The sequence below is a fragment of the Eptesicus fuscus genome, chromosome 14 (genome assembly GCF_027574615.1).
Source record: "Eptesicus fuscus isolate TK198812 chromosome 14, DD_ASM_mEF_20220401, whole genome shotgun sequence".
In the NCBI taxonomy this organism is placed as follows: domain Eukaryota; kingdom Metazoa; phylum Chordata; class Mammalia; order Chiroptera; family Vespertilionidae; genus Eptesicus; species Eptesicus fuscus.
Genome location: NC_072486.1, coordinates 19,741,116 through 19,885,294, shown reverse-complemented (window position 1 = coordinate 19,885,294; position 144,179 = coordinate 19,741,116). Strand labels below are relative to the sequence as shown.

At 37.7% G+C, this 144,179-nt stretch overlaps 1 protein-coding gene across 1 annotated transcript; it reads right to left on the bottom strand.

The window, feature by feature from the left end:
* Positions 1–59,420: 59,420 nt before the first annotated feature.
* ETV1 (ETS variant transcription factor 1) lies at positions 59,421–143,926 on the bottom strand. Its single transcript, XM_054726139.1, has 12 exons — positions 143,693–143,926; positions 142,796–142,883; positions 141,354–141,401; positions 132,085–132,138; positions 100,313–100,442; positions 97,530–97,718; positions 92,653–92,900; positions 76,461–76,527; positions 74,809–74,879; positions 71,629–71,798; positions 65,868–65,969; positions 59,421–59,669 (listed from the first exon to the last, which is right to left on the bottom strand). Exons 1-12 carry the CDS (start codon positions 143,735–143,737, stop codon positions 59,448–59,450), a joined length of 1,434 nt encoding a protein of 477 aa, XP_054582114.1. The 5' UTR covers positions 143,738–143,926; the 3' UTR covers positions 59,421–59,447.
* Between the last annotated feature and the right edge of the window lie 253 nt (positions 143,927–144,179).

Genomic DNA, 144,179 nt, shown 5'->3' with positions numbered 1-144,179 from the left:
TCACCCGCTTAAGGCAACAAAGTTTCAATTATAACCCCAACACAAATGGCTGCCGGCCTCGGAGGGAGCCCCAGGCTTGGCTTGGCTCTGCTCTAGGCTACAAAATTTCAATTGTAGAAGGAAAATAAATTCCAGATACCAGGACCTCCGCTTGGGTTACCAGGGGGCATGGCCGGCCTGTAAACCACCACAGGCCCCTCGCTCAGGCCGCCCCACACCCCAAGGGAAACCCCACCTGATCCGGGACACCCTTCAGGGCAAATCAGCTGGCCCCCACCCCTGTACCAGGCCTCTAGCCTATCTAATAAAAGAGTAATATGCAGATTGATCATCACTGCAACACACAATATAGCTGCCCCCATGTGGTCAAAGATCCTGCCCCCATGTGGACACAAGATGGCCACCACAGATGGCCAGCAGGAGAGGGCAGTTGGGAGGCACCCAGCCTGCAAGGGAGGGCAGTTGAGAGGGACCAGGCCTGCAAGGGAGGGCAGTTGGAGGTGATCAACCCTGCAGGAGAGGGCAGTTAGGAGTGACCAGGCCAGCAGAGGAGGGAAGTTGGGGGCAAACAGGCTGGCAGTGGAGTGGTTAGGGGGTGATCAGGCTGGCAGGCAGAAGTGGTTAGGGGCAATCAGGAAGGCAGGCAGGCAAGCAGTTGGGAGCCAGCAGTCCTGGATTGTGAGAGGGATGTCCGACTGCCCGTTTAGGCCTGATCCCACTGGCCTAAATGGGCAGTCGGTCATCCCTCGAGGGGTCCCAGATTGGAGAGGGTACAGGCTGGGCTGAGGGACAACCCCCCTCTGTGCACGAATTTCATGCACCGGGCCTCTAGTTTTAAATAAAAAGCAATAGACCATTATTTACCCAATACATTTGAAAGTATCACAGTAAAATGGATTATTATATATTTAAATCATATTTTCTGCCCCAGAGGTATTAGTTCAAACTGTCTAAAATTCAAGTGTTCCAAGAAGGCTCTTCCTATATATTTGAAGACATCTAACAACTAGCCATTGTATTTCAATTGTAATAAATAATACACGATGGGGAAAGCAGGAATTCAAGAAATGCCATGGAAGAAAGAAAACAAGGGAAATTTTCCATTAAGAGACTCTATGCTAAATGTTTCTTATATTTTAGATATTCCCAGGAGTACTAGAGGGAGGAATTAGCCATCAGCAATGTTCCATGAACGTGATGACCTGGGACATTCATATCAGCGCATATTGACATGAATGTTATATAACAGTTCTGAAAAATTTTCCAGATGGATTTATGTATTTGAGAACAGATGTTTCTTCTTATTAATTTTTTTCTTGTCAGCATTGAAAAACTGACTTTGAAATTTTAGATCAATTTATAGATTTCCCATAATGTTGATTCACTTTCTATAATGTTCTATTTGAAGTAAAAATAATCTTTATTTTTATGACAATGGAAAAAAATCATTTTGGAATATAAAATGGGATAGTCAGTATAATAAGGAAGATAGTTAAGCATTACATTTTTCTTAGGGACAATCTGTTTTGTTAGATTTCTTAGAGAAAAAGGAAAAGAGTCAATTAGTAAAAATTAAACTGTAAAACCAGTGCTAATTTAAAACTCTTTTCGATTGCAAAAGAACTGAAAAATTTAAATAAATATATAAAAGTAATTATTCCTTTTTTTTTTCCCAAAAAAAATTGTTTTTGGCTCTAGCCAGGGTGCTCAGTTGGTTGGACCATTGTCCCGTGCACCAAAAGGTTATAAGCTTGATTCTCAGGGAACACACCTAGGTTGTGGATTTGATCCCTATTGCAGAGCATAAGGAAAACATAACCAACCAATGTTTCTCTCTCCCCTGCTCTCTCTCTAAAATCAATTTTTAAAAAGTAATATAAGCCATAGGTGAGAGTAAAAAAATTGTTTATTTTTTCATCAAGTTTCTAGAACTCTTCTAATTTAGCTATGCTTAAATTATTTTTATTTATTTATTTTTTAAAAAATATATATTTTTATTGATTTTTTACAGAGAGGAAGGGAAAGGGATAGAGAGCTAGAAACATCGATGAGAGAGAAACATCAACCAGCTGCCTCCTGCACGCCCCGTACCGGGGATGTGCCCGCAACCAATGTACATGCCCTCGACCGGAATCGAACCTGGGACCTTCCAGTCCGCAGACCGACGCTCTATCCACTGAGCCAAACCGGTTTCGGCTATGCTTAAATTATTTTTAGAATCATGTTTCATGACCGTGCCTCTAAACTTAGGTTTAATGGTTCAAATATGGTGATTATTACAACTAATAATTTTTTAATAAATAAAATACTTTAAAACAAAATCTAGTGCAAAAGAAAAAAAGGAAATGATGTAGAAAATCAATGCAAATGAAATTGTACCACAAAGTACAAAACATGGATAGACAAGTCCATAGTTTTACTGGTTCTAAGAGTATATATATTAGAGGCCCAATGCATGAAATTCGTGCAAGAGTAGGCCTTCCTTCCTAACTGGTTTGGCTCAGTGGATAGAATGTCGTCCTGTGGACTAAAAGGTCTTAGGTTTGATTCCGGTCAAGGGCACATCCCCAGTAGAAGGTGTGCAGGAAGCAGCTGATTGATGTTTCTCTCACATCAATGTTTCTAACTGTCTATTCCTCTCTCTTCCTCTCTGTAAAAAGTCAATAAAAAATATTTTTTTTTAAAAAAAGAGTAGGCCTTCCTTCTCCTGGCTGCCAGCACCGGCTTCCCTGGGACCCAGGAACCAGGCTTCCCTTGCAGCCCCAGCTTCCTTTGGAAGGTCGTCTGGAAGGACATTTGGTCTAATTAGCATATTATGCTTTATATATATATATATATATATACCAACACAAGTGAGTATTTTACTTAAGTAAGGGTTTTCCTCATAAAGTAATAGATGTAACAACACAAATAGCTCAACCTGTAGTAAATAAGTTTTGTTCCTTTTCTACAATAGACCTTCTCCTTCTTTACTTAGTATCCTGTTAATTAAAACTTAGGTTTGACACTTTCTGTGGCTTATCTTTAAATATAAAATTCTATGACTACATTCACTGTTTTACTCCCAAAAGGAGAAATCAATTTTGTTGATTATTCCTCATTTTACATAAGACAAATACCCATTATAACCATCAATCACTTATTGCTTATATATTTTTAAAAATATACATTTTTTTTATTTTAGAGAGGGAGAGAGAAGGAGAGAGAGATAGAAACATTAATGATGAGAAAGAATCATTGACTGGCTGCCTCTGGCATGCCCCACCCCGTGGATTGGGGATCTAGCCCACAACCCCGGCATGTGCTCTGATTGGGAATCAAATCGTGACCTCCTGGTTCATAGGTCGATGCTCAAACACTGAGCCATGCCAGTGGGGAAAGGATATTTTTAAGATTTTCATTCATTTAATGATCACTCAAATCACATTTTAGTTAAGAATTGTTAAAAGTTAAAGATAAATCAATTATAGCTTTTAGAATTTTTATAATAAATATCATTAATTTTCCTTAATACTTCTATTTTTCTATTTATATTTTTTTTCTTTTAGCAATATATATTTAATTATGCAAAAGTAGTTCCAAATGATACCAGGAAGGTGGAAATCTATGCCAGTTCTAACCACCATTTAATATTTAAAATCCAGGAATTCATGAGACTATTTTTTTCCTGACTAAACAGCTTCCACGTTTGGCTGCTGATTGATCGCAATGTAAGCGAGAGCAGAGAGTAAAGATCAATTATCACACTGTGGTACCCATAACATAAGGATAACTGCAATTAGGAGCCTTAAAACCCAGATTCAGTCATCGTATGTTTTCTTTCTCTTCAATGACTAAGGACAAAATCTTTCTACTCAAACCATGTTTAATTAGCCTAAAAAAGTGACTTACATGAGGCGAGGCATATAGGCTTTATAATCTAAAACTTACTTAATTTTATTGCTAAGTTCCTTGATCCTTTAGAAATGTTAGTTCTCTTTTCAATGGCATAATCAAACCCATAACCAACCTTGGAGATATATTAGAGAGAAGTTATTTCTCAAATAAATTGTTCTTACTATGTACTAGATTGTGATCTCTGATAACTATTCCCTCAATCAAAGACCAGTAATTCAACCTAGTGAGTAATTATACTATTAAAATAAACTTTACCAGGGGAACCCTAAAGGGTGGCACAGGAACTCTAATTTACCGAAAAGAAAAAATATACAGTAGGTCCTCGGGTTAAGTCGGAGATCATTCCTACGGCAACGTAACAGGTTTTCGCCATAAGTCAGAACCCACCTACAGAAGCAACTACGTCACTCACATGGAGCACATACACAGCAGTAATGAAGTGAAACAGTAAAAAAAATTAAAAGAAATATAGCAATTCCTGACCTTTACTTGTGGTAAATAAATAATAAAGAACATAAAGCACATATGTACATACGTCAAAATGACGGAACTTTTTTTTTTTATAAATAAATGGGAGATGGCGACATAACCAGGAAACGACTTACATGAAGTCTGATGTAACCCAAGGACTGCCTGTATAATGTTCCTGTCACAGCTCTTTATTTATTACTTTAGAAAATATCCTTACTGAAATGTATTTCTTTATATTAAGACTAGAGGCCCAGTGTATGAAATTCGTGCAAGGGCCTTGGCCCCGGCCTCCACCACGGCTATCGGGCCTCTGCCACTTCTGCCTTGGGCCCCACCCACTGCTGTTTTGTTCAGAAGGAAGGACGTCTGGAAGGATGCCCGGTCTAATTAGCATATTACCCTTTTATTATTATAGAAAGGTCTAACTCAAATTCTCACCTTTACGTATAGAGAAACACAGAGAACATTACAATTTAATTATATCCAAAGTTTGTGTCAACTCTAAGAATTTATAATCAGCACTACAGTACTTTATGAAAAGTTTAATAGAAATAGATGCTTACATGCATTTTCTTAATTTAAAAAAGTAAGCATTAAAAGAAATGTTTTAAATGGGAAAAATGTAAAAGTTGGCCCTGGCCAGGTGCTCAGTTGATTAAAGTGTCATTCTGATATGCCATGCTTGAGGGTTCCATCCATGATCAAGGCACATACAAAAATCAATCAATCTATATTATAAAGAGGTAATATGCAAATTAGGCTGGGACTCCATAACAGGTCACGACCAGACAGGAGGAGTGTGCGTGCACGTGAGGCCCGGAGCAGAGACGGAGACAAAGGCAGGGAGGCCTGCCCGAGCCTGCGCGGTGGCTCAGGTGGACCCAGAGCAGACACAGGCAGGGGGGCCAGGGGACGCTGCAAGTCAGGCTTTGGTCCCAGTCGCCCACGGCGCCGTCCGGCCTGACTCTCATGGCAGCTGGCGCTGTGCGAGTCAGGCATGGGTCCCGCCCCCCCGTGGGGTGCCTCCTCGCACTGCGGGAGGCGGGGTGCCTCCTCGCACAATTTTAATAGCGCGCTGGGCCTCTAGTGAATGTATAAATAAGTAGAACAATAAATAGATGTTTCTCTCTCTCCCTTTCTCTCTCTCTCTCTAAAATATATATATTTTTTTAATTTTAAAGAAAACAGAAATGACCTAGACAAGATGAACTTTTCATAGAAATAAACATGTTTCTGGTGGCCTATTACTTCCATTTTCCAAATTGTAGAAATATAAAACATTACATGCACTTCCATGTCTGCAGACCAAGCTTAGGTTATGGATTGAAAAGGAGAAAGGGCAAATGTCTTGAGTTTAGCCAAAGCAGAGGCATTGGTCATATGTAATGATACAGGAAGGAAAGGAGTAGTCAAAATAGGGGGAAAATGTATTATTCAGTATGTCCATGCAGGTGGACAGGGTACAGCGTCAAAAGATCAGAGTGAACATCTGACATCTGATTCTATTTCCTTCTTGGAGTGGGCATTCCTATGCCTAAAAGTATTCCACATGGATGACAATGGTCAGAAATCTTCAGTTCAACCTTGCCCCTTTCTGAGGCAGGGTAATGATAAATAGATTCATTTAGCATTCATTAAACAATTACTTAATGAACATTCATTGCCTATGTGCCTGGTACTCTGTGGGGTACTATGTATACAATGGAGGGCGAAGCACTTTGATTCCTGCCTTCAAGAGTATAATGATCTATAGCAGTCTGCTATCTGTATTATTTTCTTTAGCTGTGCTGCACTACCTAGGTACAGTACTAACTGTACTACTGGTACAGATAGAAGGTCAATTAATCTTAACCCAAGTTAATGATTTGGCTGGATGCAATGAATAGCCAAAGGTGCAAGAGAGTTAGGTCACTGGTGACAGAGTTATTGAAATAGAATAGAATGCAAATTGGACCAAGAGGTAATAAAGAAAGGATGGGGTTACAAGTATGGACAGAGTGAGGCATCAATAGACTTGAGCTACTGACTGGGAAGCATAGAGATTTTTCCTACCTGCTGTGTAGAGTTAGTCCAGTTGTTCTAATTGTGAAATTATTCAAATTAAATAAATCAAATTTAACAGCAATAAGTCCCTGGAAGAATACATAAAGGACATTAAAGATACTTTTACACAGGAGGAAAAGTCTGGTTATCCACTACCAATGTCGACTTGGTTCAACAATGTAATTCAATAGTACTCAAAGCAAATTCGTCCTGAGAAGGTAGACCGAAAAGCACTGTGTGCTAACTAGGTATGAGTTAGCCAATGTGCTCATCATTAGCACTGTGCAGTACATTCCTCATTGCAACACTAAAACAGATTTTAAAGAATTTGGAAAACCACTAGAGACATACCAAAAAACAGTCAAAGTTAATCTTGAGCTGTGCCAGGGGATGGACTGTGAGGTCAGGGTGATCTCACTGTTTGATCTGCATGGATAAGTGCTTCAGTTCTTCATTTCTGAGTGTATATACACACAGACTTTTGGGTCTTGTGTACGTTTTGAAGTCCCTGAATTCCACTACTCTCAAGTAAATGGAAACAGGAGTGCAATCAGAAGGAGAAATCGGCAGTGCGTTCCCTGGAATCGACGGGAATAGCCTGACAGGCTGCCCCAATTGGCGATGTGGATGTTGGAGTAAGGAAAACGGCAGCTGTGTAGACCAGAGTACAGATCAAAGGTTAGAATGCCTATTTTTATTTTAATGTTGTGAAAAATTCCCTGGTCCAAGAACCACAGAGATGTTTAACATAAAGGCTCCATAGAGAGAAGTCAAAGGCCTTCAGTTCAGAAGTCCCTTGGAAGGATCACATAGTAGTGAATGGGTGGAAATGAAAGGGCTCAGATTTTTCTTTTAAATCATGTAAAATTGCAACATGAATTTTGGAAGTCTAAAAATACCCTCAATGCAAGCAGAACAGATTTTAAAAGTTTCCATACTAAACTTTTACCTCTGAAAATAAACAACATGCTGTGTGTAGCAACAGTGAGTTGTTGTTCTGTGTTTCTCAGAAGTGATTATTATAAATGTTCGAGATTACATTTAGGGTTCTAGAAGCAGAACTGATCTCATCATATATATATAGATTGCTGGGTTTATACTGCCTCTACATTAATTAATTCTAGTTATGAAGAAATAAGGTAGAAAAAACATGGTAAGGTTGTGATCTGTGCTACTAAAAAAAAATCTTGCTTTACAAAAGGGAACAGAGCTGCACTAACCACTTCATGTCCCTTTTCTCTAATATGACAGCACATCTTCTCTTCCCACTGCCTTTTGCCTCAAAATATACTGTCAATGGGGAAGAAAGGCGGCATAATACTTTCAACAATAAGCATTTCAATATATAATCTTCTTAAAGCCAAAAAATGCTGTAACATTATTTCTGATGACCAGACACCTAATTATTTATATCCACCCTATGATAACCTCTTGCAATTGTATAAGCCTCCATAGTCCAATACCCTTTTCCAGCTGTTGAGTTTGTATTGAATTATATTACCAGATAGGCTGGGGTCACCACTGACAGGAAGAACCTCCAGCAACTAAACACAATAGAACTTTCCAGAGCTTTTGAGGGGGGTGGCCAAATGTTGAGAGAGTTCACCTGAGTAGCTTCTTTCCATCTCATTTATTTTTATAGGTTCCTCACTTTTAGCAGAATTTGGCAGGGGAAGGGGGAGGGGTGATTTAGATTCCAAGTGAGAGTCAGTTCTCAAAAATATCTGTTAAAATGTACAACAGTGTAGGAAGGGCAGTGAATTCTTTTAAGTAGTTTCTGAAAATGTCCTTTATGTTTTTCTATAATCTATGTGTTATTTAGGGAAGCCATCATAACATTTTGAGGCTATCCAAATACTAATGGGGGGGAACCTTTCATGTATTAGAGTCATATGTCTTAGCAACTTGAGTATATACTACTATGCCTTTAAACTGACATGTGTATTATAAAAGCAATTTGCTTTTAATTTGAATGCATTACTACCAAAGCAATGTATAGTTAAGAGTTGTATCTATAGTTAATTATTTAGCTCAGGGCTTAAAGCTGTGTGGTAAATGGGTTTCTCATTTTCTTAACAGAAGGTTGGTTCAGGCTTTTAAAAGCTATCACAAGTTGGCAGCCAGGAGACCTCTAGTTGCCTCCATTCTCTCAATTTGTTCTCTGCTACCTGCTATCAGCGTCAATATCCAGGTTTGCCAGCTGCTCTCAAGTATTCTGAGTAGCATCATGCAACGCAGCTATTATCTACAATTACACAACCATTCCCAACCACTTAAATCTCACATTACCCCTGAACAACAAAGGCAAACCCACCCTACCCTGTGAGCGTACCAACGTGTCAAATGATTTTAATAAAGGTTCATGTCAAATTGATTAGGTAATTGTGAGAAAGATAAAATGTGTCCCTGTCTAACATCAGAATGTCTCTCTCTCTCACTGTGTGAATTTGAATATTCTACTGAAAACGAGGGTAGTTGTTGCTCTCTGTTACTCCTGTTTCCCAGGCCTGGAACAGATGGTGCACCACCTGACTCAGAACAGTCTAATGTAAGATTCATTGTGCTTCACAGGAAATCAAAGATCAAGCAACGTTACAGAAGGTGACGCAGCACCTCAGCAACCAATAGCCCAGTATGATACAGTCAAGTGGAGAAGGGCGGGGAGGAGGGCAAGAAATTAAAAGGAAAAAGACAAAGAGAGAGAGAGAGAGAGTGCAAGCAGTATATCTACTTGGAAAATAAAACCTCGGCCCTTGAAGGCGAATATTTGAAAATACTATCAACCTCTATCTTCAACCTTTAGCCTAAGACAATAATAGCTTTCTCGCCAAAGGATTTTAGTTATCTGGTTGTTGTCAACACTAAAAGATTGTTCTGAGGTCCTTTAAGAAATGTCTTAAATTCAAATCACCTTTGAGGAATAATAGTGGAGGATGATAGTGAAATGCGCATTAAATTTGTGACTTTATCAAAGCTATGGGACCGAATAATTTGAATTACATGGGCTAAGGACTCCTTGCTGCTTCTTTGTTTTTGTTGTTGTTGTTTTGTTTTGTTAATCTTTATCCTAGGATATTTTTCCATTAATTTTTAGGGAGATTGGAAGAGAGAGGGAAAGACAGAGAAAAACATCGATGTGCGAGAAACACAGATTGGTTGTCTCCTGCAGGAGCCGTTACCAGGGAGGAGCCTGCAACCAATGTACATGCCCTGGTCTGGAATCAAACCTGGGACCCTTTGGTCTGCAGGCCAATGCTCTATCCACTGAACCAAACCAGCTAGGGCCTCACTGCTTTTTAAAAAAGATAATAAGCACAGTAGTGCAAGCATCTGCAAAGCCCTCGTCCACTTAACATAGAAATGGGGATGGCAAACTACAACCTGTGCACCAAATTTGGCCCACTACCTGTTTTCTCTAAATAAATTTTTACTGGAACATAGCAATTCTCATTTATCTGTTCTTGTCCATAATATTGCACATTAGCAGAGATAAGTAGTTACGACAGAAAACTTACAGTCCACAAAGCCTGCATTATCTACCCTCTGACTCTGTACAGAGGTTTGCTGAGCCCTGACCGGGAACATCTTTCCTTCTCAGAATGTCCACGTGAACAAAGATTGTCACCAAAGCCAAGCAGCCCATGAAAACTCCTACAACAAGAGTATCCTATATACTCGACTCACTTTCTTTATCTTTTAGAAAGAAAGTAGTTCCCATGAGAATAAATCCTTTGTCACTTGGCAGTGATATTGTTTCTCAGGCTTTTCCACCCACCCCCACCAGGCGTTCAAGTCCACATTAGCGGAAAGGTTGTAAAGGTGGATTCTTCATGCCTCAATGTCAGCTTCTGACTTTCTCATTTAAATATGTGTGTGTGTGTGTGTGTGTGTGTGTGTGAAAGAGAGAGAGAGAGAGAGAGAGAGAGAGAGATGATGCTTTATGGCAACTATATGCTAATTTGTAGCCTCCCTACCCTTATGCTGCTAAAGCTTGTTGAATAATTTTTCCTGTGAAGCTGTCACAACAACAAAAAAGTTTCAGGTTTTAGACAAATACCACTGAGCATGTATTCCTAACCTTGTTATCTCTGTAACTGGTTGTCACACAGACTCACCCCCAGAGACAGAGTGGCATTAAAGTGCAGTCAAGACATTTACAAATAAATTACAGCCTGAAAAAATCATAATAAGTGAAACAGCATTTCATCCACAAAGAGCACACTTGAAAATTTGTTTTCAAAGTCAATTTGCTATTTCCACCCTACATTAGCCTAATACAATGCGCACAAGGCACGGTCGGTGGTGTTCCAGCACAGGCTCTCCAAAAGAGAAGCCTTAAAAGATTTCCAAATATCTGAGAAACTGCATTACTGGTCAAGATAATGGCATTCTTACAACAAATGAAACATAGCAGCTGAAATGCACAAGGGCATGAGATTGGGCATGAACATTCTGGTTCCAATACAATCCCATCATCTGCCACTCCATGCATCATTCAACGCTTTACCTATTTTATGTTTTAAATCAGTATTAGCTAGAAGGATGACCATGAGACACAGGGATACCTTTTTTTTTTTTTTTAACCATCCTTCTCCCATATTGCATTGATAATGAGAATATCACTTTCTGGGCTGACAACCATTCTTCCCCCCAAACCCCAGTCATTTTCTCCTAGAAGAGTAAGATAGTGATGAACAGGTAGGTGACTAGTTGTAGTTACTGAGGATAATTTTGTCTTACAGAAAACCTAATGCACATGAGGGGAAAAAGTTTTAAAAATAATTAATTGAATCACCTGTAGTACATGTATTTCCCTCTGCCAGTTCAGCATTTACTCATATTAGGTAGTAAGAACATCAAACAGCATCGCAGAATTGGGGAACCTCCCTATTTCTCTCTTTGAGCCTTTTCAGCAGGTCCAATAAAATCTAAATGGCTCACTGTACTGTCTCTGTGAAATGAAGACGGGTACTAATGGAGTTTTCTTGCCAATGAGGATCACCCTGTCATGGATGATCGCTTTAATAATATGCTCCATAACATAAATACACACATTACATGCATTCTTTTGTGTATCAAATATTTCATAACAAAATAGAAAAAAAGGTAAAATTTTAACAGTTTTTAAAAAGCAATGATTTGACTCCTTTAACTCACTGACCTAATTACAATGGCAGAAACAAATGTGAGAGAATTTCTTCAGCATCACTATCCTTGCTGAAATGGGCACAGAATCTAGAAAGATGTTTGCTTTTCTTCTTAAAAGAATCATAATCTATACATTTTTCATTCCATAAGACCCAAGACCTTTAAGGGTATAATCCAAAGAGCAAACTTTTTAACAAGTTAAGTCAGAACCCAAATGCCCCATCAATATTGTCCTCTGTAGTAAGAAGATAAACTGCTGAACCTGTCAATGTAATTAGGGATGAATGAAAAGTCATCGGTGTCTCCCTGACTGTATAGACAACCTCAATGATGCATTCATAGCTTCATTTCAAGATTAAGCCTACTAAACTGCTCTTACTTTTCCCAGAAAAACTAAGGAACAAACTATTTAGATTACAGCTTTTAGCAACAAATTAATCTTTGATTCCTTAAATTTAAACAAATGCATATATTTAATCTGTATCTTTTGTAATTTTATACAAATATTTTCTGTTTATTCAAACAATAGCACAGAAAGCTAACTTATGATGCTATAAAGAGAAGTAATTATCAAAGGTTGGGAAAAAATTATTTCAAGAAGAGAAAAGAGTTCAGTCTCTCTTTCAAAGCCCCACATGAAATAAATCAATGCAGGAATACTAATGTCACATTGACCTGAAAAATATTAGTATTAGTAGTTCTAATATTATGTTGGTATGTTTTCAGATTGTCTATGACTTAGATCAACAAAATGAAGGGGAGTAATTCATTCAACAAATATTTACTGAATGCTTGCTCTGTCCTGTGGGGAACAGGAGATAGTTTGCAATAAAAAGCTCCTGGAATAAAGGGGCACCTAAGTGAGAACTCAGAATTAGCAAGGTCAAGGGTAGAAAAGAAGGGGGTCTTCTCAATAGTAAGAGCAAAGGCACAGAGCAGAGGAACTAAATAGTGTCTGACAAAAATGCAAGCAGTTTGGCTTTGCTAAATAAAAAAGGGCAAAACAGTGGGTAGCTAGAGGTGTGACTGGAGGTATAGGCAAGGACTAAATGAGAGAGCTGTTGTCCTCAATTAAGAAGCTTAGGATGTAGCTCCTAAATTATAAGAAGAAATTGAAAGTCTTTAAGCGGAGAGTATTATATTTTAAATCTGCATTTCTGAAGGATCATCTAGTAGCCGGGATGAAGATGGATTTGGTTGGTATAAGAGTGGTGATATGAGACCAATTAAGAATCTAATAAAAAGAAAGCAGCCAGATTAAAGATAATGAGGGTGTGAACCAAGGGGATGGCAATAGGAATGGATTAGAGAGGACAGATAAAGATTTTAAAAATCAGCAGTGTTCTATAATTAATTATATATAAACTAGAGGCTCAATGCATGAAAATTCATGCAATGGAGGGGGGGTCCCTCAGCCATGCCTGCCCCCTCTCACAGTCCAGGAGCCCTCAGGGGCGGAAGGTGACCCAGCAATCAGGGGAAGGTGATGCCCCCATCACACCTCTGCTGCCGCCATTGCCAGCAGCGCAAGCCTCAGCCAGCCCTGGTTACCTGAGCCTCAGGTAGCCCAGGGTGGCTGGGAAGGCGCCATCTGAGGCTTGCCTGTGCCTCGGGCCGGCCCTGGGCAGCTGGGGGGCTGAAGGGACTAGGGGACTCCGGAGGCAGGCGCGTGGAGCGTCAGGCCCACCTAGGGGCGGGCCTGGTCGTGCTACATGTCTGCCGTCTCAGCAGGGCTGAGAGGACTGGGCGCCGCCATCTTGTGGCTGTGGGCACCGCCATCTTTGAGGGCATGGCAGTCAATTAGCATATCCCCTCCTTATTGGCTGTGGGTGCCGCCATCTTTGTGAGGGTGTGATGGTCAATTAGCATATTCCCTCTTTATTAGATAGGACAGTGGGTAAAGGGAAGCAGTAAGTTACAAATTTCTATCCAAGTTACCTGATGGATCTAGAAAGTATTGGATGAGGAAAGAAATTTGGTAGAGGGAGGCAAATTTACTTTTTGACATATTACAGGTCAGTTTTCTATGGGGCAATCACGTAGTGGTGCCCAGTAGGCTATGGGATATGTAAGTCTAGGGAGAGGTTTGAACTTCAATTTGGGTGATGAAACTATGTGAGTAGATGAGATACTCCTACAAGCATGAGAAACTGAGGTGAAAGAGGAAATGAATAAGAAGACAAGGAAGCAGCAGTTAGAAAGACAGAGAAGCCCCAGGAAAATGCCAAATCACAAAAGCCAGACAAATAGGCAATAGAAGGATCATAATGGCAAAATTAACAGGTAGGATCAAAACATAAACAGTAGGAAAGTCTTCAGTTAATAAGTAGGAATAATTAGAAGTCATATCATAGTGGGTCAATGATTAAACAGGATGTGGACATGGAGCACTATTATGGTTGGGCAAATTCTCAAATATCAGTAAAAAGAAAATAACCCCAACATCATTTTTAGTTATTTTTGTCAGAGACCCTGGTCTGTGTTATACCTCTGCTCACAGGTACTATGTTGTACTTTTCCCAAACCTCTGACTCTATGCTTAATGCATCGTTGGGTACAAGAAAAGGAATTTTGAATGACAGAGAGATAACCACATTAGGAGGGAGATCATCTTGCTACTTAGAAGAAATGGCATCTAAGACCATGGGAGTAAAAAGGAAAACTAAGCAAGGTAGATCAGAGCTTGGAGGGTGGCTAATGTCCACATTATTATTCTTGAGTCCTTTGGAAACACTCCTCCATGAGGACATTCTCACAAGGGCCAGTTTCTGTTCACCCTTCACATTAGCAGGAAGTGCTTGCTTCTATACTAGGTCAAGGCCAGCACACTGCACGCCTGCCGCCTCAGCAGGGCTGAGAGGACTGGGCACCACCATCTTGTGGCTGTGGGCATCGCCATCTTTGAGGGCATGGCAATCAATTAGCATATTCCCTTCTTATTGGCTGTGGGGACATGTGGCATTCTGAATGAAAAGGGCAACAGTTATCAAACCACATCATATTCTAAACAAAAATGTCCTCTAAAATGTGACCATAAATTATGAGTCACCATAGATTCTCCCATTTCTATTTTTTATCAAAGAATGATAGAAGACAATAATAGTTTCAAATCTAATTCATAGGCAAAAATGGCTTCCTTCTGAAAGAACCAGTTTCACAAAGCCACTGATGAAGTTCAGATGATTCAATCACCAACTCAACTCTTACGTGAAACTCATACTTTTCCCCTCACTTTGCCCAGAATAGATTACTACTGCAAAGCAATTTGCACTTTGCAATTTTAAAGTGAGCCGAAAGGACTAGACTTGCCAGAAGGCACTTGGGCAATTGTCACAGGCAAATTGCTTATTCTACCTAGAAGTTTATTATTATTTTCATAGAATTCTGCAAAGATCAAGCGAAAGTGCTAACAGACTCTGGTGGGTTTTTTAAAAGGTGGCATTTAAAGTATTAGAAAGCAATAAACCATCAAGTTGCTTGGCAGATTATACACATAGATAGTTCATATATCAGCAGGAAATACACTTAGTTGTCATTCATTCCAGAACCCTGCGGCCCAGCCCACAGAACAATCTGCAGGGATTTTCTTAAACTTTTCCCCAGATTCTTGGGAGAGCTGTGCGAGTGATTCAGTGCTGGACTGTGGTAAACCAATAACATCTGAAACAGGAATCAATATTGACACCAGAAATCATGATTCTGTCCCTTTTTCAGCTTCAAACAAATTGGTAAGGATAGGAAAAGTTCACTAATGAAAACACAGTGTCAGAACTCAAGGAAGAAAAGAAACGACAGGAGCTTCTTTCTTCATGACCCATAAGGGGACAAAATCAAGTTCATGATTCTTCCTACGAAATAAAATTGCTCCAACTAGGAACCTGAGAAGCATCTATATTCGTTTCCTGTGGCTGCTGTAACAAAGTACCACAAACTGGCTTGTGTAAGCCACCCAGAAATTTATTCTGTCACAGCTCTGGAGCTAGAAATCGAAAATCAAAGTGTTAGAAGGGCTGGCTCCTATTGAAGGCAGTGTGGAAAAATCTATCCCAGGCCTCCCTGCCAGCTTCAGGTGGTTTGTTGCCAGTCTTTGGTTGTCCCTTGGCTTGTAGACAAATCACCTTGCTCTCTGCCTTCATGTTCACGTGGTGTTCTCCCTGTGTGCATGTGTCCCAATGTGTCCTTTTCATAAGGACGCCAATCACATTGGATTAGATGTCCACCCTACTCCAGGCTGACCTCATTTCAACTATTTCCAAAGAAGAGCACATTGTTAGGTTACTGCAGGTTAGGATTTCAACAAGTTAATTTGGGAGGGGTACAATTCAACTCATAACAACATCCTAGATGTCTTTATCCTTCCACCTATTATTGTCTCAATGTACAGTTCACCCACCTTCAATCTTCCACAGAGAAGATTAACTCCTTTTTCTCCAGCTCTGCTCTTGCCCTTGTCGTATTGTATTTCATCCTCATTGAACTGTGATTCCATTAAGGCAGGGCCTCTGACCACGTTTTTTCCTCCATTGATGCACAGTGACTATTGTGCGCTGGCTTGCTCTTAAAATAATACATTTAATGAGTTTCAAGTGAAAGACTCCTCATTGATTTTTTAAAATTTATTTCTCATTAGATTTCCTGTTTTTCAAACTTACTCTCCACTTCAACCCATTTCCTTCACTGCTAAAAGAAACATCTTTGAAATCTTTTTGCCATGCTCCAAAATTTTCAATGGCTTCTTATGATTTACAAGATAATAATCAAAACTCCTTAGTGGCACACAAGGAATTTAATCCTTGCTTCAGTTTACCCCTTCAGTCTTATTTCCTCAAATTCCTCTTCTACCCCTTCTCCAATAAAAGCAACAATTGTAGCTCTTTGAAAACCTTATACTCTCTTATGCCTCCAAGGAGAAAATTTGTAAAACATCTTTGCCTAGAACATGTTCCTGATCCTATCGGCTCAAGCACAACCTTCTGTGTGAATTCTTCATCAAACCCTCTAGTATACCTATATATACATCTGTTAGAATTATGTCTATATTGTCCACTTAAATACTTTAGTGTCTTACTTTCCATAACACTCTGAATTCCCTTTGCTCTTGAGGACCAGATATAAGGCATTTTTTCATCATTGTATTCTTAACATATAGCTTAGGGCAGTGGTCGGCAAACCGCGGCTCGTGAGCCACATGCGGCTGGCGAGCCGCGGTTTGCCGTTCTGTTGACTAATGAGTTTGCCGACCACTGGACTAGACTAAATGTTACCGCATAGTTGGAAGCTGTGAGGATTAGGCAATTGTGGCATATTGTGTGCAAAGAGGTAAAGGGTAGTATATGACAGTGGTTGGCAAACTCATTAGTCAACAGAGCGGCAAACCGCGGCTCGCCAGCCGCATGTGGCTCGCGAGCCGCGGTTTGCCGACCACTGGCATAGGGTAAAGGCAGTCACTGAATAAACATTTGCAGAAAAAATAAACACAAATGCATGGCAGAAAAACTCTATGTGTCCAGTGTTCATTTGTAGAGCTTATGTGGGACCCTTTTGTCGGAAGTAGGATATGAAAGTGATTGTAGCTCTTCCAAATCAGGAGCCAGAGTCAATAGAACACATGCGGCACCAATGACCTCAATGTTAGCATTCTACCTGTCATATCCAGCCAGGCAAGCCAGCAAAGAAGAGCAGCTTAGAAGTCCCCTTTGTTCCTAATACTTTGCAAATGTTTCCTGAGACTGAGGCAGGAAAGAGAGCTCAATATTCTTTGGCTTATAATCTAGGACTGTCTAATAGAGACCATGACTCTAACAAATAATATGGAGACATGGGCAATATTTGCTTTTTCTTTCTTAAACCAGATTAATTAAGTTGGAAGTTACTGACTCTTGACTCAGATAATAAAACCAAATCAAAACTACTAAAGTTAGCAATAGAGGGGAAAGTTTTCAGTGTGTGTGTGTGAAGAAGTAGTCTGATCATGGGCCATAGAAGTTTTTCTGTTTAGTACCAATCTTCAGATGTAGAGGTTTGAGTTTACTAAGGAATACAGTGGACTTCCTTCATGTAAAGGAAGCAATGACATTAGCAAAACATTTCAAGGAGGAGGAGAATCTGAAGATGTGTAGCTATGAAGCACAGGAAATTGCTACCATGGACATTTAACCTTCTATTTCTAGCTTTTGTCATTCAGGCATCATTTAATTATGGGAACTGGTGGATTAATTTTTCATATTTTTCTCTGTGGTATATACAAGATGATATTGTAGCCATTGCAAATGAAAAGATGGCTTCCCTCCTCAAGATCACAACCTATTGAGGAAGGCGTATCTTCAAATAAATAATTATGACCAAACGTGAAAAAAGTTTTGCAGAAAGTATATTGTAATCTCAGAACAAGAAGTGATGTTATCTCTACTGCACATAAAAAAGTCAGAATTCCATGAACATTCCTTATTTCTGCACTGTATCACGGGCAACCTTCCACAATGTGGGAGAGAAGGGACTGACTGGGCAGGGTAACCAGGTGCTGCTTCTGTCTGATATTGGTCCAGCTGATTGATCAGTGAATAGTGGACAGTGGGAGACTGGAGAGCAGAAGGAAGACAAAAGCCCAGTTATCTCTGTCCTTCTCTCACTGACTTGAATGAGTTCCTCAGTAGTGACGATGTCTTCCCCGTAAGTCCACACAGGCCATGCCGTCCTGCCATGTTTTCTAAATGCCACATCCCCTGGTCCTCCCGCTGGTGCAATTCTCTGGGTAAGGAAAATAGTTGGCTTCTTAGCTCGTCCATCAGCTATGTAAACTACTCTGTCTATTTAATTTTCTTTTTAAAAAATACTTTGTGATTTCTACTTGTTTCTGTACTCATATCGATGTTTCTCGCTCCCTCCCCTTCCTCTCTCTCTCTCAACAACAAAAAAAAATCAATAAAATGCTTTGTGATTTCTACTTTTCTGTTGGATTTTGGTTGATATACATAATACAAAACAAACCAAAATCAGAACGGAAAATGTGTACTTCTTTCTCCAAGTCTGGGATCTTCTATGTACAAAGAATTGAATAGTCAAAAAGGTTACTAATAATGATCTTATTTCACACTCATATACTTTAGGATCAGCTTTTGAGACCAAATTACTAATATGTTTTGTGAAAAATCAATGCCAGAAATTTTGAGATATTTAAAAAATATGGAATGGCACAAATCAGTAAAAAAAAAAAAAAAATGGGACTCACAGGCTATGTGCAAAACCTAGCACAATATCACTACAGAAATAAACAACAGTCTGGGATTCATTAATAAAAAAGGCTAAAAATTTACCTTCAAATTTTGCATTAACTTTGATATTAATAATAATCACCAAATTACCCTAAGAAGAGGTACTGAATTATCTTCATTATCCTAATTTAATAACAATAGAAATAATATGCAACAAAAATATAATACTAAGATCAATAATAATAAATAATGATTAAAACCCACTTATGTCATTAACAATAACAATACAAAACAAATATTTATGAGTTACTTTTTATGCTAAACATTTACCTTTAAACAGTCGGCAAAGGCATCACTCTTTGTGCCTCAGTTTTCTCATGGGGAAACTGAAGAATTTGGATGAGAATAGTTTGGCTCAACCATTGATTGGTTCACAGGTCTAACAGGTTGCTATAATTAAATATGATATTGATCTCTATTGCAATTCCTATTACTTTAATAAAAAATACAATACTTATTTGAGAAGTGTTTTCTTTAAAAAGAAGTAGTTTAAGACCCTCCATGTGTCCTCAAGTGAGCATATTTGGTGCTCAGTGGAGGTCAGATGAGCTGGCTCATGAGTCAGTCACTTAATTTCTTACTCAGTTGGTAATCCTAGCAAGTACATTGGTTTTAAACAGCACATTGCTTTTTAAAACTCTCAAATATTGTTTAATTTATATCCATGATTGACTATTTGTTAAAGGTAGGAAGCACAAGGAACACTGATGTAGAAATTCAATAGGAAACTAGGAGCATAATGATATAATTCTGCAAATTTGGTTCAATTTTTTCTTCATCAGATCAAAATTTGTGTGCATGTTTGGTACTTCAAAAATCAATTGTAAAAGCATAAACGAATCTAACAATATTAAAATATGGCTTATAATTATGGGAAATAAAAGATTACACTGCATACAACAGGTTATTTAGACCTTTCAAAGAATAGCTTGAACCTCCTCTCTTATAATCCAGGTAGAAACAAAAAGTAAAAGGTATTTTAAAGTTCAATTATTTTTTAAAGTAAAGAGTTCTACATATCTGATCACAACTACACTTTTTCATATTATAACATGCATTTTAAATACATTTTTATATTTATTCACAAAACCAAATGTGATACATTATTAAATTGTTTAATTTATTTTTCAACAAATGATGATGTTTAAAATGAAATTTAAATTTAAAACATTTACTTTTACTAAAAAGATTAAAATTTATTTTTTAAATATTATTTCTCCTCTTAAGATTATATTAAAGTATTTTATGTTGTGCGGTAATGTATGAATCCAAAGGGGTGTGTGTGTGTGTGTGGTGTGTGTGTGTGTGTGTGTAAACAGAAAAAATTAAGAACCTTAGGCTTTCATTCATATGTGGTATATAAAACTGAAGGCAGCAAATGAACAAACAAGAAAAACAAACAAACAAAAACCTCATAGACACAGACAACACTATGGTGGTTACAGAGGGAAGCGGGTAGGAGGGTAGTAAATGGTGACAGATGATTTGACTTTGGGTGGTGGGCACACAATGCAATATACAGATCATGTATCATAGAGATGTACAATTGAAACCTATATAATCTTATTAACAAATGTCACCCCAATAGATTTAATAAAAAGAACATATATTTTTCAAAATTAAAAAAATGAAAGAAAATAATTCATTTGTAAAGGAACAAACCATTGAAAAATCTCTGTCTTCCACTTGCTTCTCCTTTTTTCCTCTCACCGTGCCATCTTTCTGGGCTGTGTGATCAAGTTTTATACTGCCTGACACAGTCTTATGAAAACATTCATGTCATCCAATCTTTTTTTACAGAAACTTACTTTTTTCACATCCAGAGGATAAGAGGGATTTTTGTTTGAGATATTTGAGAACCTGGTACCTGTTATTTACGATGGCCATTTTCTCTTTTTCACTTTCATTTCTAACTGTGCAAAATGCAGAGACCAAAAGAAACTGAGTCCCAATCCTTAGTCACATGGGACTGAACTAGAGGATGGCCTATTCAGAGAGGTAGGTGTTCAATGCTCTTGACTTGAATGTTTATATGGAATTCATTTACATGGAAAAAAGGAGATATTAGTAATTCTCACAAGCAGCATGCTCATTCTTTGGATTTCAATCATTGTGTGTTAATTAGAGAAAAAAATACCAATGAACATATAATTGAAATTTTTTCTGCTTGCTAATATCATTCATCTATTCATCCTGAAAAATATTAAAATGAAATTTTCTAATATTGTGTTTCCAGTGCTGATGACCCTTGTACCTTGAGATCACAGTTTAAATCATGACTCTAAATATGAAATTGTCACTTTTAGAGTTGAGTGGAGATTTGCTCTGTCACCTTCTTGGAGAATGACAAAGGAAAGCAGCTGTGTACCAGAAATATTGCCCATGTAGTTGAGACAGTAGTTTGGTTTCACATTTTTGCATTTAACATGTTTTACATGTAATAATTATTACAGCATCTAATCTGCAGCCTTTATTTTTTAGTAAATTGAAATTAGGGTGATAGTATGCTTCAAGAGATGGCCGAGATGTTTGTGTTATCCCAAAATTATGTATTGAAATCTAATCCCCAGGGTGATGGTAGTTGGAGGGGGGCACTAGGAAGTAATTAGGTTTTGACGAGGTCGTAAGGGTGGAACCCTTATGATGGAATCAGTGGCTTTCTGAGAAGATGATGAAACCAGAACTCTCTCTCAGCCATGTGAGAACACAACCAGAAGGTATCCAACAGAATCCAGGACCAGGGTTCTTCCCATAACCTGACAATCTGACTTCTCAGCCTCCAAAACTATGAAAAAATATATATGTCGGTTATGCCATACAATCTATGGTATTTTGTTATAGTAGCCCAAACTAAGACAGGCAACATAGAGATGAATTATTCTTTGAGAATGGGTCTCTGCTCAAAACATATTAAGATTCTTCTGATGAATCTTAGTGAGATTTCAAAATGTATAAAAATACTGACACTGTACCAGTATAAGGGTATAGGACCTTATTGTTATGCAAATACCAAGAAGAGAGAGAGCATCCATTCCACTAATGAGGAAGTGACATCAACGTATCTGGGAGAAATAAAATGCATTTAATGCTGATGCTTATGTTGAACAGCTTCTAAAACTTGCAGGTCCCAGAGTCATCATGAGCATATATAGTACCATTCTACTGATTTACAGAATTTATTGTATTTGTTATATCCTATATTTGTCATGAAGAGGATCTTTTGTAGTAATTATTTAATTAGTTCAATACTAAGTAATCCACATATAGCTATACTTGGAAATAATAGATCAGGCAAATACTGTAATATAGGCAATATTTTTGTAGAGATGTAATTCTTTGGATATTTGAAATCTTTACATTCCTTCCATCTGTATACTTTAGCTTTACCTAACATTTAATGTATAACTATTTATTCTCAAATAGACAAAGCCATGAATTGATGTGTATGTAAACATCATTTCATTTATTCTTCATAGTACTCATAGAGCAGGAACCATAACATCTTTTTTTTTTTTTCAGAAAGCTTAATATTTAGGAGGAAAGTGATAAAAGTTTCCTAAAGTTCTAGCCTTATGTTGTTCTTACTGCTGGCAATTTTATAGAAATGAGTGTATTTTCCCAAGTGTCCCCTCTGATTTTTCAGCTATAACTCGAATCACTTTGTTTGAGTATTCATATCCATTCGTGACCCATTTGCTGTTGGAGGATGAGACACTCTTCCCTGGAGGAGCCTAGGTCTTTTACTCCTGCTTAGAACTGGAGCGAGGGTTGGGGGAGTCTACATAAACTCCATGGACTAGGAAGAGGAAAGGGGTTTCCCCACAGAGATTCTGGGCAGCAGACCAAAATAAAAATATGTCTTCATTATGTTCTGCTCCTTGATTGTCAGCATCTATGCATGTTACTATCCTAAAATAAACACTCAAAGTTATCTGGCCCTCACTGATACAATTACTCCATACATGACCAAGAGAACCTCACTCTATCCCACCAGAAGAAAAGTCAAAATTGTCCAGCTATTACATCCTGATATCTCATGAACAAACCATGAAAATTATTAATTTAAACACCCTCAACATAATCAATATACCATGGTAGAAGGTAAATAGGGTATCTTTGTTAACAACCATCTTGGAAGGGGACATGAGGAAACCATAATTACAAGTCCAAAGTGTAGGCTATAATCGGGGCATGGGAGAGCAATGATTCTCTGTCCTGACAATGAATAAGTTGCTCAGTTAACTGGGTTTCTCAAAATTCTGTTCCCTGGTAAAATTTCCCCTGACCTTGGTTTTTCTAGACCAAATATAAGCTGTTTATTGGAGAAAGATTTTCTTTCTGGAGGTTGGACCTCTTCAGCAACCCACATCCTATTGAGCTTTGTTTAAAAGCAGAGCAACAACAAGGTTCCTAAAAGATGGCATTCCTCATCAAAACTAACTTCTAGAATGAGCCTGTTGAAAACAATAGTGAGAAAAAAAACAAAAATGTCTAAGAACAAGCATTCATCTACTGGGAATAGCTTTTTTAAAATAAGAATGAAAAGCTGGAAAGACCAGCTGGTGTGGCTCAATGGTTGAGCATCGTGGGCCCATGAACCAAGAGGTCACTGGTTGTATTCCTGGTCAGGGCACATACCTGGGTTGAGGGCTTAATCCTCAGCATGGGGCATGCATGAGGCAGCTGATCTGATTTTCTCTCTCATCAGTGTTTCTATCTATCTATTCCTCTCCTTTCCCCTCTCTCTAATATCAATAAAAACACATTTTAAAAAAGAAAAGCTTTTAAAAGTCTAATATGTCAAGAAGTTTACCCCTTAGAAGGATAATGTAAACATCTTTTCTATTTAAAAGTAGGCCATATTCATGAAGTGATTAACTTGAACTTCTAAAACCTATTATGACTTCCCCGGGCCTTGGTTTTTCTTTATTGTCTCAGTGTTCACCCTGGACTTGTAAACATTCTACGATGAGCTTTAAAACTTCATTTTTGGCATCAAAGCACAGTGCTCTCTTCTATACCTGGAACTGTTGTCATTGTGAGAAGGTGCGGAGAGAGCTCAGTCCAGAAAAAGACTGAACAACCTCCAGCGGGCCAGAGACCCTGGCTCCCACAGAGCCACTACGGTGTACAGTCAGACAGGAGACTCTACTGTGGTTTCCCAATGGCAGGATGTTATTTACAATGTTTTCAACGTAATCTGTTTATCGCATATATGATTTTTCACATATTAGTCAATGAAACATCAGCTGTATGATCGTATTGCCTCCTTTAAGCTCCCACTCCACTCTACTTGCTCTGGCTTTTCTCACTGAAATTCCCTGTTTACAGGGGGCACAAAGAGCTGTTTTAAAAAGGAAGCCAACATTCGGGTGCCAGACAGCATGCTGGTGCCACATAGCACGCATTCCGTAGTGAAACTGCAAACCAAGACCTTTCTGTGCTAAATGGCACCGAATCTCCCATCCTACTCCATTAGAGTAGATTTCCTCCACGGTGCCAGCTGCTTTTCTGGCACCAGACAAGAAGGCTCGGGCTAAACGATCCCACTCAAACTACTGCCGGCGTCCTTGTGCCAGACGCGCTTTCACCAGACTAAGTTGGGAGGCACATCTCCTCCAGGCCCGTCTTAGATTTTTTTCTAGTTTTCCCTGGATTTTGTACTTTTGCATCATTTTTGTGGGCGCCGGGTTAGATAAACGTGTTGATTGCCATTTTGATTGCTGTTACTCACCAAAGCATTTCACAGCTCTTCATGCAGAGACTTGCTGCCTTTACTTCCTGACTTTCCCCCATAATGAGAATGCTATTGTTCAAAGAAGCACAGAGAAATAGGGAATTCATCGTTTCCATTCAAGGTGAGATAAAAGTCATTGTGTTGTAGGGAATCTAGCTCTTTGCAAAAGCTAGCCCTAGGAATGATTTTGAACCAGTCTTCAGTGTAAATTACTGGTATACTGAACTGTTTTGAGAGTATTGTATAACCCATTTCCCACGAGTGGAAGTATTTCATCATGTTCACTTTTTTAAATTGCAGCTTTATTGATGTGTAATTGACAACTAATAGTAATGTTTACTTATTTACCCAACTTACAGATGTAATCCCTTCACTGTTCCACAATGGTCAGATAATGGCAAAGAGTAAGATGACCATCCATCACCAAAGTTGGGCACAGAAAAGAGTACAGGCTCAATGACAGCAAAAGAGGGAGAAAGGACCACACTACGTCTAAAAACCAGTCCTCACTTAAAAACTCTATATTTTAAGAGATAGAAAGTCTAAATTAAACTGACTTAAGCAAAAAAAGAACCCACTGATTTATATATGTGGAAGAGGCCGAGGTAGTGGACAAAGCTCAAGGCGATCCTTAAGACACTTCCTTTTCCCTATTGCTGCCCCAACTTCCTTAGTGTCCTTTTTCAAAGACCATCTAAATCACTGCCACAGTTCCCAGATCCATAGCCACATATCATACCATCCAGAAAGACAAAGAGGTAGCTGCAGCCAATCCCATCCTCAGTCACTAATCAACACCCATCATGTCTTGTTGGCCCAGATCACCCATTCCTAACCCAGTTTCATTGACACAGGAATATCTCTGGAAACTAAACTAAAAACAGAGTTCTCTGAAACCATCAGCGTGGCAGGAGGGAGGACATTTTCATGATGGGATCAATAAGGGCACAGGTATAGGTAGGATGCAAAAGGGGCCTCCACTCCACTCCAATTCTTTGCTCCTCTACAATGGAGAATTATGGGGGAGGAACATGAGACAATCACAAGCTTAGTACTTCTAGCAACTACTAACAGCACATCTTCTCCAGAATCCCTTTCCGGGGCTGCTTTGTGGGAATGTGCTTGATCTAAAGACTATGCAAATCCTACTTCTATTAGTGAGCTCTCTCAGAACTGAGGAAACTAAGCTTCTGCTCCATACTCAGGGCATTTTTTAAATGGAATCACAAATTATCTTTAAATATTTTGTTACCTTTAATGTACATAAGATCTCCTAAGCAAGCTGACAAGCACAAAAGTCCCTATTTGAGGAACTATCTTGAGCCAAGGAATATATAAAAAGAAATATATCTACATATATATACACACATATATGCACTCACACATACGTATATACTCATACCCACATATATGCATGTATAAATACATAAATGCAGATATGAGTATATATGTGAAAATGCATATGTAAATGCACATATGTGTGTATATAGATATATACATGCATACATATACACTTTAATCATTAGCTACATTTGTCTTCATTTATAAAGAAACAAGAAATACATCTTAAAAGTCTCCTTTAACTATTGTGACTCTCAATAAATTATTGTTTCAGTGCAAGTATCCATCAGAGATTATAAACTGAATGTAGCCCACAGAAATGGCCCCTTTGATGCCTATCTAGGCAAGCCAGCCTTTCTCTTCTTGGACCAAAGGCCACAACTCCCTGCATTACACCTGGCCCAATTCACAATTTACTGTTAAGCCAGCTGCTACAGATGTTAGCCTTTATCCATTAGAGTTGAGATCAAGATGTGGTCACAGCTTGTCTTAACATGGGTATCAAAGTTAGATTAATAATCAGGCAACTCCTTGGTAAGCAAGAAAAAAGAAATAGGATGGAGTGTTCAGTCCAAAATGAGGAAATTCAAAACTACCAGATATTTTTGCTGTCATTCAACTTTTTTAAGTGCTCTTAAAATGACAGACTTTTTTTATTTTTAACAAATAGGGTCAAATAAAATTGAGTATGTGATAGCTTTAGCAATGCTATGGTGGTCACCCAATGACCCGAGTCATGGAAATTTGTTGTTAGGTGTTTCTTGACTCTGGTCACGGATTATTACTTTAAATCAGTTATTTCTATAGCTGACTGATCTCAGTTGTTTCATGATTATTGTGTCTAATTTCATTCTCAGAGGGAAACTTTAATTCCAAGAGTCCAGGTTACCTAGCTGTTACCTTCAAGGTACTCACTACAATTTTCACTATGGGTGTTAAAGTCAAGATCTAAAATATTGGTTCAGTATCACAACATGATATTGATACTGAATTCTTTTCGCTCTTTTAAACATTTTCGTAGTTTTTTTTTTTTTTCTCTCTGTAGGGTCATGTTTACTCTTCAGATGAAGTATGATAACATTTTTAGAATTTCCATGCATCATACTGTGTCTGACAGTCTTGGCATTAAAACAATCAGCATTGGGTACATGCAGCATTTGAATGCTGCCTCTCTTGCTATGCTACATGCGGGGATATGACAAATAGCAAAAATCTAATACACCTTTATGAGTTAAATGATGGCATAAAGGTTTGTGGGCCAAAAAGGACTAAACTACATTTCTTCACGACACTTTCTTATTCAGCTTTTTATTCCCAGCACCTAGAACAATGCTTGGCATGTACAAAGGGTTTGATAAATACTTTTGAATGAATTAATCAACCACAAAGGTTGGAAAACAAGTTCAAAGAAAATATATTTTCCTGCTAAGTTACTTAACATTCAGGGAGATTTCTTATAGAACATCTTAGCCAAGATGAAGATATAGATGCCAGCAAAACAACAAAGTAACAACTATTTCCTCTATTTGAACTGATACTTCCAAATTATCATTTAATGACTAATACTACTTTTCAAAATTCACAGTAGAAATACTCGTTTTCTATAATTTGCCCTAAAACAAAGTTAAATATTTTTGTCTAAGGAATCCACATTGTTAGGAAAAGCTTTTTGTGAACTTAGCCACTAAAATAATATTTTTCTTCTTATAGACTATCTTCTTAAGAGAAGGGAGATCAGTGATGAAAATAAAACCTATTTCTGAAAGTAGAGATTGACATTGAAATGTCCCAAGGTTTACCCATGCAGTTATTAAGTTCTTTAGATTTCTTCTGCCGTGGCATACTTGTGGGAGAGGACATTTTACTCTGTAAACTTTAAGCATACTCTTAATTACATGGGGAAATGAAAATCAAAGCTAACAACATTAGCTATTACATGATTAGATTATTTAGAATTTTGGGCCATACACCTGTTTCAACTCAGGAGATTATTAAAATCTAGTAAATCTTTTTTCAGGGTAACGCAAGTTAGTTGAACAATAATTGGACCAGAGCAACATGACAAAATAGATGGCAGGCCAACACCAATACCACCTGTAACTTTCCTGGATGTAAGCAATGCGACTTTATTTTACTTCTAATAATACAACTTTATTTTACTTCTAATTCCAGCTTGAATCAAAGCATCTACTACCCCAAGCATCAATGCTCTTCAATATCTAATTTCACAGTTTTCTTAACACGTATCTCATGTTATTTATTATAGTCAGAGGCATCCCGACACCTTTGACTATCCTTGTTACCTTTTAAATGGCTTATCTGGCAAACCATCAATCACAAATCATGAAACATTTTAACTCAGGGAAGATCAGTTAAGAAAGAAAACAAGGCTTGTACAGCCTAATTGGAAACATTACTCACATCAATAAGTGATAAATGCTTGTTCTGAGGAAGAATAGTTCCCCCTCAGATCTGTCTGTAATATACAATATGGACAAGATTCTCCAATCACCTTCTACCTTGAGGCCATAAAGATATTGATAAAAAACAATTCAAAATTTTGTAAAGATAAAAGTTTCAAAAACTAAATTTCACAAGATTGCTTATGTTACTTAACAAGTGAGAATGTGCATTTTGTTTATGATTCATTATCTGATTAAAATTAGAGCTCACAAACAACTTGAAAAAATTGCTCTATCAATATACGCAAATGGTTTAGTTATGTTACAAAAGCCTTAATAAATTGGCTTTATCCTGAATGTCATGGGCTGGAAATTTTCAATAATTTCTTATTTGATATCTAAACTACCATGTAAGTTTTATTAATGATATTATAAAGTGTATAATTCAAATTTTTAAAATATTACATATAATATTTTTGTATCTTGTGGAGGAGGTATTAAATATGTCCAAGTAAACATTCTCAAAATAGAAAAAGGCATAATGTTTCTTTTATAAAATTTTAATTTAAAGAACATAGATGAGCTCACTTATTCCATGAGGTCAATTGCACTACCACAACCACAGTAACCAGGTGATGTTCATTTCACTTTACAGGTAATTTATTATAACTGCAGCACTGTCACAGGGATGGTTCACACAAATAATTTAACTTAGGTAAATACCATTTTCCAGTAATGATAGGACAAAACAAACTTTGGAAGCGTTTATGAACGGTAACATCTTATTCTCAGTACACATTTGCCCACCGATCTCTGTTGTTTGCAAATGAATTAACGATGGGTTGGAAAATCATTAGAGCCATCTGCTTTGATGGTAAGGAAGAACTGCTGCGATCATTTTAATATAGGAGGAGAGACTAGGTATTATTTTAGCGTGCTTTTAGCATCATTTACTCTAAACTTCATATACAATCTAAAAAAATTACCAGGATTATCCATTCTCATTGAGGCTCCTTATAAATCTATTTACTGAGAAACCACTTTTTTAAAAATAAATGTTGAACATGGGAAATATCTATTTTTCCCCTATTAAAATTAATCATTATGGTTACCAAAAGGCTTGACTTCTCCATATATTTTAATCCCTCAAGTAAGCACCGATGAAAGAAATTAAAATCAGATTAACAAATTAGTTCCTCTGGTTGTTTTGAGTCAATAGATTCAAAATGTACCTTTGTTCAATGTATTTTCTTGTGCAAACAACTTATATGAATGTTACTATCAATGCTACCAACATTTGAATACATTTCACTTGCTTGAAAAGCATCTGTCTATCTTTACTTTCCTATGGATATTTGATTCAGGAACATGCTTGTAATGAAACTTCGAGTATTTGCTTATATTTGCCAGGTCTATAAACACAATGGGCATCACATGTCCATACACACATGCAGACACATAAATCAAACGCACTATTGTGTATGTGACTCTCAAGGAAACATGTATTTTTCAAAAGAAAGGAGAAAGTAAGGATAAAGAAAGGGTTAGAGAGAGGGAAGGAAGGAGGGAAAGAGAAAAGATGGAAATTTTGCAATAACCACCAAGTTTAAATAATGTTTGATGCATAATATTAAGATCCATGCTTTATCTTAAGAATCTTTTTTCTCCTCTTAGGGTGGTGGTGGTAGAGAGATGACTATTAAAGAGGTCCTGCCCATTTTTAAGTGCACTTGAATTCAGCAGACATTCAATAACTAAATATATGTTGAACAAATGATGGATGGATGGATAGATGGAAAGATACATCAAATGGTATACTATCTAAAGCACAATTAAAAGTTAGAGGGAATTGTTTATTGCTTACCATAAAAAAAGTTAGAGGGAAAAATCTGCCTATGTATGAAGAAGCTGTTCTCTTCAACTTAGAAGAGCATCTTTTCCCATCTGCGTTTGCATTAAGAAGGGGACAAATAAATATATGGCTGTAATTCATCAGGTTCGCTAATTCAAGACTCTGAATCTGTGGGGTGAGAAATACTCTGAATGTATCTTCATCATAACTTCCTTTAGAATTGTCTTTTTCAGTAGGATATAAAAACTGGTAAGCAGGTAAATTACACAAGTTTCTCATGATCCTAAAAGTAGATAACAAAATAGCAGATATACTTGATTGATTAAGAGAGTGAATATTGAAGCATCTATCCCTTAAAACTTAGGTTTATTTATTCAAAATGTAATTTCACAATCTGGTAACTGACTATTTTTTTTTCTTTTTTTTACATTATTGAGAAAGCCAGCATCACACCACAGTGGAGGTTCAAGTCAGTGAAGCCAAGAGCTGGTCATAGACTGATAGTAACTGGCTTCTTCCTCTCATTGGACAAACGACGAGAGTGAGCGTGAGAGGAGGCCCAAGATAGGAGCCATTGTCTTTCCACAACCTAATTTTGGAAGTAACACCTTCTGGGATATTCATTAGAAGCTAGACACTAGGTCCTGCCCATATTAAAAGGAAGGAAATAGCTCAAGGAAGTTAGTGTTAGGAGATGAAGATTACTGGGGACCATTTTACTGGGGGCCAAGATTACTGGGGGCCATTTTACTGGGGGCCAAGATTACTGGGGACCATTTTAGAAGCTGACTACTCTAGCTACTTAAATCATAGCCAGCCTTTCCTCCATTGGCTCATTCCAAGGTAACATTCATTTTAAAATTTGAATCATTTATTTTAAATCCAAACCTGGTGCCAATTAACCTAACTAGAGATAAGTCATTCCTTCATCTTTTTCCTAGATCTTAGAAAAGGATCTTATCCTATCTATCCTATAGGATTATGGAAAAATATGAACTATGATAATGAATAAATCATCTGCTAGAGCACCTATGATATATAGTAGCACCTACTCGGTTATCTTCCCCCCCCCCTACATTATTGCTCAATATTAATTTCTAAGCCTCTATTCTGGATCCTATTTCTACAAGTTGTTTCAATCCCTCTGTGAATGAATGGTGATAAAGAAACCAATGACTACTAGTACTACTTGGTGCCAAGGACTTTAGTCGTGCTAAGACACCAGAAATTTTACCCACCATTGTTTTTGTATCATAAATGAAGTATTCAATGCAGTGAAATAAGTGAATAACCTTACTACTGTTATTTAAAATTTTTTTTGACTTTGCAAACTTCCTGAAAGTACCTCAGGGATTACCCCCACCACACCAAGGACTCTACAGACAATGCTTTTACATTCACTGTCCTTTCAGATTTGAACAGTTATGATGGTGGAGTTGCCAGTATGGTGAGATTTGAATTTGACTGTGCAATCTATTAGCTGTGTAACTCTAGGCAATAAATGGTATCTATAATTATTATCCCAGAAACTACAGCCTAGTAAAATGACAAATTAGGATTTAAATCCAGGACTGTCTGATGGTGCCTACATTTAAATTCTTACACCCTTTACGTGGCCTCACCATAGTCTAGTTTTCTTCTCTGACTTTCTCTAGTCTCACTCTATTCCCAGGTGCCACACTCCAGGCTCCCCAGAACTAAACTTGTCGTAATCTTACAAACATATTAAAAGATGTGGTTTTACATCTGTTTGACAGTGGTCTCTCTATCAATACTAATCCCAGAACTGGGACCCCACATATTTTATAAGAGCATTAATGCATTTCATTCCACTTAAATGTTTACATAATTGGTTTCCCTTTCTTGTGGGCAGGCATCTTTGTATAGTGGAATCGGTGAATAATAATTGTTTTTATAACTTTCAAAGACTTCAAAACACAATGTAGTTTTAATTTAGAAGACATAAAATAAAAGGATTTATTGCAAAGCACTCTCATAAATATGTTGGTTTTCATAGGAAATCGTGAGAAATTTTCTTGCAAAGGGCTGGAAATGTTCTCTTATTTAGATTAGTCTTAAATAAAACCTGGCTTAATTACCATATGTAAAGCTGGCAAAGAGTAAACTAAATTAAATTACCTGTATAAAAAAATGTGCTGATGTAGAAGGGGTAGGAGGTGGAAGGAGGCCTGAAATGAAGAACTAAACTGGTCTAGAACCTAGAATTATGCCCTGGAACTAGTGTGGCATATACACCAAACATTAAAGGTGTTTTCTTTTTATTTGTAGAATACACATGCATGTGTGTTGTTGTGTTTTTTTATCACATATATTACTCCCCATTTTCTACATGGGAAAGAATATAGAAAAAAAATGTTATTTTGAAAAATACCTGAGAAAAGCAATACAGAGTTGCCCAATCACAGTAGATAGAGGTAAAGGCTAGTAAAGAGAAATAAAAAGATTAAACATTATTTGTTTAATCACAGGTGTGAGCAAAAAAAAAAAAAAGGGTGCTTAATAAATCTAACAAATGTAACCTCACAGGGAGATCTGTTCATAAATTCCTAACTGGCAGGTCATGGTAGCTAATCAGGTCCCACATATATAATTTCTTTAGTAAAAGGTTTATCTTTACCATAAGCAAGCCCTGTCTATTGTTTCTGTGCATCTAGGTTAACATGCCTATGGAACCCTATTTTTAAGAGTAATCACCTGCCCTGGCTGGTATGGCTCAGTTGGTGGGAATGTTTCCCCCAACCAAAGGGTTGCAGTTTTGATCACCAGTCTGGGTACTTATGAGAGCCAACCAATTGATATGTTTCTCTCTTTCTCTTTCTCTCTTATATCAATAATAAGTAAATAAATGAGTAAAACAAAGGCTATATAAGAAGAGACAAAGAAGCTAACATTAATTCAAAAACACTAATTCAAAAAGGCATGCATCACTAAGTTCTTTGCAGCATTATTTACAATAGCCAAGATATGGAAGCAACCTAAGTGTCCATCAATATAAGAATGGGTAAAGAAAAAGTGATACATATATACAATGGAATATTACTTGGCCATAAAAAAATAAATCTTGCCTTCTTCAACAACATGGATAGACCTAGGGGGTATTATGCTAAGTGAAATAAGTCACACAGAAAAAAGACAAGTACTATATGATTTCATGTATGTGGGGAATCTAAAAAATATAAAAAGAAACAAACAAAACAAAAACAAACTCAAAGATACATTTTGATGGTCCCCAAATGGGAAGGAGGTTGTGGGGATGTGCAAAAAATGGGAATTAATTAGTCATGGGGATGTAAAGTACAGCATAGGGAATATAGTCGATAATATTGTAATAACTATACATGGTGTCAGAAAACTAAATTTGTTGGGGTGATCACACTGTAAGTTATACAAATGTCTAATCATCCTATATAATAAAAGCCTAATAGGCTAAGTGTCTGGTTGACCATTCAACCAATCAAATCGTAATATGTTAATGATATGCTAAGGCCGCTCAATCGCCCACTATGATGTGCACTGACCACTAGGGGGCAGACAGTCGACAGGTTGACCAGTTGCTATGGTGTGCACTGACCACCAGGGGGCAGACACTCTGGCTGGTAGATTAGCTTGCTCCTGGGGTCTGGCCAATTGGGACTGAGCGAGACAGGCCAGACACTCCCTGGAGCCCTCCCATGGTCCCTCTCTGGCTGGCCAACCCTGAGCAGCTCCGATCGGGACTGGGCAAGATGGGCTGGACATGCCCAGGAGCCCTCCCATAGTCCCTCCCGTGGTCTCTCCCGTGGTCCCTCCCCGGCCACTAGCCCTGATTGGCCCCAATCGGGACTGGGCGAGATGGCCCTGACTGGCCCTGATCACCAGTCAGGTGGAGGGACCCACCCATGCATGAATTTTGTGCACCGGGCCTCTAGTCCTATATAACAAAACCCTAATATGCAAATAGACCGAATGGCTGAATGACCAGTCACTATGATGTGCACTGACCACCAGGGGCAGACACTCAATGCAGGAGCTTCCCCATGGTGGTCAGTGAGTTCCCACAGCGGGTGTGCCACTCAGCCAGAAGCTGGGCTCACAGCTGGCAAGTGCAAAGGTGGTGGCAGCAGCCTCTCCTACCTCTGCAGCAGTGCTAAGGACCCCTCGGGGGATGTCCAACTGCGAGAGGGCACAGGCTGGGCTGAGGGATCCCCTCATCCAGTGCACAAATGTGCATTGGGCCTCTAGTCATGTTATACACTTGAAACTAATATAATATTGTATATCAACTATAATTGAATAATAAAATTATTCCAAATGTATAAAAAACTATAAAACTGTCACTCTCCAGAACATTTGAGATCTTGCTTCCCGGCACTTGTCCTCAGTTTGGCTCAAATAAACTCATAAAAATTCTCTACAGGTTTGGGTGTTTCTTAATTGACACAGGACTGCAAAAACAAAACAAAAAACAAAAGCTTGTGAAAAAATCAAAGTCAGGAAACAATGTTCAGTGGCATTTGACATTGACTCTTGCCAGTCTTAAATACATACAACACACACACACACACACACACACACATGCACACACACGCACACACACACACACACTCACTCACACACTCTCACACATATTCAAGCACCACTAATATTCCTCAGGATATTCAACTGAGGCTTTGTGTGTCACAACCGCACCTAGTCTCTACTGACATTTCCTATGGGGCGTTCCTATGTGCAAGATGATCCATGGAGTATGGGTAGAAAATGATAAAACATAGATTTACTGGTGTACCTGGATTTTCTCAATAATGAGAAAGGGTTAATAAAGCACCTATTGTATAGGGTTGCTTCCAAGCATATATAAGTTAATTCACAAAAAGCACTAAGAATTACTTGGGAGAAAGTCCCTGGATCAATAAATGATAGCACTTATTGTTGTAACTGTTATTGTTGTTGCTGATTTTTTACTGAATTTACTGGGCTGACATTGGTTATTAAAATTGTTAGGTTTCAGGGGTATAATTTTATAATACATCTTCTGTATATTGTATTGTGTGTTCAGCACCCCAAGTCAAGTCTCCTTCCATCACAATTTAGCCCTCCTTTACTCTCTTCTAATTCCCTTTTCAGCCCTCTTTCCCTCTGGAAACCACCATACTGTTGTCTGTCTATAAGGGTTTTTTGTTTGTTTCTTGCTTAATCCCTTCACCAGTTTCACAAAAGCTGAGCTATACCTATATTTACAGAATGGGGCAATAGTGATAACTACAAAAATACATATATTTGGATGTTCATATTCCAAAATGTTTACTGATGGGTTTCACAATAAAATTTTTGGAGATTATTGGCATACAGAAAAAAATACCAAACAAAATCTCACCTCTATCCAAAATGTGCCTAAATTCAGCCAAGTTGACAAGGTGCTACAGGAGAAACAAAACATACACACACAAATCTAAAGGGCAAATCTATATATGTATTTACATTATATTTTTGTCTTATATAGTATGTATCTATGTATATACTATATATATTTATTTATTCTCTTTCATTTTTAATTTTTTTATTTTGTTATATGTATCTCACAGATCTTAGATTATTAAAATCTGGTCAGAGATTGATTCCATAATATCATCTCCCTGGAGATGAAGACCTTACTTTTCCTTCACTTCTGCCTGAATTTGATGTTTAACCAAAATGCTCAAACAGCTAATCTGGCTAAGGATCCTAGGAAGGCCACAGGGTGGGGGGAGGGGGTATAGATATACTTTACAGTCATAGGAAAACCTCAGTTTGTATATTGGCTCTACTACTTGGGGAAATTTGTCCTTCCTTTATTTCACTATTTTAAAAGTAAATTAAAAGAAAATTATAGCCCTGGCCAGTGTGTCTCAGTTGGTTGGAACATCATCCAATACACATGAAAGGTTGTGGGTCTGATTCCTAGGCATATATGTAGGGTTCAGGTTTGATCCTCAGTTGGGGCAAATATGAGAGGCAACCGATTGATGTTTCTCTCATCAATGTTTTTCATCTCTCTCTCTCTCTCTCTCTCTCCCCCGCCCCTTTCCTCTCTCTAAAGTCAATTTAAAAATATCTTGGAGTAATGATTGCAAAAAAAAAAAAAAAAAAAGAAAGAAAATTATAAAGTTTAACCCATAGCTTGCTTTAAATTTTCTTTTTTCTTTTAAGAATGTGACATCCCAGGCACACTACCTGGCACAGATTAGTTTCCTTAGGCACTGGAGATATCACTGACACCCTGAAATACAATCACTCTCTCTTAAAATTGAACTTTTAAATTATTTTTAATGTTAAATGATTACCTCATTTCTTTAATATAGTGATCTCCTTGATGACAGACTCAATCTCTTCCTCCTCTTTATTATTTTTCAATGCTAAGCCCGGGACAGAGCTTGCTGAATCAATATTTGTTCCTTGAATTGAACTGAGCTGGGTGGTAAGATTTTCCTCCCGTTTGGGTTATTTTCAACGTGTGCTAATGTAAGTTGGAGTCTGGATGATCCATTCCCTCAAATATACAGTACATGTGCCCTTGCTCAGCCTGCCAGGCTGTGATCACCAGCCAATTTTCAGCTGCAAGACCACATTTTTTTTTATTCTGGGAAGTTATAAAAATAACAATTCTGCCATCACTTTCTAATTCACAGAGTGACTTGAGTCCCTGCTTTCTAATTCCTCTCATTTCTCCTTTATAGGGCTGCCAGGAGCCTTGGCCTCTGCTGGCCTCACACACTTAATCAGAGTAACCAATGCTGATGATTTTTACAGGGAATTAAGTTTGATTTGTTTTGAAACATTTATTTATTCCATATGGCATTTGAAGTAACTGAATTATTTTTGGTGTTGGAATGAGGTTGCATGAACTAGATTAGAATGTTCTAAAAAGAAAAAAGAAAAGGGGGGAAGAAAACACAATCCCCAAAGCCCAGGAATTTTGTAGAAAACATCCTCTGTAAAAGAAATTAACATACTACACAGGGATCAGAACAGGGATTTGGCAAAATCACAAAGGTAATTTGGCAAAACCTAAATCCCCAACATAAAATCTCAGGCCAAGGCTTGGTCCCACAGTACAGAGAGCACTGTGGACAGCCCCTGGGAGCACCCTGCCGGACCCTGCTGCCGTCCTCTGCAATGTCAGTGGCATTGGCAGTGAGGTTCTCTTAGCTTTGGGGGCCCAGGGGAGAGGGCCAAGTAGCCCAGTGCAGTCAGTGAAGTGCCTTCGTTCTTACACAGCTTCAGGATAGTCAGGGGTCCAGGCCTAAGCCCCAGCATGGTGCACAGTGACTGATGGTCGGGTCGGACTTAGGGATGTGACCTAATTTTGTCCGATCAGCAACGCCTAGTATTTGTATTCAATGCTTGGATAGAGATAAACACTATTATTCCAGATCCTGAGGTTAGAGGATGGGCATCCTGACGCTCCTGCAGCCATTGTCCTACCAGGACCCGACACACTTAGAAATATTAAAGACACAGAGTCTGAGCCTGACCGTCAAGCATCGCCTAGTGTTCACTAACCTGGATGGGGACCAAAACATTGTCTTTATTGTTCAAGCCAATGGGAGTTGATTTCTCTGTTTGCATTTCAAAAACAATAAATAAGCCTGATGTCTACGTAGAGACGCAGCCTAGTACATGCATAGCTGGTAAGTCCTTGGGCTGGGGTTCTTCTGCTGGGGGCCAGTCAAACAGGGTGAGTTATTTTACACATTCCCAACTGAGGGAGGCAAGACTGCCCTTCAGCCCTTCGCCATGCTCCAGGGGAAAGGCTGTGCCGGGAAGACCACCATTTCTAATGTATGCTACAAGGTGGGTGCTAATCAGCATTTTAAACTAGCTACGCGCATCACGGCTGTTTCCCTTCGTTTGCAGTTAGAGGCGTGAGTCATGCTTCCTGTTAAGCCCAAAGACAGTGCCTCTGTTTGAGGTTTTATTATTTGGTAACAAAATGGGAAAGAAAACACACTGGGGCTGCGTCAGTGAGCTGGAAGCAATCAACATTGACTGGGCTTACAACACATGGAAAATGCAAATATGTTCATTTGCAGGGATATGGGTTGGTGGCTAGACTCAAACAGTTTACACCCCCAGGAAAAAGGAAGTTAAACCACAGGCTTAATCCTTGACTAAATCTTGAGGCATTTCGAACCACAAATTAGAAAATTAAAACCAAAATGGGTTCTGCCACTCCAAAGCTGAAGAGCTAAGCTCTTCCTTTAGAGGCTGGGAAACCCCACCACCTTGGCCCATTTCACTGGATTCTTCCCCACTGGTTTACTTGTATGGTCTGCTGCCGGCCCTGGTAACACAGAGCTGTGGAACCATCACTCTCAGCCACGGAACCAGAGGCTGGGTGGCCAGTAGGGTTGCGAGGTCACCAAAAGCTTCCACCTGCTGAATTTCTAAGGACAGCTACAGGAGGTCTCTGGGCTATCTTGAAAAAAAAAAAGTACTTTAACCCGAGCAATTGGATTTCCACAGCTGAGAATTCTGTAAAACGCATGTTAAAAACCCTCTAGAGCAGAGTTTGGGGATCTTTTTCTGTAAAAGACCAGATAATACGTATTTGCAGCTTTAGGAGCTTAATGGTCTCCATCACAACTCTTTAACTTGGCCATTGCAATGCAAAAGAAGCCGGGAATGGCAGGTATACACAGGGGCATGGTTGTGTGCCAGTTAAAGCTTATTTCCCAAAACAGGAGCCGGCCAGATTTGGCCAACAGGATGTAGCTGACTGACCCCTGACTCCTTTAACTGCTGTGGCAAATGATTTGTTCAGTCATGAAAACCTGGCATTTAACCACATCACCTCCCTGTCCTCCTTTACTCTTAACCCCTGTAAAACTGCTAGATGTTACTAATCAGCACTGATGTGTTTCTCTTAGTGAGCTTCGTCCCTCTTGCTAGAATCAGATGCTTGATGTGAATTTTCCACAATAAAATCATTAATTTTTGCACCTCCTCGGTTGCACCTGTTCATCGCCTGTATGCTGCTGGCCTACATTTCCCCTCGTCTTTTCCTCCACCTGCACTGGCCCATCTCCTTTTTCCCTTTACTTCTAAGCTAACTTCTACTTATGTTTCTGCACTTAATAGTCTTTCTTTAAATCCATGACTTTATTTTTCCATTTATGTCTCTACTCCCTATGTACAGCTGTGATTGCAACACTTTTATTTATATGTATATCGTCGGCGTCTCTGTGGACACCATGTAAATTCCATAAAGACGAAATGATTAGAGAATCAGCACTGAGCAGGGACAGCTGAAGAGTTCAATGCTACTCAAAAGTTTGTGTTAATATAGCCTAAAGGCTGAGAAAGAAATACAAGATGAAACAAACAAAAATCTAAAGTGAAAGTAAACTCATCACTTTCCTCAAAGAGAATCTACTACAGCTGAAAGGGACATGACTATGTCCACCACTTTCTAAAACAAAAACACTGAAATCAAGAATTAGAGAAATGTATTGAGCTGGTTACAGAGTTTATCGAGGAGCTGACTCTTAAACCCAAGTCTTCTGAGTCACCATCTAGACTTCCTTCTAGTTACAGAAGACCTGAAGCGGTGAAGAGAGAAAAAGCATGTCTGAAATGCTCTTCCTTGCACTGATCTAACATATTGCATCATTATTCCTGGCTCCAATTCCTCAGGGAGAATGACTGAGGCTCCTTCCCTCACCTACAAAGATGAACGTCCAAGTTGGTTATATCTTCTTTTCTTAAGACTTGCTCCTTTCTATTTATTTTCTTTTAGTCAATCCTCATTTGAGGATATTTTCCCATTGATTTTTAGAGAGGGTAGAAGGAAGAGGGAGAGTCAGAAAGAGAGAGAAACATTGATTGGCTCCCTCCTGCAAACACCCCGACCAGCGCCAGCATCAAGTCTGCAAACAAGGTTCATGCCCTTGCCCGGAATTGAACCTGGGACCTTTCTGTCTGCGGGCCGACACTCTATCTACTGAGCCAAACCAGCTAGACCAGAGTTGGTTATATCTTTAAAGAAAGTTCAGTTTTAAATCCTCATTGCAAATCAAGCATCCGTCTCTCCTTTCTTGAAGACTTCCACCTGCAAAAAATCCCAGGGCATGGGGAATCCGTCCTTCGTCGGTATCAGTATTCCTGTCCGTGAGGTGAAGTTTTATAAAAGCACAATTCCGAAATGGCCACTCTCCTGCACACTCAAAATGCGTTCAGAGGCTCCTCACTGCTTCCTCACACTGCAGTAACTTCTTAATCTTTGAGTTTTGTTTTGCTTTTTCCTTCACCTAAAACCAAAACAACAATCTCTTTGTCTCATCACCACTATTCTTGTCAAAACCCTAGTATTGGTTTGCCAGGACTGTCATAGCAAAGTACCACAGACTGGGTGGCTTAAGTATCTTCGCACAGTTTTGGAGGCCAGAAGCCCGAAATCAAGGTTAGCAAATTTTCTTAAGTCTACAGACATACCTCATAGATGTTGTGGGTTGGGTTCCAGACCGCTGGAATACAGGGCGTATCGTAATGAAGCAAGTCATCATGTGGGAGGTGTTGCCTTTAATTTGTAAGAAACACAACACCTGTGAAGCGCAAGAAAGCAAAGCGCAATAAAACGAGGGAGGCCTGTATTTGGGCAGCTTGCTTCCTTCTGGGGGCTGCCAGGGACAATCTGTTCGACAATCTCTCCCCTGGATTCTGGTGCTTTGCTGGCCATCGTTAGCTTTCCTTGGCTGTGGCAGCATAAGTCCAGTTTTCACATGGCGTTCTCCCTATGTCTCCCGTGTCCCAATTCTCCCCTTTTATAAAGTCACCAATCATATTAAACCAGGGCCCACCCGACTGACCTCAATCTTAACTTGGCTACATCTGCAAAAACCCTATTTCCAAATAAGGTCACATCGTGAGGTAAATGGGGACTTGAACATAGGAATTTGAAGAGGAGACACAATTAAACCCTTAAGTGCCCCCATTATGTTTCCAGGCCTTAAGCAAAACTATCTGTTAAACATTTTCCTGCCTGCTGAGCCTCTGAGTGACAATCCCCTCCCCCTACTTCATGGCAAATTTCTTGATTTCTTGCAATCAGGGATTGTTTTTTTCTCACCTTGCTGCTTTATCCCCCAAATCTGTCATGCTGTGTGACCTAAAATAGACCTGCCCCCTGAAATGTCAGCTGAACTGAGGAGCTGGCTCATACCCCTAGGGTGACAGGAATGTTTCTGTAGTTGGGATCCAAGCAAAGGTGTTACATCTCCTCCTACACGTTGACCCCAGTGCTGAGACAGCACAGCATTGTGGGTAAGAGGACGGACTGGGTTTCAATACCGACTTTGTCATCGATGTTTGTATGTAACCTAATGGTGTTCACCTTTTGCAAATTTCCCTCAGATCTCCACATTTCGAAAACATGACCTGTATTCCATACCTTGAAAGATCTGACTGAAAGTCAAGAGAATACGTGCAACCTCCTAAATAGTGGCAGCTAATAATACTGCTGTGTAGGCCGGCTGCAAGCTTAAAGTGCTGACACATTTTAAAGACTTCAAGCCGTTTCTAAAGAATTTAAAGCATGTAGCATGACTATAGTTCACCTACACTCGCAGAAACACTTTTTGAGCCAGATTCGTGAAGAGGAAAATGAAAAAAATAAGAGCCACTTTGTATAACATTAAGGAAATAGTGGTCACGACTGGTCACGGAGAACAGACAGGAATTGTGCCGAATAAAGCTATAGATCCTACCTTTGACTTTTCTTCACACCACACAGCCAGAAGAGCCATTTTCAAATATCAAGGGCAATACAAACAGAGTTATTATCATCACTCACTCTTCAAAGCAGTGACCTTTACTTTGGGCAAGTTTCTTTGGCAAGGAAGTTTGGCACGAAGCTGCTACTGTAACCTTAAACAGCAGCAATCTATTCTTGTAACTACGCTCCTTAATGGCAATTTCACAACAACAACAACAAAAAAAACACACCACCTAATGTCAGGCTCAGTGGTCAAAATACTTAAGATAACTCACCTGAGACCCTCAGACAGCCCATTTATCAAAACAAGTTAAAGTCACCTTCTGAGTAATTGCTGTGGAGGTCTTTTAACACAGCGCAGAGGCACATTTTCTGCGGGTTGAGCAATTGATCACCAAGTTCTAGTAACAGGTGCATCTTGCTTCTAGGGCCCTGAAACATGACAGCCCGGAGAAAGGCTATTAAAATCGCTTTGCTAACAAAGAAAAATCAATTGTTCTCCACAAGGAGGTGCCCAGTCGGCACAATCGATATACGATAGCACGGTGCTGGGCGGTAGGAATGTGAACAGATTTAAGCTTTTGATTAGGTGAAAGGTACAAAGCGTAGCTGTTTTTCATCTCCCCGATGGACTAAGACAGATAAATGCTGCAAGTGGCATTCGGTTTTTCTTCAGTTGATCAACTTGGTAAGAAGACAGGTTTTTTTGGGATTTTTTTTTTCTTTCTTTTTAGTGCAATTTTTTTAAAGTGTCATTTTACTTGTTTTTAGTACACAAAGTATTTGGGAGAGCGTCAGAGTCAGTAAGAGATATACCCAAGTCTGAGACGAATCCAAGAGTAAAGATGGAGAGACAAATGGAACAGTGACACTATCAATTCCATTGCTAAGAGCTCTAGTTAAAAAAGGACCTATTTGTGATTTTTTTTTTCCCTGCTAAATGTAAGAGATATATATGAGTTGAGGTGTCAGTAAGGTTTTGGTACTTTTTGTGCATTTTTCTAGCAACAAATTAAAAATCATTTATCAAGAGTAGAAAATGGCATTTTCAACCTCCATGTATTTTCATAAAGCTTTACCCGGGTGCCAACAATCTTTGAAGCAGGTACAAAACTCAAAATAAAACTCAACTCAGGCTTTTCAGATGGGGGAAGCATATTCACAGTAACAAAGAACTTTATTCTGAGAACATGAAGTGCTTTTTTCTCAAAGGGATGCTACCGTTGAATAGTGCAGACAAAACCCATTGAACGATTGTCAGGAACTTTTTATACTTAGAGTGTGTATATGTTAACAGATTTGAAATGTAATGTCAAAAATGTTAAATGGTCTTGATTTTATAAAATCAGCAACATATTTTAGTATTTTCATAGGAAATTGTACGCAGTGATTGAGCCTAAAACAGAAATGTTGTCATTTAGCTAGTGTTGGGAATTATGCATTATGTAGAGGATAATTTTTGTTCAATATATATCAGCTAATAAGTATCGTACACTAAAACTTCCAACCTCATGAGTTTGAGTTTAACCAGGTTAATCTCTTGTTTCTCTCTCTGGGAGGCTGTTTTGCCATTGAGAAGTCAAGTACATGGCCAGACAGAAAACAATGTGGTTCTCAGTCTATGAATCCAAAGCTAAGACCTGGAAGTTAGACAGGTAGTGTTAGGAAGTGAGGCCAAAACTGAAAGACAGCAGAGAGCTGTGGCGTCCAATGCCAGGAGTGGCCTGTGAGAGTGTCTGCTCTAAGAGCCACATGGATTACTGCTGCCATCGTTCAGCTGGAATGAACTAGACCAGTGGTCGGCAAACTGTGGCTCGTGAGCCACATGCGGCTCTTTGGCCCCTTGAGTTTTTAGCAAAGGCCAGCTTAGGAGTACCCTAATTAAGTTAATAACAATGTACCTACCTATATAGTTTAAGTTTAAAAAATTTGGCTCTCGCCGAAACCGGTTTGGCTCAGTGGATAGAGCGTCGGCCTGCGGACTGAAAGGTCCCAGGTTCGATTCCGGTCAAGGGCATGTACCTTGGTTGCGGGCACATCCCCGATAGTGGGTGTGCAGGAGGCAGCTGGTCGATGTTTCTCTCTCATTGATGTTTCTAGCTCTCTATCCCTCTCCCTTCCTCTCTGTAAAAAATCAATAAAATATATTTAAAAAAAATTTGGCTCTCAAAAGAAATTTCAATCGTCGTACTGTTGACATTTGGCTCTGTGGACTAGTGAGTTTGCCGACCACTGAACTAGACAGAGCTATGAAGTATCCCTGATCTGCATCTCCAGAGGAAAGCTGTATTCATCCCGGAGCAGATACTCCCCTTGTTCACCTTCAAACTTCCTCAGTTGTTTCAATGTCTTGAACCAGTTTTCTAAACTTGGATATTTAGGTTCCTCTTTTCGTTCCATACCCATTTTGGTCCTCTGCTTACTGGACCTGTGCTCCATAACAGGCTCTTTACCTTCCGTCTCCTTTGTCTTGTTGCCCTCTGTTTTTTTCTTCTCTCCTTCCTTCCCTGTGTTGCCTCCATGAGATCCACAGGAGGTGTCCCCTCCTTTCTCCTGCTGTACAATAGCCCCGTCACTGTGTTGATCCCCTTCTGATACCAACAGTAATGCCCAGCAAGTACTTTGGAATCCTCTGATTCTATGGGCATGAGATATTATTCATCCTAAGAATTTGTTTTCTTTATAACTAGAAAGAAGACAAGTCCCTCAAATCTTTATCAATATTCCTCCTAAGTTCAGAGTATATTCATATCTTCCTATAGCTAGAAAGAAGTCAACTATGCGAATATTTAATAAACCACCCTGAACTTCCAGTCACTTACCTTAACTGAAAAAAAATGCCATTGATTTGTTTTTGCATGGTTACCTTTTGTTCAGGAATATGGCTTTGTTATTTTCTCTAAAATGACCTTGGTATGATTTTCCTGCTGGTTGATTCAACTCCAGCACAAGTTAAAATAATGGCACAAAAGCATATCCTGTGACCCAGCACTTTCACTTCTAAACATGTAACAACAACAATAAAACAAATCCTGTAAGATAAAACTACAAAGATAAATCTAGCTAAAATTTATAATAATGCAAAACAAACAAACAAAAAACTAGAAGCAACTCAATGTCTAAATTGGGAAAATAAGTGTTGCGTTAGGTTGTTTGTTTTACCACTGTACTTTGGTTGGATAGCTAGAGCTTAAGTGATGGGTTAAAGAAGAGGAATATAAACTGTATATACTACTGAGACAGTCTGCTCCCCCCACTGAGCTTGGAAAGGTCCTGAGTGGAATTTCTGTGGCAAGCACAGAAGTTGAATTAGGGAAGCTCTGAATCTGACAGTCAAGTGTTCCTGAGGAAGCTAGTCTTAAAAATGTATAGTTTTATGGAAGGGTCTTAATATATAAGACACTGCATCAAGACTGACAATATTCTCTCTTCCTCTCGCCTGCCAGTCCTTAATATTGGCCTCAAATTGTCTACCAAATTTATATGCAAGGGTCATATATTATTTTATCTATAAAGATGTCTCCATATCCACATTCAAACTTGATTAACTGCTCTTATAACTGTACTCAGCTCTGTATCAGATATTTATAATACAAAATTCACCTGCTGAATTATAGTCAGTAGTCTGTGTCTTTCTTGCATACTAGTCTAAGCTCCTCAAGAGCCGGGGTGGTGTCTTCCTTATTTTTGTCATCTCCAGACCTAGTTCAATAAATATTGAAGTCATTAAGAATCACACGTTTTATAAACACAACAAAACAAAGATCTCAGTAACAATAATAGGGAAGTCAGTGAGACAAGCTCTAGTACTGTAATTTTGACCCTCTCCTCTCCAGACAACTCTATATGGCCAGTGCAAAGCAGTTCTGCTCCATGTTTTCCTGATGTTTTTATTCTGAATGTCAGTGTAGTGATCATAGCTTCCATTAAAGGTACCATTTCCACGTTGGGAAGCTTTGTGACGCATTTCAATATGCTGTTCCTGGAAATTCAAAAAAGACTATTAAATGGCAAAGCGAGTTTGTTTATTCATATTAAATGCCCCTCCCTGCAGAAAGGTTACACATGCCCACTCTCTGGAGCTTGAGCGGCCGACTGCACTCTGGGCCAATGACAATGAACAGAAGTCCTGGTGTAACTTCAGAGCAGCTCCAAGAGCCAGCAGACAGATACTACGTCCTTTTCCCCTATGTCATTACGACCATCAACGTTCTGGCTTGAGAGCATACCATCAGAACAGAGTCTGAAACAGGAGTGTAGCTGACTCAAGGCAGATATGTAGAGAGATAAAGAAATAAACTTTCTGGAAGCCACTTAGTATAATCTTGTGTATCCTGATACAAGGCTCTCGTGACATTGGACTGTTGAACAAAGCATAGGTGTCTTAGAATTCCCGAGCTGGTGTGACAATTAGCCTGAAAACCTTAACTATTGAGCTGACTTTGGTGCGTATGTTTACAATTTCTCCGCCCCTCCCCTACCCCAAGCTTATCTAAGATAGAGGATGCTCTTAGGAGCACTTAGGAAAGTATGTGTATGGTATTATACCTCCTGGAAGATGTGCTGGCATGTAGTGTCTGGGGGCTACAGATGCTATATGTGCACAGAGAGTCTTGTTCAAGAATCATCTGGCCTACATGCCCACTGCTCTGGTGGAGACACTGGACCCACAAACCACTTGAAAACAGGTGGGTTAATTATATCTAAAAAAAAAAAAAGAGGAAGAATAGAGAAAAAGAGAGATAGAAAACATGCAGATTCAGTGGTTATATTTATAATGAACATATGAAAAGTGTATATTGGAATTTGAATTTTTATTCAAATAGGTTATTGAATCCGTTAGTTTGTCAAGATTATTCTTATGTTCTTGGAAAATACTTATTCAGAAAGCCATCACATTTCTAATTTTCTGGCATATTTTTGAGTCAATTCTTTAATCCAAGGGTGAAATTTGAAGACTCATTCTCAGATGTATACTTTCCCCCTCCCAGGATGTTAATTTTTACTGTGGGTAAAAATTCATTCATTCTCAGTTTTTCCAGTTAAGTGTTTTTCCTGCACTTTAGAAAATATTATCTGTTGCTTCTCACCTTAACAGATGTTACACACCTGCAGACTAACTTTATAGTTTCTTTCCCTTTTACTAATACTATATATACTTTGATCTTTCATCATGAGCCGAACCTGCCACTTCATAATCATTCCTTGTTGCTATGCTCTGATTTCTCTCTGTAGCTTTTCATTTTTCTAGAAAAGGATGTTTCCAAAGAGAATTAATTTAGTTTCCAGAAGGGACATAAGCAGTATATTCTGAAATTAATAAATCTTTTTCAACTCATCTAATAGATTAAACACCCTGTTACGTCTCGGGTGATAGCTGACATTGTAAACTCATATACAAGTTGCGGTTTTCTGCCACTGTCGCCTTGTTTCATCCTCTGGAGTGACTGCTGAATGCTTTTTCTCTTTTCCCAGTTACTCTGGTGCTTCTCATTCCATATATGCATTTCTCAGTTGTGCCAGGGTTCTATCATTTTACTGGCCTCCCTACTTTTAGCAGAACCTCACAATTTAGTTTTTAACTGTGAAATTTGTTGGAATGCTTCTACCCTTTCCTATTTATTGAGTTAGGTATATTTAACTTGCACCTTGAAGGCAGTATCTAACATGAAGTCCACACACTGTGGTGGAATTTAAGTTTCCTGAACATGAAAAAGTCAGGCCACCGAGACAGCTTGTGCTACCTTCTTCATGAATCCCTAGTATAAAGCCAGGTAGACTGGGGGACTTAAAGAATTGGCTTGTTATCTGACACAGAAAAGATCAAATATCAGCAGCATGATAATCTTAGAGCATGAAGTGAATTAAATGATGCAGTGACAGAAGTAACTATTTGCAAAATCATTAAAAATGTTTGAGGCCAAATCTATTTTCTTCTTCCTCTAAATCTGAATGGACTGTATAGAATGTCTGAAATCAGGGGGTGCATTCTGAATCCTTTATTCCATTTCTTTTATCAAGTCTGAGAAAGCTGTGTTAATGTTAATATGTGCTGCATAAATCCTGTGATCACTGTAGCACCTTATAATGATGTGTTCCCAAGCTGCCATATCACGGTTGATTATTACTTCTTTTTCTTTGCAATCCTTCATTTAATTTCCATTCCTCACCCTGGTGTTAATATTCCTGACGATTTGAATTCATTTTAGAGTTCATGAGATGCTGTATCAAATGTTTTGCTAAAATCCAAATGTATTACATCTCCCACATTGCATTCATCCGCTAATCTTGTAATTCAATAAAAAAAGCAATCAGATTTGTTTGGCATGATTTGTTCTGTGTAAACCCATGCTGCTTATTGCTCAATGGTGCTTAAATGATAAGTAGTGCTCAATGCAAATTTCCTCATCTAACTTCTCATTTAAGCTCAGAAAAGTCTATAATGTTTTTGTTCATAGATTTTCTTCTGGCACATAGCTAGCTTCTGGTCCTAAAAACCAGAGAACAGAAAGAACACGCTAGTTTGTTGTTGTTTTTTATGATAACATTTTTCTCTTTCTGCTTTTGTATTACTCGTTTTTCCCACTTATTACCAATACATTTTTAAATTTAGATTTTCATTAAATTTATTATGGGTTTAATCCCTTCATTCCTATTTTCCTAGTTAATTGATGGAGGAACAAGAAGACTATGAGAGTAAAATTTATTTCAAACATCGCTATTGAGAATATAGGGCAATGCCTTGGTTATATTTATGCAATTCCTTCTCCACATTAGTTATTCATATGTATAAAAGCCTAATATGCAAAGTGTTCCCTTGGGAATTTGACTGATGACGAGTTCTATCACTTGCTATGACATGTGCTGACCACCAGGGGGTGGCGTGGAACGAAGGAAGGCCCCAGCTGGCAGCTGGCAGCTGGCAGTCCGGGAAGGGAGGCCCCGGGGAATGGAGGCTCCAGCCAGCAGCCAGCAGCCACTAGGGACCCTACCCATGCACAAATTTCATGCACTAGGCCTCTAGTATAATATAATAAAGAAATAGTTATAATTTACCTCTTACATCTGAATCTCTCATGTAATGGATGAGACATTTCATTTTAATAGATTCTTTCACTTTCATATGATCATAATATAAACTCTGATTTGGGGTTGTGTCCTTACCCCAAAAATATATGTGGAGTCTGAACTGCAGCACATCAGAACAAGACCTTATTTGGAGAAAGGATCTTTGCAGAGGTAAGTTAACATGAGGTCATTAGAGTGAGCCCTAATCCAATGAGACTGGTGTTATCCTGAAAAGAGAAATTGGATACAGAGGCAGATGCAGTGGGAAGAGGATGAAAAGAGATAAGAGGAAAAGAAGGCCAACAATAAACTAAGGAGAGAGGCCTGGAATCAATCCAGCTCTCAGAGGGTACCAGCCCTGTCAACACCTTGATTTTGGACTTCTAGTCTCCAGAACTTGAGATAATAAATTCTGCTGTTAAAACACCATGTTCAACTTCATGAGGACATATCTAAAGTTTATAAACCTTAAAGTCTAACCACTTCGGCCTCATAAAACCCAGGTAGATGCCTATGTCCCTTATAAGTGTCCACCATTCCTTGAGAGATAAAACATGATACAGATGTAGAGGAGGAGGGAACGGCTAATTTTATGAGGTCTAGGAAAGTTTTCCTCTCAAGGATATCTGTCCTGAAGGGAAGTTTTGATGTTTCCATCTGGGAAAGCTATCATTCGAGGCTAACTGAGGAGAGCATTTTAACCAGGCTTTCTTATCTAGGGTGCAGGTAAAGAATGAATTTATTTTCCAAACATTGAGAGTAAAATTGGGCACAGTTAATAATACCCAGAGACAAAATAGGTGAATTGGCCAAGGCCACCAGGGACAATCCCATGCAAACTGGGATACCTAGGCAAGTATAAACATACTAGAGGCCCAGTGCACAAAATTCATGCATGGGGGGGTGTCCCTCAGCCCAGCCTGCACCCTCTCCAATCTGGGACATCCCTCTCACAATCCAGGACTGCTGGCTCCCAACTGCTCACCTGCCTGCCTGACTGATTGCCCCTAATCGCTTCTGCCTGCCAGCCTGATCACCCCCTAACCACTCCCCTGCCAGCCTGATTGATGCCTAACTGCTCCCCTGCTGGCCCGATTGCCCCAACTGCCTTCCCTGCAGGCCTGGTCGTCCCCCCCCCACCCTGCAACTGCCCTCCCATGCCAACCTGGTCACCACTAACTGCCCTCCCTTGCTGGCCTGGTCCCCCACAACTGCCCTCTCCTGCAGGCCTGGACCCCCCCGCCCACTGCACTCCCCTGCAGGCTTGGTCACCCCCAAACTGCCCTCCCCTGCAGGCCTGATTGCCCTCAACTGCCCTCCCCTGCCAGCCATCTTGTGGTGGCCATCTTTGACCACATGGGGGCAGCCATCTTGTGTGTTGGCATGATGGTCAGTTTGAATATTACCTCTTTATTACATAGGATGAGCTTCCTGCTGTAAGAGTCACAACAATAGACTGTTGAGTGGGATGGATCAAGAACTGGAATAACTCAGAAGTATGCTGTACTAACACATCTATTGCCCTTTTTGAACACCATTAGGAGGTTTGCAACAGAGGTGCAGTTGTTAGGGTATGTACCAAGGGTAGCTATAGCATCTACAAAATGGGGCCCCTTTGGCTTTGAAAGCCTTCTAACCAGTTGGTTATTGTTGCTTGGAACCATCAAACACTAATACAATGTTCCCTTCGTAATACAGTGAGGAATCCCAGCATGTATACACACACAGCAAGTGCGTGTTTGATAAATGTTTTCATGCAAGATGCTCAGAATCAAGGCAGTCTAGAAGTTGCTGACTGGGAAGCTGCCCTGCCTTGATTTTTAGCTAAATTTTTAACATCCTCCTGTATTATGGACCACGTAGACATATGCTTCACTTAATAGTACATGGTTGAAATGAAACAATCATCATATTTGAATAACAGTATCCCTGCTTCCCACTGTCACTCGCATTCTTAAGGCCACATGTTTGCCATATTCCTTTTGCATAGAGTCTATGTACTATATAATAAAATACTGGCAGCTTAATTAATATACCACATTATATAGTTCTCTAAGTATGTGTTAAATTCACATGGGTTAGTCTACCTCTTGGAAGGGAGAATAATTTAGATACAGAAGATATATAATCAACTGATTTTAAAGCAGAATTTAATAACAATTTGTAGAAGACTCATAAATGGGGATTTTAAAGGATTAAATCAATAGATTCCCCAATATAAAACAAATGAATAATCCAAAGTCTGTTCTACTATGAGTGACTTAATAAATCAATGTGGAGTGTATTTCTACTTTGGGAATCTAAATTATCATAATATTTATTTTCATATTTCTCCTTGTTTTAGTTTTAGAAACACTGCCTCAGGGTTTCTACATAATCACATTTTTTTTTTTTTTTTTTTGGTGAAAATAAACAGTAAATTCTGGTGAAGTCTTGTTTTCAATTGATTCTATTTCCTAATATTCTTGATACTGAATTTCAGAGGTTAGCATGTGAAATAATTAAAATGACAATTTTATGGGTTATTTGTAACATTTCCTATTTACACCTGCAAAACCAGCTCCTCATGAGGCAAACACGTAAAAAGCCAACAAAAAATTTGAAATGTATCACATTTGGGCCTGGTGTTTCTATCTGAAAAAAAATTAATAGAAACTTACTTCTTCAGATGCTGCCTTTTCAATAATAAGTCATAATTTACTCTGTAAAATGATTCTTAAAAAAGACACCTTAATCTATATGTGATTAAGTACCATCTTTCAAGGAACAAACTTTGAAAGGAACCTATAAGAGACTTGAAAAGTCACAAAAAATATTTGGTTTATTTTAATCTAGCAAATTCTTAGACTAAACATATGGTGAGGGGGTGGTGGAGAGTTGCCCGATTTATCTGATAGCCTAATTTCACATGAATTAAATACTGTTATTAAAACTAGCATGTTTCTGTTTGGGAATTTTTGCCATAAACGATATCTGAAATTACCACCATCTTAAAGAATTTAAGCATAGCTTCAATATGCTTGTGTCTTTATGACATATTAGCCAAATTCCTCAATTCAAACTAAAGAAACAGGAGTGCAAAAGATCAGTTCTCTGTTTCATGAAGCTTGTTTTAAAGGGCTGTTTTTATTTTTTAATACATTTAAATAACTGAATTATTTTTAAAACATCCAATAAGGTGGTCACCTAAATGAACTTTTTCCCCTGCAATAATCATTGGGGCTTTGTAGAAATAGTGCTTATACATATTGTTTATTTTTCTAAATAAAACTATTAAACTACACCATAAAATTAAGGCCAACCATTAATAAAGAAACCACAAGTAATGTCAATTATTAGAAAGTATAAAGTTACATTTTTACATTTCTAACTCTAATATACTTCAGTATTTCCTGTAGTATTTTTAATAACACTTTAAGAATAAAAGAATCTAAATGTGTTAGAAGTAGTGGCCATAGTTGTACAACATTGTGAATATAATTAATGCCACTGAACTATACACTTAAAATGATTTAAGTGGCAAATTTTAGGTTAAATATATTTTACTATAATTTTAAATAAAAAACATGTAAAGAATTTTATTAGGAGTATTTTTAAGTATAAAGTAAAATATTTCTGTAGTGTTAAAAAGATAAAATTTTTCAGTTTCAAAAGTAGTGCCACATGCATTTATCATTTTTCTTGCCATTTTTTTCTCCATCACATTTTTCTTCTACCAATTAAATTTACATTAAACTTTCTATGGGACAAATAGTTTTACTGCTTATACAGGAAATTAAAAAGGTGTATAAGATGTCACAGTCCCCTTTGCAGCAATGTGACAAGTTTTAAAAATTAAAATGTCATTATAAAATAGTTCCTATGCTTTCAGTTCTACTTTCTTGTAGAAAATCTATTTTTCTTTGAAAATCTATTTGTTACTCCTTCTGAATCATGTGACTTTGAATCTACTATGCTTTAAAAGTTTTCTTGGAAATCTATTCCGTTTAGACATCATGTCTAACAGCATGTCACGAGGGCAGTGTTTACAACTTTCCAAAGAATTTGATCAGGACATCTGTCTTTTGGGGAACCATTAAGTTATATCCCTCCCCAAGAGGAAAACAAAGTGGATTCCAATCCTTTTCACTTCTAGATTCTGAAATGCTCCAAGTAAGTTACTACATACACAGATACTTACTATGGTTTGATTTTGGTGTTAAGTAGCACTTCATTTCTTTTTCAGATTTTTCTATAGACTATTCAAAAATGGTCGAAGAAATAAACTTTAAGTAAGACTTTAAGTAAAATGTGAGTCATTGTTACATACATTTTTAAGTCATTAAAAACCTAAAATAAGAAGGTAGCAAGGTCCAGGTTACACAAAAGAGTAAGGTTTATGAGTTTGCCGGTGATCACATGACATCAACACAATGACATTTTGGTGTTGCCATTTGCCTCAGCTTCTCAGACTAAGCCAATTCAAGTGATGGGGGTGGAAGCATATGGCATGTTGGCTGGCACATGGGAGTCAGGGACATAATTTAGATAGTTCCTTCAACAAAATTTCTTCCTGACATAGTTACTGAAAAGATTCATTTTCTCAGAAAAGTTTAAAGGGATTAGATCATAGAACTAAAAAAAGTTTTATCAGGTGTCCTGGGACCTGTTACCAGGAAGAGAATAATACCTGGGAATTGATAGGAGTAAAGACATTACTTAAGTGCCTTGATCATAACTTAAAAGATCTTAAGTGATTAAGATCTTTTAGAGAATTAGAAGCAAGTCAAAATTAGACTACATTTATCAGTTTTAAAATGTGCCACATTCCAGAGTGATCACGATAGTCCAATATTTTCCATTTCTGGGCTTTTATTTTAGACTAGAGGCCCAGTGAATGAAATTTGTGCACTTGGGGGGGGGGGGGGGTCCCTCAGCCTGGATTGCGAGAGGGCGCATGCCAGGCCAAGGGACCCCATCAGTGCACGATCAGCCTGGATTGTGAGAGGGCACATGCCAGGCCGAGGGACCCCATGAGTGCACGACCAGGGCTGGGGAGGGATGCAGGAGGTTGGCCAGCCGGGGAGGGACCACAGGAGAGCTCCAGAGCATGTCCGGCCTGTCTCACTCAGTCCCGATCGGCCAGACCCCAACAGCAAGCTAACCTACCAGTTGGAGCATTTGCCCCCTGGTGGTCAGTGCACGTCATAGCAACTGGTCAGCTGGTTGACTGTCTGCCCCCTGGTGGTCAGTGCACATCATAGCAAGTGGTTGAGTGGCCTTAGCATATCATCAGCATATTACACTTTGATTGGTTGAATGGCCCACAGGACGACCAGACACTTAGCATATTAGGTTTTTATTATATAGTATTTAAATTTTCGCATATTTATTTTGCTATAATTACATAAATATCATAGCGTGTTTTTTCAAACCATAGGTATAATTTTAATACATCCAAGTGAATTAAAAATCTTTCCCATGAAAACATAAATATAATTTTAGAATGGAAGTAAATAATACTAAAGCCTATTAGCCAAAAAGCCTACCTTACATATGAATTCATAAACCATAGCTATTGTAGATACCCTTTTAATTGAACATTCTAAAGTTATCAATATTTCCATAAAGGCATCCACTACTCTCATCAAATTCTCTCTTCTTAAACTATATTCTTCCATAAACTGTTTTTTTGTTTGTTTGTTTTTTTTTTTTTTGGTAAGTAAATCTTTATTTAAAAAAAAAAAAAAAACATGTTAGAAAAAAAAAGTCAAGTCCTAAACGTTCCAGTTGCATTGAGTAAACTGGGCCACATTCTTCAGTGTCATGCCCCACACTGATACCTATGGAAACTTAGCTGTTATGCAATTCTTATCACAATTGCTCAGTATGTCCATTTGCCTCCTTTAACTTCCTTCTATTATTTTTATCCAAATTCTATGTTTTTTACACCTCTATTTTTCCCCTCCTTTATATCAAACTGCAACTGGAAAATAGCTCACAGTCACTTCTTATTTTTAAATTTTAGTTTTTCTCTTTTAAGATACCAAGTAAGAAACATTCAAATGGTCTTCTCTGTAATGTTTTTTCATAATAAGCTCTGAAAATGCTATTTTATAGACAATGACTCATTTTTAAAACTACTATGATCTAGCCAAATGGTATAATATTGGGTAATATAGTTCCTCCTTATCATATAAAGATAAGTTGACTCATATTTCAGAATTGTTATCTTAGTAACAGAGATATTCTAAACTAGAGGCCCAGTGCATGGATTCGTGCACTGTGAGGTGCCTTGGCATGGTCTGTAGGGATTGGGCCGAACCTGGCAGTCCAATGCCGCCTGCCACTCCTGCCTGCCGGTCCCTCATCCGGGCCCTGGTCCCACTCATCTGGGCCCCGCTGTGCCTGACACGGGCTCGTGCCATCAGTCCTTATTGGGAAAGGCTCGTGCCACGGCAGCAGTTCTCGCCAGCCATGAGACCTGTGTCTGGCGCCCATTGTCAGCTGAGCAGAGCTCCTGCTGTGGGATCACACTGACCACCAGGGGGCAGCTCCTGCATTGAGCATCTGCCCCCTGGTGGTCAGTGTGTGTCATAGTGACTGGTCATTCGGTTGCTTAGGCTATTATATATATATAGATATTAGTCAGACCTAATAGTCAGTTGCAGATATTAAGATTGCATAGTAACAACTCAACCTAGCACCAAAAGAAATTTATTTTTAAAAATACCTGGCTTGGAAAACAGAATTAATTGTGCTACTACACTGTAATTATCATGAAGGGGAATTAAATAATTTAAAAGCTTGCTCCAATTACCAGATATTTGACAGAACAGTTGAATTTTAATAAAGAAGGTTTTCAGTACCATTTATACAGAGTAAAGTGAGACTATCTCAATGGTGATCAAAAATGTTCTTTAATAATTTCTAATCATAGCTCATTCCATAAAACATATTTGTCCATCGCTAAGTCAGCCAGTATTTTTACTATACAGTGTCTTCATCTGTGTGGTAGACAACCCCCCTCACCTCTATATCCATGTTCTAATCACAGGAACCTGTGACTGATAACTGATCTGGCAGAAGGGACTTTGAAGATGTGTTTAGCTTAAAGAATTTTGAGAGGGGAGATTACCCAGGTTTATCTGGGTGGACCCGAAATGTAATCATAAGCATCCTTATAAGAGGGAGGTAGAGCAAGATTTGTCTGTAGTAAAGGAGAAAGGAATGTGGCCACAGAAGTAGAGATTGAAGTGATCAAGCCAGAAGCCAAGTAAGTCAGCAGTCTCTAAAAGTGGAAGATGCTAAGATGGGGTTCACCCCTGAAGCCTCCAGAAAAAACAAGCCAGGTGGACATCTTGATTTTAACCCCTTTAGACCTATTTTTGACTTCTGATCTCCAGAATGATAACAGGATAAATTTGTGTGGCAGCCAATGATTTTGTGGTGATATGTTACAGCATCTATAGGGAACTAATACTGGCATACCTCAGAGATATTGCAGGTTCCATTCCAGACCACCGTAATAAAGCCAGTATCTCAATAAAGCGAGGTGTAATCTTTTTGCTGGTGGAGGGTCCTGCCTTCGGTTTGTAAGAAATGCAACACCTGTGAAGCACAATAAAGCGAAGCCCAGTAAAACGAGGTATGCCTGCACAATCTGCAAAAAGGTTTAATTAAAGAATCTCCAAGATCCTCTATGATTTGAGAAAACTGCTCTGCGCTGTTAGTCTTGTGAATTTTTATTTTAAGCTTTTTTTAATAGGCATAACTTAAGAAAAAATATTTTTTCATTAACTATTTGGGATGTAATGGTCTTTGTTATAATTAGTCTGTTGGGTATTAGCATGTCATCAACAAGAGGCAGCAAGCACTAGGGGAGATATTTCTTTTATTTACTCTAAGTTGGAGGAAAATGTTATATTACTGATTTTTATGTTTGAGTAGCCAATTCCATTAGAAATTCAGAACACAAAATCTTACAGAAATCAGCTGCCAGATTTATTAATCTATCTGAAAATAAAAATACAACCAAACAAAATTAGAATAAGAACAGAACTTAAAAATAAAACTTTTAGATTCATTTCCCAAAAGTTCATAATGCAATGTTTTAAATCCTTCTGTATTAGAAATATCCTTAATGTTGGCCAATTACTTATTTCATTCAGTGAGTCACTACCTTAAACAGCAAAATATATAGTTTGTCCTTAAATAGTATATAATTAAAACCAATTCTTCCATTGATTCCTTAAGATAACTCATAGCCCAATCCTCCCCACTGGCAAACTATAGAATTTTAAGAAGAAAAAAAAAGAAAAAGAAAAGAGAAAATAAAAGAAACAATCCTCAATACAATTTTCATTTACATCATATTTTAAAGATCCACTTTCAATTTCTCCAAATATGTCAATTCTCTTTCCAATAAAACTTTAGCTGAATATTTTAAAATCTGTTTTTATTAAATGGCCACATGAGCATGGCGGGGAGGAGGGAGGGTTCTGATTTTTAAGGCATACTTATTAGCCCACAATGGGTCTAATGATATAGAATGTATGTGTAGAATAATCGTTGAAATCACAGGTTACATACATATGTTGAAATTAGAAGTTTTTGTAGGAGTGAGTGTAAATAATATCAATTCAGAGATGTGTGGGAAAATGGGTAGCCAGGAGATTATCTTTACCAATCTTTCCTGTGCTCGGTAAAATGCTTTCAGAGGTTGATTTCGGATTTGTGTGTAAGAATTTTTTTTAACATTTTGATATAGACTAAAAATGTTGTTCCTCTGGGATATGGATGGATTGAACAAAATTTACGTTTCTTGCTTGAATTGTTTAGCAAGCTATTCAGAGATGATATAAAACCATTTACTTATGGTTTTTTCAAGGTGAATGGTACAACAACACAACCTGCTTTAAATATTTTCTCCAAATGCAAAAAAACAAAAACAAAACAAAAACCTTTGGAACTTTAAATCTTTAAATCTTCTTTCAAATAATCCAATCACATTTACACAAGTGTCCAAAACAAGAGGAGGGACAGATATCAGTGCCAGCACTATGTCACACAGCAACTTCCTCAGATACTTTTTGACAGTTTGTAAATCATTTTCCATTTCACCAAAGTTACAAAAGTTTCCACAGTTTCCCTTAGCAAGCTGAAGCTTACTCTTCATTTGTCAATGTGCATAAAAGCTGCTTATAGCATAGCATGGCGTAAGCTATTTTTTTAAGCAATAAATGGTTTGAGTCATCTATTTTGTCCTGAAATGCTATCTGTAGTTAACTGCATTGCTTATAAATGGTCATAGTAAATTCAGCATGAAAGAGAATATTACAGAAAAGACAGCAGCAGAAGCATTAGCATTATCTAATATTTATATATGTTATCAACATAACACAGCAGTAAAAGGTTTAAATGCATATCAATGGGTACCATCTCTAAAAATTACTAGAGTACCTATTTAGTGTACTGGATATTTTTCGTAAGGAGTGCCTGCCGTATCTAGAACAGCAATAATATGTGATTTAGTACAGTTAATTCTTACGGATTAAATAATGTTTTCGTGTACTAAAATAAATGAAAAGACAGATTTTTTTTTTTCCCTCTTTTTGCTTCATTGTGATCCCAGACTTAACATTTAAATGAAAGTCCCAAGGCCCATGATGGATCGTTATTTAACTGAAGTGGGCTCCAAAACATTGGAACAACAGTATGGTCTGTATCTAAATAGCAAGGTGGCACCAGATACATGTAATGCTACTGGCCTGTGACTCGGTTTGGAGCCAGAGTCCAAAATTGTGCCTCTCATTGACAGTCACGGTGACTACTCAACTGCAGAGAGAATTACCCATAGCGTGGTCACCCTCTGGGTGTCCAACATAAAGCAAAACGAAACAAAAAAACAGCAAACGCAATCTCTACATACCTTTCTACAAGAGGTGCAAATACGGTCATTGCTAACATTACACTGCCACTTACAGTAGATTGTTTTGTACACCTTGCAGAGACTCAGAAATGACAGGGGAAGGTGCCCAGGGCAAATGGTCTCCCAGTGGATATTTACACAGTGTGCATTAACTGTACCATAGACACCCAGAGAGCATGAACATTGTCTTACGTGGTTAGGAAAGCAAATGAACATGATATAGTTTCATCAGACTTAAAACCTGTAGGACCCCCTCCCAAGCCGAAGTAAAAAGGAATTCCCCGCTCCCCACCCCCCCCCCCCGCCCCTTCACCCTCTATCTTCCTGTTACACACAACAAGTGTTTAGATTACTCCCACCCACCCGCAAATAAAGTGCACAGTCCATGGCAGACCATAGTAGAAGAATGCAACAGGAAAAGCCCCTTTGTGTGTATTATTATTTAAAAATAAAATACAAACAACAAAAAATCAAAGACTGGAGAGGATGCAGGGATTCTCCGCATCTTCCCAAGAGAGGGCCGTGCGGGGAGGCCCCGCTGGACTGTCCCGCGTGTGATTAGTACACGTAGCCTTCGTTGTAGGGGTGGGGGTTGCAGCAGCCCCCCTCGGGCATGTAGGCCATGCTCTCGTCAAAGTGGGACAGGGGCACCGTGTCCTCCTCGTTGATGTGACGCTCCATGTCCGTCTTCAGCAGCGGGCGCTGGTTGTCGGGGAAGGCCATGGAGAAGAGGGCTTCTGGGTCACACACGAATTTGTAGACGTATCTCTCGCCGGCCACCTGAGGAGAACACGGAACAGAAACACCCAGCCTTATGCATGCGGTACCGGATAGGAACCAGGTTTACCGTGGTGACTGCACAATGTTTACAAAGAGCGAATCTTTGTGCTGTATGCCTGAGACTAATATAGTGTTCAATGTCAATTATCTAATCTAATAATAGACAAATATGCAAATTGACCACACCTTCGCTACACCTAAGCCACGCCCACCAGCCAAGCCACACCCACCAGCCAATCAGGACGAGTATGCAAATTACCCCCAACAAAGATGGCGGCTAATTTGCATATCAAGACAGCGTCGAAAGAAGCCAAGAGCTGCAGAAGGGAGTAAAGCTTCGAAGAAGCAAGCAAGCTGGGAGGGGGGAGGAGAAGGGAGGAGCGAAGTCAGGGCCGGGGCGAAGGGAAAAGCAGGCGGGCTAGAGGAGAAGGCGGGGCGGGCAACAAGGGCGGAGCAGAGGCGGGGTAAAGTGCAGCAGGAAATCCTATTGCAGGATTTTTCCTGCAATGGGAACGCTAGTACCTCGATAAACACACACACACACACACACACACACACACACACACACCCCTTCACTATCCCAGATGGAGGACAGGGAAGGAAAAGAAAGAAACATGGTTTCATCCATCAGAATGAATGTATAACAAAAGAAAAAGCCACCCAGTATTAGTAGATACACATTAAAGACCCCCCCAAAAAAGTTTTTACTTTGTGGAATAAATTATAGTTCGATCAGAAGAAATGCAAAGTGTTGACCCTGAATAATATTTGCATTCAATCCAGATATAGCTAGAAAGCTGAGCTGGTTTTAATATAAAGGTAAGCTTATAGTGTCATTTGGAGGTTAAAAAAAAAAAATCAGTGATTTCATGCAGGTATCTCACAATTTTTTTTTTTTTTTCTGTTTTAAAAAGTAATATTTCTAATTGTAACTTCACTGGACCTTTAAGGTGCAATGTCGCCCTCTTAATACTACATTTGTGAAACTGCAGAGAAAGTAAACTTCCAAACCTAAGAAAAATGTGTTGTGTTCCTAATCAGACTAGACTAGTGATTCACTGATTCACAGGGTGAACTGTAGGGTGTTTTTTTTGGTTTGTTTTTTCCCTGCTGTGTATACTCATTGAAAAAGAAAAAAAAAAAAAAAAAACCAAAGACACATAGCCTTATTTAAATGAAAGATGGATCAGGAGGACAGCATTATCCTGGGTACATCACTTTAAAAAATGAAGGCGAGATGCATTAGACAGAAGTTAAGGATGTGTGTAAAGTGTCAGATTGAAGTAGGAGGTGTAAAAAAGTGAAAGGAATTTAAAATACACAATGCATACGGAGGAAATGAGAGCAAGAAATGTGACAGCTGCCTGAAATAAAGGAGCCGCATAATTTGTAGAGAATGAAATGTCCCAAACTTAAATTCTGAAGAGTGATGCTTCTCTAGGAAATTATAAACAATTGAGTGAAACAAATATAGGTCTCCACCCCCCGCCGCTATTAATCAAGAATGCTGAGGTTCTCAAAACCGGGGTGATGGGTGGTGTAGAGATCAATACAATTCATTATATGAACTTTGGGAGTAACTTTCTGTGTGTGTATCCAGAGTCCAGTCATTTTTAAAAGGTGAAAATTAATCACCTCTGGGTTCCTATGCATCAAAAAGGCACTGCTGGTTGCCTTGTGATCTGGGGAAAGGTAAGTTCATGGTTTATGAACTATCTGTATGTTTGGAAAGAAAGAACTAACTACCAAAGAGACATGCTGTTCTGGACCCAGATTTAGAATAATTTTGCCCTGGTTTTTTGTCCTGTAAGGAAAAACAATTTAGAGAATTCTAATAATCTGAATATGCTTAGGTTTGAAAAGGGTCAATGCTCCATTTGTATGAATTTGGATACATTTCTTAAACGGCTCTCAGCTCCCCCTGTTTGGGTGTAAATGGAGGAAGTCGGTTGTAAGTAAGATTGAGATGGAGGTCTCTGGTACCCTGCAAGGCAAACCGAGGAGCCTGGCATAAACTTACTCACTTTGGTCCTTTATAAAAAGGAAATTAGGTTCATAAAGGTGAAACTGTAAAATTACCATAAAAACAAAAATAGGCAATATCAGAAACAAAGCTAAGATACTAAGTCCTAGTTTTCCTTTTTTTTTTTTTTTTTTTGGTTTTGTTTTTGTTCAAAGCATTTTGAGTAAAAATAAATAAATAAATAAAATAGATGGCTTTCATATCTCAGAGCGTTTTATCACCTGCTTTGTTTCGTTTGGGGCCGTGGAGAAAAAGCTATCTGCTTTTGGCTACTAGAGCTTTTTTGTCCGACCTCTTGCTATTGGTTATAATTAGAAATAACATAAATCAATGTGGGGAATTAAACTGTATAGCATGCAATCAAGATTATAAAATCTATTAAGGACATGGCCTTGATTCACTGCTCCTTCTAGTTTTCTTTTGAATAAACATTTCTAGGGCTAGTACTATATCTGTTACACTACGTTAAATGCGCAGAGCTTACAATAAAGGCTGATAACCAATGTAAGGAAATGATCCTTTCCATTATTAGTAATACAATTACAATATGGAAGTTGCTATTCTTTAAGTATGCTCAAATTGTAATGCTGAGATAAATAAAACATGAATTTTGCAGGAGAGAGCAATCAGAATTAAATAGAAATTTCCTTTTGAACTGTGCTTTTTCTTTTTGAAAGACTAGATATTTAAATTATGTGTTAACTTAAAATTTCAGAAGTAACACAGGGATCCTGGAGGAAAACTAAAAACTACAGATTAAGCCAAAAGAAATAATGATCTATCATTATATCATCCAGAAGTAACCACTGTTAAAAACATTTGTATGTACTTTTCTATGCATTTCTAAATGATGAAATAGAAGTATACACATATACTCTCTAGGGTATAATCATCATTACTCCACTGTTTCTTATTTCTTTCATAACTACTGAAATAATCAGTAATTTTTACCTGTTTACATCCACTTGGTTATTTTTATTTTCAAATCTTTATATATATAATAATAAAACTGCAATATATATATATATATATATATATATATATATAGCATAATAAAACATATATCCCATATACACATATAGTTTTAAGTTTAAACAAGTTTGGTCATATGAAAATTTTCCTACACATTGAAATACATAATTCTACATCATAGTTTTTTTTAAAGAACAGCATAATTTTCCTCTGAATAACTATACTAAAATTTGGTAAGAACTCCTTTTTTACCACAGCATAGTATTCCATTGTGTAGATGTACCACAGTTTTTTAATCCACTCATCTGCTGATGGGCACTTAGGATGTTTCCAAATCTTAGCTATGGTGAATTGTGCCGCTATGAACATAGGGGTGCATATATCCTTTCTGATTGGTGTTTCCAGTTTCTTGGGGTATATTCCTAGAAGTGGGATCACTGGGTCAAATAGGAGCTCCATTTTTAGTTTTTTGAGGAAACTCCATACTGTTCTCCACAGTGGCTGCACCAGTCTGCATTCCCACCAGCAGTGCACGAGGGTTCTAAAATTTGCTTACCCATTAGAATAGTACATATTTTAATAGATCAAGATGAGAAGGCAGGACATTCTGAAAAGTGGGAACAAAAGTAGAGCAGTGAGGGAGTAACAGGGGTGAGAAGAGTGTCAAGTAGGATGGCTCAACACGTGTGAGGAAAAGTAAATTCAGAAGAACTGTAAAAAGCCTCGATTGTGCTAGTTACAAGTACACATTAACTTTTGCATGTTTCATCATTAAATGACCTACCCTTTCTTACATTATACAGTGACACCCCGAAGGGTCTGTCATACTTGCCACTTGATATCCTGTATTAGCTGATGAATAAACAGTTGCAAATAATTGTCTCTGACAACTACACTAGAAGGGGAAAATGTGAGGAGCAACATTTTTATCTGTATTTCAGCACTATGCCATTATTTGATTACTTAATAGCACATCACCCTTATTAATTTATTAAAATAAAATATGGGATATGGATAACTGGATGAATGAATATGAACATGGAAGTGGTTATAACAGCAATAAGTTTAAGTTTGAACACCTTTGAGAATATTTAAGACCAGGCGTGACGGCCTGTCAAATGCTGTGTCTAAAAGCTGAGGTGTGATTAGAGATCTTACAATACGTTTTGGCTCTCTGTGAATGCTCCCTTTAATAAAGAGCATAGGGATCAAGACACAAAACCCAGATATGCCCTGGGTCACACTAGCTTCCGGGTGTGAGATGCATTCAGAGCTCCATTTGTTGACAACTTTTATTGTGCCAGGTACAATGCCAGTGTCTCAGGCCATTAATTTTCATTTAAAAACTGCACCGAGTTTCTGAGGTAAGAGTGCACCATTTAGTAGGAGGACCTAGCAAACCTAGATCATGACTGCATTTTCTTTTACTGCCCAGGGGAACTGCTAAGCACCTACTGTCAGCCCCCCACATGTGCAGGAATTGGGAGATGGTGATGAAAATGAAAGGAATGGGATGCATCTGAAAGGATGTGGCTGCAGATGGGAGTGGTGAGTGAAAGGCAGGAATTAAAAATGAACTGAGGGTTGTGATAGAATAGAAGGAACAGGTAGTAAATGGTTATAGATTCAGGGACAGAGGAAGCAGCTGAGAATCTAATTCAGCCTTATCTTTTAAGGGTCTTGGAAGTTTAACTTCTAAGCTGGCACACTCTGGAGCCCTGACTTTCTTTGGTCCAGGAAACTCCACGATGCTGTTCCCCTCTCTTCTAGTAAGTTTCATGTAGCAACTGGTCTAGCTTTTCTTGGCATAACTACGGTGACATAAACAAATCCCACAATCCTATCTAATAAAGAGGGAATATGCTAATTGACTGTCACATCCTCACAAAGTTGGTGGTGCCCACAGCCAATAAGGAGGGAATATGCTAATTGACTGTCACACCCTCAAAGATGGAGGCACCCACAGCCACAAGATGGCGGCGCCCAGTCCTCACAGCCCCGTCGGGGTGGCAGGCATGCAGCACGGCCAGGCCTGCCCCAAGGCGGGTTCAGGCGCTCCACATGCCTGCCTTCAGAGTCTCCCAGTCCCCTCAGTCTCCCAGCCCCCCAGGGCCAGCCCAAGGCGCAGGCAAGCCTCGGATGGTGGCTGCCCAGCCACCCAGGGCCGCCTGAGGCTCAGGTAACCAGGGCTGGCCGAGGCTTGCACTGCCAGCAGTGGCAGCAGCAGAGGTGTGATGGGGGCATTGCCTTCCCCTGATGGTCAGGTTGCCTCCCACCCCTGAGGGCTCCCGGACTGTGAGAGGGTGCAGGCCGGGCTGAGGGACCCCGCCCCCCCTCCAGTGCATGAATTTTCATGCACCAGGCCTCTAGTCTGTAATAAATAACTATATTCATGTCCTCCCAAAGCATGCATACTAAAACTGCAATGATCACAATGGATAAATTATAAACTTAGTTCAGTAAAGACAATTAAATTGAATACACATGTGAGGCTGAAAATGTAATAACAGCAAATATCCAAATATTTTATCTTTATTTGTTCATGTATTCATTTCCTTCTTCAAAAATTATATATCATGTTCTAAATGTAATTTTTTTCTTTTATCTCATTCTTTTTAATAAAGCTACTTTCGAATATTAAGGGAAACTCATTTGAAATAAAATAAATTTAACTTAATTCTACCAATAAAGTAAGATCAAATACTTATTTTTAATAAATGGTTTAGGATGCTAAGCTGTCTGATAATGAAAGCAGGCGAGGTTTCAGGCAAGAAAAAATATTTTTCAGAATGAGAACAAGAAATATCCTGAATGCTTTAAGAATCAGAATAAGGAATAAAAGTAAGAATTGGGTTAGTGTTAGAATCTGAAAGCAAGGGAATTCAAATTTATATAATTCTTGAGACTGTAGTTGAATATCAACAAGTTTTCGGGATGTATACATGCAATATTAGTACGGAAACAACCTTTTTACCAAACACAGTGAAATATAAACTTCTAGAAAGTCTACTCTTTTCTACATGATAATATTACATATTTGTCAATGATGCCCATAAATTTATACATAGAAAGTCTTACTACGCATATGTTAAAATGAGTGTAAACCCTGCTTCAGCAACGCAGTAACATGTGGCTTTTAAAGTATGACATGCACATTTATGTGCAACATTTCAATGAATCTTAATGTTGTATTAACTACTCACCTTTTGCATGATACCTTTCTCATAATAATAGCGGAGCGAACGGCTAAGTTTATCATAGTTCATAGCTGGCCTGTTTTTCTGAATGCCCCAACGCCGGGCCACCTGCCACCAAGACAGAATTACATTGTAGTGTTAGATATTAACTTATCAAAATATTTCACTGAAAACATAACTAATTCACTAATGACTTCCAACCCCTCCAAAACACATACAAATGAAAGAGGCAAAAGCCACTGTCAGCTGCATTTCCTGTGTCCTGGTTTGCTTTTTAAACCAGGCGTGCAGTAATCCTGAGACATCACAATAGAATTCTTTGTCACCATTGTTTTGGATACAAAATTAAATGGAAATATGGGAATGTGTTTACAACGGGAATGAACAGGCCGCAATTCACCAAAATGAGGCAAGTTTCCCATTCTGAGAGACAGTGTGGGTTTTTTTTTTCTTCTTCGTTTTCAGATAAACACGATAGATTAGGACCAGCTTAGGGATCTCTTTGTGAAGGTGTCTTCTGAGGTCATGATACACCAAAGGAAAAAAGATATCCTAGGATCAAAAGATATCCTCCTCTTTTAAAGAAACAAGAATGAACAAGTGGCACTGTGTGGATAGCAGAGGAGAAACAGTATACAAATTAATAATCTGGACGGACAGTCGTTTTTATTGCCCGAAGCAGCATCACAATAAAATGGTAGCCAGTACTAACTGGAGAATTACACATTCATTCAGAGAACAGTAATTGGATGCTCAAAATAAAAAAGGAAGTGGAAAAGGTCAGCATGTATATGAGTTCACAAACAAAAATCTCTACAGCAGAAATGTCCACTTTGTTGGTCAGTGAAAAATCCTCAGGGCTCTTTATCATGTGGCTTTGGAGGAGCAACTTCCCCGGCAAAGCCAGTCTCCAGTGGAGCTTTAGGAAAACCCCCCTCCTCAATGTGTATGCATCCCCCACCGCACCCCACCCGGGGCTAGCTAAAGCATGATACAGAACAGTGCTGCCAAAGTCACGTTCGCATTAATTTCCACTTTTTACTAGTCTGAGCAGAAACTACCGCTGCCATTCATACTTCGCCAACCCCAAGGGAGTGTTATGTAATGGGGACGCTGTTTTCTTTCCTGGCCACGAAATTCCAAGTTGTTGCCATGTCACATATGCTAAAATACAACACTTTCTAGAGAGATCGTTCTGTCTCGGCACTTTATTAGATTAACCGTTCTACAGGTGTTTTTCTTTTTCTTTTCTTTTTAAAATACTGATCCTTTCTAATTTCTCTCTCACCAATTTATATTCCCTGAGGAAGGTACGATGTAATCTAGTCACATGCATCAGTATATTTTTTTAAGGCACAGGAATGCGGTGTAACAGGGACAGGACTATATATCCAAGCAGACAGTCACAGTGGCAGGTATATCTTAACTTTCCAAAGAGAAACTTCATATCGATGTAAATGTTCCGAGCAATAGTCGAATGGGAAGGTGGCAATAAGAAATTAAAGCAATACTTTCTAAACAGAATGTGTTTTAAGAACGGAACAGTGGGCATCTGTATGTTTTTAATAGGCAAGGCAACTCAACTGCATGCAAACCTAGACGAGATGTGAAAATAAAGTACGAATATCTCCTTAAGTTAAACTAAAATTTCTGGATATCTATTCATTGATAAAAGATTCCTTTCTAGGACTCAGCAGAAAGTAAAATATTTGCAGCAACAAACTTTAAGACAACGTTGTGGAAGTCTCCGGGAAAGAAAGATGATTTTGTTGTTGTTGTTAATCCTCACCTGAGGATATTTCTCCCCCATTGATTTTCAGAGAGTGGGAGGGAGGGGGAGAGACACAGACAGAGAGAAACATCGATGTGAGAGAGACCCATCAATTGGTTGCCTTCTGCAGGGGCCTGACTGGGTGAGGATCCGGGCAGGTATTCAGCCTGCAACTGAGGTATGTGTCTCTGACTGGAATCAAACCCAACAGCCTTCAGTCCAAGTGTGGACACTCTAACCACTGAGCTAAACCAGCTAGGGTCAAGATGACTTTTTGTTTTTAATGCTATAATCAGAGTTTAATTTTTAGGATACCCATTAAGTCTCAGCACTGTGGTATTAGTAAACCACATTCGTCATATAGTTGAGGGAAGTGAGACATATCAATATGCCTATGAGATACGAACAAGTTCTAGAAGCCTACTGTACAACACAGTGCCTACAGGTAATACTGTACTGTACATATAAAAATTTGATAAGAGGGTAGATCCCATGTTAAAGTGTTCTTACCACAATAAATCATCCCCAGGATGGCTTAGACCACCCACCAACTAAGAAAGTCCATTCAGCACTGACACATGACCCCCTCCCCAACACCACTAAAAGCCAAGGCACTATTTCCAACAGGATGTGGGGGCGACGGGAGCAATAATTGCAGTGACTTCCTTATACATCTCCTTCCAATGAAAACTGGCTGGCAGTGAGGAGAGTGAAAAAACGATGGCACAACAGCATGAACTTACTGTCTAATGAAGTAAACAGGAAAATGTAATGTAATGTAATGATGTGTAAGTTCCAGTATTATTCAATTTCTTCATAAAAATCATGCTTGGATATGCAACACTAAGAAATGGAAACCACAGGGCATGGCTCTCGGACTTCTTGGTGACTCTTCCACCTCAACAAGTCTGAATATCATCAAAAACTTCTACTCTGAATCCTACGGATGCTTTCCCATGCTCAATCCAATGTAAGTGAAAACTAATATTTCATTATCTCAAAAAGGGAGACGGTAAGGATTATGTGCTTGCTAGAGTTTTCCAGACACACGGGGCAGATAACCAGTGCAGGTCTGCAGTCTCGCTCAGTATCATTTTATTTTTATTTTATATTATTTTTTAAAAATATATTTTTATTGATTTCAGAGAGGAAGGAAGAGGGAGAGAGAGATAGAACCATCAATGATGAGAGAGAATCATCCATTGGCTGCCCCCTGCACAGCCCCTACTGGGGATCAAGCCCACAACCTGGGCATGTGCCCTTGACCAGAATCGAACCTGGGACCCTTCAGTCCGCAGGCCGATGCCCTATCCATTGAGCCACACCAGCTAGGGCCAGTATCCTTTTAAACTGCAAGAAGAAATATAAAGAAATGGAACCCCTGAGTACTTCCAACAAGGATAGCTTCACAGCCATCTTTCATAAGTGTGCCGACACAGACTGCCCCAGATCTGCTGTGTAATAGAGGGAGGAGGGTGATCACAGGCCACGCAGGCTGAACCAATTTCACAAACACTTTCCAAAGAAATTTAAACATAAACAGTAAAGTCATGGCCTGATGGAAGCAATTGCAAAAGTGAACAATACAGCAATCAGAACTGGGATGTTTCGTTTTGAACAAAGGCCTTAGGACACAGTTAGTGCTTATTGCACAATTGCCATTCCGTTGCTTACTCTTTGGAAATGGCCTACTGGCTCTGAATTACCCAGCCCCTGTTGACTTCATGAGTCTGCCACAGACAAGGAGTCTAAATGCTGGATTGCTGTATGGAACAGATGTAACTGTATGGCTTCCTTGTATTTAAAAAAACAACAACACAGAAATTCAGAATTTGATGGAACTTAATGGTCCTCTGGTCAAGTCTTTTACTTAGTTTGAAACTGATTATCATAAAAGTCAACAGCTGCTATATAAAGAAAGTAATCACTTGCCTATGAATTTTTACTTTCCTGAATGGATCAATAATTACTGACATAATTCAACAATTCTCCTAACTTAACAAATATATAGAAAGAAACTTAATAATCTGTTTCTCCTCAACTTTGTTTTAATCTCACATGGAGGGGAATAACTGATATAAATTCCTGTTGAATGTATTCACTTGTAGCATGAACCAACTCTTACAATTATTATTAACATCTTTCCTGAGGTGAAGAACACATACTCCCATCAAGTTAATGGGCTTTCAGTTACTTTAGGTTGAGTGTTCTCAGTCTCAGTTTGCTTCACATTTTTACAATTCTTATATCATTTAAGTAAACCTACATAAAAACTAATTTTTTTGACAAATTTAGCTTTAGACACATTACAAAACTCAAACACCCAAAGCATCTAGCCCATACTAGATAATGGGCACTTTCACATTCTGATGTTAGCCCTCTGTCTGTGTGTGTGGGGGGGGGGGGGGGGTGGGGTGGTGTGGGCAAAGATAATGTTGCCAAGCTAACACAGTAGTGTCACTACTTACAACTCGGAGTAGACTCTGTTGTGCTAACCAACTCCTCTGTTTCATACTTCTCTTAATACATATTTGAATCAGATCATCTCCTAAATCTTAATGTGTGAACTTATCTCTTGGCTAACAAGTTAGAGCATGTGATCTTATTAGGACTGAATACATGATATCCTAGGGTAGAAATTATAAGATATATAGACGCATTAGCCTAGATGGTAGATGTCCAGTCTATATGAAACTAATCACTTTAGGTGTAAAACCAGCTGGATATCTTACTGAATTTTCCGACCCCTTCTGAGGTGTTTAAGATGCTATAGTCAAATGATCAGTCACAGAGAGGTATGTTAGCTACACGTCTTCTATTGCTTTCTTGGCTAATGTAAATCAAAGTCAGTTTTTAAAAAATATATATATTTTTTATTTATTTCAGAGAGAAAGGGAGAGGGAGAGAGAGATAGAAACATCAATGATGAGAATCATTGATCAGCTGCCTCCTGCACAACCCCTACTGGGATAGAGCCTGCAACCCGGGCACGTGCCCTTGACCGGAATTGAACCTGGGACCCTTCAGTCCGCAGGCCGACGCTCTATCCACTGAGCCAAACCGGCTAGGGCCCTAAGTCAGTTTTAATGGTAGCAGTGCAATCAACTTTAATAAGACAAACATTTCATAGAACAGTCACATTTCCATACCGGGTCCAAAATGCTATTGCTGAGTTACACTGTAGTAACAACAGTATTCTTAAGCCTAAATCTAGAGCTGGGAAGGCGGGGGAGAGAATTAACTGAGAAGTTCTTCAGGAAAATACTCCATTTGTATAGGGGTGGGGACCAGTGGGGAACAGCGGCAGCTGAACAGTTAGTTGAATGTGTTTTGCATTTATTCATATTATCTCTAGCCAGAGTCCTCTCATTTTGTTAATTTCCATGCATTATGATGAGTTTTAAACTTCATCCCTACCTTCCAATGGCGTGTGCTGACTTGAAACAAACGTCACCAACAATCAAAGAGAAACCATGTTCCTACCAGGCCTGTGTCTCCTAAGAAACATTTAAGGAGTGAAAATGCCCCACTGTGGCCCTTGCATGCTGCTGTTCCCACAGCTGTCTTTCCTCCCTCCCCTATTGCAGAGACTTTGGTCTCTAAATATTATACCCTCCAACTCCCTTAACAAAATCAAGATGGTACAAATAATAACTGCCAAGGAGCAACAATTCCTCCTACTCAAAACTAGTTGAGCCTCACAGATATCCCCTTTCTGCCCTAAGGACCATCCAACACCCCACACATAGATGCTCCTTTAGAGACATCCTAAAACCCTGCATTCTCAAATAAACACTTATGCTAATGATGCTCTGGTTGATTTTCTTCACCATCCACGCTGTAGGATGGTGTTCAACTGGAACAATCATGCAATGTGTTCTATTTTAAATGTACACCTGCTTACCTCCACACTTTATTTTAAAAGTTTAAAAAAACCACATATCTGGCATATTAATGACATATGTTTCTTTATATTATAAGATCTACTAAACCCACCTCTTCAGGCTCAATCAGTTTGAATTCCATGCCTCGCCCAGTCCAGGCAATGAAATGGGAATTTGAGGGGTCATCCAGAAGAGCTACCAAAAACTGCCAGAGCTGAAGGGATCCCCGCCGCTGGTATGTGGGTCCTTCCCGATACATTCCTGGCTCTTGCTTGATGTCTCCTAAATTAAAAAGAAATTACGTTTCTATTATTAGCAACATGGCATTTGCATAAATTTACATTAAACCAGTGTTAAATGGTTAAACCACAGACACTTTATGGGTTTCTATGAAATGTGTTACCATTAAATAGGGCTTTAAAATACTTAGGGGATTGAATGTAAACCACATATCTATCCAAACTTACAGACAAATGTATATAGCATATAAGGGTCAAAATAACTGCATATAGCTGTGGAATAAACGTATGGATGTCATTTACTTATAAAAATTTTGCATTGATTTTTTTTTTCATTGATTTCTTTAAAAACCATAGCATCTAATCACACTTCTTGGCTTTTATTGTTAATATCATTACTCACTGCTCTAAGCAACACTGAAGATGGAGGAATCAATTTTAAGCTTTGGGCTTTTTATTTGTAGAAATTAAATTCTGCAAACTACAATTTATAAATATCTCATTGACCTGGACATGACAAACTTGCATATTTTAATGCAAACATGTCAAAGCAAATTTAATAGCATCTTAAACTCTGAGTTAAGTAATATGCACTTTATACAATTAGGCAAATCTCAGGGGCAATTAAGGGCATGCTGGTTACCATCATAGCATCTTTCGTCCACATCTTCATACAGGCACTAACACTTTTGCAACTGGCAACAAATGAAAATTCTCATTTTTCTTTTTTACTTGTGTTTCACTCACTTAAATTTAGCTTGCTTCCCTTTTTCTAAAAGTCCAACTTAAAAATGTATACACCAGAGCTTTCCGTAAATTTATATTTTTAAGCAAGAAAGGTTTGTTACATAAGTGTAATAACCAATGAAGCAGATTACAGAAATAACAATGTTACTGTTGAAATACTTCTGGTATAAGATCAGTTGCCTTGGTTTTAGCAAAAAAAAAAACAAAATAAAAACAAATAAACAAAAAACTACTGATTATTTACTTGTATCTCCAGCCAACTGTCTTTAAAATATATAGAAGAGGTCACACTGGAAGTTTAATGTCTAGTGCCCCACGAGTATATCATTGTTAATGGATGAATTTCTCTTCTCCGCTAAAGAAACAATTTAGACAGAATATATTCAAGCTGATCTACTCACACTAAGTATGAATTATAAAACAGACCAAATCACAAGCTTTAAAAAAAAAAAACCACACTTTCCTTTGATCAGTAAACAAAGATACACCTCTTAAAATAATTACAGAAAGTACAGCACTTTAAAAACCTAAACCAAAGTCAAATTATTGTCAGTAGCTGCTAAAAATCATTATGTTGTTTTGGTCTAAGCTAGGTAAATACAGGAGTGCTGCTCTCTTCATATTGATTCCATGACAGTTTTATTCATCTTTTTTTTTTTTTCCTTCTGAGATTTACAAATTGTTCATGGGGGCAACTGAGCAATTATACAGACAGAGTGAAACACTGTCAAATTTTATAATCTCTAGATTGCTTCTGCCTATAAATGTGACCGACTGTACTGGCCTGGTACAATGAAAAATAAACAACCTTTTGTTATTCTTTTTTCTTGTTCTCTACTTCCTATAAAATGTAAGACTCTTACTATCTTCCAAAAATATTTTCTACTATAAAACTGACTAATATTTAAAAGTCAAAGGGAATAATCAAGACAGTTAGCTGCCCTGAACATTAATATGATATTGGCCTGTTAGATTATATCATAATCCTGTCTATAGTTTTGAGCTATTTTTCTTCCTTATATGCCCATACTGCCTACTAATATTTCTTAAAATGTTAAGCTTGCTAATACTGAACAAAACTGTAAAGGTCATTCCAAGAAGTAAAAGATTGATGCTTTGTCTCAAGGGGAAAAGTAGTATTTTAAGAATTGGGATGCTCTACGAATGGTTAAAAATAACACAGATCATGCCTCTGAGACTCAAAGCTTAAAACTAACATCTATTATAAAATAAAGCCAAAAAAGTGACCCCTATTAGAGTTTTCACCCTGTGACCTTGAATGAACTTAACAATTTAAAGGAAGGCAAAGGAAACAGACCTTCCCAAGACTTGGCATCCCATCCCTTCGGAGAGGCGTAAGAGAAGCAGAAACCTTGAGAACAGAGGAGTCTACAAGCAACTAATTAGAGATTGAGAAGCAATCTGAGCATGACTTTGCTGTTTAAATAATGACAATTAAAAACTTCTGAGAGCTACCAAGTCATTATGGCCATGATCCCCAAAGTTTGTGCAATCAGCTAATCAGATGGCCCCTGCTCATTTCCTGTTAAACAATCCAAGCAGGAAACATGGAGACCACTCTGAAGAACCACCAAGTCAATTAACTGTTCAATTTTTACCCAAGCTTCCTCTAGATGCTTGACTTCTGCCACCCTTGTCAAGAAAAGAAGATTCTGTCTCACTGGCACTCCTTTCTAACATCTGGAACCTTCTCCTGGCAGCAGTGAATGATGTTAAAAAGGTAATGCTTTCCCAACTCCCTTTCAAGCAATTGCAAAGTAATGCCACTAAGTAATGAACATCTTCCCAGAAAAAAACAAAAAGGAAGGACTAGCAATCACTAACCAAATGGGCAGCTATGTTGGTCCTGTGTTCCATAATGCATCTTTTCATGAACAATAAAAGGAAAGAGGCCGCATTAGTCATTTGTGCATCCACAGTAGCATGCTTTCTGTTCTGCTTTGTTAATTATGGGATCAGCTTTCAATAAATCTCCAACAACAAGCTGCATGTGCTCAGTGGGGCAATGGAAAGCCCCCTCTTACTCTACACAGAGCTTAGCAAGAAAGGCACTCGGGCTATATCTCTAAGAATGAGATCTCTTATGGGACAAAAGAAAAAAGCTTCTTAATGGACACAGGAAAGAGAATTTATAAAAGGTAAAAGTTTAGCAAGAATTGAGTGCATCATAAGTGACGCGCACAGAAATCTTAACGTAGGGACGTTGACTGTCTTCAAGAGAAGCTAGAGTGATCTCTAGACTCCCACTACAAAAAGCAAAACCTGAAGCACAGTGAGAAACCTACCATCGAATTTCTCGGGGACAACACAGGTGTCATCATAGAACTGCCTGGGGCCCTTTTCAAACATACAGCCTGTGGGAGAAAATGAGATACATTTAGTCATGATAGAAATGAAGCTCACAAACAACTTATGGTACAACAGAACCATGAACACCGTAAGTGAGGTAGGAAATAACTCCCGTTTTTCAGCTCTGTGACCTTGGGCACATTATTTAACTCCTGTGCCTTCGTTTCCTCATCGATAAAATGAGAATAATAAACCATCTATCTTTTAGGTATGTTGGGAGGGTTAAATGATTTAAAATATACAAGTTTAGACTGGTGTATAGCACATGGTGATATATGAGAATTACCTATTGATGTTATTGCTAACCCAAGCATAGAGTTCACATGAACACTGGGAAACCTAGGGTTTATAACGTATCATCTCCTTTCCCATATTCTTCCAAGTTTTGTTATTCAATGAGACGACAGGGAAGTCAAAATAAATGACCGATATTTGCTTTGCATTATTGCTCTAATGAACTAGTCCTAGAGTCTAGATATTTCCTTCCTTGGTGAAATATCTAGACTAGTCTCTTCATGTTTTCATCTTTAATAGCCAAGGTAGTTAAATAAAATTTTTTAAACTTTCCTTTTTTGCTGTAAGTCCACACACACAAAAAAAGGGCAAAATAAAGTGACAGCTTTTCACAATCATTTTGTCCTCCAAATATTCTTAACTGTGGACCTTTATTTAATTGTTATATTTAATCACCAGGAGGAAATTTCACATAGTCATGGTTTTATTTCTAAAATGTATTAGTCTCTATTGTGGATACATAAGATTAACAACAGTAGCAACAATAATTTCATTACATTTGTGCAGACTTTTGTTCTCAAATATTTTGGATTTACTAGCGCATTAAACTATCTTTTAAACACAGGAATTTACTTCTACTAATATAATTTATATTAAACAATCAATATTAGACCAAACCTAGCAGGATATACCTGCATCATGTCACTGAAAATACATATATTGTTTCCATCAAGAACCATGCACCTACTTCCATAAATATTTTAACGTGAATGATATCCAGATCAAATCATATTTATTCTTTCTGTTGCCAATATCAAAGTCCTTTAGATCAAAGCTTTTCACACCATGGTTACCATAAACACATCCACAATGAAAACTCCATCTCTAGTCCTCTTATGTGAATTTCTATTCATAATAACTTGTCCAAAAATGTAAAATCCCGGATTTTTAAAAGTAAATACTGTATTTTATTTTTAAAAGATTGACTTAGGTCTGTAAAGCAAAACTGAAAATTCCTCGAAGATACATTTCAGTAGAGAGCAGTAAGGTGGGGTAATCCATAAAGCACATGTTCTGTTTAAAAAGGATGTGGTTATTGGCAAAAAAGGAACACAGAAATCCACAATTCAGCTGTTTATATGCACATGACTCATGTTAACAACCAAATGCAGGATATCATGACCTGAAAAATCATTCTTCTACTTGAAAAAGGTAACGTTGAAAAGTAATGGTTTAGGGAACATAAGTTATTTTCCCTGTAAAACATAATGATTAATTAAGTGACTGCATCCTTGGGAAGACGGAGGATTTTGACAGGTACTTGCCAGGAATGTCAATAATGGAAAACTTAACTTCTGTTCTGCTGGGATGAGCCAGGAAGCCTTCTTGCCTCATATAAATGGAGTGGCAGCTAGGCACTTCTGAAAGAGGAAACAGCATCGGTCAGGGAGAAGTCTGGAGCTGAAACCTGCTGTTATCAATGGACACAGTGCTGATAAGAAAGTAACAGGAATTGACACGAGTCTCCATGAGAGGGAACTTGTCAACACAGTTAACATTTCAGGCAGGCCACACGCAAGAAATGGGAGAAGCATGTTGAACCAATTCCCTTGAACACATATGGGAATTCAGAGTTTTATCCACATTAATCTTGCGAAAGGCTGGCTCTACCTACAAGTCCCCACATGATTGTGATGGTGTTCTTGAAACAGTGCTGTGAATTAAAGTAAGTTTCAGGCTCTTTATGGAATAAATGTATATATCCCACGGCGGTCAAAGCAAAAATCAACAAAACTAATTCATAGCTTATTTCATGAACACTGGATAGAAATTACTATGACAAGATGAAATAGCTACATCTCGTAAAATTACTCCATCCCTTTAAGGTGACTGCTATTTTTTCTCCCTTGATAAAAGCATGACTGGCTTTTCATTTTGTTAAGCGCACAGGTCATATTCAAAACCAATGAGGCTATAAAACAGAAATCCAAAAATTTCATAGCAAACACTATTACCCAAAGAGTGAAGCCTTCCCTATGCGACCAAGTTAACTCATGACCAAACTTGGTTAATGGTTCAACTTGAATCATACTGTGTATTTAATATGTTAAGTAGCTTAGATAGGGAGAAAAAGAAAGAAATGTGGATTATGAGACAGATTAAAATTCCAAATCCTGCATTTACTACTAATTAAGCTACATACTTTAGACACACCATTTTGTGCTTGAATTTCTATAAAATAAAGGGTTGGGTCAGATGTTATCTAAACTCTACTACAGTCCCAAGTTCTTTGATTCTGAATATAGAAGTTCACTTACATAACCAGAGGGGGACTCAGGTGAAACCAGTGCAGTTTAAACTGTAGGACCCTGTACTTCCAAATGTCTTCTGAGCCCTGAACCTAATGTTCGTATATGAACCTAATGTTCTTTTCCTTTAAGAAGATTCTCCAAATTTTTTTAAGTTTTAGTTCCCACAAACCTGAGCCCAATGCTGCATTATATATATATATATGTATATATATATAATTTTTTATAAGAAGGTATAAATATATGTGATCAAATTAATTCTATCATCTGTATGCATTACCAAAGTTTTTTAAAACAACATATACAAAAGTAAATTTAGAAAACGTACACAAAAAGTGTGCTATCTATACTAATAATAGGGTAATATGCTAATTAGACTGGGTCGACTGGACATCTTCCAGTTGTCCGGTCCTCCTTCCGGACAAAGCCACGGTGGCGGGGGCCGAGGCAGAGGCGGTTAGGGGCAATCAGGCCCACGGGGGAGGGCAGTTAGGGGTGATTAGGCCAGCGGGGGAGGGCTTAGGGGTGATCAGGCAGGCAGGCAGAGGTGGTTAGGGGCAATCAGGCAGGCAGGCAGGTGGGCAGTTAGGGGCAATCAGGCAGGCAGGCAGAGGGTGTAGGGGCGATCAGGCAGGCAGGCAGAGTGGTTAGGGGCAATCAGGCAGGTAGGCAGGTGGGCAGTTAGGAGCCAGTGGTCCCGGATTGTGAGAGGGTGCAGGCTGGGCTGAGGGACACACCCTCCCATGCACAAATTTTGTGCACTGGGCCTCTAGTTTAATATAATAATAGGTCCTCTTTTCTACCACTTGCAGTAAGCACATCACCTAACAAGTAATAAAGAACATTTAAATGACTTGGAATCTAAGGACCATATCTCCTTTTAACTACCCATCTATAGACTTTCATGTGATAGATAAGTAGCACTACGTGGCCCAAATGTCATCATTGGCCTGGAATGTTCCATTTTTAAAGTCTATCTGATTCATTTTTAAGCCATTGTGGTGATGAATGGCAACCAAAATATAAGGTGTGTTGTTTTTTTCCCCACAGAAAAAAAGTTTATTGTATATGGTCTCAATAAAATATATTTTAATGGCAACCCATCATAGCAATCTATAATAATAAAAGCATAATATGCTAATTAGACTGCACATCCTTCCGGAGGAAGCCATGGCAGCAGGGGCCCAGGCAGAGGGGCCACCATGGCAGTGGGGGTAGAGCCGCTTGCATGAATTTCGTGCATCGGGCCTCTAGAAACATATAAAAGTATGTAGGAATCAACAGCTTACGAGTTGAAAACAGCCAGAAATTCCTTATGAAACATCTTATTACACCATGCCTTCTTTATATAAAGTATTACATGGTATACAATTCTGATCCTACAAAAGAGAGTTAACCTTGTTCCCTGCTATCAGATTTATAACAGGGTGGCAATGTAGTTGATCTTTTGGGTTGCCAAATTTAGCAATACATTTTATCCCAACTTTTTAACCAATGGTGCCTGGATGTAATTTTTAATGTTATTTTGATTTATTGCCAGGTATAAAGTCCCTCCAAGCAGCTGGGCCTGGAGGGGATGGTGTTAGAGACTCTGCCGTCAGCTCAGCAGCTGCTTAGAGGCAAGCATTTTGTCCTACCAATGTTGACACCCTGCCACAAAATACTTTTACTGACGCTGCCCAGCTGGAGTGTGGCTGCTAAAACAGCTGGCTGGCTCTGGAGGCAGCTAGAGGAAAACATATAGGCAAACTCTATTACATATAAGTGTGTGACTAAATGTAGTCTTTACTCCCTAGCAGAGGAAAAGAGAGGGAGAGAGAAAAAACACAAGCATTTCTAAGAAAACTACTATTCAAAGTTGAAGGAACATCTTATGAAAGTGCTCTAAATACAAAATAAGCAAAATCCTTAAAAATTAGACACTTAACATCAAAGATAGTATTTGATAGAAAATTTTGCTAATACTCATGTATCTACTGAATTGGCTGCTTTCTTTTTTTAAAAAATTCTTTATTGTTTAAAGTATTACATATGTCTCCTTTTTCCCCCATTGACCTGTTCCCACCCCCAGGATATGCCCTCACCCCGCTACTGTCTGTGTCCATGGGTTATGCGCATATGCATGCATATAAGTCCTTTGGTTGATCTCTTACTCCCTCCTCCCTGCCTTCCTTCTGAGGTTGGATGGTCTGTTCGATGCTTCTTTCTTGATTCTGTTATTCTTACTCTGTAATATTTATTAACCTTTGATATTTAAAGTATTCTGATTTAAAATATAATAAATTAATGACATAATAAAGCTAATGCCAGACCCTCCGTTACATTTCAAAAGACCCAACTTGTGATTTAATGTCTAAAAGGGGAAAAAACAGCACTGAATGACAATTTAGAAAAAAATTTCATATGAGAATATAATTGTGTTTTTGTCAGTCCTTAATACTATTTATTATACCCTAGAGTGAATAAAATTAGCATCTAGCTCTTAAAATTCGAACACTTGGCTAGCACTGTTTAAACCCAATCTATCTTTAAAATCGGTGTTCTTTATATGATCCAAGGAAGCCTGAAAAAGCTAAGAGGAGTTTATTCCCCTAAAGTAACTAAAGTCATGTTATCCTAAAGTGATATCAGTTAATTTATGACTGTCAGAGTAGGTCAGACTCTAATCAAATTGTAGAAACATTTCCAAAGTGATTATTCAATCAAATGACTAACATGGTTAATTAGGAGCCATAAACATTGCTCTGAAGTTCATCAAAGTAATGACTTGCCCAGAAAAATTACTGCTAATTAAATTGCCTGCTGCTTTCATTTCTACCTTATCTAATAAAAAATCCAGCCAATGAAGTTTGGCATTACATTTTAACTTCTGCTAAATGCTCATCTAAGATCTCAACTAGCTAAGCGGTGACTTCAAAGGCAAATGTTTCATGGCAGGGAAAAGAGGCATTGCATATACTGTCACGTGTGTTTTTCTATGAAATAAAAGTTACAAAATTCAGCAATAATAACGAGCTGTCGTTTCAGCTATGTACAAGTGTTAAGATGACAGCATTTTTACACTATCCTTGTCCATAGATTATACTTTGAAGAGTAGTACAGCACAGTGATTACAAACATGTACCTTGTCATCTAATAGAACTGGTTTTGAATCTTTTCAGGGTAGTATGACATTTTGTTAGTTCTTTAGGATACCTAACTCTCAACCTCTACCTCTGGTAAAATGGGAATAATAGTGATACCACCAAAGGGTTGTTGGGAAGATCATACGGGGTAAGTTTTGGGCAACATTTCACCCAATATCTGCAAATGGTGATGATTCAAAATACAGAACTTATTACTAATGCAAGAATCGATTTTTAAGTGAACCTCACAAGTACGTAAACTGAGTGAGCTACAGTACCTGAAACTAGAATTATGTATCAAAATTATTTTAATATCTTAATTTGCTATGCTTAAATCATCTATCTATTGAGATAGTTGGTTTGTTGTTTATTAGTGTACTTATTCTGTAATAGTCTTCAACAATGTATTTAGTAGCCTATGATATTTAAAATAGATTGATTATAAATTCACTATAAATTTATTATTTATAAGGTTTGGGTGAGAATTCCCATTACATTTGAAAACTATTTGGAGGAACCTCTTTTGAACTTCTGTTTATAGTAATACCTCTTGATATGGGGTACTAAATAACTTTGGTTTTAAAGTTTTCAACTCAATCTGTAAACTGAATTATGCAAATTTAACTTAAGATAAAGGATTTTTTTTTTATTACTTTAAAACGTATGTATCAAAGAGCTCTACAACATGGCATTAGTACTGGGCCAAATCAGCTTGCAGAAACTAAATTGCCTGTAATTTGTCACTGGTGAGTTCATGGTGATGAAAGCTGATCTAACATGCTGCAAAAATTCAAAGCAGTGCCGTCATTTGAATGTACTCATCAGGGAAGGGGAAATCAAGAAGAACAGCAAACTAACTCTCCAACCGGCCAGTTTTCATTATTCTTCATCTGTAGTGACTTTGTTAAAATTCTCTTTAAATTCAGATGTGCAGGTATGAAACGAAAAAGTTGTTTACTCTGTCTCTTGACTGCATTTTAAGGGAAACATAATACTGACTTGGGAAGCTGTCCCAAGTGTTTGACCACATTGTGTAGTTTTGAATTTGCACACGTGTTATTGTTAGGTACTGTTCTGATTTGCTGTCTAGTAGTTCAGAATGAAGGATTCCCTTCAGGGCATGGTTTGCTTCAAGTTTGTAGGAGCCAATCAGGCCAGATCAGAGAGAAAATATTTGTCACAACCACCTGAGATACGCCTGTAATCTGTTGAAATTTCTTATTATACAAACCTGGAAATACTCCCGATTGTAAACTCAGAACAAGGGGGAAAAACACCTCTCTTTCATTTGATATTTCTACTTACATTCCTGTAGCAATAAGCAGTGTGATAACTTAAGAGTAAGTCTGTGAGAGTAAATGAGAAACCCCAGCAAAACAGGAATAAGTATAATGTATTTTAATGAGATTTTGCTTTCATATGTGTGTGAAAAGCGAAGATAGATGCAGTATACACATGACTAACTCTTTGAGGAGGTGACAAAATCAATACCTAAACTTGTGTACTGGACATTGGTGGTGGAGGAAAACTTTGCACATTAAATGCCCAGAGCCAAAAATGTGTGTTGACATATACCTACATTATCGGGTACTTGGTGAAAAATGAGTGTATGTGCATGTGTGTGTGTATTTTGATGTATGTATAGGAGCTTTAACAAGTTTTTCAAAAACATATCATCTATTATCTAAAGAAGAAATATTAAGTTGCATCTAGAACTAATTAATGACACCAATCTCATTCAAGATGAGCATTATGGCATAATTTGCCGAAGTTTTATTTGTTAAACTTTATACTTCACAGTTTTGTTTTTCTCATTTCCTGGTAATCTCACCTTTTAATGTTCAAAATGCAAAGGTTTTCTAGAGTACATAAATGACATGAGCTTTATGAAGATAAGTTTTAATGAAATGCATTCATAGACATTCTGTTATAGCAAGCATCCTTTTACTCTGCATTTCTACTTGCCACAAGAGTAGATTTCATGTACCTAACCGAGAGGACTTTATTTTATAATGTTTCCTGAAAAGGATGCTAATGGGAGGTAATTTGATATACCATATGATCTCTCTATTATAAAAATCCAACCTAAATGGAAATAACCCTACAAATAAGGCCCAGTATTATATGTCTGGATTTTCTTGAGAAATAAAACAAGTGTGACACCAAAAAAAGTCAAATTTTATGAGGCCTATGTGTTGTCAGTCACAAATGCATTATGTGAATATAATAGTTTATCTCATGGGCAGAAGCCAAAAAGCTGGAGTGGGCTGAAATCTCAAGAGAGTGATGAATATAGTATTACCTCATTCACACTTAGATGGGCTGGTTCTCATTAGGATTTTCAGTAAACTGTGAATACAGATATGTAAAATCTGCAGAGATATCACTTCCACCACAGTTCACATGTACTGACTCTACCATTGATAGACCAGAGGACAGTAAGAGAACTACATACAATAGTCTTTGTATGCCTAGCATAGCTTTTGCAAAATCTATAAAAAAAGAAAAAGGAATGCAGTTATCTGCAATTCAGATGCTTTTAAAAACTTCAAGATCACCTAACGTGAAATAAGTGTAGAATTTTACTTATAAAACCGAAAATTTTTGTAAGCATCTGGGTTTCTATCCAAATAATGACCAGATTCAAATAAGATTAGTTTATATGATCTAATAGGCTCACAGTTTTACAAGTTTGACATGCTTGTGAAGGTTTTATTAAGTTAGAGTTAAAAATAAAGTTGAAGTGGTAGGAAACATAAGGACAACTGTAACTCTATTTATTAGATATTGGTGTACTCTGAGAATTAACAAGAGTTTCAAATAAAATATGAGGAAAGATCCCATGAGCTGCCAAAACAGGCCACAGGGGAAAAAAAAATTAAAGAGAAGGAAGTTTTAATGTTGAGCTTTAATACTAAATTGTTCACCTTCTAGAATCTACATGATTTGAAGCAACTACATCATGGATTATTCTGTCTTCTCACTCTTATCTCTCCTTGGAGCATCACAATATTCAGAAGATTTATTCCTACAAGAAGTTCAGTAGGACTGTTTCACTATCGGAAATAGCATAGTAGTACAAGATCTTGTTCGCCTTGCACAATGATTATTTTTACTTTAAGAATATGTCCCTTATTTTCCCTTATCTCCTTTAGCTCCCCACCCCCAAATATGTTTGTAAACATTAGAGGTAAGCATGGCATCTTATTCAAGGACTAGCAGTCTGAGGATATCTCTAGAAATTGAAATAAATCATAACGAAAATCCTTTATTATTGCCTCTATCCCTAACACTATACTAGTAACTTTACAAACATAATCATATTTAATCCTTATAGAAACAGAAAAGTAGGAGAATTATTTGGTCCTTTTCATAAAGAAGGACACTGAGGACAAAAGAGGTAACAAAACATGCTCACTCTGACCCAGTACACAGGCGGCAGGCCCAGGGTTCAGTATAATATTGCCAGTGTCATTCAAAGTGGGTGGTTTTATTTTTTTTAATGTTAAGAATAACAAAAACATGTGGCTAAGGCAGTATAATGGTGCCGGCCCGCTGAATGGAGCATTCAGAGATACTTTTCCAAATTTGAGAGAATGAGAGAATAGTAAATAAATCACAATAACACATGCTTGTCAGTCTTTCAGTTTTGTTTTGTCTGTTTTTCACATGTGTCTTTATATGTATATATAAAGTTTTCCAGAATTAGAAACAATTAACTGGAAAATTCACGCAAACAACACATGACAAAAACAATATCATCTATTTACTCTAACAAAAATTTCTTGAAAAAGGCTTAAGTTTTTCATATGTAAGATTAAAGTATGTTATTAAAGTCTCCATTTTTCTCTACTATTAAGTAGTTAACTCAAATAGAGAAATAGTTTAAGTGTAGAAAATTCTGTAACAATTTTCTAAATCTGAAATATATCCTTTTAAAAAATAAATAATATTTATCTTTCCACTCCTGTTCACATTCAACACACACACACACACACACACACACACACACACAGAGGAAAAGATCCAAATATGCACCCTTAAACTGTTTTATTTAATTTCAAATCTTACTTGCACATATAAAGACAGCTGTATGCTCATTTGATCCATGAGCAATAAACAGTTCTGGGCCTAAGCATCCTGGTTGTTTTCTTTAAAAAGAAACTAAAATTCTCACACTATAAAGTACACTCCCTTCCCCCTTCTAATTCCCTTTTTTTCAAGCCAGTACAACTCACAAGCAGATTAGCCCCCCCTTCCCCCTTTCCTGCCTGTAAAATCCAAGTTAGACAAACACTGAGCGGCTAAAATGACATATTTGAATGGAATTCAGACCCACCAGTTCCTGTTTATGTTTCTGATTTGAGAATGTTGTCTTCTCATTCACTATACATTAGGAACCCTGCAAGGCCATAAATAGTGTCGGGTTACATGCAGGCAGGGCCAATGAGCATTAATCATTACTTCCAGTCAACTGGCAAAAGCAGCAGCTGATGGAACACTACACCCTTCAGCTCTGTATAAATGAACATTCCAGAGAAAGAGAGTGAGTGAGTGTGTGTTTCCTTTCAGTCTCCATTTTATGAATGAAACTCCAGGCTCTATAGAGTCCATTCATGTAAGAGAAATGCTTACAGGGCTCTGCCCCTAGGGATCAATCCGTCATGGGTAAAACTGATGTGATTGGTTTAAGACAGCCCTCAGCCTTCCATTACTGACTTAAATGCAGTCCCTGTCCATTTGACCTGTGTTAATGCATAAAGAGTAAATCCAGACCGTAGTCTCAATTCTCAAATCAAATCACTAGCCAATGCCACTTACTGTAACTGTAGATTTAGAGCATATTTAAATATTTCTTAGAAAAAACTAATATAGTAGACCAGAGTACTGTTTGGGGATATCTGCTATTTTAACTCAAAAAAAAAAAAAAAAAAAAAGAATAAGGAAAACCCGTATGAGATAGGCTAAAAACAAAAGTTAAATTGTTAGGCCAACCCATGGCCTCTATTATCATGATAAAATCAATTAGGAAGACATCACTATCACTTTTTACAATTGAAGCACCTAAAAATCAGAGATTAAGTGATCTGCTAGTCCACAAATCACTGTTTGAGTAAAAGAAAATTATCTTTAGATGTTAGAGAAATAGATAAGATGTTAACATTTTCTGAATGATCAATTCCTTTCAATTCCCAAGTGATCCTCCACTTAGCTTTCTTGAAGCAACAGTTTTGAAGTTAGGAGAGAGAAAAATGAGCTGCCATGTTTCAGGAGAAAATGTGTCCATAAGCAAATGACGCTTAGTAATTTAATGAAACAGAGCCGGGCTCAGCATTTGGGAATGCTACATACCAGGTACAAAAAGCCACAGTTCACGGAAACATAACCATTACTGCCTTAGACATTACTAATATCTAGAGTTTTGAGGAGGGAAAAATGCTATTTTTGAGCAATTATGGGAATGATTTGTGAAGAGTGAGTCCTATACTGAACACTGTTAAACATGTAATAAGTTTTATCAGCCATCTGTAACTTGATCCTTGACTACAGAGGAAAGAAACCCCTTCTCTTCCAGTGACTTGAAGCCTTATGGGAAAACAGATGCAGTAAAAATCCCAGTGTGTATCTCTGTCTACACTGTTTCTCATGGGATCTTTACCATGCCCAAACAAAAGGAATGAAGAGAAGCATGAAAAATGCCTGGATTTTTGGTTTTAAACCTGTGAAGGATTGTCTACAATGGTGTTATGACAATTTAACCTTCATCTTCCAATTTCTAATATCAGATAAATAAAATGGCAGAGCATAAAGTTACCATCATATTTTGCTTTTTTTCAAAATTAAAATGCTTCACCCAGCCAGGTGGAGAGATGGTAAGGAGTCCGAGACTCTAGTATGGAACTGAACAAGACCACTGAAGAGTGAACATATATTGAATTAGTGATTCCCAAATGCCATTCTTTTCTCAAGGCTTAAGAAAAACTTCAGTATTCTTTTAGGGATTACTTTTTAAGGTGGTTCAAAGATATGTAGTAAAGAATGATAAGGCAGATGTTTTCAAATATAATATTTCATATTTTTAAAATTATAATTATCAATTATTGGGGCCTTCCCTTTTGAAATGGACAAGCTGTTAGTTATTGCAGACCTGGACATTCAAAATAAACATCAGTAGCCTTTACTTCTACTCCCTTTGTTCCATCTGGCTTTAATTAGCATTTTTTAACAGTTGCCTTTTGTAATCACTGCATTCCTGTGCTTCTTGAACAATATTTTTGGTTGATTATGCACGTCTAACTCAATTGTTCAGTAAGGATGTAAGAAAATATATTAGAAAAAATATATAATTTACCTACAATATATCTCTTCATAAATTAATAAGTAGAAATCATTTTTAAACATAATATACTCCGATGACAGAATTTCTGACCTATTACATAGTAATAGTAGTAACTATCATAATAGTTTAGAGATTAACTACTGGGTGAATTCAGCCTTCTGAATGTTGTTGTATGTTTTAATTTTGTGCAAGCTGAGTCAGCTGAGTGAGGCCCTAATAAATCACATGAGGCCCCAAACACATAAAGCACTACTTATTCCTATTCCTATGTGGCTTCAGAAAATAATCATGTTCTTCTTGCTCTGTCATCCACTGATCACATCCTAAAACCTTCACTTTAAAACCATATTATAAAGCCTATAAGGAGAATCCCAGACAATGCTTACTAGAAGCAACATTAGAAATTACTTTCCCGCTTTCCCTACTATATATATGCCTAAGATGAGTATCCACCAACACAGCAAAACACAATGACATTTACAAAAATTTCCACTCTTGCCATTCTAGAAAGCCACAGCTATTTAACTCTCTTGACTAAAGTGCCAGCTTGGGCCTATGTGAGTACCAGATACAGTGGTGAGAGTAAATAAATTTAAAAATGGAGAATAGGAAGGCCCATCTTATTTTTCCAAATGTAAGAATTCCTTACTTTTGTTTTATATACTGCAGCTCCTGTTAAGCTTTCTGGTGGGAAAAAAAAAATGGATTTGCTGACAAATGTTTGAAAATGACTGCTCTAGTTTAAATTTTAAGCCATCAAACTTAAAGACTGAAGTCCAATAGAAGGCTCAGACAAACTCAAAGTTCATTTCATCACAGAATTTTAGATCTGCATGCCATTAATTTGCCACTTTTCCTTCTAATTATTAATTCAGAGTTTTCCAGAAGAACTATTAGGAAAAGTCACTTCCTTAAGAATATCAACTCTTGTGCAGATTTTTAAAAAAAGAAAGAAATAGAATGTATTCTAAGCCTAAATATCATCTGAGGTCCTATATTTTCTTATCTCACATCAGTGAACACCTAACAGGATAAATTTGAGGACTACTAATGTGAAATATACACTTCCAGATTAGAAAAAGCATACCTCTGGTCATAACACAAACACTTCTATTTCCCTGAATAATGTAGAGCTTTTAAACCTCATAGAAACATATTTAGTCCAAAAATAAGAAAAAAGAATCAATTATATATGTAGCTAATTATGGATTAAAGTGTTTATTTTGGACAATTACATAGAAAGATACACTTGCACTAAACTAAGAATAAGAAAGCCTTGGTTCTAATTTTGGCTGTTTCAGAAATCACCTGTGTAACTGATGACAGTGACCTCGGATGAGCCTTGGACATATGATAGGTTCAACTGGGACATGGAGAAGGAATATGCATGAGGTGATCACCAAGAGCTCATGAGTGTAAATATTTATAATTCTATGAAACAACTACTTGTGTCAATTTCCCAGTTTAAAATAGTGCTGACAACATTTGCCATGACATAAATGTTACATGTCTTCAAATTGAAAGAAGACCTCATCAGTATCAGCAGGACTGGCCCAGAAAGAACACTTAAAAAAATACAAAAAGCATTTTCTTCTGGAGACATATGTCAACTTTTTTTTCCACCCTCTACTTTATCCTCCTCCCCTGAACTCAAGCTACGTACTTTCCTGTACCTTCTCATTTCAGCAACCTTCTGCATGTCCCTGAAAGGTCTCCTTCCCAGTCTTCAACCCCAGCTCTTAGGTTATAACTCTAATTAGTTAGGAAGATGCCTCCCAGTCATGAAACTTAAGCTTCATCTGCCTATCACCCCTTAAAAGTATTACCCTAAGCTAACAAAAGAATAAAAAATTAAACAAACAAAAAAATCAACTAAAACAACTCTAACAAAATGTTGTGATGGAATATCTAAAATATCTGTCTCAGTGGGTATTCGAACCAGCAAAGTCTCATAGATAAGCACGAAAATGGGGAAGTAACTCTGATTCTATGAAAATGGGTACTGCGTAAGGCACGCCAAAGGAGGCACTCAACGTGTATTCCACTATTTGGCCATAGAGGAAGAAAGAGAAAATCATGTACGATTCAGAAAAAAAACAACCAACCGACCATAAGCTTGTATATTGCTTCCTGCAGCACCATTCAAATAGAGATTAAGAGAAGGAAAACAATAATAGATGTAATCGGACTATTTAGATTTTAACACAATTTAATCATGATCACATTGTACTGGTTCACCAAATTGGCCTAACTATCAATTGCTTATCCCCTCAGTGTCTTCTGCTCCAAGCTTTTCTCTTTTCTCCTGAATAAAAATTTCTACTCTACTATTGTGCATTTTTTTTAGCTTAAATACTCTGCAGTTGAAATTGCATTCCTGTAATTACAATTATAACTAATAGACCTTCCATTTCCCATGTCATAATTAATGTCAGGCTTTATTAGAAGTATAATCATGCAGCCTTTCCACTTGGAAAGCTTACTTTATATTCACAACATTGATGTAAAATTGAATTAAGCAATAAAGAGTTCTAGAGGCCTTCTGAAAAGATATCCTTTGACCACAGATCCTGAGTAAATTGACTATGAAACATTTTTTACATTGTTTGTAAATCACATAAAATATTTTCTAATGTGTACGTGTTCACCATCAATAAGTGAACCAAGAAACCAGTGGTTCAGTGATAAATTTGTTAGATTTCCTATAAAGGTCATTGAATGTGTTCTCTGCAAGGATGAAAGAACTACTGACAACAAAACAAATACCTGGAGATCATACTTATTGACTCTAATGTATGATATATACAGATGTGTCAACTTAGTTGCAGCAATTTTATAGCCAGTAGAATACTTTGATACCCACTGATTAATTTTTCATAAGCTCCGGTTACACGGCTGCTACAGTTCGTTTTAGAGCATATCCAGAAGATAAAACCTTGCTAGTCAATGCTTCAAGCAAAACACAACTGTATCCTATTGGCAATGTTGAAATTAGAATTCAAAAGTATTGTAGTTTAGCAATTTGAAATGTAATTTCGAGGGGAGAAAGTAACATAAATTGACTGCTTCTCAAATATTAAGCAAATATTGTACCTGTAATTTACAAGGTATATGGTCTACTTACAAGAGATACCCTAGGTATCTTTAAAATTGGATACTGTTATGGACTGAATCATTATGTCCTCCCAAATCTACTGTTGAAGACATATTGCCCCATGGGTAGTATTTTGAGGTGTGGCCATTAGAAGCCACAATTAGTTACAGTGGCTCTTCAGGGTAGGTGCCCATGGTGGGACTGGTGTCCTTACAAGAAGAGGAAGAGAGACCAGAGCTCCCTCACTGTCTCTCTTCGCCATGTGAGGACACAGTGAGAAAGCGGCCATCTGCAAGCCAGGAAGAGGGCCCTCACCAGGAACCAAATCTGCTGGCACCTTGATCTTGCACTTCCCAGCCTGCAGAACTGTGAGAAATACATGTCTGTTGTTTAAGCTTCCCAACTGATGGCATTTTATTTAGTATAACAATCTGAGCTAAGGCATGGACTATGCTTTTTAGATTATATGTGACTAAATCTGTGCTGTGAGAGTCAGTGACTAACTCTGAAGCTCATATTATGTATGGCCCATAAGTAATGCAATTAAATCTTATAGCACCAGCTCCAATTTTTGCCCTCCTTGGATTATTTAAGTTGTTTCCTTGTTTGGTTCACATCTTCTCAACACCATGTTACATATACTATATACTAGTATAATCTCCACAGAATCAAGAAAATTGTTTCAGTGTTAACCATGCTGGGTTTATACAAAAACAAACAAACAACAACAACAAACCAACACATTTCTCTAACACACAAAGAAACTTTTTCAATGTTCTGCTCTGCAAGTGCTTTTGAACCAATTATTTGAGCTATTTTATATGATTTCCACGTAAATTTTCTTGAAACCATGGTGAATTCAAACACTATGCAGCAAATTAAAATGTCATTTGGAATAAAGATAACATCAGTTAACAGGATTTGAAATTTACAGAGAAAAATGAATCCTATCTGTAATAAAGTCCATTGTATCGCAGAGTTCCTAATTATGGACTTAAAGCATGGACAAATAAGAAAGGTTCTAAACTGAACACATTATGGTATATTTCAGGATAGTCTCCAAATTATAGGGTCTGGGCAAGAATTCAAAAAAAGCCTTCCCACCATATGTTTAAATTTTTAAATTTATAACTGAACCAAATAAACTGATAAGTAATTAAGCGTACTTATCTACTCTCGTTCCTTGAAAATATACCACCATTACACCCTGAAAAGCTAGGTTAAACCGGAAACTTGGGGAAATTTCTAAGATTAGCCCTAGAATAGGATGATTTGGAGCTAGCTTCCAGTCTTCAGACCCCCAACTCTTGCTTCTCTTCCTATTCCTCAACCCCACATTGCAACAAACACCATGGGGCCTCACATGTAAGCAGAAGGGCTAACCCAAGCTCCATCTTCATCCTCCTACACACAGCTGCCTTTTGGCCACTTCCTGAGACTTAGGGGTACACACAGGAGCAGTGTGCTCTGCCTTCAGAAAACGAGTCCTGGGAGGGCTGGATGGGCAGAGAATTCATGGGTCTTGGGTAGCTGGTGCACCGCCTAGAAATGGAGGCAGGGCCTCTGAGTAGGCAGTTCCTCGTTTTAAGTTTCTTTTGAATTTCTTGCCCAATGAGGAAGGGTGGCCAGAGGCCAGGGGGAGATTCTCAAAGCTCCCTCTTGCCAAGCTTTTAAGGTAGTTTATAACAAAGCAAGTGGTTTTATGCAAGTTGGAAACTCAAGACTCAGACACAATGTTCTTTCCTTGAATAGAACTGATAGAAAAACTCAGCAATTATTCCTAGAGAAGCAATAGTTCCTTCCATAATTTAGCATCCTAACAAAAGGAAATTATTTTGTTTCCAAACATTTCCAAGTCCACAACCATCTAATGACCACAGTTTCAATGTTATAATATCTTGCAGATTCAAGGTGCCCTTCATTATAAGCATTAGCCTTTATTTTATACTTTTTTTAAAAAAGTTCCTGAGATGTCTGAAAAGCAGATGTCCTGATTTTGAGGAGAAACTACACACAAATGAGTTAAGAAATTCTTCTAAAGTCTCAAGGTCAAATTTAGTGGTAACATCTGCAAAAGATTTAAAAACTCCTTATTTTTAGGAAAACCCCTTCTCCATCTTGATATACTACTTGGTAGGGCCTTTCTGCTTCAGGAAGACTAAAGCTAAGCTCTATGAATAAAGAAAAAAACCTGTATTTCTGTATTCTTCTCCTAGCATGTAAGAATCTTTCATTCTGGACCCTTGGAATCTTGCCACAAGGAAAAACAAACAAACAAATACCTATAAGCAATAGTGACCCAGTGCGGAACATTACTCTTTGTAAACACTGTTAATTAGATAGTCCTTTAGTAGCAAATAGAAAAAAAAAAAACACACTGAATCCAGAAAAGAATTACAAGGCTACTTACTCTCTTGGGCTGAGAGTGTGTCTAGGTTTACAAATTGTACTCTTCTTTGTACAGGTTTCATATCTAGACACTATTTCAACCATCAGTTCATGACAAAATGGTTTGATAGCCCTATCCTTCACATATAAAGATTCAAAGAAGTGGTAAAATCAGAAAGATCCCACACACAAAAAAAATAGTCAGGAGCCATCCAGTCTGATGCCAACACTACTCAACGGAGCAAGCCAGTGAAAATATGTCTTAAATGTAACTTAAAACATGGGCCTACCTGAATCATATGCAAAATCTCTGGGTTCCTGTTTAATCATCAGAGGTGGGGGGAAGCTTTGGCTGGGCGCGCCTCCAACCATGGTGTTGTGTTCATACACTGGGTCGTGGTACTCCTGCTTAAAGCCTTGAGGTGGGAAGGGGATGTTGGGCTCAGACATCTGCCGTTGGTACATAGGACGTCCTTCCCTTGGCATTGTTGGCAAAGGAGGAAAGGAATTACAGGGTTCAGAAAGCTGGCGGCGAAACCTGGGAAATAAGAGAGCATGTTTCAAATAAAACAATAACAAGGAATACTCTTTAAAATACTGGCACAATTTTTTAACTGTATAATGAACATGATACCAACTGATCTAAGGCATAAATGTTTAATAATTACTTCATTTCGCTTTCCTGGGTCAGTAGCACTGTGCTTTTTAATCTTAATAGGACAGGTGCTCCCCTTCTAATTAGTCACTAGCAGCAGCATTTTGGTCCAAAACTATACGTTAAAGGTGTGCTTTGAGTAAGCCTAGGAGAACAGTTCATTACTTTGAGAAAATACATACCCTTAGAGTAAAAACACCCAATCCTAAATCAACTGGATCATTTAACAAATTTTCATATTAAGAGGGCCTCAAATAATTATATACTGGGGAAAGAATGGGAAAATTTGAAAGAATCTGATCTTAAACTATATCCTTTACCTTTTAATTCTGTTACCTAACTAATCCACAAACAAACAAAAGCAACCAAATAAAAAGCTACCTACTGGTTTTCCTTCCTCCTCTATCAGTTACTGAGGAAGCAAGAGAGGAATGACTATTTTCTCAAGTGGGCAAGACTCTTAAATCTTCAACAATGCCCTAAAGAACGCTATATTCTACTGATAAATAAAACTAGATCATGTAGATACTAAACCAAGCTTATTTTTAAAAGACCATCTCTTTACTACCAAAGAGTAACACAACACATTGGCTTCTAATAGCTTCTAATGAAATCTCAAGTTGTTCAAAATAAGCATACAATATACAGCAGAGCTCCAAAGATGAAAATAGTGTGGTGCATTGCATAGATTTAGGACTGGCTGTTAAGGCCCTGAAGAAGTTTGGAGGTCTTAGCAGGAGGCCGAGAGTGAGTCTCTGCTCCTATCTGCTTGGTAAACTCTGTAACGATTGGCTAGTCTTGTGCTCGGTCGGTTCCGTGTTTCTCATCCATAATATCATTGACCCACCACAAAGATGTGGATTAATTAAAGATTTAAAAGTGCTCTAAAAATGCCCAGGAGTGCTTAAAAATAACCTACCCCACATTACTATGAGCAAATAGAAGCCTATTAAATAACTCCCTTCTTCCCCCCTCACTCCACTAAAAGCATTTTAGAGACTTTAGTTTGGAAAGTGAACATTTAATTTTGGTAACGTTAAATGAAAATAAGGTAAAAGCTGAAGAATTGCAAAGCAGTTGCTTTATCATTTCCAAGAAGCCTGAACCCTGTGATTTAACTCTCGTCTCCTCAGCTACCCTGGTTAAGTACCAGAATCCCACCTACACCTGCAGAAAATAAACTCAGAAACTCCGATATTGCAAAAACAGTAAGACTGAATGGCAGTGCTCATTTCCCTTCCCTTGCTTATTTCATTAGGAAAACAACAACAACAAAAAAAAAAAAACACAACACAGAAATTATCATTAAGAACTGTCAAGGAGTAAATCAGAAAATTGTAACTTGAAGTTAAAATAAGAACCCAGCTCACCCGGGAAGCCTCGAAAGGAAGTTAATAACACGTGTACTAAAAGCTTTGTAAGGAATCAAGCCATTTATTTTTAGGAATGAACCTGATTCCAGTTGGTACATTCTGAGGACTACGTCTCCTATCACACACATGCTTCATAGGGAGCTACGAGTTAGTGGTGCCTGTGCCTTTAAAAGGGCCACATGCTGACTGACGAGCTCAGGGAAGGTCTGCATGGAGGTCTTGCAAACTCAGAGACCTAAAGGAACCACAAAGGGTGGCCTGAAATTAAAACTTTTTTAACTAAAAGCAGTTATGGTGGGTAGTCGTGTCATAAGTCGGTATCTTCCTTGACAAAGGTCAATCTTTACCTTAACTAAGCCTGTCTATTGTCTTTTGCATCTATGATCACATGCCTTGGGAATGTCAGGGTAACTCCCCTTTTCCAGACCTCACAGGGCACAACCAATACACCAGGGCAGAGACCATAGATTATCTTTGTTTTATCATGTTCATTGTTGACTTAACTATCCTGGACCCATCTATGTAAAAGATGTACTGTCTATCATTTGACTTTTCATCCAATCCCAGAGGTCTCCACCCCCACCCCCCACGCCCCTTCCCACCCCCCTCCTCCACTTTGCTTTCTCCCACCTCTCTAGTTCTATCACCCGTGGATTTCACATAACCCACTTGCATCATCCCTTTTGATTGCAATGTATAAAATAAGGTGTAAAACTGCCACTCTCCAAGCATTATCTCAGAGATTTCACTTCCTGGCAATTGTGGACAGTTTGGCTCACACTCACAAAAATGCTTCACAGGTTCGAATGTTTCTGACGTTGACATGTCGTTCTTAGGAGCAGCTGACCTACCATAAAGAGAAGGTGACTCAAGAAGCTTCTGGAAGAGTGTGAATAGGTAAGGGCAGCATGGTGACGACCTCTTGGGTAAAGGAACACAGTCTATAACGGGTGGGGAAGAGTGAGAAGAGAGACCAGGCTCCTTCGCAGCGGGTTCAGAAAAGAGAGCCAAAGGGCTGACCTGCGGAGCCCAATGAGCCATGGAGAGAAGGCAGGGGGCAGCCCCGAGTGAGGCGAGGTGCCCAGGCTGGAGGGGGCTATTTGGGGAAAGGATCTGTTCCCAGAGAAAAGTTGCCATTTATAACTGAGGGACTGTCATTTGTTGGCTCGAGCCCTCCAAGAAATCCTCCTCAGAAACATACGGCTCCAGAGATTTTCCTGGGATTGGCCAGCTGGTGCTGTCCTCAGAACACAATGGGGGGCAGTGGGAAAAGACCCTGAGCTTCCCTCTGGTAGTTCCGGACAGGCTGTTCTCAGTCTCAGGTATTTGACTTCAAGTAGAGAAACTCAAATGGATTTGGCTAAAGCATTTCAAGTTAGGTCACCTAAAAACAGGCACACTGCTTGTTCACCAGCCACCTTCCATAGAAATAGCTTTTCTGCACCAAGAGCCAACTCTACAGCCCAGCATTCTGGCACTCGTTGGAAGAGTGAGAGCCTCAGGTATTTAGAACTCTGGGAAGTCATCAGAAGTGGACAAAATACACTGGCTTCTTCTTTTGTTCACTCTTTTCCCCTCTTAGCCCTGCACAATGTGCATCTGTTTAATGGCCCACCCTGCAATGGGATTTCTTTCATCTGTATTTACGAAACTGTTTACACAGATGCACATACCATTGAGCGCTGACGAGGTCTCAAGTCTATCGGGTGAGAAGGCAAAGATCACTGGGAGCATTTAGTAACTAAAGCAAGAGAGGACTTCGTGATGGAAACAAAGGTAGACATGATGCAGCTTAGTTTCACATTGGAAAGAATGCTTTCATCTTAGCCCTTCACACCAACAGAGTTGGACTGAATGTGAGACTGAGTTGGTGTAAATAACCTAGAAAAAGCAGATCTGAGTATTCCCTTCTTTTCAGCGAGGTGCACATCTGCAGATATAGAGGATGACTTTGGCTGAGTTCTTTTCCTAATAGTGTCAGAGCCAGTTTGTCCTGGCTTATTATTAAATTTTCAGAAATTCTGTAAGTCACTTGTTAAAGACAGCCATTATGAAGTAAATTATGTAAATTTATATATTTTTTAAAAAATTACATTACAAACAGAGGCTATTAATATTCAAACCTCATCACTCCCTAATTAATAGTGGTACTATTAATTTTGTCCTTGAGGTTATGACTACAGCATCTATATGGTAGAAATACTATAAAATGGAGTGCTACTGCACCTCTCTTTCCAATTCTACATTCAAGGTTGTCACATTGATAGCTTGCAGTCAGCCATGGGGGAATATTTATATCAAACGCCTACAGATCAGGTCTTTTGGGTTTTCTCCCATAGAGCCTGTTGTTCAATATTTACCAGCATATCACTGGTTATATACAAGTACAAGGTAGAAGGGGAAGGAAAAATGAGGTACATAATCAACCTGTGTTTTAAGCTGTATTAAGACCTCTAAAAGTATCCTAACATTTTATTCAAATGTAAATTTTCTCATCTCTAGGAATCAGGAATAATCTACCACAGCATTCTTCCTAGTTCCATGCTCTGGTCCTTGCTTTGCTCCTTTCTAAGTAATAATAATTTGACCTCTATCTCTTTAACTTTTTATTCTCAGTGTCCAGGGTTGTATGTCTACTAGCATTAAATATTCACAACATGGAAAGTATGGAAAATGATTTTAATCAAATAAGTTCTGCTCTGCAAAACTGTGTACAGCTACGCTATTCCAACTAAGGTAAGGAACCTAATTCCATAAGCCACCTACTAAAATTAGTCTCCTAACTTTATAGAACAAGTACACACATATGCTCATAAAAAAATGCCATGATCTGATTTAAAGTGTGAGTGAAGCTATTTAATTCAGGCAAAGCAAAGGGGAGGTGTTCAAATGTCAGTACATAGATTAATTTTCCATTTTAGCAACAAATTTAAATGTTTATAAAAGGATTCTTTATAAGTGACCTTCTTCACCAATTATTTATAACTATAGAGAGGGCAAGCTCTTCCTAAAAATATTTTGCCCAGATGCGCAAAATTAATATGTTCACCCTCAATCTACTATAGGTCTTGGGAATTGGTAACAGCTCTTCCACGAATACTAAAAACAATTTTTGACAAAAACAGTATTTGCAACATACCTGTGATCCATGGGGTATCTGCTGTCTTGCATGGACTGTGATGGAGGGAGGTGAGCTGGGAAGGCGTGGTCAGGTTTTGGAGTGTGAGTTGAGTTTGGAGATGCATGATGTAGTGGGGACACTGGAGTGCTGGATGGCGTTGGGGGGTTGGAGGGCCTCATTCCCACTTGTGGCTTCTGATCATAGGCACTACCCGAGGCATAAGGAAAAAAAAGAGAGGATATTTGTTTCTTTGGAGAAATGTAAAAAAAAAAAAAAAAAAATTCTAACCTAAGGAAACAACAAAACATTTTAGGCTTAAGTCATAAAGAAGTTAGAATTTCATGTCTTTTGGTGTTTGTAATTCTAGAACATGTAATCTTCAAAACTGGCACACACTTTAACAGAAAACAGAATAAGTGATAAATTAGTAACAGCAAACATATACAATGTATATGTTTTTAACATATATGCAAACAACTTAGTATGAGGAAAAGCACTATCTATGAAAGCAGTGGCATAATTTCCATCTATTCTTGATATGTCTCCTGGAGTAAGTTTCATAGATCTTTTCTACTTCATTAAATTACCCTGATATTATAATTCTTCTATATTACATTAGATTTCAGAACAAGAACATCAGTTTAATAAGATGGAGATTATACCTGGCTTGACTTTATTTGTGGTAAAATTTTAAGAAGGCAATGCTTTGGCCTGATTTTCATTTTTTATATAAAATAAATGATGCTTGCTATTAACTTCCTCATATGGGATAATAAAGATTAATGGAGCAAATTAAAATCTCTCTGATATATTTAAACTTTCTTGGAATATAAGAACAAAATGATGTTCTTAAGGATAACATCCTATTGTCATAATCTAACTTCTAAACATTTGCAAAGGAATAAAATGAGTGAGCTTGTTTATGAATTTCAGTTGATTTTCCTATGTATGCCTTTCAAGGATGTGATCTAATTAATTTTTGTGATCTAAAAAATATTTTACTAAAAACAAATTTTACTTATATTTCCAAATTAAGGAGATATTTCCAGGTTAAAATACTGTATTTCCTTGTAACATAAAAAGAATTCATCAATACATATTTTTATTTTAAAACAAAAACATTTCGTTTTGCTTTGACTAATGTAATAATTTGTTCTGTTGCTCCATCTATACAAGAGAATGACAGCCGAATGTAAGAATAGTTTATAGGAGTGAAGTAGTATATGCTGTTTAAGTCTGTTCTTGCCTTTAAGTACAGCTAATGGTACTCATTATGTTCAGTTCTACTTGTTTTCTTTACCAATTATTTCTAAATGAGAATCTACTTCTATAAAATGGTTCACCTAACTCTTTCCCAGGTAAAAAGAAAAAATGATATATCCTTTGTTCTAGGATATTACTTTTCCCCCCATGAAATGTTATATTTACAGTTTGTATGTAGAAGGAAGTACCAGAATTTAATCCATAGATCCCTGTGGGAATTATTGGTCCCCAGGAAGAACCTCAAAATATTCAGGCAATTCCTCTACTGTTGATTTATGGATATTGGATATACCATATAAAGCAGTGGTTATTTCATACACACTTCTGATCAATGCTGAAATTCAATGACAATTTTGTATCTATTTGGCTCATTAATTAAACATTCTTCAATATGTTAGATAATTATTCTGTGAATACATAACACTCTTGAGAGAATAGAAACACTAGAAACACTATAAAATGAAACTCGGATCAATATTGTTTTATCTAAACCGAGTATGCTTTAATAGTTAGCATCCACAGGACATCTTTTTTATAACAGCTTTGTAGTTTTAATTGAACTAGCTCATAATTTCAGGCTCTGGTAACCCTCCTAGAAAAGCAGATATCAAAGACAAGTTTGAGTGTGCAAGAATGAACAGTAATAGAATATGTAAGCATTGGTCAGCTGCTGAGAGATTACACAAATCTAAGTTTCTTGAATCTTATATATCCTGGTATAGAGTATAAGTAGTAAACATATAAGAAAATATAAGATCCATTTAGATCATAATGTATTATGAACTTGAATCCACCTAACTTATAAAACTGCAAATATTTATAATCATTTTTTAAGTCTCCAGCCCAACTCCTTTTAAGAACCAAGTTCCCACTATAATTGAGAGTAATAATACTCAATACACAGAGCCAACTTCTTCCTTATGCAATTAGAGGCCAATATGAAAAGTAGCAGAATGCAATTTACTGTGAAGGGTTTTTAATGAACATGTATGTTATCAAATTTTCTAACAAATGAACAATGTACTTTTATTGCTCCACCCTTTATTATCATCAGAAGGAACAACTGGCTTTTTAATAGATAATAGCCTCTGCTAAGCCTTATAAAATTCTAACTTTATTACAATTGTCCATAAACACATCTTATAGATCATCTGCAAAGCCTGTCAGATAACTAATGTACTGCTGAGACATGCCAAATGTTTCTTTTTTTTCTACAAACTCTATCTAAAGTGCATAATGCATTCATTCTCATAAGAACTTTCAATAGCTGCGTAGGCCAAGTAAGACCCTCTTTTCCCACCCAGGATACATCACTGCGTAGGAAAAGCAACCAATAATGTGAGTGAAAATTATTGCTTTAAAATTATTCTAAAAGTGTGTGACTGGATGGTAAATGGCTTTTTGGAGTTCTTCTAAACACATTACCTAATTATATGCTGAAGATATGACTCATAAAAGTTGACTTGAGATTTTATATTAGATTCTGGACTTTTGGTTTTGCTAAGAACCACCATCCTGTATACACCTGATTGCTTTACCTGACATTGTACAGGCACTTTTCTCCATAGCTGAATTTAAAGGGGTGTTCTTGACTGCAGGCAGAGCCGAGTTCTGAACATGGACTGTGGGGCTCTTTCTTGATTTTCAGTGGTAGGCCATGAAAAGCCACTAGAAAACAAAACAAAACAAAAATACCCACAAAAATGAAATGCAGTTAAGAATTAAGCGTATTAACCTGCTCTACTTCTCTTCGTTAAAATGTCACTAACATTACATATTAACTGCCATAGAAAAGAAAAATCACATTTCATTAATTTCACCGAAGAAGATTCTGGAGAATCTCTGTATCGTGCTTTTCTGTTTATTGTCTAACAAAATTCATGCTTGAACTCTCCTTACTTTAAGGGAATCACTTGTAATTTGGTTAGCTGATATTAATTTAAAAAGCTCTACTTTCAGAAAGTATGTTTTGAAAACATTTCAGGAAGGTTTCCAAGGACTAAAACAGAAAAAAAAAAAATAGAAAGGAATTAACTGAAGACTGGAACATAAAAAAATACAAAAAGAATTAACTGAAGACTGAAACATAATTTTAAGCATTATTGAGAGGAAAATATCTCAAATCCATCAATAGTAATGGTTTAACAGAATGGCAAATATGAGAAAGAAAATTTAGGTGCAGGTCCACTGGAAACCAGTGATAATTTGGGCAAAAATCTCCACATCTTTGAAGGCAATGCTCATTTGTAAAATAGAGATAAAGTACCTGCCTATCTACTTACCAGAATTCTGAGGATGAAATATGAAAAATGTGACAGTTATTTGTCATTTGTAATCCACCATAAAACAATTATTCTCTATCATATGTTTTCTCCTTCTTCATATGACAACATATGGTGATGCTTATATTCATTAATGTTTTATACAAATACAAAGATCACATAAAATATGAAGGCTAGAAGACATGTATATCTGAAGGAAATCATAGCTTTAAAAACAATTCTTAACACTACATATTTTCTATTCTTTTATATGCAATATTAAAGATCTATTAGAGATCCTGTCAGACAACTAAAGTTTTAGTATACATGGAAAATTGGTAAAAAGATAAAGAAAAAATAGACATGAGAATGGAAAGGGCACTAGTAACCTGTTACAGTTCTGGAAATATTTTAGATCCTGCTCTGCATGGTGCTTATTTGATAATATACATCTGCAAAATTACAATAAATGCATATCTCAACAAAAAGCTTAAAAATGTGAGGGGCATCAAGCAATGCTACACAAATGAAGCTATTTCAATGCATCTGGCTTCCTGTTTCAGCAGACATCTGAGAATGTGCTTCAACTGCATAGGAGAAATAATTCCTGGTGAGGAAGGGCAGGAATGACGAGTTTGGGGCACCATCAGGAGTGGCTGCTAGCCTGACAGTAGCCTCCTATCAAAATGCCCAATAGTATCAAACTAGAAGCATCCTGGTGGTGATCACTCCACTGGCTGTCTTGAGCTCTAGGGCTTTCAGATGCTTTCAGGCACCTCCTGAATGGACTTTAGAAGAAAGGATATAAGGATCTCCCTCCCCCCTCCCCTCCGCCTCAAGTGTTATCAGAGGCAAGTTGATACATAAACTCAGAATCCCAAATCTGGCCAACAATCTAATTACCCAGGTAACTTTAAAAAAAGAAAACAACGCAAAACAAAGATTTCCAGACTCCATATTATAAAATGCATATACTGAAGTCCTAACCCTAGTACTTCACCTGGGCCCTTATTCGGTAGATAAATGAAGGTGAGGTCATCAGGGTGGGATCTAATCCAATATGATTCATGTCCTTACAAAAAGGGGGAATTAGAGTACAGACACTCACAGGAGAACACCATGTGAAGATGAAGGCAGAGATCAGATCCAATGCCAAAAGATTGCCGGCAAACCACCACAAGCTGGGAGAAAGGTACAGAATAGACTCTCACAGCACCCAGAACCCTGCCCACACCTTCAACTCAGACTTCTAGCCTCTAGAACTCTGAAACAATACATGTGTGTTAAGCCACCCAGTTTATGGCAGTTTGTTATGGCAGCCCTCGCCAATGAATATACCATCCCCAGAAGTTCTGATTCTCCAAGGCTGGGATATATATCAGGCTTCTGTATGTGACAAAATTTCTAGGTGATTGTCAGAAGTGGATTAATTTCAGATCCGCTGTGGTACTTGGCACCACCTGGATCCAGTGTGAGCTGCATTGAAATGGGTCCAGTACTTGAAAAGACTTAAACAAAAAACGAAAACAATGTCTTCCTTTTCGTTAGATGCCAACACTCAAGAATTCTCACAGGTCCTCTACTTCCGGAGCGTGAGGGTTTCCCTACCCTCTGGATAACACATTCAACGTGTGTGGGCCTCTTAATCATTATGGGCTCTTGGAACTGGGATTCTGTTTTTCTAATCAGAAGCCAAAAAAGTAATCCAATGAATTTGAGTTGGCTAGGATTTTTTTTTTTAATTGCTGCATGTGAGGAAAACAAAGAGAAGCCACCCTAAAGAACTTCAACGTTTTACACAAGGACCACGCACTACTTCACTGTCCGCATGTTCACTTTCCTGCCTCCTGGAGATTCTGTGTCACAAACGTGACTTATTTCTTCTCAAATAAGGGTAGGATAGAGACTCCCACGAGAGAGGGCTGGGCTGAGTCCGTGTTGGGTATTTCATCACGGGCCTGAGAGCCGGAGCGTCTGCTAACAGGCAGTTTTCCAGCTCACTGGCACGGGCACAAGGCAAAGCAGCGCATTCATTTTGTGCAATTTGCTTTACCTTCCCACATGGAGTTGGTGCATGTAAAAGGCTGTTAAGTACTAAATTATTCCTTATCAAATCACCATCATCTGGAGTCATGATCAACACTAATTAAATTAACTTGCGCTGAACACGGCTCCAGCCTGCTGCCGAGGCTGCTAGACATTTCATTCCGCTTACTGTACCGTCCGTGCTGGGTCTGGAACACAGAGCTCCCGGCATGTGCATTGTTGGTAGTCTTAATTAAAGTGAACCTTTCCTTCTTCAAGTGCATCACATCAACCGAGTTAACTCCTTCATGTCATGTACAAAGAAGGGACGGTTCAAAAGGATGTTCCATTATGTCTGGATCCCTGACTTCAGACTGTTCCGATCATTAATCTAGGAAGTCTGCAGTCTTCCTCAGGCATCCCTCAAACATGTTTCCAAGCAAACTGGAATGACCCCCAACTCCTCTGGCCAGGGAGATCTTGACGAGGAAGAAGCAGAAAGAACGCTGGAGAGCTGCCTCCTGCATTCCCCTTGGATGGCTGCTTGACCTTTAAAACCACATCTTAAGGCTGACTGGTGATGACTGTGTTCTTCTAATGGTTAAACCTAAGAGCTCCAAAATACCAGGGCTTTTAAAAATGCACTTCCAAAATAGACTTAACCACTTCTTAATTCAAAACGTTTACTTGGGGTTAGGGTATTCATCGCAAACTATTTGTTAAATCAGTAACTGTTTTGGTTTCAGATTTATGAGCTATGAGGCATCGTCTTGCTCCCATTTATTTCCGCTGATATTTTGGAACGGAGGCCCAATCCTGTCCTCATTCCACTGGAGCAGAGACACGCCCTGTCCTCTCCAAGCGCAACAATGCTGGTATAGGACCACATCTTTGGCTGAGGGTAGACATGTATTAAATCACATGTAAACACCTAAAAAGACAGATGAAGATCATGTCTTTTTAAATTTGCACAGAGCAAAATAATTTCCTAAACAAAGGTGGCACAAGAGCATTTTTTCGTACCATTAGAATGAAAACAGACCATGTTTGTTATCAATGACTGGTTCATGTTTAGCCCAAAGACTAAACGTTGAAATCTATGAATCGAATTTTGGTTTATATTTCTTACTGATTTTTTTTTTTTTTTTTTTAGAGAGAGAAGAAGGGGGAGGGACAGAGAGATAGAAACATAGATGATAGAGAAACATTATTTATTGGCTCCCTCCTACATGCTACTCTACTGGGAATTGAACCTGCAACCTGGGCATGTGCTCTAACCTGGAATCAAACCCATGACCTCTTGGTTCCTGGGTCTATGCTCAACCACTAAGCCACACCGGCTCGGCTTGGTTTATCTGTCTATAGTGAAGATGATGATGTCTTGTAAATTTAAGAAAGATAATAGGTCTAACTATGGGTGTTGACTTAATGAATTGTGGTGGAGTTTGGAATGGTGATAGGAAGCAGTGGCTATGAAGCTTTAAAAAGAAAAAAGAAAACCTCAAATTTACATAGTATTATAACATTTTCAATAATCTTTACCTATTGTATTTTATTCTCATCATTTAAAATAAGAAGGATATTTATTTTCATCTCCCCATTTTGCAAATATCGTGAAAGCATTAAGAAACTAAAGCTTCATGTCAAACCAAAGACCTAGAACTTACAATAGGTTAAGAATTAAGAGCTCTGAGCTTTTGGCTGCAATTCTTGAACCCTTAGCATATAATTCAAATAAACATCCTTATGATTTACTTCTCGCATGAACACCACTATAACATTAATCAGATGTTTCTTTATCCATCCTTTTCTTCATTAATCCATGCATTTGCTATGGCCCAGAAACTATGCCAGGTGCTAGAGGGGGCGGGGAGTGAATATGGAGCTAGAGAGAAAAGATGTTAAGATACAGTCTTACCATCAAGAAGTTCAGAGTTTTACTTAGCTTTTTTTTATATATATAAAAAAAGAGGTTTTTGCCCTGGCCGGTTTTGCTCAGTGGATAGAGCGTCAGCCTGCAGGCTGAAGGGTCCCAGGTTCGATTCTGGTCAAGGGCACATGCCCGGGTTGTGGGCTCGATCCCCAATAGGAGGCATCCAGGAGGCAGCCGATCAATGATTCTCTCTCATCACTGATGTTTCTATCTCTCTCTCCCTCTCCCTTCTCTCTGAAATCAATAAAGAAATATATATTTTTTTAAAAAAGGAGGTTTTCTCTAATAAACAGAGAGGCAAGTCTTCTTTACGTTTGATTAGTTTGTATGTATTCAATGCATATTTCTGTACACACGGCCTTAATAATATATCCTTGGCACTTGTATCTAAATGAAAACAACTTCTCAGAGCATTTGTCCTTGCTTTTAGGCATTCTGCCTTCTTTCCATTTGTCACTGTGACCAAAGGCATTTACAAATTCACACCAGTCAGATTCCACTGAAGGACATTTGTGGCTCTCCAGCATCTACAGCTTCCCCTGAACTCTGATACCTAAATGTCACCAGTGACGGCCCCCTTCTAGATGGGGACCGGGAATGCAAACACAATGATAAGTTGTCTTGGGGCTGACCTTTCCCTCTGCTTTCAACTCATCATAAAATTGAAATAGAGTAGCAATTTCTGTGCGTATAAAACAATTACCCAGGGATGAGAAACATACCACATTTTTAATTGCTTCTCTCAACAGAACCAGGTCTCTGAATCAAATCAGTAGGTTTTGCTTGTTTGTTTTTTTTAAAGCAAATCTAGCTAGGAATACAGAACCTTGCTGGCAGTCTCCTGATTTTGATGTTGAGATGTCTGGTCTGCTTAAAAATTCTGTTTTAGAATAGTCTACTGTACAATGTTCTAGAGCGGAGGTTGGCAAACCCGGCCAAATCCGGCTTCCCACCTCTCTTGGTAAATGAAGTTGTATTGGACCACTGCCCGACCATTTGTTTAAGGATAGTCTTGGGGCTCTTTGAGTTTCAATGGAGTACATGTGACAGAAACTCTGTGACCAGCAATGTCTAAAATACTGATTATCTGACCCTTTGCAGGAGACACTTTGCTGATCCTTGTAGGTTGTGGTCTAGGAAAAAGGAGGAAGAAAACACCGAAGTGGAGGAATGGTACAGTGACATCTGCTAATGACAGGGTACAGCTACATTCACTAACAAAGGACAGTTAATTGTGCTTTATTAACTCTTTACTCTGACTCTCAAAAGCCAGTGTGTGGACTTGTGTAGCCAGCCAATTTACGACGATATACACGAAAAAACGATGATGAGAAACATACACAATATTGAGGCTCTAAAACATTACAAATGTATGTGCTTTGAGGAATTTCAAGGCATGTACTTAGAACATGGTTATGTATAATGTGGAGAATTTTTTACACTTGTCTACAAACTATAACTAAGAAAGTCAAAACAAATCATTCTGTGGACACTGAGGTGCTTATAAAAAATTTTTTCACTTGGCTATAGCAGTGAATTTTTTTTACAAATCTCTGTAAAAAGATTTAAAAAAAAGTAAATGGCATACATAAATTAGATTATTTAAGACCAGATACAAGCATGGCATGAAAAATGCATGCAGCCTTCTATGTAAATATATGTTGTTAGGAATACACTCTCTAGATGAAAGGCATTCACTTTAAGTTAATAACACTTCCATTTCAGGTGATAAATGGAGAGAAATGACCTCAATTAGTACTAGTCGGTTAGGTTCCAGAAGCAAAGGGGAAGGCTTGTTTACAAACAAGGACAAGAGTGTCACATCCTCTTCCAAGACACAAAAAAGCAGCAGGCACTGCTGCTGCATCTACCAGGGCCTCTCGCAGGTCCTTTTCCAGTACATTTACCTCTCCCAGCCTCCCCACCCCCACTGCACACACACCACTCACACATGCACACACCCAGCATCCATTACTAGAGGGCCTAATCTCAGCCATCAGCAGAGTGCCTTTATGGGGCCATTAAACCATTTCTCTTGTTTACAGTGCCTGAAGAAAGATGTGAATTATGTCTGTGACAAAACAAGCGATAACATTTCTAAGCTGCTATCAAAATGCAAACTGAAACACATGGAAGGCCAGAGACCCTGATTCAAGTTTTCACGATTTCCCATTATTTGAAGCATCTGGAAATACATCCGCCTATAATATTTCCCAGACAAATTTAGACCCTGGCACCGAAAGTGGATATTTATTTATTTTTTCTTAAATAATATTATGCAGGTAGGGCATTTATAATACGATAGTGTTTTTAAAGGACGGTTATCAGTTGGGATAAGTACCATGCCTCGGTTGCCCTTTGATGTTATGCTGGCAACACATAATAGGCAGTAATCGCAAAGGCAAGGTAAGGGAGACTCACCCCTTGTAGTGAACCTCTGCCTTTTGTGTTGAAGAGGGCATTAGAAATGAACAGGTTTCAGGGGCTGAGTTAGGTACTCAGAAACCTTTGTACTAAAGGAATCAAAAGTGAAAGTCTGAAGGCTAAAAAGATAGAAAGGAAAAGCTACTTTTATAAGAAGGGAGTCAACCCACCCCTATACCTTGCTCCCGAAAGTAAATACTCAGCATCTGTAAGGAACTTCCTGGGCAGTTTGGAAACCAAAACTGAGTGTCGGAGAAATCATGCATTTCTCAGAAGAGGATACCGATTTTTTTTTTTTTCTAATGCCAAATTCCTATCAGTAATAGCAGCTGCGCACTCCATGTGGGGACTCCAGAACAGCCTTGCCAGGGCCGTGCCTGAATGAAGGGTGGGGGGGAGAGTGGGGTGTAGCTTGAAAAAGTCCCAGAGGTGAGCCCACCGGCACAGCCCCATTCAGGATCAGATGTCCACGGGCCGGGACGCCAGTGCGGAGGACACACTGAAATCAGAAGCCAGGACTCCCTACAGTCCAGAGTCAAGCCTTCTGATTACGTTACAGCCCCACAAGACAGTTATTTCTTCAAAGTACACTGAATAATTCAACTTTCCACTGCAAAGTCCCACGCTGCCCCCTTCATAGGGCAGAATGGACCACAGACAAAGGTTGGGCCTTTCTTCTCTTTGAGAAGAGTGGTAACCACAGTTTGCCAATGTCTCTGATTGGTTCACCGTGTGGTTTGAAATTATTGGTTCAAATAATTTTAATGAGTTGTGATGATTTAAAAATCAGCTCTGAAACACTTTTCTGGTTTTAAAAATCGAAACTTCTGGTTTCTCTAGAAAAACGCAGCAGCACTGAGTCCATTTTCCAGACTGAAAACGCAAGGCAGCAGCGGGCTGAGCCCAGTCCATGATCAGCTACCCCTTTGGGCAGGGCCTGTGTTTTCCTGTTGCCATCGTCCCCTGTGCAATAAAAGGTGATCCAGGGACCACCATCCCCAGTTCTTGCCTCATCATCGCCTGCAATAAATTCACTTCTCTCATGTATAGGCTTGGAATGAGTGTTTTCTACCCCTCATCTAACACAGCTAAGAAATCATCAGGAGTGTGCTTCCACATGTGAACATGCATGTTTGCAGCAGGGGGTATGTACACACAAACACACACACACACACACGCACACAATCTCTAGTCAGCAAAAATAAATGTTACCAAACTCCCATTACACTGTGGCTCAGATACTCGAGTACTCATTCTTGGGCAACAAACAAGGCATACATAGTGGCAAAGCTGGCAGGCACTTAAATCGGCCTGGTTTCTAATCTTCCTACTGCCACTCACCAGCTCTAAGACTGGGCAGGCCACTCAACCTCTCTCTGTGCTTCAGTTTCATCTATAAACTGAGGCTGATCATAGCTCCTGCCTCCTGATTGGATTAAATGAGACACTATTGTGTGGTATGTAGTAAGTGCTCAAAAATTTAGCTCTTGGTTACCACTCAAACCCTGAATCTTTAGGCTTTACAGCTAAAGAGAGCAGGTAGGTCATCCAGAGAAGAGAGTAGACAAGAGCATGGATACCGAATCTTGACTTTGCTACTTGCTAACTAAAGGACTTCTGGTACACTAGGTCACTGCTGTGATTTCGTTTTTCCCATGTAATAGGAGGCTTATCACCCAGATCTTCCTCATGGGGTTTGTGTGAGAATTAAATAAGGTAATTCACATCAGAACTTAGAAGAGTGCCTGGCACATGGTAAGAACTCAGTAAATGTTAGTCATTACCATGATTCATCCAACCACGTCCTTTCACAAAAGGTAAACTGAGACTCAAGGAAGTAAAGTGACTTATGATAGTAGCAGGACTTCCGGCCATCAGACTGTTAGTTCAATTCTGTGTTTATTTCATCTTGCTCCCAATTTATCTTTATGTCAACTACACATTAAGAGCAAAAATTTACCCTAGCCTGTTTGGCTCAGTGGATAGAGCATCGGCCTGCGGACTGAAAGGTCCCGGGTTCGACACTGGTCAAGGGCACATACGTTGGTTGCAGACTCCTCCCCGGCCCAGGCCCTGGTCAGGGCTCATGCAGGAAGCAACCAATCAATGTATTTCTCTCACATCAATATTCCTGTCTTTCCCTCTCTCTTCCACTTGCTCTAAAAATCAATAGAAAAATATCCTTGGGTGAGAATTTAAAAGAAAATTGCACAAGAAGAATCTGTAGGTAAACAGTGTTGTCTGGTAGAATGACCACTGGATTGAGAGTATATTAACCTTTACCTAGTTCCTACCCCAGCCCTAACCAGCTGTGTGACCATGGGCAAGCAGTGCAACCTCTCTGGGCTTCCATCCCTAATCTACAAAATGAAGGCATTAGACTAAGCAATCTTTCCTTGTAGCTCTAAAATGTGATGTCTGGATCTAAGTACCAGCCAACTTATGTCAGAGAAGAGAAAAATGGAAAGATCCGATATAAGAATTTAGAGGGCATAACATTCTGAGGCCATGCTGAGCTCTACACCTCTCAATAACAGCTGAGGGCATTACTGCATTTTAGCAAACAGTGGTCGCTGAAATTTATAATAATGAGCCTTAATCATCATGAAAAAGCAAAATTGGGTATAAGCTACTGTATTCAAGAAGGGAGGGTACCTAATGCACATTAGAAAGGTGTACATGCAATATGGTTAACATTTAAAAACATTTGGTGCAATAAAAGGTGTTCCAGGGACCACCTACTTCCCAGCTGATGGCAGACAGGAATGTTATATCAACAAAACAAAAAAGCAGAACGAAAGAGAGTTATTTCCTAATTTTAAAAGCATCGCACAAACCATTAATTGAAAAATACCGAAACCAAGTACAGAATGTGTTGATTCATTCCTCTCAATTTTAAAGCCCAATCCTCCTATCATAGGCGTCAGCATTTGTGGTACTAAACGATCCTCATCTTCACCGTCTAATTGCTAGGAGAAAGTGCTCTGGGAGGAAACTGGTTCTTCCATCTGGAAAAGGTTAAGAACTGGGAAAGAAAGGCCTAATGTATGAACAATCCAAATCTAATCAGTTTTGCATTTTGCATTGGCTTCAAATCAGATCTTCCTACCCCTACTGGTCCAGTAGATGGAAAGCAGCACGACACTATTTTTTTGGAAACGAATTCTGTACAGTGAGCCCAAACATACAGTACTTCATATCCAGCTGGCAGGAATGAACCCTGAACAAGCTGCGGCTATGTGGGAAACAGACCTAGGAGATTGAAATGGAGCTCTGAGTCAAGATGCCCACCCAAACCTACACCTCTCAGAAACTGCTCTCCTTAATAAATTACCTAATTGTGACTTTTATGAATATGGAAAACACCTTCTCTGCAGAAGTCATTCCACTTCGCTTTAATATAAATAGACTTTGTAGCTCTATAAAATGACAAAAATAAACATTACTTCTCTGCCTAGTGATTCTGTAATTTCTTTCAAATAATGGACAACACTCTTTGGAAAAGACTTCAAAGTAACTATTATTATTCCCAGCTGAGGAGGGCCTGGAAGATCCCATCACTAGCTGGTGTTTCTCAGTCTAACTCGAAGACGTTCTGAGGAATGCTATGATGGGGGGGGGGGAGGGGCGCAGAATACCCAGACACCAAGGTGCTCAGTCCACACTACCGTGTCACCATGCAGACAGTCCTTTCCACAGTTAGAACATGCTAAAGGTGGGCTTTCCCTGCCTCCTCCAACTGTCTAGAACAAACCCCAGAGTTCTATCCTCTCGACACATCCGTATGGATCTCTAACAAATGGTTCAGAAAAATAAGTGGTAAAAATATTATTTGAAATCCCCTGACATAAAAAAAGAAGGCAGATAATAGACCACAGAGAAGAGTCAATGCAGACGGTAGCGTCTAAAGAGATTTAAGTTATAAGTGGTAAAGGATAAATGTGACCTTTAATTTTCGTTCTTTCTTGAATCTCAAACACAGGAGCTCCAACCTAAAGTTTTACATTAATTACTCTATAGGCCATAGTAAGATAAAAAGCAAAAAACGAAACCGAGATAATATTTCATTGCCAAAGAAGAATGCCAATTCTGTCATCGCTTTGGAAAAAATAATTACCTAAAGGACCAGCAGTTCCTATGATGTATAAGTTTAGTCACCAAGAACAAGTAGGCAAATAAATAAGATTTTATGAAATAAAGTATAACCATTTTCTCCAGTATTGTTTTTAAAGCAATGAGCTTTAAAATAAGTAAAGTAGATATTTAAGTTTATTTATTCTTCTGATCTTCAGAATTAGAGCAGTATAATTTGAAATTTAGACTGCAGCTCAATGCATTAGCATGACTTTGAAGTCTTTAAGTAAGCCCAGAAATAAGAGAAATGATTGATATATGGCCTACAGAGTCAATACCACTTCCAGGACAACTAAAACTGCAAACCTACATACCACACTCACAAATCTAACAAAACCCTATTGTTCCATTTCTTCAAATGTTTGTGCTTTACTTGTTTTAATATTTATCCCTAAATAGGATCGTTCAGTGTCGATTTAGTGAATCTGTACTGCTTGAAAAATTCTATATTCTTCAAATTAGTGAATCCTGACTTTTGATTCAACATGTCAACATACCTTTTTTTCTAGCCTGAATATAAAAAGAGCCTATAATTTGCATGGTCTTAAATTGACCACTTTAGCACCAAAATGACACTTAGGATCAATAGGAAGCAACATCTGCATGGCTGAAGTGCACCTGTATCGCATTCCAGGTCACTCTACTGAAGACACGATTGAGCCAATTCAGACATTATTAGCCTCTTGGCTCCTTGTTCAAAAAGATGCCATTGGTAGACAATCAAAGTTGAAAATATGTTCTTAATACCAGAGCTAGAAAAGTTTGCCCAAAAAAAGAAAGCCAGCTGGCTAGGCAAAAAAAATAAAATAAAATAAAATAGTGCCTTTCAGCAAATGCCAATAAAACTTTACATGCTGCCAAAATAACAAAGACAGAGTAATTACAAAGGAAACTTTGAAATTTTCCTGACAATAAACACCTTCTTAAAAAGAAATTATCTGTCACCTGGCCTCAATTGTTATAGCTGTTAAAACTAGGTAGGGTAAATCCTGCAGACACATTTTACTGAAACCAACTACTAATCTGGCATAAAATTTTTATAATTTCTTCTCCAAAATAAATGTATAGATTTTTCTTTAAAAATGGCTTGTAATCTTTAATTTAATGTACTTTAGAGCACTTTTCATGAGGAATCACTGCTCTAACAGAAAAACTTTTAGCCAGAGTATTTTGCTTGTCTTGAAAAATAGTCATCTAACTCTATTAGATTAAAAATCCCCTCAATAGAAAAGGGACATGCATGACCTATAAAAGTAAAACAAAACACTATGACTTGAGAGCCACATTCTTAATCCCAAAATAACCTTTGTAGAGAAAAAAAAAAGTCATCATTATTATGTGGAAACATTTTTAAAAGTGCACTATTCTTCATACAGCAGACACTATTGATGTTGGCCAAAATTTCTTAGGAAAATCCATGAGACTTTTTTAAAAAGTAAGACTTATAGCTTAGTAGCAGTGTTTGCTTCCTAAACTGTTACAATACCACCAACACACTGCCAGGTACAAGCCAACCGTTCTGTCATTTCTTAACAATAAACACTGACCAAAAAAACATTGATAGCACAAGAATATCAGAATGATGAAGTATAAAAAGTCTCCTCTGACACAAGCCCAGCCTTCACCAATAAAACAAGACGCAAACAAGCTGAACACTGACAAAGAAATCCAGCCAAGAAAGCCTTGGATAGGCTTAACCAAGGCCATGAAATAAACAGTCAAGAGATACCATGTCAGATACATTACATAAGGAACTGATTTTCCTGTGTGTGTTATAGGAAGCCAATGTAAATGATCAGTGTGTACATATCACATTTCCATAGCTAAAAGACACAATCCCAAGGAAACTTTTTAGAACTAAGAGTTCTAGGATTATATTAGTATGTTTAAAGTAATTTTATGATTTCTTAAACATACTCATGTTTAATAAATTATTTCCTTTGTAAACTTTTTAAAAAAACAAAACAAAACGTGTAATCTGTTAGATGGAAATGTACTTGCTTCCTACAGGAACACATCTTCAATTTTTCATTGGCGTAACAGTGGGAGTTATGAATAGCAAATGAACCAAGTCAGATTGCAGTGTTTCATAAGGAGTTTAAGAGATTATTCTTGCCTACCATCACAATCTTTTACAATGAGCAGCTATTGAGAAGGACTTTAATCTTGGATATACAACCTGTTAAATCTGACTTCTAGACACTGCAGCCAAAATTGTATTAAGACATTCAAATGGAGTTACAATTATACCTGACCTTAGTTAATACGATGTAGGGATATATAATTGTCAGAATAGCTGAAAATAAAAAAAAAATCAAGTATGATGCAATTATTCATTAGTTATATACACTTGTAAACTCAGAAATGTTCTCCATTTTCCTCCTATTTACAATATTCCAGAAGGGTTTCTTAAATGTGTAGAATATTATCCTTAAATTTTAATTACGCATTGCAGTTTGGATGAAACAACCTAGCTGCTAGTTCAAAGGATGTCTGTTTCTTTTTTTTTTTTTTTTCCCTACTCCAGAGCCTTCCTACTGCACTGTCCCACAAGGGCATCCCTGAAACTACATTACAGGGGAAAGCTCCATCATAAGATCCTTCTGCTCCTCCAGGAACCAGGCGGGCCCTGCCTGAGAGGAACCAAGACACTCACCAGTTACTGAATTTGGCTCCATAGCAATAGTGTCATGGCAACATTCCAAGGTATATTTTTTTTACTTCAACTTGCTAACTGCAAATAAGGGAAGATTAGATTACCACATTAAACATAAAGTGTAGCGCCTAACTAGATAGCAGTGTTGTACAGGTGTTATTGGAAATAGAAAGTTGCAGCATGGAGGCAATAATATTTGAAGTTATAATTTTTTTTTACACCTACCTTAGGCAGAGATTTGCATTTTGATGTTCGTGGTAGCATCAAAATACAAATCAAATCATACTATCTCATCATAACTAACTAATAAAAGTGTTGAATAAATTCTTTCCTTCCCCTCCCCAGGCCTTCCCAGCACTATTGTCTTTCCATGGGCTATGCATGTATGCATGTAAGTCCATTGATTAATCTCTTCCTGCATGCCCCCACCTCCTTTCCTCTGAAATACGGCAGTCTGTTGCATGCTTCAAAGTCTCTGGATCTTTTTTGTTCATCAGTTTATTTTGTTCATTAGATTCACAGATAAGTGAGATCATGTGACACATTTACTTCTATGTCAATCTGAAGTGCATGTTTAAATTTAACCTCTTGAGACACTTGGATGTTAACAGCATGTCCATATAAATGCACAGATATTACCATGGCTGTTATAAATTACAGATTATACAGGAATAATCATTTATCTATAACTCTGTGATCAAAGAGGATGATACACAATGATGGCAAACAGCACTGTTTCAAACCCCTGAATGGTTTACCAACACAACACACTGTAGGAAACGCAGCTGTAAAATGGATTTCATTTTTCTATTTCCGTTTTATTTCCTAGTCTACAATATAATCTAATGCTTTAGAACACAGAGCTCTGCCAATGCATTACCTGTAACTCCAGGTGTAAGGTGACTACTAGGTGTGTCAAATACTGTAGCTAGCCGATATATTCAGCAGCTTAGATTAGCACTTAAACAGACAACGAAGATTTATACAGCCCTCCTTTGTAACTGACAGTTCCGAGAAACTAGAAAAATATGAAGATAAAAGAGTACTTTGCTCTCCATGTGTGCAAATAGAAAAGATGAGCTTTATAGAAACACATGGATACCACCTGCAAAACAACTGCATGAGCACAAACATCATAGGCCTGGTGTGATGATCCTCCTTGCCCCTTTGAAGTTAATAGGAGCTTTGTAAATTGAGGGTGTGCATAGGGATAAACATTAAGTCAGATAAAGCTGAGTCTCCTTCCCTTCCATTGCATGTGCAAGTTCTTAGCCAGTGTACATTTCTTTGAATTATCACATTAGATTCCACTGACATAATTATAATGTCTGATGTATATGCATCAATTAATATCTGTTTTAAATATGGCTTACCACAGTTTGCCTATTTGCTAAAATACCTTTACAAAAAAATATGCTATGCCCTTTTGTTTTTTTTCTCTCTACTCTCTCTTCTTCAATAACATGAGATCTAATTTTTCACACTGAGGAATTTCTAGGCTGGGGCATTTATTCTTAGGAATAAACCCCAAATATATCTGTTTGACTTTTGCAGAGTCACAAAATTTGACTGATTTTAACCTTTCAAACTTCATCTCTAGCACTATCCAATGCACACCTCTATCTCCAAACACTGCCTCTACCAGCGGTCAGGTAATCCTCATGCTCACTTCAGAGCAATTAACACCTGGTCTTCATCTCCAACCATGCTAATCTTAAAGAGACAACCGAATGTAGTTAACACAGAGGTATTGAACATTAGGTACCAAGAAAGATTAGGTTCCACTTCTGTCATTACTTGGGCATTAAGTACTTGTCACTTTGGCAAACCTGTTTTGCCCCGACCACCTACCTAAGACAGTGTAGGATCCTGGTTAACCTTTTGCACTCGGATGTGGAGTGTGACTCGACACGGTTAGCATCGGTAGCAGCTCTTTTTATACTCTTTGAATGTATCAATAATTTGAAATATAAAAAAATCCAAATAAATAAGTTTGTATGAAAAGAAACTCCAGTTTTTTATTCTACTGCCGCACTTTGTAAAATCTGGGGTATTTAAAAAATTAAATCCCGAGTAGAATAAAGGAATCGAGAAAAAAGCAAGCGAGTGCAAAGGGTTAAAGTGTAAAATCCAGATTCAGATCTGCAACTTGGTCACTGCATGACCAGAAACAATCCATTTAGCTACTCTGTGTCCCAATTTTCTCATCTGACAAAGGGAGGCCACAGTACCCACTGGACAGGGTGTTGCAAAGACTGGATACATAAAGGTATAAAGTGCTTAAAGGAGTGCTTAGCACCCAGTGAACACTACGCACGTATCAGTTATCACTGTCCATTAAGGGCACATGATCTCTAGGTTCATTTCATTTCTAATTATTTCATGAGCCTGGGTTTCTAGTTCCAGGTTAGATTTTATTCTCTTCATAAGGCCATTCTCAACTATTACCATCTATACTGACCTCTTAATTAAAAAAAACACACAACTATAAACTTTACTGTCTGTAACATTCATCTAAGTTGTAGTCATATAATATTTTTATTGTCAATATTATAAAAGTAATGGTGTTAATAATTATGACCGCCCTGGCTTAGTTTATTCGTGTTCCACACCTATGACATCCTTATTATCGGGAGCCCCTTGTAAGCTGAAAAAATGGAAGTATTGGAAGATTAAGTGACTTACCAAGGTCACCCAGCTAAAAAGCAGTAGACAGGGGCATGGTACATAACTAGTAGAACCTGCTCTCTGGGCTGCTATGCTAACTCCTCACTCTACTGTAGCTTAACTGTCCTCAGCATGGTTTCCCCTTCTCTTCCAAACTTCCCAGGATACTTTTTGAAGACAGGGATTATGGGTCTTTTTTTTTTTTTAATCATATTTTATGCATGCAAACTTTATCCTATATAAATACTTAAATATTTGTCTATATTTATCTTGACATTATAACTATGCAAGTAATACAATTCCTAAAATAGAATGACTCTAAGCCATGAGTTTTCTCCCCAGCCAGCAGCCCCTGCCCCCTTAGGCCTCGATCGCTGGCCAGGCCGAGGGACCCCACCCGTACACGAATTAGTGAGTTGGGCCTCTAGTATTAAATAGATACTGACTATTTCTTACTTCCAAAGCGCTACTGAGTTATTAAATACTAAACTTGACATAAAATAACTTATTTAATCATTACATCAACCCATTTACTCTCTCCCTTTACTTGCAAGTATTAAAGACATTAGAGAATTAGTTCAAGATCACAAATATGGCAATGGGGGAACTAATGTTTGAACTTACACATATCGGGCTCTAAAGCTGACATGTTGCCTTGTAAGGTTATAGCTACTTCAGTGCTGAACAAGCCTCTGATGTTAGTAATTCTAGTTTTATGTTGTTGTTGTTTTAGGGACGACAACAACAAAGTAGTTAGAATCTACTTTTCTTAAATGTAGCATGCAGAGTCCAATTGTTGGGTCAAACATATCTGGTGTGGTAGAAGCTCAGGCAGTGTCTAATAGTTCATTCATTGGAGTAGTAGCTATTTTATAAGGATGATCTTAGGTCATTCACAATTTAAGCAGCCAATTACTTTTAAATGAGCTCCCAGAGTCCATCTCAAAAGCTGAATACAATTTCATTGCAAGTAGTGTTACAGCAAAGGTCCCGTCGATTAATTTTTATGATTTAAATAAGAGATGAACATAAAATTAGCACCCTTCTACTATAGTCCTCATCTTGATTATTACTATTTAGTGAAATTTTTTCTTCAGGCTGAGTGAACACTGTAATCATTATTGCTTTCCATTGTAAAGGTTGCATCTTAGTTAAAAAATCAACACGTTTCACTTTTCAATGAGTACATCAGCTTCAAAATCAACAAAAGCATTGGAGATGCTGGCAATTTTGCTAGCAACACAAATTCAGGTGTCCTTGATCAACCAGAATTCATAACCTGTAATCTTAAACATAAGATGTTAACTGATTCTATAACCAGGCCTGTACTTCAAATACCAAATAGTTTCAGCTCAATTTTCTGTTCATGAATCCTTCTCATCGAAAATGACAGTTGGTTTGAACAAACAACACTTCTGAGTGTCTTCTGACAGTATCACTAAGGACATGCACCAAACTGCTTAGTGTTGTCAACAGTGAAAGGTCAAATTAGTCTTATAATGATTTTACAGTATGTGTAGAAACAGCCTATAAGTTGATACCTATAGATATAATTTCTGAGCATGGAAAAAAATACACCACAGAAAGGTAAGGTGATCAAAATGAATGCATTTATGATACATTATATAAATTATGTATTTTATACATTCCATGCATATTTGTGTACACATAGAATAAAAGTTTATATATAGTGCTTTCTATGTGCCAGACACATATATTTCATATAAATATAAACAAGTTACCTTAATACTTAAATTGCTCTAGAGCAGCGATTTTCATCTCATGGCACATATAAACTAACTAGAGGCCCAGTACATGAAATTTGTGCAGGGGGGGGTCCCCCTCAACCCAGCCTGTACCCTCTCCAATCCTGGACCCCTCAGGGGATGTTTGACTGCTGGTTTAGGCCCAATCCCTGGGATCGGGCCTAAACCAGCAGTCGGACATCCCTCTCAGAATCCTGGACCACTGGCTCCTAATCACTCACCTGCCAGCCTGCCTGGTAGCCCCTAACTGCCCCCCCCCAAGTCCACCGGCCTGATCGCCCCTCATTGCCTCTGAGTGCCTGCCTAATCACCCCTAACTGCCCCCCCTGCCAGTCTGGTCGCCCTTAGCTGCCCCCCACTGCCGGCCAGGTCACCCCCAACTGTACCCCCTGCGGACCTGGTTGCCCCCAACTGCACCCCCCCTCCTGCCAACCTGGTTGCCTCTTACTTCTGCCCCTCCGCCGGCCTGGTCGCCCCACGTAGCCTGCTGTTCAGTCGTTTGGTCATCCCTCACTAACCCCCTGCTGGCCTGGTTGCCCCATGCAGCCTGCTTGTTCAGTCATTTGGTCATCCCCTCACTAACCCCCCTGCTGAATTGGTCATAGGCAGCCATCTTGTGAGGGTGTGACAGTCAATTTGCATATCACCTCTTTATTATATAGGATTACTAAAATTCTGTGGCACACAAAAAATACTATATATTTTGCCAATCTGACAAAAATAGGTATAATTTTGATTGATTTACAAAAAATAATAATAGTAATTACCTACCCTTTTAGCTCCAAAGTGACTTTTTAAAAAATCAGGTGCCTATACTTATATATAAAGATTTCTGGTACCAAAAATTAACCAATCAGACATAACCTTATTATGTGACATGACCAATAAGATGCAACTCTATTATATGGCCCATATATTTACAGTTCAAGACAGGGCATTCATTCCAGACAGCTATTGTTATGTTGGCTGTTGTCATTTTTTTTATTTGACAATCTAAGGGAAAAGAAGTCAGTGCCCCTGACTAAATAAATACCAGTTGAAAATCACTGCCCTAGAGGAAGGTAGCATTATTATTCCTGTCTTAAGCAGGCGGAAACTGAGGCACAACGACCTTAACTTGCTTATACATGGTCACACACCTAGCAAACAGAAATTTGAATTCAGCTGTCCTTGTCCAATGCCTTGCTCTTATGTGGTATGCTGACCATATTCATATATTTTATGGCTTTAGTTTCTGCAGCATTAATACTACAAAATAGCATGAATAGATATAAAAAAATAGCAGCTTCAGACAAAATGCCAAAGGCGATGTTCAATTAATCTCAGTATAATATTAGCAAATGTTTCTGGTCAAATTATATAATACCCAAAGCTAAAGTGTCCCAACCAAAATTTAAAAATCTTCTCTTGAGAGCATTTTTTTTTTTTTTACATAAACATTCAGGATACCTGAAGCTGAAGGCTCATGTATACACAGGACTTAACCACATTTCTACAATTCAAAGCATAAAGATTTTCATAGACTAATAGGGAACGTATACGGCTGTCTACTCCACCCTTGCTTTACATATGTGTTATTTTGTACAACATATTATAAATTAGAAGAACTTTAATAATAAATATTATTAAATAATAAATATTTTTAGGTTTTCCATTTTTCCTTGAATATTATCTATCTATATAAAAACCCAGTGGCCGGAACAGCAGAATGACCAGAATGACCATAACAACCAGAATGACCGGTGGCTATGATGTGCACTGTGGCAGCCAACCAGCCTGATCCGGGCCCTGATCGGCCCCCTACCCCCGGCTGACCCAGCCCCCAAATGACCCTCCCCACACCCCGGTTGGGGGAGGGGCCAGTTGGCCAACTGCCCGAGGACCCTCTCTCCTGCTCGGCCCCCATCAGGGCGTGCTGGATGGACCCCACCAGTGCACGAACTCATGCACTGTGCCTCTAGTATTCTATAAACACACAAACTTTCGTATGTGTACAGGCAAGTGGCCAAAATACTTAAATGTTAGTCTTAACATGACTGATGAGCACATTTTGCTGGGATGCAAATAAGAGGAAATGTTACGAGCTGAATCTTGATTCTGCCATTCACTACCTATCTGTGAAACTTTGAGAATCTCAATAAATCTATCTGAGCCTTGTTTGTCCCACCTACATCCCAGGGCCACTATGAGAAGTAAATGAAATGTGGGATGTGAAAATGAACTCAGAATTCTAAATTGCTAAACAAATATAAGGGATTAGTATTATCACAAATACCATTTTTATCTTTCATTCCATAGCATCTAGCATAATGCCTGGCACTATGCATGTTTGTTAACTAACTAAACTTATTTTTCATTATGGAAAAAAAAAATTCATTGTAAGCATTTAACCAAAAGAGCAAACAATGTTTTTCCAAAATAAAAATGCCCATCTTCCGAGTCTAAAACTATTATGCATTTTACTATAAAGTTAATATGAAAATAAGAGCAGTTTTTTTCTGATTTCATAATCACAGCATTTGTGCTTATTTCTCACTAAGTGTACAATTATTGAAATTTTATATTAGGCATTTAGGAGGCATTTTAATACCAGTCCTAACAAAAAAGGTTTTAGGTATTTAGAGAGAGAGAGGGGTTTGCTGATGATTAGAAACTGACAAAAATGTTAAATGAGAAAACATTATTTTATATAGAATAGAGATGAAGCCATTTGTATATAGGGATCTGCTTCCGTATACATCACACATAAATTCATATGACTACCCCTAAATGTACGTTATAGGATAGGTCTACACATTCCATAAGCACATCATCCAAACCTTCAGAAACTGCCATTTAAAAGCTAAGGGCCTAAATTTCCACTTTGATCAATGCAACAGCTTTCTCACAAGATGGGATGACTGAAGTTTATTGATTAGCTGATAACCTTCTAATGCACCAGCCTTTAATCTACAATACGACGGTGAGTGAAAGTAGAGCTTTCAGAAAGGCAAACAGGGCTTGATTATCCTAGAAGAAAACAAGAACGCGGAGAGACTCAGGAAGGCAGAAACATCCAGAAAACCAGAGCAATGACATCCAGTTACTTGACTTTCCCTGCAGCCCCGAGAGTTGAGATAACTGTGTCACCTGACATTCTGGCTCCAGTGCCAAGGACTAGAGGGCCAAATCAAATCAGCATAATAAGGCTGTTGTGTCCAGGAGGACGAAGAAAAACAACCTGGAACAGCAGTAGAAGTTCATTTCACAGCAAGACTGCCATTTCAAAGGAAAAGCTAACACTATTTAAGGGTTTACGTCAATATTATCCATACATCTTGATAAGAATGAGTCACTTTTAACCACGGCCAGTGGCCTTGATTGCATTTGACAGAGCTTTTGCTGACAACTCTCTGGCTGGAAGAAAATCTAAGAGCATCTTATGGTTAAGGACTAATGTCAGTGTTGAAAAGTTCAGGGGGAAACGAAGCCCAAGGGGGTATACATTTCTCTCTGATCAAAATGTCTACATCATTTTGTACTGATTTATAAAACTGGATCATATTTAATCTGAATAACTGAAATAACGGTACACTAAGAATTATGTAGAGCTACACTAAAATTGGTAAAGTAGATAAACAAAAGCCTGGCATAAAGATGTATCGAACTGAACTCATTCCTTCACCCAAAAAATATGCATGTGTGCTAGTGAGGCAGCAAAGTTTAAAAGCACTTCTTTAATGAGAAAATGGTTGAAAAAATATTTCTTATTCTGGTGTTACAAATAGAGATTAGATAAAAGATCACTAGTAAGTGCAATTATCTAGGTTCATATCATTCTTATTTGCTATTTTCCCAACACACAAGAACATACAATCTTTCTTTGAAAATCAGAGCCCAATAACCATTATGAATTTAACTTTTTCATCTTTAAAATAAAAGTTTTGGTGTTATTAATCTACACTGTCTCTTCCAACTGCAGCTTTGGGATTTCCATGAATACTTACTACTACTGAGGAATTCCATGGCACTACTGCTTTAAATAGCAACTAGTATTCTACTAACTTCTGCTGCTGCAACTATTACTGTCTTTACCACCCAAACAGATCTTCCCCCCAGTGAGGAAAATGTGCCATGCCTGAAACATTTCTGAAGTCAAAAACTACACATAAACAACATGCAAATATACAGTGTTGTCATAAATCTCTCAAATTCCAGATAAGATAAAAGATTTGAGATGATGTAGCCTAGACAAGAATTGGCATAGTTCCCAAGTTTTCCCCTTCTGCTTTTCTACAACTACTAGGCTTGAACAAGTCCACAAAACATCTCTTTTCAGACAAACCCCTAGTTATCTGATTATTTTATGTCCTAGATTTCTCTCTATATAAATGGGAACAATACCAAGTTATCTCAGAACTTGTATTAAATAGAGATTGCCGAGAAATGTACTGTGAATCTCAATATTTATTAGAGAGCCCCAATCTGATAACTGATACTAAGCTCTAATGTTACATAAATGCAAACAGTTTTCCATTACCCTTTAAAAAAAATGAAACATGGGGAAATAAAAGCAGATATGTGAATTAGATTTCAAACAACTTAAACCACGTGTGCATGAATAGTGTTATTTTTTAAAAAGATTCTAAAAACCCAATAAACTACTCATTCAATTCAATATTCACTGAATACCTACAACATGTGAATTATAAAAGCATGAGTAGGACATGATCCATCCTCTATAAGCCAACTGAAATAGAAATAAAATTGAGATGTGTATAAAGCACTAATGGGCACACTAAGAATTACGTAAAATTAATTCTGACCAAAATAATCAAGGAGTAATAACATGGCTCACAAGCATTCCAGGGGTGTTTTTGTTTGTTTGTTTGTTTGTTTTAATCCTCACCTGAGGATAGGTTTATTGATTAGAGAGAGAGAAAAAGTGGGGGAGAGAGGGGAAGGTAAAGAGAGAGAGAGAGTGAGAGAAAGAGAGAGAGAGAGACAGAGACATCAATGTGAGAAACATGAATCAGTTGCCTCCCCTACCTGCCCTGACCAGGTATTGAACCTGCAACCTTTTGTTTGGATGATGCTCTAACCAGCTGAGATACCTAGCCAGGGCATTCCAGTTTTGCAAACAGAAATATACTAGTAAATGTAAGATTTCCCTACAATAAGACATAAATAAAGAATAATCACAAGTTAAGCCTCTCTTCCTGGATCTAAAAATCGCTCCTAAGAGGACTGTAAAGCCAAAAACTAGGAATAATTGTGAAATAAACTTCTGAATGGTTTAACAATGTGGCATCTATACCAAAAGGGATTTCTTTGCTAAGCCTTAGATTTAAATAACATTCAAAGAAGATTGTACACAAAATGATTACACAAACTTATTTTTAAATTTTAGTCAGACATTAAACTCAATTATTGACAATTTATTCAGGATAAATTGTCAATAATTGAGTTCTTAAGGTAACATCGTCCTCAGCTAATGTCAAATGCTAGTAATTGTTGAGGAATAATTTATTAGATTTAAAAAACAACCACATTAAACCGACCATTTATACTTAGCAAGACACAGCATAAGCTCTCATTAGGAGAAAATTCAATAACAGACAAAAGCAAATATGCCCTGTCCATATTCAGTTCATGTCCAATGTTATAAAAGGAAAAATGGGAAAAGAATGATATAAAAACTCCTAAAAACACTAAACATATAATCATGACATAAAGATTCAGTTTAGCTCAGATTTTTTCTTCTTCACATTTGATTTCATGAAATTTACATATTCTATGAAATGGTGGCCCCAAAAGGTACTTATTTTCATAACTGCTTTGGCTTTATTTACAAAAACTAACAAATGTTGTTTGCTTTTTTTATTCATCACTATACATAAGTGTATGTGTATATATTAAAAATACTAGAAGAATACTTGGTTCTACAAATAATGTTCTACCTTCATCCCTTAGCAAATTTTCCAACAAACATGTTTGGCTATTAGACTAATAAGTCCAGTTACTGAATAACAACATGCTTATTTAATATTGAGTAAAGTTCAACCAAAGATGGCACAGATCGCTTTTCTCAAAATAATTTGTTACTAATTATAGGCAGGGTGAGTGGAAAGTATTTGTTGACTTACTTCCGTTGAGCATGTTTCTGGAGTCAATTTGTAGGATTATTTGTTTTGCTAAAGGCAGCATTAAAGAGGGTAAAAAAGAATAGGAAAGGATAAGCTAAAAACTTAGGTGAGCTATACATCATTTTAGCTTTCAGCTTTAAATGGAACAACAAAGCCGTTTTGCAGGAAGGTTTTGTTTTGCTTTGTTGCTGTTGTTTTGTTGTTTGTTTGTTTGTTTTGGTTTTCACTTGGCAATTAAGTCTGAACTATCTATCTGAGGAAGAATGAACTAGTAAAACCCAAAAATTTGACAGGATCTACTAAAGCAGACTTCCTTAAAACTGATGTAATTTTCTAGCTGTAAGTATCTTGTCATTTATAATCATTTCTAGTTCCCCATTATGTTTTTTCTAAAGTCCACTTTTAAATTCGAGTGAGAATTCACCATAATTAGAGGTTATCCTTTTTTTTTTTTTTCAGAGTGTTGAAAGAGTGTCCTGGGAAATAATAATGTGTCTTGGGCCTAAGAGATGATTTCTTTGTCATAAATAAATGAAGGGTAACTGACATGCCCAAGGTGTAGGAGTTAGACTTTGTTTCTTCTATGTAACGGTGATCGATTTCAGAAAGGTGACCTACAACTAAATTTCCTGCAAGATGTAGCTTTTCCCCCCACTGAGTTTCTATTTTGATTTGAAAAATATGTCGCTTGTGAAACAAGCAAGCACAACCTAAAATGTCTGTTTTGTTGAAAAGGTGACCACTGGACCCGGTGACAGGCCCAAGGCAGGTGTGTACCAACCACAGCAGAGCAAACTATCCGATGACAAGACTCCCTGCTGGAGGCACCTGGAACAGGGTGGCGCGCCCAGGGCTTGAGTCTCACCGACATTGACAAGAGTCACAATGTCCTAGGTGGCCTTCTAAACCAGAATCGATTCTAGCTGGACAGACTCAACAGGCTGCAGTGACCTTCTCATAGCTACTTGTCAGAGAACACAAGCAGGACCAGAGTCTGTGGAAGTGGAAAATACAAATAACTCTAGCAGAGGTGCCAAAAATAAACTATCTTTATATGTACTTCATTTTTAATTCTCTGGTATATTTAAATAATAAAATGACAACGTATTGCTTCTATAAAAATTTCAGAAAGCCTATTGCCTAATGAATTGTAAAGAACAGCGTCCATCGTACCAATTCATTGCAAAAGAGTGACTGTGCCATCTTTCTTCCACAAATGAGTAAATTAACAGGCTAGGAGGCAAAATGTCTAACCTTGTGCTCCACGGAAGGCCAGCATCAGAACCACCTAACAGCGCCTTAGACATTCCCAGGCCCAATTCCAGACCTGAAAAAGTCAAACTCTCACAGGATCGGGAACATGAAGCTGCATTTGAACAAGCCTCCTAAATGCGTTTCATTCATACCCAAGTGTGAGTAAGAGTACAATGACATAGCTGATTACTTTCAGAAAAATAATTAAAACTTATCCAAAATGCATCCCTCTCTGAATAGAGCAACCGATAACATCTAAAACTGATAAATCAAGAAGTTGTAGCACAAACATATTATTTAGTATAAGAGATAAAAAGGAGAAAAAACAGCTGTGTCTAGAGAACAGGACTGTATGGATTGGGAATGATCTTATCTGTTTTCTGACTCTATGAATGTATTGCTTTAATAAATTATTGAAACTGCAAAAAAGAGGAAAAAAAAAAACACACACACACAAAAACAAAGCATCAAACAAACCAAAAACCACCAATGCCATAATAAAAAGCATATAAAAAGACACAGAACCTTCAAGAGCTAACTATTGCTTGAATCTCAGGTGTACTATCTCAGATGATGAAGGGGGCAGACAATTCATCCTTGAATAAATTTGTGTCTGACCACATTGACATGTTGAAATACGCCTCAATTTAAAAAAATAAAATAAAAAAATAAAAACACAGTAACAAATTTATGTTCTCAAATCCCAGAAATGGAATTCTTCTTTCAATGTGTGCTCAACTTCTGGTAAATACAATCAGAGAAATAAAAGACAGAGTCTTTCTAGCCAGTCCTATCTAAAAATTTAATCAGGCAAGAAAGGTTTCCAAATTAGTATTGAAAAGTAAACTTTTATAAAGTACTTTTATTCAGATGTGCAGAAAGGAACAGAGTGCAGGAAGGTGGGTTAGTAGAAAGGCAGAAAACTAAGAAACACATCAGAAATGGCACTTTTCTCTCTCGGGCAAGTACATGTTACTATAACAGAAATCATTCAGTCGGGGTCCGCATAGACCTGGTCTGATTTTCAGTTTTTGTAACAGTAACCTGACATATTTCCCCCCACTTCACTGTTAAAAAAAGGTCCAAAATACTATTCTTTTGTAAAACTTAATGCCTAATAAAATAAGGCATAGAAATAACATATATTTGCTTGGACAAAGTGTCACCGGGTAATAGTGGCTTTAAACATTTGTGTCCCCACACACCGATTTGTCTTGATTATTTTCAGATGGGTCACTAGGATTGTATTACAAAGTTTGGTTCAAGTACAGAAATTTGCAAACTTTTTAAATATTTAATTTCATAAATATGTCAGAGTCAAGGTTATTATTCCTTTAATGACATTCTCATTGACTTGCATTCCCGTGTTCTATCTTGATTTTAAGAGAAAGGAGAAAAGTTACAAGGATCTATCCTGCTGGGCATTTTGCAAAACCCTGGCTCTACCTCTGGGACTGCCCTGGGAGGATGCACCGTGCGAATCACGGTAAAAATCAAAAAGTACAAATGGGAACAAACTAGTTAGAAAAATCATAACACATAACTTTGTAATGAAGAAATGAGAGGTCAGAAATTGAAAAACAGTAGTGATATAACTACATTTAAAGTATATCATTTAATATGTAAGCTTATTGATGTATTAAATTTAAAACAAGATTTAGAAAAAAGTCAGTTTGTATATAAATCTGTATTGACTTAGGAAAAACAATGCTCATGTATGTTCCAAATACTTTTTAAATTCTCTTTTCTGAAGATATATATAACTTTACTTCCTCTGGACTAAAGCATATCCTGAAGTAATTCTTTATTTTTCAGCAGAGTGTCTGAGTTCTGAAAAGATCTGTCAAGAAACTATTTGCCACAGCCACGTAATTGTCTCTCTTAACCTTCACTCATATCCTAGGATACACTTACAGGGAGTTTTTTGTTTGCTTGTTTTCAAGTCTCTGTATGTGCTTTAAAAGTCCACGTCTTTCAAAGGTTAACAAGCTATAGTATACATCCTTAAATTCTAGATTTCCAATTGATATATTTTTTTCAATAAAAATAAAGAATGCTTGGGAATGTTTTTAGAGGGTACCCAACTCTTGTGGCTTAATCTCACTTTCACAATTTCTGAATGCTCTATTCTCTACTTTGCTACACATATTTATCCATGTTAAAGTCAAATGGGTGTTCTATAATCCAGTATTGAACAGAATTTTGCAGTTCATTCTCCTAACCTACATTTTACCAAAGGGCTAAAGCAATAAAAGCCCAAACAGAAGCATTTTATTTGATTGAGGTATGTAAGGAAATCAGATTATTCAGGTTTGAAAAGATAGCCCCATAGAATTTATAGACAGGCCACACAGCGGGGATGGAGTTCCTTTCTATTCCTAGAGATAGGATCCCTCTGCCCCACTAAGCATTCCCAGATGAGAATCAAACATTTGTAAAGGGCATTTAGGAGACAATATAAGCTTTCAGTTCCAATATTTGATAACCTTCTCCATCCAGAAATCCTCCTTAGAATCTAATCCATATACCCTATTCCTCTTTTTAAACCATTTCCCTCTTGTTCCGTCCGGAATGAAGATTGAAACTACTGCTTACCATCATCAGAACAATAGTCCTTTATGTCAGCAAAAACTTGAAATAAAACACACCTCCACTTTCTTTTTATTAAACTATTTCAGATTTCTTTTTACCTTTGTTTATAACTTGCCATTAAATTGAGGTGTTTTATTTACAGTCCCAGAGCCATATTTGTTAAACTGTAAATATCCACTAATTGAAGTAAAATAAAATTTCAGCATTCTGAAAATGTTTAGCTAAACATTCATGGTTTCAGCATATTTTTTCCAGAACAAGACTACATATATATACAAAATATGCTTTAAAGCATGGTCATATGTTTCTACCTTAAGAAGGGAATTAGGATTTTGAAAATACCTTGGAGAGGCTGATCGTGATTATGATGACAATTTTACTTATTGTGCTTTTAGAACAAGCAAGGCATGACTACGACACACTACTGATCCTTTAGAGTACACAGTCTTATTGAAGAAAGACAAGTATCTAAAATATTATAATATAATAAACACAAGAGACAAAATGTTAGAGTCTAACTCAACAGGGTAAGGATGGCAAAGAAGAGGCCAAGAAAGATTTCAATGAGATGAAGTCTAAACTGAGTCGGGAGTAGGCAGCTCACCAGACTGCAAAGCAAAATGAGCATGTGCAAAGGCAAAGAGGCATACAAGAGCTCACTCTGGGGAACTGAAAGATTGGAAGGGCTCAAGCTCAGAGAATGGGGAGGGACAGGGTGCTGGGATGGCAGGAGTTAAACTAAAACAGTCAGTAGTCCAGGTTATAGAAGGCTTAGGTTATAGAAGGATGTTCTGGACAGCTAAAGAATTAGGACTTTGTACTGAAGGAAGTTGCAGGGGGAAGTAACAAGGTCAGATGGCTGTGTGTTGATGCCTCTGCAGGGAGTGGACTGAACGGAGTGGAAACTGAAGGCAGGGATGCCAATCAAACGGCTGGTTCACCAGTTCCTTTGAGGCAGAATGTGGGTGTGAACTAAGGAAGTAAATAGAGATGAACAAAGCCACGAAATCAAGGTAATTTGTAAAAGGCAGAATTGGCAACTTGGTAAGCAATTTGAAGTTAATGGTAAAGAACTGGGAGGACTGAGGATAAATCAAACATTTTTCCACTTGGGTGATGATGCCATCAACTTAGAAGGCAAGAGGAGTAGGAGAGAAAAACAATGATGTCAACACTGGTCTTACTGAACGTCAACTGTCTTTGGGCCACCACAGTGAAGACCAGGGTTGCCGTGTAAATGCCATTTAATGCCCACAATCAGCTGAGGGCTGAGGGGGTGAGTCCAGAGGGGCTGCATTTTTCTAATTGCATAAGGACCCAGCGGTGTATCAGGGAAGAAGTCTACTAGACAAGGCAGAGGAGAGACCCCAGCTAGAGATCAGAATGTTGGAGACCTAGCTATACAGAACTGTGCTGGCCACCACAGTAGCCAATAGCTACATGTCAATATAAAGTCACAATAATTAAATTTAAAAATCCATTTCGTTAGCCACAGTTATGTGCTCAGTAACCAATGTGATCAGCCGCCACTATATCAAATGGTACATACAGATTTTTCCCTTCATCATGGAACGTTCTATGGGATTGTGGAAGATAAGAGGAAAGGTTTGGGGACAGGACCTCAGGAAAGAGAAAGCCAGGAAGATGAGTGGAGTGAGAGGGAGGGATCAAAGGCGTATAAAGACAAAGGAAAAATCATACCACTGTGACCCAGAGAAGATACTTCAAGGAGACGAACAGTGAAGAATAAGAAAAACTAAAAAGAGATCAATTAAGAAAAGGAGTTAAAAAAATTACTTTAGGGTAGTTATTTCACCCTGGCATTTGGTATAGTGTTGGAATCATTACCAATTTTTTCAGATGTAAAATGACTCAATGAGAAGAATTCTCCCACTCAGATGACACGTTTAGCTTTTAGAAAAAAAAAAAAAAAACACAGAACCCCAGAGGAAGGGAAATGTTGGAAATATGACCATTCTCTTCCCACACTTTAATGAAGGGGAGGCTTTCCTTGCTTAGCCATCATCCAGCTATCATCCTTCTGGGAGTTTCTAAGAGTCTCTAATTAAGGTCTAAAACATTGCTGTATAGGTTTCTTGAAATAGAATATCTAATAATTATACTCAGACATCAAGCAACACAATTCTCTTTTCATATCAAAAACCAAGCTGATAGAACAGCAGTTACCAGGGGCTGAGGGCAGACTTTTCTTTGTGAAGTTATTTTTTAGTAAGTACAGAGCTTCCATATGGGATGGTGAGAAAGTTCTGGAGATGGGTAGTGTTGATGTTTGCACAGCAACCGGAGTGCCACTGAACTGCACACTGAACAATGGTTAAAATGGCAAATTTTCTGTTACATAGACTTTACCACAACAGGAAAAAGATTTTTAGTGAAGCTGAACTAAAATATAATATGGGAGAGAATCTGGAAGAAACCTCTTACAACTCTTGGCACATGGGACAGTGAAGATACAAAACATAAAAGCTGAAAACAATGCTCGCAAACACCTGTTACTTGAAGTAACGTGGGTATTGGTGTTAGATTTATGATATTCGGTGGGGGAAACATGGGTTTATAGGTTGTAAGGTATTAGGCACACGTTGTTACTGTGGATGATACAGCCTCCTGTGAAAATGTCAATGGTCTGGAAAAATGGAAGTTGGGGCTTTACATGGTGCTAACAAAATAACAATGTATTAGGTCAGGTTCATAAGCAAGATGGCATTTATACCCCCCTTTCTTTACTATTTGCACCTCAGGTCAAGGCAAAGCATAAATATCAGAGGTAAATCCCAAGGCAACCATGTTTGCACAGGCGAAACGCTCCCTCTGCAGTCACAGGAGGGAGAGGAACCAAGAATCACTCCCCACGCAGCCTCTGGCCGCCCGACCTTGCAGCAAGACTCACGGAGAGAAACACTGAAGGGGCCCTAAGAGAAGCTATCAGGTGTCCCCATTTCTGTTACTGCGACCAGGAACAGACAGTGGGGCTAAAAATTCAATCAAAGCAGGTAAACGTTCATGAATGCAAAGACTACAGTAAGCCAATGAATGTTGGGCCCAGAATTTCTATAAGTTATATAATAATAATCTCATGGATGTTAACTACGGACTGTCTTCCGTCAGCATCCAGACTTGTCTTTGTGAAGCTATTGAAAGACTAGAAGTAAACAGTTGTATGTTATGGATCTCCCCATTTCTTCTCCAAGGATATCGACCAAACATAGAGAACAGACCATCTTTTAATCCAATCAGTTTTCCTGAGCTACTATTCGGAGCTCTGCTCAAATCACAGGGGGATTCTGCTGATGCCACAACGTGACAAATCACATCACCTCGTGACTGCGAGCTAAAAAGGCATTGACACAATGCAAGAACAGACACTGGAAGTGGAAACAAACCAAAGAGGAAGAATGGAAGAAGGAAGGAAGACAGAGAAAAATTGAAGAGATGAGTCAAACTATACTTACAACTTTCAGCCTGATAGTCTGGCACAAACTGCTCATCATTGTCAGGTACCTGAGCTGAAGGGAAAAAAGAAAATTAAAAAAAAATAATTAAGAAGAAAAAACTGCCAAGACTTAAGGAATGTCAAGTAAGATCTTCCATGCCAGATATTTTTAGGCTGGGATAACATTTATGATTATTTGCCAATTAGCCTCTATTTAAAGTGGTATTGGCAGCAATACTTGAGAGGGGAAATTTCAGCAGCATCATTGTTGTCAACTAGAAAACATGTCTGTCAGAAATACAATGGTGGCAGTCCCTCTGAATTTCACCTGCCAGACGGAAATAAAAGAGACATGCAAAGTAAAAGAAGCCATAGGATTTCGATTAGCTGCAGTGTTTCTTTATGCAAGTAAAAGATATGCTTTTGGAGTAAAGGGTGTTCAAATTTACCCACTGCCAGGACTTAAGCAGCCCATTTGAAGTAACCACATAATTCTTTCAAATAATGTGCAGTTATTACATCTCTCAGGGATTCTGCTTTCTAGAAATCGTCTGATTTTGGCAAGTTCCATCTATTGCAAATTAGACTACCATAACTAAAAATGTTTGCCCCAACTTTGGCCAAAATATGCAACAAAAGTTTCTTAAATTATTGTCATCTATTTTGGTCCTATATTATAAAGTGTTACAATTCAATGACTATGGTTATAACAAGGCGAATAAACTCCATCTTTTCATGCAAAATATTTTCCTGGTTACTAGTTAGAATTAACAAAAAGAAACATCATTATTTCATCAGTCTTTAATGTCAAACAACTTCCCTATTTTTAGCAAGGGAAGAGTTACCGAATAGCAAGGACTTTATGCATTCGGCAGCAATTAAAACACAAGCAAATTCTTTCACTTCTATAATATTTTCATCATGGTTGATTGAGACATCAAAATAGCCCGCTCCAAAATGACAGAATATTACAAAAACAAGTTTTCACATGACACTAATGTGCACACTCACACATATAGAACTACATAAAATAGAAGTGAGGTTACTTTTAATTTGGTAAAAATGTAATGAACTATCATCCTACTTAACGCTGGTTGCATTAGCTAGTATTACTTTACTAATATTATGTAATAGTGAACCTTTTTATCCAATCAAGTCATATATAAACAGATGTCAACTGATTTTTTTTTTAAAGAGCCTATTCTGTATGGGGGAACGAGTACTAAAGTGATCAGTCTGTTGAAAAATGTTTTGTCTTGGTAATTCAATTGAGTTAAGAAAAAATTGAACATGAAAAATAAATTCTATATTTAAAAAGTCTAATAAAAGAGGTTTACAACATACATATAATTAAAGGCTCTTTTTACCAGCTTATTTAATAATATTTTTAAAAACAGAATTATTTGGTTAAATAAAATTTTTGATATTAAGAACAGACCAATGGTAGTCTTGCCTGTTATCAAAATATATGGAGTCTGACACCCATTTTATAACAACTTTCTTCTGGCCACCAATATTTAAACTTATTAAAGACAAATCCCATTCTCAGCCACAAAATGAAACCAAACAAATTAAGGGCGTTTTCCAGATTATAACTGATGCCTGTTTCTTCAGTCTATATTTGAAGAAGGGTATTCTCTTCATAGTCCATTAATATCCGATACCTAACTAACAAAAGTCATGCAAACTTCAAATCACAGTTCCGTGACTTGCTAGCTACGTAAACTGTGTAACATTTAACCTCAGTGAACTCCATTTTACTCACCAGTTCCATATCGATAATAGAGATTTCTGGTGAGGATTAAAATGAAATAGTCTGAATAAAATGCCAGACAATGCCAGATACTCAAGAAATGTTGTTTTCAACTTTCCACCACCCACTCATTTTTTTTTTTCCATTTCACTCACAATAAAACTGCTTCAATCATTAGAAGGCAGGTTTAATACCTTGACTTCTAATGAATTATATTAGACATGGAAAAAAATTAACAGCTGAAATTTGTACCTTGGCATTCTCTTAGCTACAAACATTTCTCTTGCATTGCAGGAAGCTTGCGTTTTCTTATAGATGCACAAATTATAACGAGAAGAGTGCCCTTTAAAATAAGTCTCCACACCAAAAAAAAAAATTACAAGAATGTTTTTAATATCTATTTAATAACTAACAGCAGGTAGACAGGATCAAATCCTACATATTTTTCCAATCATATCCACATGTTTTGGTTTTCCTTGTAAATTAACAGCTAAATAGACATAACTATTGAGACACAAAAATTATCAACCACAACAATTATTATGCTTTTAAAAAGCCAAATGCTTACAAGAACCTAATAAAAATGTAATATCGCTTTACAGGAATACTAGTTAAAAATAGCTCCTGAGTAACAAAAGTATATTGGTAACTGAATATGCTGGTATGAATGTCCTAAAGGCCAGACATTTTTATTTATTTATTTTTTTACTGTGATAAGAGAAAGTTGCAACTCCATGATATGTATCACTTCAAGAAAGGGCACAGAAAGTCTCTGATGAACGTGAGCTGTGTGATGGGAAATGTAGGCAAAGAAAAGGCACAACTTTAGGAGCAGAAGAAACTACAAGTATACGGAAAATAGCTGCAGACTAGTAATTTGTAAAAAGAATCAAACTTGCTATTTCTGTTCTAACTCTTTAACATGCTGAATAAACACTTCACACTTATGCTTGAACATTTTACAGAATTTTAACAAAAAACATATGACTCACATATTTCACAGAAGCTAATCTTCAGAAACTGAATGGGCCCAATGAAACAGCAGGCTACTTAAATAGACAAAGGCTTACGTCTACCTCTAATATGAAGTTAGAGTAAAAGGAAAGCAGTTAACGAAAAGCACAAGTTGGATCTGGACAAGGAAAATATGACAAAGTATTGCCACACTCGTAGAATACATTTCCTTTCTTCCCCTCAATTCACGGGAATTCGGTGAAGCAGCAAACTATAGCTGCCTAAAAATTTGTGACAAGTCACACTAACTCCAAAGTGGAAGAAAGTAACAATAGAGGCCAACCTAAGAAAAAAAAAAATTTAAGAAGGGGTATTTTTCCCCCAACTATCTATGATAACTACGCTTGGAATAATCACCTGCGAGGAATGAAAATGTTTCCACACGCTCCGTAATTAAGAGGAAGGGGCAGAGGAGGAAAGAAGGGGGAAGTATAAACCCAAAGACCAATAAAAGGCTTTCAAGAAGATTAAGCATGTGGATGTTATTGGTAATAGCTGGAGCGGCTCTATCGGATCATTGCACGGTTAATACACACGTTGCCATCAAGTCTCAGGACTTCTGCTTTCAAAGGAGAGTATCTGCAACCCTCAGCTATTGGCTTTACCTAGATTATTATCCAAAGTTGCGTTCCTCTCTCTCTCTCTCTCTCTCTCTCTCTCTCTCTCTCTCTCTCTCTCTCTCTCTCTCTCTTTCCTTTTACTACATAGCAATACATATCATGATAAAGAAACTGATGAAAGCAGTCATCATGCCACAGAATTACTAACCCTCATGCTTAATTTTAATATATTTCCTTAACATTTCCCGGGGAGGATGGGGGGCAGGGCAGTTTTTCGTTTGCCTTTATTTTATGCATAGTTTAACCTTGCAAATGGAATAATAATCATTACTTAAGAAAAGGTGAGCATTTACATATTTTCCATGGTTGGCTGCAGGCAAGGAGAAAAAAAAAAAAAAAAAGCCACACCTTACAAACTAGGAGCCTGTTGGGTTTCTCTTAAAGCGAGAGAGAAAAGTGGAAAAATCACAAATGAAACAAATGTCAAGTATCAAAGGGGTTAATCTTTAATTAAAACCAGTTCTATCCACTGTAACAATGACCTGGAGCCAAACAAGGCGGAAGATGTATGAGTCATTCTTTCTGCCCGTGAATGAGACAGCTGATCTCCTCAGCAATTCCTCCAGACGAGCAGGCAGAGCTGGAGTTCTGCCTCCATTCACAAAAACACAGTCCAGCGTGAGCCATGCGGCCCAACCACAATCTTTTCATGTCACACCCTTCTGCAGAGCGAAAGCTAGTCAACTTGAACTTACAGTATAAACACTGTTTTCTAGCTCTGTCTCCAATACAGTTCAGATCCATGAAGGTGCACGTTTAAAGAAATGACAAGCTTTAAAAAGTGATTTCCATAGATTTATTCTCCCTACTTCGTAGGGAACTTGCCACAGATACGTAAATGTACAAAACTAAAAAGCAAGGAAGGAAAGAGGCAAAGAAAAAAGAAAGAGAGGAGGGAAGGAGAGAGAAAAACCATTTTGAAAAATGCCCTTTTTTTTGGCCTGTTATTCAAAGTTTCTCTATCCCAAGATTTTAACAGAGTGCTGCTAACTTTGTAGCATTTCACTTTGAACAAAGGGTTAAAAACAACTTTCTCCAAAGAAAGTGAAATTCTAAGTAAGAGTAAAACAACAAGAAAATCAACCTCTGCACGGTGGTATTCTGTTTAATGCTAAAATGAAGCTTCGGGCCACGGAATAAAATAATCATGAGGCCACTAAGCCTGGTTTTATACCACATCCGCTTTTAACATTAAAATGATTGCACCAGTGTGTAAGCATTAATTAATGCAGAAGTATAAACATATTCAAACAGATAAATAAAGGGGCTACTTCCCCAGGATAGAAACATCATTCATACTTGCTAAATACATTCTGTATGTTCTAAAAGAAAGAAAACAGTAAGTTTTAGTTGTCTTTAGTCTAAAATTAGCTTCAATTTCTAACTCTAAATTGACCTGCAGTGACTTAAAAACTTAAGGATCGCTCAGAGCTGTTTCTTGCCAAATATTTTCTCTACAGAGGTCTGATGGTGGTGATGATGATGATGATGGTGATGATTTTCTTAACTACAAGTTTATACACAGGTCAAATGGAATCAAGTCATATTATAAACTCTAAGGAATTACACATTTTCAGTAACGGAACTGGAAAAGCTTAGCTATATTTCATAAACATTTATTACAGCCCTCTGGGAAAACTATATTATGCTACAACCTATCCAAATTCTACTCTTGAAAAACATTATTTTGCAAGTAGACCCTAGATGAAAGGTATTTATATAATTTCAAAGAATACTTAAAAATATAATCCATTATTACTCTACCTGCTCTACCTGCTCTCTTTTAATCAAGTACAAAAGATAAATCTTTCTTTCACATTTTAGAGAATTTCCTGGTACAATGCAAAGAGGAGTGGTAGCCCTTCTTTAAAAAAAAAAAAAAAAAAAGACTCTTGTTCAATTCTAATAAATAACATAGACTTCCATGCTTTAATGCTTAGATTCTCAATTCCTTTTTTTTTGTAAACCTCATAAAAATAATGCCATTTTAAAGCTTTTATTTCCTACTGCCTCACCTGAAAACAAACAAACAAAAAACATTCAAGAGCACATCCAATTTGTTCCTTTTTAAAAAGTTACAGCATAATTTTTAAAAAATGAAAATGAGTACATTGTGATGGAATATTGTTGGGTGACAATATGTATAACATATTATTTAAGAAACTTCATAATAAATGTCTCTACTTTTACGTCAACCTGATTATTTGAAGGTCAAGTAGTAATCAAAAGAAAAGAAACAGAGAAAAAGAAAAAAAAGAAAAGTAGCCTTATCTGCCTGCTGTAAGGACCTCTGGTGTGGAAAGGTTGTTCTTGAAGGTGAAACTCTGGCTCAAGTGTGGTGGCAGGAGGAACCCTGACTGACTACAATACCACTGGGAAACACTGTTCCCTGACGGCAGCTAATCACTGGTGACTTTTTTCCTCAATATTACTCATGAAAGGGAATCGCAAGAACCTCTAGAGCAACAGCAGAAATAACATTCAAAAGTTGCTATGTATTTTTGTCTTTCCGGTGTGTTAGTAGGTAAGCTTTAATAACAAACTTTAGAAGAATGCAATCCTTTTAAAACTCAGTTTTACCTCCTTCTCTTTCTGTCAACCCCCCTCTTCTCCCCCCCACCCCCCCCACCCCCGCTCCCCGCCCCATACACACAAAAGGGTCCATTTAACTATGAATTTCTAGGACACCATTCGCTGAAGCACCACTTAAAACAGGTTGTTAAGAATAAGACATGACTATGATGTTGACAGGATTGATATTTGAACTCATTGTTTCATGGGATCAAATAATTGAAATTGCCTTTCTGTCAGTAGCAATCTAATTCAAAAGACAAAGAATCAATAAAGAATTGTACATAGTTACAATTACAATATAAAGCAGCTATAGCAAAATTTAAAAATAGGCACATTCTTTTTTTAATTGTTACTGTGTCACTGGAAACATTGCCTTTTCAGTTTTTTCAGAATGAAATGTGATTATTTTAAATTGTGGGATATATGTTAAAAATCTTTCAACTATAGTGTTAACTGCAGAGTCAGTACTTTGAAAGTGATACTAATATAAAGTTATAGTCTTCACAAACATATTTTTGATCTCTGGAAATGAATTTATTTGAGAATGGAATTCTATTTTTAGAGATAACTTTAGTGAATTGAAAAACAACTAGTTCCAACCCCACCCTCAAATAGTCCTGCCTTATCCCAATTTCTCCTTAGACATAAAACACATTTCTTACTCCATAATAATTTACCTATGACTAACCCATATGTTGCACTTTGGGTTTAATTTGGAAAATTCTTATAGGGAAAAACAAACATGCTAGGATATATCATCTTCCAAGTATATAGGGGCTTTGATAATTTCTTAACACGATTTTCATATGACACATGACAACTAACTTGACTCTCAGGTCCAATAAGATTTTTGGATCTCTTTAACTTCTCAGTGGGATTCTAACTCATGGAAGAAACTGGTTAATTGCCAATGATCTTTTTTAAAAGGGTCAAGATGCTTTAAAATTCCATGGTCAGTTTCTTGGCTACAAAGCATTATAAAAAGAAATATGTAAACGGTTCATGTCAGCCAATTTGGCAATGGTTTAATTTCTGGATGTCCAGAGGGACATAAATGGACAAATCCAGCTACGAAAAAAAAAAAAAAAAACTAGTGTAATTTTGAGAATCTCTTCTTAGCTAATATTGTTCAAGATGCCAATAAATCAAGTTAAAATGCTAATGCAAATATAATTATTTATATATATATATTTGCTAAAAATAAAAATATGCAGTCTACTAACAAATATCTCTCCTCACTATTGTATTCAATAAATCAGGTTGGCCACTTTTTTGCTTATATCATGATAGGGTAAATTAATGTAAACTACTTTGAAAAAATTGTATCCATAGTTTGTTAATAGAAGTCCACCTTGGCATTCAATACAACAGTCTGAGGACTAATTCCTAAACTTACTTAACCTTATGAATTCTTTTCTAAGTAAAAGTCCATGTTCCTCCAAATATCTGAGTCATTTTCTAGGTTTATTTTATATAAAGCTAAATCTTCAGATTTGATTTACAGGTATGTGAATAACTGAGAATAGTCAGTGCAGAGTTTGAAAAGATAAACTCAGATAAATTATGCAAATTACTTATCCGAGCGACAAACAAACAAGTTGAAAGTAAAAAACTGTACTAAAACTGATTATAAAAGGGTAAGAGTCTGTCACAGGTTCCACATTTTAAAATTCCAGGAACAGAGTTGCTATGCACATTCAAAATCAGCCAGCAAGTGCACTGACTTGGAATCAATGAGACTTAAACATCTTAAAGAACAAACCTAGCTTCCAGGACAATTTAAATAGATATTTTTAATTATTTTGGATAAGTGAATAAATTCCTTCATAAATATAATGGTCTCGAAAGCTTCCACTTTGCAAACTAACAGTAAAAAGTTAATACAAGAACCTCTGTGCAATTTTTTCTTGAAAAAGTTACATTGAAATATATGGCTTATGTTGCAATAATAAGTAGTCTATTGCAATAAGTTTCATTTACAGAGACAAGCAGAATGACCTTTAAATATAACTAAAACTTTTATTAATACTTACCTTTCATTAATATACAAATACAATCACCCTTTTGGAAGCGCTACCAGGAAAGCTATTTAACTTAAAAGGTTAAAAAATATTGCAAAAGCTTTTAGGGGAACTAGAATATCAGCAAAACAAAGAAACTTATTTTACATGCTAACAGCAACTTGATCAACTGAAAGCAAGACCACTGATAAAACACAGCAGTCAGCCCCAAATAGCAACAGAAAGACTGGGCTTCCATTTAAAGAGACCCTCTCTCTCCTTTTAACCATCTTAAAAATCTGTTCCAAAAAGTGCATGTATCCCATATAATGTAAAGACAGAAAAAAGAAGGAAAAAAAAAAAAGCAATTATACACAATACTTAAGTACCTATAATTGTCTTTGTTTTCCACCAAATACATCATAGGGTAAACTTAGTATTTCACAAAGCCAAAAGAAAAATTTCAAATTATGAATACCAACAAAAATCCCTCACCATTAGGCATTTCCCAAGTTGTATCAAGCTGTACTGAAGCACTATCTCACTGTTCCTATAAAGTTTACACAATAAAAGGTACAATAGATTGCAACACAGATTTTTAGCAAAAAAGTAATAAAAAATTAAAGTCATGCCTTTACATGTCCCCTTGCTATCTTAAATAAATCCCCAATAAAAGTAACATAATAACCAAGGTCAGTTTCAACAAACATCACATAGCAGAAACAAACAGAAAACAGTTCAAAATTCCTCAAAGCCACAAAGATTTATTCTAAAGCCATAGATTTCCTAAGTATTGGATACACACCTATCGCTCTGTGTTGTGAACAAGGTGGGAAGAAGACACTTGCACTTAAATCCTGAAGCATCCCGTCCCGATGAACCCAGAGAAACTAATTTCTGCCATCAGAAAAGTCCTCCACCAGAACACCAAATAATGATATGCGCTGCTCTAAAGGAAACAGCTAGCCGGGTTCTGGCTCTAGGAGGTCTCTGGAGGTACAATAATATAAACCTGATCAATTGCAATTAAAATCTGAACAGAGGCTGAGAACTTGAAGTCTTGGTGCATTAGTTCTTGCCAAAAGCAGATGTGATTGTGAGCTGGAAGCAATTTCTCCTGGTAATTTGTGATGACACTGGGTAGTGCAGCCCCAGATTCCCCAAAGACAAACTCATCAGAGGCTCTAATGTATGCATGACACATGAGGTGGCTCTTTTAGAGCTCAATTAATTGGGCTGAACATTAAGACAGCAAGTTCAGGACGTTCCCCCCACTTCTAGAGTTGCCTTCCCCCTTCTTTTAAAGCATTTTTTTTTTTAAACTTACCTTCTGCAAGCCATGTCTCCTGCAATTGACTTAGGTCTTGAAAGAGTTCTAAAAAAAAAACAAGTCAAAGGAATAAAAGATTTGCAAACCTTTAGGTTTCATTACATGGAAATGTTTGTCATAAAACTTTCATATATCAACTTAATTTGGGGAGGGGGGGCAATAAAAAAAGAAAATATAATTCATAACTTACAGATCTCAATAATCCTGCTCATTTTGGTGGTTATGAGGCAATACTTCTTTAAGAAATTCTTCTGGTCAACTACATAATAAAGTCAATATCTCTTCCCCCCCCCCCTTTTTTTTAACAAATAGCTTAAAAAGCTCAGGAACACCAAATAGCATACATACAATAGGATTCCAAAAAAAGCTTAGGTAAAGGTATGTCCATGGAAACCTTTTCTAAATATATTCAACTCTTGTAAAATAGAGATAAGTTTAGAAAGACTGAAAAGTATTGTATTTATATCTCCTGAATTTTATATCAGAGATATAACAACACATGATATAAATCTCAAAGTACTATATGTTTTCAGGTTCAATGTCTCAAAGAAAAACAGGAACAACTTTTAAATGCAAGTGTTTAGAGGAAAATTTCTCTATTAATAGGTTTACAAAAGTCAAAGAAAGATAATTCCCTGGCACCTGTTTATTATCAAGTCCAAAATTTTGTATTCTGTCACAGTGGGGAGAGAGGTGTCCTATAATTATGAGGATTTGAGGAAGTTTCAGAATTCAATATACTTTATCTAAATAGCCAACTGAATTTTTATAATTAAATATAAGTATATTAAGTTTATTATTAATGCTCCCATATGGCTGGAATAATTTATAATAGATTGACTTCCTATGAACAGTTCATAAAAAGAATCTGGAACCTAATTTTCCAAATAGGTATTATAATTATTAATTAGGCCTTAATTATAATTCAGTGAACACTTTAAGACCTATAAAACAAGATATAGGACCTCACCATGGAGTCATCAAAATCATCCATGAAAAGTTTTATAACTTTATATGGTTTTCGTGTAAAGGAGATGGAAAAATTAAATAATCATTTATATTGTTTAACTTCTAATGAAGAAAGTAGAAATTAAGCACTTTGCATAGTTGCTTAATGGGTCCCACTGGGTTGGATTTTTAAAATTGTTGCCTTAGTGTGTGGGATTACTTATATGCCCTATGCACAAGGGTTTTTACACATAAGAGAAGGATGCCTCTGTTAACTTTCTATTTTCTTCTTTCACTAGTTTTTGACAGGGCCTTAAGATATCCCCCAGTGCAAACTGTCACACTATGTTAATTGCTCAAAGTAAAAGTCTTAGTTAAATATAGTAATTTGAATATTTATTATTTTTAAGCTAAGATTGAACTGCTGCTCTTTTTTATGAGGGCAGGGAATACAGGTAAAGACAGGGATTCATCCCCAAATCAAACCTCACCTTCTGAATCATGAGCCAGATCTCTGTTAATGAATTTTCTTTTCCTGACATTTGTTGGTTTCTCGTTACAATTTCTCCCACGCTGATTCTACAAAGGGAAAGATAAAATCCTTTAAAAGAATGTAAACCTCAAAAGTCACATACAAAAATACACATGCATACATACACTTGTCTAGAGGATCCTCTCTCTAAATAAAAAAAAAAAAAATTGAAGTCTATGGTATCAATTCTAGTATTCATTTTCTACATTCATTTCACAGTGAAAGCTTATGCTGAAAATTCGACAGCCAGGAAGAGTAGCTTCCCAGTGCCGATCCTAACATATAGGATCCTAGTCATATATTCATGGTATCTCAGCATCAAAACAACATTAAGCAATTATACTTAAAGTCGATTTTAGGCTGGATCAAAACTAGATTAAAATACAATGTATTTTTATTCTGATACTCCCCACTGGAAACAAAAGAAGAAGAAGAGTGGTGAAATAAAAAAAAAATATAAGAGAAAAGGAGGAGGGGGGGAGGAGAAACAAAAACACCCCATGTAAACAAAAAGTGTCAGCATTAGTCTCAACTTCATTCTTTTCAATGTGGCAGACAAACCCAGCCAGAAACTTTGAGTGCAGCAGCTGCTGCTGCCCTCCATCTCCTCTTCCACTCATCTTGGGCCCTTGAATCAGAAAAGAGGGTCTTAAAAACAAAACTATGCCTTAGCCAAATCACTGAAAGGTAAGCTCATTGTGAAGACTGGGCTTCTAGAGGCAGAGTCGCCCTACAGTGGCAACAAAGCAGATAAAGTATCTGCAATCCCAACCTCCTTGCCCCCTCCTTCTCTCCCCCCCCCCCCCCCCCCCCCGCATCAAGTTTATAAACAGCAACTCTCGAACTGATCACTCACATTGGTGACCACGTAAGGCACTTGCTGGTCATAAAATCCATCCATCCTGCTGCTCTTCGCAAATCTCAGCCCAGGGTTTTATATTTTGAGCATTTAGCTGCAGATTTCCTCGGGATCTGGACTTCTATCAACCTAGAGGGGAACAAGATGGCTTTTAGGCTAAAAGGAAAGAAAAGAAAAAAGAAAAAAAAAAAAACATGAATGAAGCTCTTGAATTTGCATAGCTAATTACCCTCCGACTGTCCCATTCACAAAAATAACCCTCAGTACACCAGCCTCCTTCACCTGGATAAAAAAAAAAAAAAAAAAAAAAGAGCCTAGAGAGTTCACAATTTACATATTTTCGGCTGTAGCAAAAACCCGAACTAGAGGAGATGTATTTATTTACACGCTCGATGTTTCCCTTCGCGGTCGGTTGCACCCCGGGCAGCTCTGATTCGCAAACGTGTGCAAAACTAGCAATGGCGATCAGCGAGACTAGCTTTGC

Bases quoted from the DNA above. Each gene is read 5' to 3' on its own strand.
- ETV1 (XM_054726139.1), bottom strand. From the start codon at position 143,737: ATGGATGGATTTTATGACCAGCAAGTGCCTTACGTGGTCACCAAT. The intron at 141,402-142,795 runs GTGAGGTTTGAT...TTTTTTTTTTAG, and splicing joins TCTGGCTCATGATTCAGAAG to AACTCTTTCAAGACCTAAGT. The intron at 100,443-132,084 runs GTAAGTATAGTT...TTTGTTTTCTAG, and splicing joins AGACTATCAGGCTGAAAGTT to TGGCTTTTCATGGCCTACCA.